This window comes from Protomyctophum parallelum (genome assembly GCF_964188405.1).
Source record: "Protomyctophum parallelum genome assembly, chromosome: 14".
NCBI classification, from domain to species: domain Eukaryota; kingdom Metazoa; phylum Chordata; class Actinopteri; order Myctophiformes; family Myctophidae; genus Protomyctophum; species Protomyctophum parallelum.
Window position 1 is genome coordinate 46,909,433 of NC_139709.1, and position 139,000 is coordinate 47,048,432.

The window sequence follows — 139,000 nt, forward strand, 5'->3', positions numbered from 1 at the left end:
TGTGTGTGACTGCGCTCTGGCAGGAAGTAATGAAATGCAAAGCAAATTCCTCATTTCCAGTGCCAGGCCTTTATGCAACGCATTATTCACTACAGGGAAATTGTCAATTGACGAAACATCAACCCTGACCCCAGCCACCATAAATCCTGAAGGTTTTATTTTTATGCACAAACACATGCCTTCAATGCAATTACGTCGTATACAGTCAAATCCTCAATGGATCCCATTTGGTTAAATCTTTACACTCTCAGAGATAAATGTCTGTCTGTCTGTCTGTCTGTCTGTCTGTCTGTCTGTCTGTCTGTCTGTCTGTCTGTCTGTCGTCTGTCTGTAAGTAGATTTATAAAGTAGCTATTTCATTCATATGTTCCCCTATGCCACATTTCTTTCCTGTGTGAATCTACCATATGGATTAATACCTGGAAGGTTTTTGCCTTATGCAGACTACCTTTCTATGCGGCCCTGCCGATGGCCTTGCTACTTCAGCGTACGTCTACTTGTGCATAATGCATATATTATGTAGATATCTTAGACTTTTCTTTTGACATGTTATCTTTTCTATTTTTCTCCTTGCTCTCCCTCTCTCTGCTAGAGAGAAGGAGATCAAAGTTGAACATGTTATATGTATAAAGTTGAATTGGGTAGATACAAGGTTTCTGCTTGACTGCGACAATATGCAATGGACCTGTTGGCATTGTGTAATTGCTTGGATACAAGACCATGCCAGGCAGGGAAAGCTTTCATAACGGCCTTAGCAACAGCACTGCTGTGCTGAGTAGGTATTCAGTGTGCTTGTCTGTAAGGAAGAGAAAATTGTATGGACAACAGAAAATGTAGCAGATTATTGTTATCCTTTGTCAGTGGTTCTCAGTCATTTACAGGTCAAGGACTCCCATATTAATTATGTATTTGGCCACTCACCACCATTTGGGAGGATTTTGTGCCAGGGACATCATAAGAGAATCTCTCAATCTCAAGTGTTAGATCAAGTACAGCATTCTACAACTTGTAGATGGGGAGAGAGAAACATGTGATTTGAATAGTCATTCTTAAACAGTACATGCTCAAATTGGATATCCTTCTAGCTGGAGGAATTATGGTGAAATTAACCCCCCTCCCCTCATCCTAGAATAGAGAACTTATAGTTCTGAGGGTGGGGGTATGGTACGTCTGTTTTCATTTATTATTGAAAAGACGGCAAACTGTCAATGTCATTTCTGTCATCGGAAGGTGGGGGTGGGGAATGGTTGCTACTAGACATTTGTGCTAACAAAATGTTACCAGTAGCACTACGCTTTATTGGGATTTAAGGTCGTCCATAAAACTATTTAATGCACACGGTTGTACTATCACATTACTACACACACAAGGGCAAGGCCAGTTGAGAAAGGAATGCGTTTTTAATCAATAAATATATTATATTTACATATATTATATATAAATACATAAGAGAGACAGACAGGCAGGCAGGGGCAGGCAGGCAGGCAGGCAGGCAGGCAGGCAGGCAGGCAGGCAGGCAGGCAGGCAGGCAGGCAGGCAGGCAGGCAGGCAGGCAGACAGACAGACAGACAGACAGACAGACAGACAGACAGACAGACAGACAGACAGACAGACAGACAGACAGACAGACAGACAGACAGACAGACAGACAGACGTTATGGCTCCACTGCCTGCTCAGCAAGATCTATTTTTAGATGTAGAAAAACAAAGAAGAAGAATGGCCTTTCATATAACAATGCTGTTCCACCTCCAAATGTGTCTGAGAGAGACGGCTTGTCATTCTTCTGGGACTATGTTTAGGACAAATATACAAATGCCATTCCATCTGCACGCAGATGCCATTGTAACTTACAGTATATATTTACTATATAATATATAGTATCATATACAGTATTATATAGTATACCAGTAATACGCCTGAGGGCGAGAAGCGACCTCGAGGTCGCGTGCACGCACCCGCCTCGTTGACGGCAGACTGCTGGGCGAGCATTGGCACTTTGGCATGGGGGATGAATTCTGTACTGGCCATATAAGGAGCATGTCTTGAGTGTACAGGGTTTGATGAGGTCAGATCAACATATGGAATGTCAGAACAGGTCAGCTCCATACAGTATATGATATGGAGATCTAAGGTTGGTAGCGGTGTACAGGTTCAGGTTCAGGTTCAGGTTCAGGTTTATTTGTCATTTGTATAGATACAGAGTATATACATACAATGAAATTTATTTTGCTCAGAGCACTCTCGGTCTTACATACACAGGACATAAACAAACATCTATAGTGCAAGAAAAGTGCAATACAGTTCAAGGTCAGCTGTTCAGCAGCCTGACTGCCTGGGGGTAAAAACTGTTACTGAGACGGGTGGTACGAGATTTGATGCTCTGGTAGCGTTTTTTGGAGGGGAGTAGTTTGAACAGGGTATTTGCGGGGTGGCTGGTGTCTTCCATGATGTTATGGGCTTTTTTCATACAGCGAGTGGTGTTATGGAGACTGGGTAATTCTGTAGTGGCGATGATTTTAGCTGCTGTTTTAATGGTCCTCTGCAACCTCTTGCAATCCTGAGCGGTCGTGTTACCGTACCACACTGTGATACAGCCAGTTAAGACACTTTCAATTATACAGCGATAAAAGTTCACTAGTCCTTTTGTACTTAAGCCAACATTTTTAAGGCGCCTCAGAAAGTACAGTCGCTGCTGCGCCTTCTTGAGGATGTACTCGTTGTTGAGTGACCATGTGAATGTGTCTGTGATATGTATGCCCAGGAATTTAAAGTTATCAACTATGTCGACAGATGACCCTTTGATGGAAATGGGGGTGTGGATGCCTTTGGACTTCCTACAGGGTTTGATGAGGGCCCAGGTAGGGCAGGGCCTGTTGAGAACTGGGAACGGCTGCACTGATAACTTTGGGGCCGGCCCGTCTAGAGTTTGAAATTTGAATGGACAGGTATAAGTCAACACACACACACACACACACACACACGCACACACACACACACACACACACACACACGTGTGTGTATTTTCGACAAGAGAACTCATATGACAAAGTAAGCTGATATGATATGATCTGAGGGAGAGCTGGGAGGGGGGATCTTTCATGATCTTAATCAAGAAATGCTGGTATTGTAGCAACTTTCAACAAGATTGATAATTGATTAAAAAATAACAAACAAATACAATTGACGTAGACACTGCTCCTCCTGTGTTATACATTATTTATATAAATGCTATTAATATTATTATGAAACTATCTATGCATGTCTGTAATCTATCCATCTCTATTATGAATGTACGATCACCATGCATGATTATAATGATGAAATATCATATAGGGCATATATGATATGTCATCATTATATTCATGCAAATATATTAGGCTATAGTTCTTCCATTTCTCTGTCTGGGCCATATCCTAACCCCTGACAACAGGTTACATATTTTTAATGTTCAGCTGTTGTGGGATAACTCAACATGACTGTAATGAGTTTACCAACTCTCACCTGGGCTGGCTACTGTCCATGCCACTATCTAAATATTAAATAACATTATGAGAGTGACCCATCACACTATATAGGCTATAGGGTTGAGAATGACCAGATTTCCACCTCTTCTTCTTTATTCTGACCTATATATTCAGAACAAAAAAATAATATGACGGCATTACCATTAAGTCCACACAGATCATTAGCCTACCCCACAACAACAACAACAACAACAACAACAACAACAACAACATTTAAACAGTTTAGTGTACCTACCTTTAATAAAGATCAACAAACAACATGTACCGTACGTACATTGTAAATTTGTACATAATATTAAAAAAAAATCTAAATGGGACTGCCTCTGACTTTGTAAGGCTACAGTGACACCTTGTGGCCGAACTAAGTAACAACCATTTGATATTAATGATATAGCGCTGACCTGCGCGGTTGTTGAACTTATCACAACAGAAGTTTGAACTAGAGGAACACAGGGGTTGTTAGAAATAAATATGTCTCTCTCAAACGTCGCTGTGGGCATGCTGTAGTGTAGGCTATCTATTCTACTAGAAGTTTAACAACCTACTCACTCACACAGGACAGGCAGGGGTCGCCTGAAAGCCAGCTGTACAGTAGCCCTGGAACATGACTGCCATGATGATTATCATGACAGTCATGCAGAAACTTTGCCCTGTTTTTTGCGCTCGCTGCATTTACAAGATTTCCGTATATATAAACATTCAGATTTCAAATATAAAGTACTCACAAAGTGTCCCACGGGTGTTAGTTAGTAGCAGCGCCAGCGATTAGAATTGCTGCGTCCCGCGTTGTTTAATAAAAAAGCATTTTTGTCCGAGCTCCCCGGCTACTTTTTTCAAACGGGGTTCGTTTGGGAAATCCACAGTTGCACACCGGGAGCGCACTCGCCTATTAGTCTGTATTGGCAGGGCGGTCAGCGTACCTATATCGAACACACCGAGTGCCACCCTCCTCCCGACCGATAGGTGCGCGTAGTTGAAAGCCAATGGCAAAATAACACCTCGGATAAAAATGCTTTTTATTAAACAACGCGGGATGCAGAAATTCTGATCGCTGGAGCTGCAACTAACTAACACCCGTGGGACAAATTGTGAGTACTTTATATTTGAAATCTGAATGTTTATATATACGGAAATCTTGTAAATGCAGCGAGCGCAAAAAACAGGGTGAAGTTTCTTCATGACTCTCGTATGAATACGAGAGTCATGAACCATGGGTAGCTGTACAGTTGAGTTGAGATTCATTGTAGCCTCCTTCAGTTCACCAACTCACGCAGGAGGGCATTGTGACGGTGCATTCCTATTACGGCATCCTGTTCACAGTCACTTGAGTTTAAATAAGAGGTAGGCCTACCGTAGCTAGCTGCTGTTCCCGAGAGTGCAGAACATGTTGGAGTGAGAGAGAGAGCCTTCATGCTGACAGTTGAATCCCCAAACTGGGATTATTTTAACAAGCTCCCAATCAGAGGTAGGACCTCACACTGTCACACATCACTCACAGTATGTCTGGCTAGTATCTACGCTACAACTAAAGGCCGTTATTTTACTCTGACTCTGATGTAAATTACTCTAGATTTGAGATTTCAGTGTCTGTACCACATGGCAAACAGCCAGGCTATATGAGAAAGAAGACAAACGATTCTTTATGGTTTATGGTTTAATAGGTTTTTTCTTCATTTTAATAGATTCAGGAAGGCCTACAGTAAGGCAGCTTTTAATTTCAAAACACATTTTACAATGCACCTTTAAAGCAAAACAACACAGTGTCACATGCCTAAACTGAATTACAAATGAATAGATTTAGCATTTGAAGATTAAATTGATTTAACCTTAGGCCTACACTGTAAAAATAACAAAATCACACTCGTCTGAAGTGAGGCGTCCAGATTTTTGGGGACATGTTGATGTTCTCATGTCCGTGAAAAATGACACAGCCTAAATGTATTACGAGATGTATTTATATCAGCGAGATGATGTACTGATTTACCCTAAACAAACATTAAAGTCCATTTGGCTGGCACAAATTACATTATAATTTACCCTTAAACAAACAGTAAAGTCCATTTGGCTGGCACAAATTACATTATAATTTACCCTTAAACAAACATTAAAGTCCATTTGGCTGGCACAAATTACATTATAATTTACCCTTAAACAAACATTAAAGTCCATAGACTTGGCTGGCCTATGTAATTTTGGAAAGCCATGCAAAAAAATGAAACATCATTGTTAATTTAAATAAGAGAGCCTACAAATGGAACTAAATGGCCCTATGTAAAACATGTAAAATATGCACAGCATATGGGTCACATGCATGCTGTGCATGCAACATGCATACAATGTTGCCTCTATGAAAATGTTGTGCAAGGGCTATGTGTAAACTCAGCAGCACCATGCAGTACACCTGGCCACACAATAATAATCACGTCACGTCAGGCCAGTAAATGCTTCCCAAGATATTCTTCATCAAAGAGTCGCCTGATGGGAGCTAAGCTGTGAAATCCACTGTGGTCCCCCCTTGCACGTAATGTCATTGTCATGTTACAGTTACAGTCACATTCACTGTTGTCTTGGCAAGCTAGCCTGTTGCCTCCCACAATTTTCAAATGCTTCCGTCATACATATACTGTATATAGGCCTAGCATTCGAAAATTGTCGAGTAGTTGTCTGGCTACGCGAGATTACTGTAGCTTGTGCCTCAGCCAATTCACTGCCTCACAGGGTGTCTGCCCACTTTACGAGGGTCACAGATCCTTGTTATGGAGGACATTGGGACCCTGAAGGCCCATAAAACCTGGGTTCTTCTTAAGTTCACCTGATTCTTGGATGTCAGGCTACCACAAAGGGAAGGAACTTAAATATTTTGACCTTTGACCTACACATTCATTTATGTATTTGTGTTTTTATTTTATTCATGTGTTTATTTAATTTTAGTTATTTTATCTAATTGTGGCAGAAATGGTCCTCCATATTAAAGCTCCACTAAGGAACTTTCCTCTTCTACACCCGATTTGACCTGGGTTTCCTTTTTTTATTACCATTGAGCTAATAGAGTCTGACTGCTTGATTAGGGGATAAATTCATGTCAAACCAGAAACAGGATTGTGTCAAAGGTCATGTCTCACCTAGACAGAGGGCAATGACTCAATAGAAGAACAGGGAGACAAAATACAATCAACCCAATTGTTATATTGTATTAACATAGTACATACCATACATATTGGACAAAATTTAAATGTATTCCTTAAAAAAGTTACATAATACCGCTTCATCCATAACTTGTGGCCTAGGACATATAGTTCATTTAAAGATATTATGGGACTATGTGAACCATAGCATCCTGTAGTGGCTAGCAGTACTGAGAGTACTAAGCATCTCGCTGCTCGCTCAACCACAGTCCCTCTGCTGTCTGCAGTGCCTTGTGAACCTTCAGCCGCCGGAGTACGAATGCATATGACGTCAATCTGTAATTAGAATAGCTCATACTGACCATGAAATAACCAAGTTTCACGTCATTTGCGCATTTTTGTCCATGCAGCCAACCCTTTCATCCACAATGTTCACAATTTTTCATTTTCATATTGTTGGAAGAACATTTCTGGTGTGTTTTCTTTAATCACATAATGAAATGTATATCAATGTCAGATTTAAAATAATAATAATAATAATATAATTATTCATTATATATACAGTATATTTTTATGTAATAGAGGATATGCGCGTGACATCATCATCATACACGGATGTTATGCAGGAACGCCTACAAGTGGCAATAAACTACTTTCTGGCCTTGACAGCCCATACATCCAAACAGAAATCTGATCTGATTGCATTAAGCTACATTAAACAACGTTAAACTCACTTTGCCACTCACGTTGCAGCCGTGCCAAAGTCATGCACTGAGCCCAAAGTCATGCACTGCGCTTGAAAGTGACTCTACCTGTTCCAGCTTTCACACGACTGCCACTGGTCGTTCCTTATGTGATTAGGGCAGAAGGTCACCTGCACCAGATAGTTCAGCCTCTGTGGAGCGTGAAGCACTCCTGTATCATTTGCTGAACTCAAATGCCTTTAATAGCAATGCCAAAGTCTGAGAGCCGGTAGACAGAGTCCAGGCAGTCAAACTGACTGTGTGTGTCCCTGTTTAGCTGAAATCAATACAGTTATGTGTGGAACTTGAGGCACTCCAGAGGTAATAATTGTTAGCATGCTTTTTGCTCATGAGAAATGTTGTACGTTTTGATGATACTACTGTCATTAAAACTGAATGTACTCTGTTGCTAGAAAGTATGCATGCACATGGCCGGCCTTTTTGTTGTGCGATATTGAAGCTGATTCTAAGTATAAGTTGTAGCTTCGGATTTCTTTTGGTAGTATTGTATTACATTGACGTTCTTTTCTCAGCAACATTTGTCGGTAAAGCAGCTGGGAGTGAAATTCAGCAAGGAAATTACTCATCCAAGGGGAACTTGTGTATTGGCGTGTTCCTCTCTCTCACTCCCTTTGCTGCTCCTGGGGGAAATGTCTCATCCCTTACTAGAGTGAATGAAGTCATGTTTATTATGTTTACATGGAGTTGGACGCCATAATGCAGACGATGTACAGTGTAAGTAACACAAGCCTTTATACTGTATAGCTGACAGATGACAACTGTAAAAAGAATGATTAGACGAGATATGATTCTTTTCACAAGGTCATATTTTGGATTTATAGGCTTTAATACTAAATTATTATACATAATCATATAATTATTTATAGACAGCACGGCTTATCATCGTTCAAATTTATTTCAGCTAATTTATGTCTTTTGTTTGTGCATTTCTTATATTGCGAAATGGACAAGTCAGACGTGCAACACGCGGTCTCCTATATTACTTATGAATAACGGCCTGGCAATCTTCAAAGTGGGTTTTCATCGACCCTCACCTTAGTGCTGACCCTGGGGTGAACCAAACCTAATAACTCACAATGCCTGGGTCATGTCTGCACACGAATCAGGGACTGAAACCTAATAATTTATGCTTCATCGTATGAACCGTGTAACTGATTTTCATCCATTCTTTTTTTGCGTTAATGCCTTTTAGCCTAACAAAGCTGCTTGGCACTGAATGCTGTGTTCGTTTCAAAACCGCAGGAGGACCCAGACAGAAACGGCAGTGTGGCACCACGAGGGGACCCAATGAGTTTGTGTTGACAGCACTAGGAGCCGTCCACACTGCTGCAGGTATGTCTCTCAGCAGCATTAACACCTTTCATCTGTTGCTATCCATCAGCTTGTCTCAACTTAACAGCAGTTCTTTGTGTTTCAAAACGACTTGTTTGCCTGGTTTGCACTGACCCCGTGAGCCTTGTGTGAGAGGGCTCTGCTGTGTTCCATGTGTTTAGGCTGCATCACATACTGAGGCTTCTTGTTGTAACGGTGTGTCGTTGTTTATATAGGGTTGTAAATTAGTAAATACATATTGTTTCCTTTGTGCAAACGTGGATTTATTTTACGAGGCCAGTGTTTGATATGCACCAGAGGTACAGTATATTTTGTACCGCTCTTTATCTAAAACAAAAAGAGCTCCTTATTACTTATTCACCTGCTTACTTTATCTAAATGAAAGTGAGCAGGTTTTCTTTTCAAAAGAAATAGAGGAGAAAAAAAGTGCAGTTTATATGTTCAGGTGTACAGTGGACTACATTTACATAGATGTTTTATGGTTTGGGACGGATGGACGTAAATCAACTCTATAACTCTTCCCACTCAGGTCTTTTCAACAACCTTTCCGCTCCCCCCAGGGGAGCAGAGTAAGTCGTGGGTCATCAGGGAAAATGTTCTTCGTGGCAGGAGCCAGAAATGCTCAGGCAGGAGGACAAAGTAACAGCAGAAGGTAATGTGACTGTCTATAATAACTTTATATCAGTTATCGGCTCTGATCCAGTGATTCCCAACCTGTGGGCCCACTGGTGAGTTGTGAGGATATTGCAGGTGGGCCCCCAAATAATAATGGAAAAACACTTATGCCCCCCTTGATCATACTACAGCGTAGATGCAAAAGCATCAAAAGTACAAGCTCGAAAGGTGGTGTGAAGCTATGAGTTTTGAGCTTGTAGAAATCTTGGACATAATGAGGCTTCCACCCGACAGGGACGATATAAAAACAAAACAATGGTATTTGTTCTTTAAAGCCTTGAAAAATGTGTTCCCATTGTGACAGATAAATAGGAACTTAAAGTATACTACGTTATTTCCATTGATCGAATCTGGAACCTAATCGACCCTGATCCGGTAAAGGTTGAGAACTGCTCTAATAACCTTACCATGTGCTCCTCTCCTCCACCACTATACACTCTTTCAGCTCATGCCATTTAATGCCTTCAAATTATGCTTTTGAATTCCCTATCAGCCGGTCATTCTACCAGAAGACTCCTAAGGGTGAGGTTTTGGACAAGAAGAAGCCTGTGACCGCCCTGAGGGCTGGTGAGGACCGGGCCATCTTCCTGGGTCTGGGAATGATCCTTTCCTCTGTTGCCATGTACTTTGTCCTAGGCATCACCATACTGCGCTCCTACTCAGACAGGTACCCACACTAAGCACTTCTCCTACTCTGACAGGTAGCTGCACTATGCACTCCTCCTACGCTGACAGGTAACCACACTATACACTCCTACACACAGACAGGTACCCATACTGTGCTCCTACCCAGACCGGTACCATTACTGTGCTCCTACACAGCAAAGATTCTTGAGCCAGTGGGCCACATTTGTTTTCACCCGGTCCTGTGATGTGACTCATATTTTGTCAGTCAGCTGAGGTGTGTTTTCTTACTCACTGCTTACAGATGTTGTTGTTGTTACAGTGTTGTTTTGAAATGATATAATGAATGGGGTGTATACAATTATATGACACATAAATAACTAGGCAATCCTTTCCACAGCTGAGCTGACCCTGCTGGGTCGAATCCAACCTCAGGCACTTTTATTGCATCTCTTTCCCACCTTTCGAGTCCCTCTGCTGTCCTAAAATAAACAAAATATACAATGTCGTTGAAAGAAAATAGTCTACAATTATATGATGTGCTCGTTTGGGGCATGGCTGCCGTTCAGAACACATGCCAATAGGGAGCTGACCAATTCTGGATAACACCTGCACTTCCTTGGGTTATCACTCCTCAATCCTCAGCAATAAACACATGCCAAGTGTTAAGTCCACCGGATGAGCGGTTCGCAAGATAGTGTGCCTGCAACTGAGTGGGCTGACTCTCAAGAACCGTTCAACCGATTGACTCCACATTCCACACTTAGCTATTTCTTGAGTCAGTCAGCCCCCAAGTGTGAAGATATGTGAAGGACATGTAGTCCTTAAATTGTTTGGCGCATTAAAATGTGATTCTCATTCCATCCCGCCGCAGTGCATGGACAGAGGAGGGCATATGTGTTGTCGTCAACTCGTCCATCACGGCGGACATGAACTGCTCCTACAGCTGCGGGTCGGACTGCTGGCGGGCCTCCAAGTATCCCTGTCTGCAGGTGTATGTCAGCGTCAACAGCACAGGCCGCGTGGGACGCTTGTCCCACAACGAGGAGACACAGGACTCTAACTCTGAGGTGAGTACAGCGAGCGTCCCAGGGAACCCTCTGAGAGTGGCTGAACCCAGGGGTAGAAGTAGGCTACCCAGGGGTAGAAGTAGGCAATACCACCATGTAGAAATACCGGTAACTAGTAAAATGTTCAACCGATGTACTATGAATCCACCCATCGAATGCACAGGAATTACTATAAATGTCCCCCATCGTATGGGCTCAGACTGCATAATTCAGATAGTCTGAGGAGATGAGATTACCCAAATTACTCACTAATGCCCATCTAATGGTGCGCTTTTTACTATTGGTTTGTTCTCCTAGCCACCCCCGCCCACCTTTTCAGAGGGGGGTAAGTGAAAATTACAAAAGTATTACTCATCTTTTTTTTGAGTGGTGCAACCACTCCAAGGAACAGCAATGTCCCTATGGGACTATGGGACTATGTGACTATGTCCCAATGTTTAGTACCAGTAGGGGCAAAAGTGGCGCTGTTGTGCCAGAAACAGAGAGAGAGAGATAGTGTTGCACTGTTGCCTGCTAATTAGAGAGAGAGAGAGAGAGAGATAGAGAGACAGGGGGAGAGGGCGAGGGGAGAGGGGATTTGCACCACTCAGTTTCACACGGGTGTGATTTTTTTATATATCTATCTTTCAAAAATAGTATAAAATAAAGCTTAACTGGTTAATATATGTCTTGTAATAATAATCCCAGCAAAGTAACTAGTGACTAAGGTTTTCAGATAATTGTAAAGAGTTTTTTGGGGGGTTTTTTTAAGTACCATATTTGCCTCTGAGATGTAATGGAATAGAATTATAAAGTTATATAAGTAAACTTAAAAGTATAGCTCAAAATTGAACTTTAGCACAGTAGTTAAGTAAACGTGTACTAGTTACTTTGCACCACTGGCTGAACCATAACGTTGGCACATGCTGTCAGATGCCGTCTTGGTTGCCTAATTTAGACCAACTCTGGGTACCTTCCAAGAAAACTTTATCGGACCTGGATTACTTCCCAGACACGTGAAAGGCCATGAATATTTTGTCAGCATGACAGATCTATTTGGGGTTATTCAACATTTCTGTTGATTTTCCGAGTAAAAATGTCTTGTAACCTTCTGATTTTCTTTAACGCCCACACACAATGCAGCAGGTCAATCATGCTTGCTCGGTGTGGTGAAAATGCCGGGTCCACTGAGTACAGCAGCGTATGTTTTGAATTGTTTCCCAAAGGGAGTGCCATGTTTTTGGAAACGGCAGCAATGTGAGGCGCCGAGCATCTATTTTGCACGCACGTGTTCACATGTGGTTGTTGAGAGCTGATATATTTTCATTTTGAACCTGTTCTGTAAAGTTGTTTTTGTAATTGAGTCCAGAACTCGAACTTGAGTCCTGGCTAGGATTTGAGTCCAACTTGAATCACAGTAACCCATGACTTGTGACCTGACTTGGACTCAACAATCTCTGACTTTGCATTGATGTCAAGTCTGTCCGAACACATTTTTTAAAGTGACGTTCAGGATTTCACTGTGTAGAGTTCACTTACGGTAAATGATATGGTATGTGTGCCAAAGGAGGGTGATTGGATGAATGACATGAATTTGATTTGTGCCAATAATGTGTGCACTTTGACACAGCCTTGAAGCAATGTGTATTGGTGGAGCAAACATGGTCATCTACACTCTTCCCAGACCAAAAGTAGAGGATAGCCATGACAAAAGACTATACACATGGGGGGGAAATTCTTATCATAACCTAGTTTATTGGTGACCTTTTTCCCCAGCTGAAACAAACAAATAACGCTTCCAAATATCTGAGTTGAAAATATATCAGCTCTCAGCACAGGCCTTAGGCATTTTCACCACAACGAGCAAGCATGATTGACCTGCTGCATTGTGTGTGTGTGTGTGTGTGTGTGTGTGTGTGTGTGTGTGTGTGTGTGTGTGTGAGGACCGTGTCCCTAGACTCCCCACAAGTATGGTCAAATTTGAGAAATAGACATCAGTGAGGACCACATTTTCCTGGTCCTCATGAGATAAATGGTTATTTTATGGTTAAAAAAAACATGATTTTTACAGATACGTTTACAATTAGGAAAATATTCAGTTTGTTGGGGTTAGGATCAGGATTAGACATTTATATTAGATATTAGGTTTAGGGGTCGGAATTAGAAGTGAAACCTGATTTATACTATAGTTGCGTGCCAGACTCATGCACCCAAAAATATCTGATCTATAGTGCGTCACCGCCCCCTTTCAGAACGACGAGTGGCCCAGGAAACTATTCCCCATTAATTTTCCACATAGGCTTTTCAAAAAGTATCTATTTAAAGACGTTTACACCACAGACAAAGTCAACTCGGATCGTGACAAATCAGGACAACAAACACAATGTTTTGGACAGATCAAATATTAGAAAGAAGAAAAAAAAGGCAGGGTACAACACCTTTTGTTATGTTTTTCTTCTTACTAATTATTAGATCGGCCCAAAACATTGTGTTCATTGTCATGATTTGTCACGAGGCGAATTGGCTTTGTCTGCGGTGTAAACGTCTTTAAATAAATACGTTTTGAAAAGCCTATGGGGAAAATGACTGGGGAATTATTTCCTGGGCCACTCGTCGTTCTGTAAGGGGGCGGGACTGTGACGCTCTATAAGCTCTGTTAGCTGTAACAAGGACTATACACATTGGGGGAAATTCTTATCATAACCAACTGAGTTGAAAATATATCAGCTCTCAGCACCCACAGGCTCTTAGGTGTGTGTGTGTGTGTGTGTGTGTGTGTGTGTGTGTGTGTGTGTGTGTGTGTGTGTGTGTGTGTGTGTGTGTGTGTGTGTGTGTGTGTGTGTGTGTGTTCGTGTGCGTGCCACAATCTCCTATCCCTGCAGTGCTTATATGTGCCGAAGTGCCTGAAGGACAGCTGGCTCATGCACGCCATGGTCATGAACATCTCGGAGCGCCTGCAGGTGCACCAGCAGGTGCCCTGCTACTACGACCCAGACGACCAGCAGCAGGGTGTCGTCCTCCTGACCCGCATCTATGGACACAGTGCCGTCTTCCACTCGCTCTTCTGGCCCTCCTGCATGCTCACGGGAGGGGCCCTGATCATCCTGATGGTCAAACTGACACAGTACCTCTCCACACTGTCCGAGGAGATTGTGAAGTTCAAGCGGTGATAGCCTTGGATCAAGACTATACCACAGATGCATTTTATCGAGTCCGACTTTTGCTTTCTTATCTTCTATGATAATGACCAAGACTAAGATAGTCTTGGGCCCTAGCCCCCCTATAGTCAATGGACATCCATGCGCAAATTCCATACTTCTCTGGCCGCCCCGTCACTACCGTCCGTCACTGAGGCATACAGGGAACTTCTGACAGAATCCGACATAGACGGGATCAAAACACATATCTATTGAAAAGAACAGAATAATGCAGTGCATACAGGTTCCTAATGTCTACATGGCTACAGTGTCTGTCGGTGGTAGAGATGAAGACTATCATAAGACACGAAAGAAAATGTCTGACTCGATAAAATACACCTACGATAGTTTCGATCCAAGGCTAATGCAGTGAAAGCGGTGGGTGGCGGAGGGCCAGCAGCTGACGGGAGCCACCCCCCATCATGTGCCGGAGATGACACTAAGACATGAAAGGGATTATTTTAACCAAATGACCCCCCCTCACCTCCTCCTCCTCTTGCAACTTCTCCGCTCTGGCGGGAGACATTTAGAACAGCCGGCTTCTTTTCCACACCGACGATGGAATGGTTTTTTTAAAGGGCACTGAATGTTCGAGACAGCTAACTGTCAAGCGTGTCACCTCGCTGGCGGTTAACGCGGAGCAGCCGTGAAGATGACTTTTAGTGTGCATGCTGTCCAAGAGCAAGCGAAAACACTTGTTAAAATGTTAACAAGGGAGCTCGGTGTACCTTGTTGTGGAATCCTGAACATGGCATTTTACAGACTGAGCATGTGTTTGTTCTTTCACCCCCAGGTGATAATACCGAGCTGAATGTGAACTGACAGAGGAAGACTATGTTATGCTTTCTTGCTTGTAGATTTGCTATTTTTGCCCGCGCGTCACGGTCGTACGATGAAGTATAAATCAGACTCATGTTGGCAGTTGATTCTGTTGACTGTGCTAAATGGTGTGACTTTTCCAAATCAGATCGTTTTGATACCCTGTGTGATTGTTATGAAACACACAATAAAGCATTGTTTTTTACCCACATTCCCAGTGAAATAATTATGTTTTCCAGGCAAATACCCAACATAATCAGTGACTTATTGAACGGATGTATAACTTAGAACACTAGAGATAAATATTAACCACTTTAACCCTAGTCTCTCGAGACAGACTGTGGGTTCTCAGATTGCTTTAACCCTGACTCCATTTTTGACATGTTTCAGCACATCTACAAGCTCATAGATCTAATCTATAAGATCTGATATGGGGGGGGGGGGGGTATGGCTGGTTACGTGGTTAACATATAGTTTACCAAATTACTCCAATTTGTGCCAAGACGTCTCCAGAATTACTTTTTTTGAGGTGTGCACACAACCAGGTAGAATGCTCACAATGTCACTGGCTTTCAAGTTTTTCAAGTAGTGCAAATAATAATTGGCCCGATTTTGCTAACTTTAACACCACAAAACACATGAACTTTATAGGCCTGCATACACATTGGGTACCTAGATCAGTGGTTCTCAAAGTGGGGTCTGGGGACCCCCAGTGGTCCATGAGGGGGTTCTAGGGGGTCCCCAGCTAATTAGGAACCAATATGACCCTGCATGCAGGTCTGTAACTGAGTGTACAAATGGAACCAAATGGACCCAGAGTTATGGGGGTCTGTGGCCCAAACTGGGGGTCCTTGAAATGTAAAAGTTTGAGAACCATGCACTGATCTCAATTAGTAGCTTTTGTGGGAATGGTGGTAAAGATACTGATAGTGTTATCAATGCGGAACTTGAGAAACATAATTTGGACACGGACCCGCATTTGATACACAGTTGTATCCCTGGTACCAGCGCTGTTTAGATGAGAGAGTTGCGACAACTCCGTTCACTTCGTGGGTCCAGTCCAATGTCTTCTATAGACTATTAGACTTCTATTGGCGAAGAGCATGGCATAGTGTCATTAAGTCCTGGGCCGGAAGTTGATAGAATGTACTGGACTCAGCCCAGCTGATCTTAAATCCCTTTATTTTAGATCGTTTTTTGTAATAGTACAACATAAACATTACAGAGACTTTAGTTGTCACTGGTTGCACACCTAAAATTGCTGATATCTGCCGCGTTCTCATTGAAAACAGTGTATTTCAAACTCCACCTTGTCACACTGCATACTGTAGCTGCATGAGCAGTGCTCTAGTGCTATTATCTGCCCCCTCAATGACGCCACTCTCTTAGTCTACACCACTCTGCCTGGTACTACATCATAAGATCCTCTGTGTAAATATTACTCTCAGTCTCAGAGTGTATTTTGTATACTATACAGTATGTTGTTGTTTTTTTGTTTTCTTTTTACTGTTGAGTGACAAAACAATGTTGCCCAATATGAAAATCATCTGGGGACCCCCTCAAAACCACATGATGAGAACCACTGAATTAAACAATGCTACTGCAATACATTTAGGCGAGCCATTTGCTATACTGAATGTAGACTACCTGGCAGCACTGTTAAACACAGCTGTTGCCACATGAGTGATGTCTCATAAGAATAAACCATTGTATGATGAAAGCTGTTGTTTAAATATTTCATTAGACGTGATCGATGATTTGAATAACAAAACTGCAAAGTGATCTTGTCTCATTTATTCCCTCTCCTTTTCAGTGGTGTAAGAAGTAGGCTATTCAGATGTGTTACTGAAGTAAAAGTAAAGTCCTGTATTATAAAGTAAAGGTAATTGGCTTAAAAATGTACTTAAAGTACTCATTATTCAGAATGTTCCTTTTCACAATTATTTTTCAAAATATAAAAGAACAATCTCAAAATGTTTAAAAAAAATAGCGTATCTACAACCTACAATACAATGTGACACGTGAGCTTGTAGATTTTATATTTTTAATAGCTGAAGTATAAAGGAAGCATTAAAGAATAGAAAGACTTAAGTAAATTACCATACCTACTTATTTATTTTTTGTAGGGTAAGTGATATTTTTTGGTTAAAACATAAAAGCTAAAGCTATATATTGTTGCGACCAGTTATTAACTATGGAATCGTGAATAAAGTAATTTATCTATGGAGAATAACATGGGGTCATCTTAAAATCTTTTCATATAAGCATTGTGGTCCAAAAATAAACAAGCTGTCTCTGCGTTATTGTCAGGGAGGTGTCTCTGTATCGTTTGCAACAGTCAGTCACTCATATCATATATGATACAGTCTGTTTCTAGCAAAAATGTAACTAATTCAGTAGCAGTAACAATAGCGTTTTCTCTCAGTCAGTCGATTCTTCATACCCATATTGAGTGAAACGGCCAGGATGACATGTTTATTGTGCAAACACAGTACTTATATGAGGCGATCTCATATATTCCTGCATATAACTTCCGGGTATGATGATGATGTCACATGCATACCCTCTATTGTGCCCAGGTCTCGTGACATCACTATGACATCAGGGATGATAGTAAATCAGGGATCATATCATAGTAAATGCGACCTGCTGTCGCAATTAAGCCCATATATGGAGATCCCTGATGTCATCAATATTATATATAATATATATGGATGGTTCTGACATACTGTACGTGTATGTCAGATCCGGTTCTGACATTCCATATGTTGATCCTTCCCCATCCATACTTCCTCTTCGATGTCAACCTTTTGACTGATACCTGTCCATTTAAACTCTAAACGGGCGTGCCCCAAAGTTGTTTGTGCAGCCGCGCCTGGCAGCCAGCCAACCTGTGCCCTCATCAAACCCTGTACACTCAAGACACTGCCACTGCTGCCACCCTTAGATCTCCATACATGGAGCTGTTCTGTTCTGTTCTGACATTCCATTGTTGATCTGACCTCATCCTGTACACTCAAGGCACGCTCCATATATGGCCAGTGCACGCGCCCTCGCCCTCGGGCGTCTTACTGGTGAGGTGATACTTTGCTATAGAGTTTGTTCAGTAACTAACAATCATTTTCGCCTTGATGAAGACCTCTCATGGTCAAAACACATTGGCAGTTGCCTTTTAATTCAACGAAGGATATCCCTCTTTTTACTCCAGTGTCTGTTTTTCTACATTTTCAGGAATAGGTTGCAAAATTATAATTATCAGCTTCATTTTTATAGTCTTCCAGTTACAGTTTTGTCTTTGTTTGTGTCACCACTTCCAATTTCTCTTGTTGAATCTGTATGCTCCTGATTGGATGAAATTCATGGTATTCTGACCTGAAAATGTAGCCTATTTTCTGTTTAATGATAAGCTAGAGAGACATGGAGAGCTGTTACTGAACAAACAAACACTATAAAGAGTACTATCAGAATATAGAGCTATTTAACACTTATTTTAACCAAATAAAAATAGCAAATGGTCTAATGCCTTCCTGGAATTTGATTCCTGCTGTAGAAATATTTGTCTTGGGGCTTTGCATTACTACTGTACCTACAAATAGAACATTGTCTTGATGACTCATGAGCACATGACTCTGGCAGATATACTGTATACTGTAGGCTAAGGCTATACGAAACGAACCATTCAACTTACAGTAGCTGTGTAGGCTATACAGGCTGACCACCGGTCCACCACTGATAAGTTATCAGTGGTGGACTGATAACGGATAACGGATAATTACGGTTAATTAATTGACATTAATTAATTGACATTAATTAACATTATTAACCGTTAATAACCGTTAATATCGTTTTCTAATCATAAATATGAAATAAAATTACAAAATGAGTCCATCACACAATAATGGTGTTGGGGGGCAATTCATTAGAATGCCTCTCAGCCAATCACAATGCCAGCCTCTGTAGACATTTTTAAAGCTCAGCTCAAGACCCACTTCTACAACATTGCTTTTAATTGATCTTTTATTTTATTTTGTTATTCATGTCCTCACTGAATTACTGCTTTTTTATTTTTTTATGTCGTTGCCTTGCTTTTCTTTTATTCTCCATTGTTCTGTAAAGCACTTTGAGCTGCATTTCATGTCATGAAAGGTGCTATATACAAATAAACTTTTATTATTATTATTATTATTATGTCATGTCAAAGCATTGACATGCTATAACAATGAAATTGAAGTGGGAAATGTAACCGAAATTAAACTGCGACGGCCGACGACAAGCTTCAGGCTATTCCTAAACCCAGCGAAACCATGAATAGGCAGAGCATAGAGAAGAGAATTAAAAACAAATAGGCTACATAATGGTATTTTTGACTGAAAACTTTCACTTTTATTGCCAAGAGTAGGCCTACTTATACTTTGAAGTACTGGAGTTGTGTAGCTACTTTTGTCCAACACCGGTGGACTTTTTATTTGATGTAATATAGTATTTTCTACACTGTGGTATGGTATTGCTACTTTTACTTAAAGTAAAAAGAGTACTTTCTCCACCAGTAGGTGGTGGGCGGTCCGTTAGGTTATGATGAGCCTGATGCTGCTGCTGCTACGCTAGCCGACGCTGTGTTGAAGCTAAGCACTTCGCTAGCATTGACACTGCTTGTGTTTATGTGGGGAATGGAATGGCACGATGATGATGGACAACAACACGATGGAGCTCCTTTACAAGCGTCTTCCTCAGCGATACACTGACAGCATCATCAACAGCTACCGTTAGAGGGATCAGGGACCGACGACAGGGGCCCTTTGTCGTGGGGTGTCCCCTGCCCTGCCCTCCCCGGTGCGGTGGTCCCCCTCAGCCGTGTGGATGGACGCGAGCCCAGCGACGCCCGGCGGTCCAGAGGTCTAGGACGGGACGGGTACCTCCTCCTCCTTCTCTAGCTAATGCTAATGCTAAACGCTCCAGCTGTCTGCATAGTATTGGCGGCTAACCCGGCTAGCTGCTCTCTGCTAGCTTGGCTAGCTGGCTGGCGTTACATTTGGGTGGTTTAGTGTTTTTTTTCTGCTTGTGAAATTATGTGTCGAGACTGAGTCAGCTTCATATATCCACAACATGGTTTGCGAGATATTATATATATATATATATAAATATAGTTGTGTGCATTTTACTGCGAGGAGTGCTAAAATGTAGCTTGTGTTTGTTGCACAGTTGAACTTGGGGGAACATATCTAGCATGTCCCATATTTTATCAAGGAGAGGGAACAGGAATGCAACATGATAGCATGTAGTGTTAGCCGCTGATGCTAACCACTGTTAGCTGGTTTGTTTACATTGTTTCGTATCCGTTTCATGCCACATCTGTATTGATAGTTTACACGAACTGACGCATATTATGCTGCGTACTTTGGACACACGCTGGAATACAGTTTAGCGCCGTACTTGCCAAATCGTAGAGTGTTTATATTTAGTTTTTATTATTTATCCTTTATGACAGTTGTTAGCGTTAGCTAACTTTAGAATGGACGTGGGGACGTCCCCAGCTCCTTTATGGGCAGTTGGATCATTAGCAAAGTTAGCAATGACATTTAAAAATGGGCATATCATGTGTTTGTTGTTGTCACCAGTGTCACACCTGCCACTTTATACGTCATACAATTTTTTTTTTGGCTAACATTATGTTAGCGGGTGGGGGTGTCTAATGTTAATGCAACCAAGCTAATGTAATTTACATTACAACACACCCACGCCCAGGGGTATCCTTCCATTTCTCTCTATAAAGTAACCAAGGTATGACCCATCCTGATGATGATATTTGGTTTCTTTGCATGTACGTTCTTTTTCTGCTGTCATCGTGAAAATCTGCCTCCACTCTAATCATGTTTTACCATAAACATCTTGCACGATTATAATCGGGTCACTGGCTCTGATGTAATAATAATCTCTCTCTCTCTCTCTCTCTCTCTCTCTCTCTCTCTCTCTCTCTCTCTCTCTCTCTCTCTCAGTGGATAGACATTACTCAAGCTAATTACCAGGCGTTGTGCTGAAGACAACAGACTAGCGGCACCACCACCATGCCTCCCAGGCCGTCCTCGGGGGAGCTATGGGGGATGCACTTGATGCCCCCCAGCATCCAGGTGGACTGTCTGCTGCCGAACGGCATGATCCTGACGCTCGAGTGCCTCCGGGAGGCCACGCTGATCACAGTCAAACACGAGCTCTTCAAGGAGGCGCGGAAGTACCCGCTGCACCACCTGCTCCAGGAGGAGACCTCCTACATCTTCGTCAGCGTCACCCAGGAGGCGGAGCGGGAGGAGTTCTACGACGAGACCCGGAGGCTGTGTGACCTCCGGCTCTTCCAGGCCTTCCTCAAAGTCATCGAGCCAGTGGGCAACAGGGAAGAGAAAATCCTCAACAGAGAGATTGGTATGATGTCGCTCACTGGCTGCTGTGGCTCGGGTTGAGGAGGTGGCCGGGCAATTTACCGAAAATATAGCAAAACTCACATTTAGAAGCTTAGACTTTTTTCTCTCGAATTCGAAGAATCGACACAAAGAAATTCAAGAGCATTTTTCTTAATCTACTATTAACCACAATATGATATACTTCATTGTACAATGGTGGCATACAAAAGTTTTAAATAATTCTATTTTATATTGATTTGAGTTCCAGACCCCCAGGAACGTGCCCACGGGGGCGGGCCGGTTCCGGTGTGCTGCCCCGTGTCCGAAACGGACACTGTACTGGCACACCCGAAATCATCATATATATATATATATATATATATATATATACACAGTTAATATGTGTTTGTGTGTGTGTGTGTGTTAGGTTGCGCACAGGTGGTGAAAAACAACCATGCTGTTTTTGAGCTCATACCCAGCCAGGCAGGCAGGCACCCACGCACCCACGCACCCACGCACCCACGCACACACACACACACACACACACACACACACACACACACACACACACACACACACACACACACACACACACACACATAGCTCCGTAAGGGAGTGGTTGCACCACTCAAAAAATAGGATGCAATCACTCACTGCCAGCCTACTGATTGTTCCCGGACTGGCCAACCTGCAGGCTTCTCTGTGGGGTGGAGGCAGCTAGCAGCATCTTCCATCCTGAGTTATCTAAACATACACATGTTCTGCCCAGTCTCTAGTCTGTACTGCACCAGATATGTTCCTTTTTTCACTGAGACCAAGTTGTAGTGGTCCTTGAGGTGGAGAGGATTTTTGTCCAACCTTACCTAGCAAAGCAACCAATGTCATATCATTGAGAGGTTAGAGGGGTCGGGACCACGGACGGGACTTGACAAAGTGGAATTGCATATCGTCGTTGTTGGGGTAGAAACCTTATGTCCAAAACATCAGGATTCAAATTCAAAAGTAGCAGATCTACAAGCTGAAAATGGATATTTTTGTGTGAAGCTGTACAAGTATGATCAAGTAGGGTGTTACTTTACGAAAATACACAAGAATTAGAATATTGAGATAGGCGGTTTCTACCCGATGGCAGCGATATTGTGTTAGGGATTTTAGTCCATTATTATGATATGACATGCTGCCTTTCAGATCCAAATGGTAATGAAAGTGCATGCTTTTTATTAATATTATTTTTATATTATTATTGGGTTGGTGCCCCAGTCTCCATCCTCCGTGAGGAGGAAGCCCAAAAGCCTTCGATGAGGCCTTTAGGAGGGCCATTCGAGCCACAAGCCTGCAGTACCACTGTTGCCCAGGTGGAGCCTGCAGAACCATTGCGGCTCAAGAAACCACCACTCCTGAATGAAGTGTCTGGTGCTGGGATTCTGGTGCAACGCACAGGTTCTGGAGGTACTCCTGGTCAGAGCAGGAGTGGACCTGGTGAGACGTAGGAGGGGCCTGGACAGGAGTCAACACACAGAGCCTAGTCCCTCCACATGCCAGAATTGTGCCTCCCAGTCCCGGCAGAGTAGTTCCGGAGTGGTTCCAACGGATTGTGTGGCCCTGGTCTTTCCCTAGTGGGTCTGATTGAAGGTAGCTACTGGGACGTAAGTTGGTACTTGATCACCCCGGTTGGGTCACCCGAGTGAGGGATATGATGTTCGCGAGACCCGAAACCCTGATGACCTTGGGATACATCACTGAGGATACGTCCCAGGTGCATCCAAGCGATGTATTTTCGTTCGAAGGCCAAGCAAAATAAACTCCGGTTGCCGACCGAAAAGTCAAAATCCGACCGAGTCACTCAGACCAAAAAGGTCTTTATATGGATATATATGCAGCCCAACAAAACGTAGCCTACACCTGCCCAAAGCCAAAGTTTTTCAAGTTGTTTAACGACATACTCAACTTAGTCAGCTTCTCTGTCCCGAATGAAGCACGCCAGGTGGATTGACAGGTAGTTGACGTTACTGTGTACTGGTTTGTCTTGCGCTGATTTGAATGAAAACACCGGCGTGTAATTATACTTTATATACGGATCCCGACAACAGTGTTATCCCATTCCCCACACGTGGATAAAGAAGAGGGAAAAGTAGGAGCTGTTTTAAGTGCATTGAGTGTCGCGCCTTAATATTCCAAGAGACGAGACTTTTTTTTCTCTCTCACCCTCTACTGCAGCCGCAGTCTGTAGGGAACCTCTCTCTCTCTCTCTTTGTCTGTCCACATGTATGTCTGCCTGGCTGGGTCGGGTCTCTCGGAATGTCACAGATTTATTTTTGATTTCGGAACCATTCTTTTTAATCCATGAAGAGCTCTACTGTGTAGTGTGTGTGAGCTAGCTAGCTAATGTTAGCTATGTTTTTTGTCTTTTAGCCTGTAGCACTAGCTAGCTATACTCGGGCAAATATTGAAGTTATTAAAAAAGAAGCCTATCCATCATTGCCGTAGAGGAAAAAAACAATATATAATATATATAATAAAATAAATTCCCTACAGACTCAGCCCAAAAATGACAGCCAACCGGAGGCCAATCATTTATTTTGCTTGGCCTAATGTTGTTATTGACTTGACATTAATGCTGCTCTCTCCTGTCATCCCACAGGGTTTGCCATCGGGATGCCCATATGCGAGTTTGATCTGGTGAAAGACTCTGAGGTGCAGGACTTCAGGAGGAACATCCTGAACGTTTGCAAAGACGCTGTGGACCTCCGAGACACTAACGGACCCCACAGCAGAGCCTTGTATGTGTACCCCCCCAACGTGGAGTCTGGAGTGGAGCTGCCCAAGCACATCTTCAACAAGCTGGACAAGGGTAAGATTCTAAAAATGTAATCTAAATCTTAATGGAGCATTCAGTGATTTGGGTGATTTTGGAAAACCCCCCTGTCTGCCCCGGTAACAAGATGTACACATGCATGCCATGCACTACAGTGGGGTGACACGCGACAGGCCAACAGCACATACACCAAGACCCGCCCCCGCTCGATCATGATTAGCGGAAGGTCCCTCTTTATCCTGATTGGATGAAGGCTGTGCCACCTAGCCAAAAACGAAACATAAGGTTTTTTTTTTACCCCCAGGGGTTAAATGGGGACAGGGAGGAACTCCTTATATGGTCGGCACACTATAGTAGGGAGGATTATCGTAACAAAACAAAAAAATATGTGATTTTTGAATTAAGTGAAATCACTGAATACGTTTTTTTCCCTTCATAAAACGATTAAAGGTATTTGACCTTTTTATGAAGAAAGAAAAACGTATGTTGCTAATCGCGGACATCACCATCTCAGTCAAAATGTAGTTTCAGGAACCCCAAGCAGCAAAGATTGAGTACAAATGTTCGCTTTAAAAAAAACCCAGATTTCCACACATTTTCACTATATAAAAGAAATTGCTACAAGCACTAGAAGAAGTGACGCACTATGAAGTTAAAAGTTAAAATATGGAGATAAGAGGTTTTCTGACTGACAGTAATGATATACAGTGTAGGGCTTACACAATGGTTAAATATAAATGATATAGGAAGGATAGTGCACACTGTCACATCCAAGTGCTGAGGTGCAGGACAAACAACAATACAAATTAAAGTTAAATGAAAACGAAACATTAGATTACTTAGACATTAGATTATTTCGTGGTTTTTCTGGTGGTGAGGCCCTTGACATTGAGTTGGGGCACTGACAGGCCTTGGCTTTCAACGGTACTGGGGATGTCCCTAAGGGGAAATTCTCATGATTCACATGATCTTTCCCCAGCTATTGCTACTTGTGTGGGGGAAGACTCTCTGACTGCATACAGGCTGTCGTCTTGTTACCCAACAGGATTTATTTGTGTACATGTGTACTTCTGCAGAAATAAGATTACAAACTAGATAAAATGCCACTCGGGGCACAGGTCTCCACCAGGGCAGGTCAGGTTGTGGCCTCCTTGTGGCGCTATAATAGGCCAATGTGAAAAGTTTGGCATTTCTTCTTACGCCTTGGATGGCAATTGGATGATTTGAGGCATTTTGTTCCAAAAAAGTGTTTTGCAATAATCCATCTGTTGGTGGCGCTATAACGGGTCAATGTGAAAAGGGTGGGATATATTCCTCAGCCTAGTAGGAAAGTCTGTGAAATCTCATAAATTGCACGCTGAATTCATGATTTGAGGCTTTTTGTTCAAAACGGGCCAATCCTGCAAACTTTGAAAGCCAATGTTGGCCAATTAGGATGGAATATGAAATATCGGACAGATCCGTCTTGAACACATGACTATAGAGATAGGGTGTAACGTTTTGCGGGATTTTTGGACAGAATCTGGAGGAGTAATATAAAAAAAAGGTGTTTTTCAAAAGTCGTCCTCTTGGTGGCGCTATAACAGGCTGTTGTGGAAAATTCGGGGCAGAGGTTCATCATTGGCATCCAGGGAGTGTGCGTGCAAAATTTGGCACCGACTGGGTTATCAGCTTGCCTGCCATTGCTGGGGTTATTGAGTTTGACAATATCGATCAAGTTTCAGTATCCAGCGCTCTGGTCTGACATTACACACAACCTCCTCCTCTCTCCCTCCCCTTCTGCCTCTTCCTCTCTTCATTCCTCTCCCTTCTTAGTCTTTTCTTACATATCGTTGCTGTCGGGCAGAAACCTCTTATCCAAATTCCAACTTTTTGTGTTTTGTTTTGTAAATTAACGCCCTACTTGATCATGCTACAGCATCACACAAGTAACAAAAGTAGCATTTCTACAAGCTCGAAACATGGCACGAAGCGGAGCATGGAGATCTGCTACTTTAGATGTTCACGAATCTTGAAAAGTAACTGTTTTGGATTTACATATGAGGTTTCCACCCGACGGAGACAATATATTTGACGTACAGTACATATATTTGTCTCTCCGCAGGACAAATCATCGTGGTGATCTGGGTGATCGTGTCGCCTAGCAACGACAAACAGAAATACACCCTGAAGATCAACCACGACTGCGTGCCGGAGCAGGTGATCGCCGAGGCCATCAGGAAGAAGACGCGCAGCATGCTGCTGTCCCATGAGCAGCTCAAGATGTGCGTGCAGGAGTACCAGGGAAAGTACATCCTCAAAGTGTGTGGCTGTGACGAGTATCTGCTGGAGAAGTACCCCCTGAGTCAGTACAAGGTAATATAATCCTATTCTCCAGAGAGATCTCAGCCTTAACGTCATCCACTCAACCTAATTGCAGAAAGCAGCCTGACATTTATGACACGAGATTGCATTTTAATTCGACATCCCGGTGAAAATGCGCTGATGCAAGCCTGTGATATACGGCTCACATATACGATATACTCACAGCATTAATACAAAATGCAGTTATAGTTCTGCTTCACCTCAGTGCCAAAGATGATGGTACTTGCAACTGTGATACTCCCAACAGCCAATTTCACAATAAACTTGGAAATGGAATCGGAGAGAGAGAGATTCACTCTCTTTATTTACTCTGGCAGTAATTTAGTTTAGTTTAAGTTTACCACAGTAGGCAATTGGTGCCCCCAAGCTAGACCTTTTATTGACCCTGCAGGGAATTTTCAGTTTCAGGTCCACCTTAGGGGACTACCTCAGGGGCACTTTGATAAAGGGACCAGGAAGATCTTCTGTTTACAAGATGGCCTCTCTGCCCACTGTTACAAAGTACTTGGGCATCTGAGGTGTGCTTGGCATTCGTTGCTTGCTTAAAAGATAGTCCTAGTGTCGTTCATCGTATTTGTCGTCCACCCCCACCCCCCTCCAACAGTACGTGCGTAGTTGCATCATGCTGGGCCGGATGCCTAACCTGATGCTCATGGCAAAAGACAGCCTGTACTCCCAGCTGCCCATGGACACCTTCACCATGCCGTCCTACGCCCGACGCATCTCCACCGCCACGCCCTACATGAACGGCGAGACGGCCACCAAGTCACTGTGGACTATCAACGGAACGCTCCGGATCCGGATACTGTGTGCCACCTACGTCAACGTCAACATCAGAGACATCGACAAGGTACGGCTTACAAATAGTTCAAAACAGTGTGTTGCGCACATCCAGTTTGTCACTGGTTCTGGACACACAATGACAGTTTAAATCCCCCCAGCAATAGTAGTTTGGGGGGGGGATGAAGAAAGAAAATAGTAGTTAATATAGCATCACAATCGTTTTAAGCGCTTTATCCATTTATATGTTGGCTATTCATTTTTATTATAACAGATGTATAAGCTCACAGCACGCCACTTCATGCCACGCTGCGAGCTTGTACATCTGCTATTTTTGAGAATTTTGGAAAAATACAGAATTTTGAATAATCTTAAAAAAAAGTATTCTCGGGGTCCCTGGGACATTTTCATATGGGGGTCCACGTTAAAATGCACATCAATTTGGGGGTCCTTGAAAGTTTGAGAACCACTGCTATATGGGACTGGGATTTGAGAAGTGAAACCTAGTAATACTGATTACTGACTTGGTTTCTGCTATCAATTGTACTGAACGTTGCACTGAACGTAATTATCAGAAAACGTCAATACGGTTGAATTTCTACAATGAATCTTTTGTTTCCTTCTGGTTCATGGAATTCCGCACAGAGGGAATCAATGTCTTGTCTTCTGGTTTAACTTAGCAAAACAGATGGTTCATACAGATGTCACTCATAAACCAATTTTCCTCTTCTTAGTATTATGAAATGTGTTCTAAAAAAACAAAACATTAGAATATAAAGTGTTTTGTGTGGAGTATCAGAATTGGATTCCATCAAACTGAAATGTCCTTGTCCTTGTGGTTGGCTTTCAGATCTACGTCAGGACAGGGATTTACCACGGTGGGGAGCAGCTGTGTGACAACGTTAACACTCAGCGCGTGCCTTGCTCCAACCCCAGGTATGTTGCCGTTGAGCCCAGCCTCATTTATGTCTTTAACTAGAGGTTCACCGATACAATTCTTTTTCTATAACCGATTATTACCGGTTATTTGTCGATATCGAGTACTTATCCGATACGACGTGTAATTAAAAAAATAATCAAGGACAGTGGTTCTCAAAGTGCGTCCCTCAGTGTTCTTTGAGTGGGTTTCAAATTGAACCCTCACAGGTGAAACAAAATGGACCCTGGTCCATTAGGTAACATTTGTACATTCTCAGCGTTATGGTTATGAAATAAAAATGTTTGAGGACCATTCTGTTCTAGGAATAAATACATATTCTGTTAATAATAGTTGGATTGCAGCTCCATGTTAGTTAAGAGGATGAAACGGTAGCATTACAACAAGTGAAGAATTACAAAAAATACTATTTTATTTTATTTTGTATTTTCTTTTAATTACTATTTTAAAAATAAATATCATGCGATTAATTGCATGGTACTGGAATGGCATAGACAGGCTGATACCGATGCCAGCATTTCGCACTATTCGGCGCTTTTTCGATAATGGTATCTGTAGAACAACTCTGTCTTTAACCCATTCTGAACGGGCACCCATTCTGAACGGGCACCCATTTTGGTGTTAGCATCATGTCGTGCTTTAGCTATTTAAAAATAGCAGATCTACAAGCTCATATCGCGCCACCGAGTGGCGCGATACGAGCTTGTAGGTCTGCTATTTTTGAAAAATCGAAGAGCGACTGACATTTCTAGAATCTGATCTCAGGTCAGAATGGGTTCATCAGACCAGTGTGTGTCCGGCGGAAACCTCGTATGAATCTGATCTCAGGTCAGAATGGGTTAAGCCTCCGCCATCGTCATGACCGTCTCTCAGGTGTGATATTGTGTCTTTGTGTTGGCAGGTGGAACGAGTGGCTGAACTACGACATGTACATTCCAGACATCCCCTGTGCAGCCCGCCTCTGCCTCTCCATCTGCTCTGTGAAGGGCAGGAAAGGAGCAAAAGAGGTGAGACCAGACAAGCGGCTCTATCAGGGGTAAACTGGACACCAAGGTTTGCCCTATTGCCGGCCTGGGGTTTGTCAAAAAATAAATAAGTGAAGTGTTTTCTTTTGTCCCATGGGCTGGGAAGCAACCTCCCTTTCTTCACCATTCACACAATCTAAAGTACTGTATAGGTCAATGAACACGATTGAATGTCCTTGCAGCTCGGTTCAGAGAACCCTCTCTCTATATATCTTCCTTGCTCTCTATCATTGTGACTATTCAATAGAAGGTACTGGTATGTTTTGTCCACCTACTTTGCCTACTGAGTGTGGTGAATGTGTTTCTATGGTAATAGAAACGCACTGTTGATTTTTGTTGTCCTAGAAAACTGCAGACAAGCATAATATAACATGAATACAGCAATTTCACTTCCCCCAAATTAAGTTCTGTAGCAGGACTCAGTTTAGCATGTTAACAGACTCCACTTTGTGCATTTATGTGCAGAGTGAGATTTTGAGATAAAGACGCTAGACAGTATTTGCACTAACATCAAACTGTATACAACCCCGATTCTACAAAAGTGCAGCATCGCTATAAAGAGTAGGCTAATGAACCAGCAGATGTGAGGAGAGCCTCCCTTGTAAAGCATTATTTATTTTGGCAATTGGTATCGGGCATTGTCAGTCATTTCTTTGCATTTCAGTCTTTTGTCATATCTGCCCCATGCAACTCTTTTGTTTACAAAGTCTAAAAGCAACACAATTAAATTGTTCATTTCAATCGTTGACAGCCCTATGTGCTTTTTTTTTCATCATTTTCATCATATGTGTCATTGGTGTGTGTCCCTTCCAGGAGCATTGTCCGCTGGCCTGGGGCAACATCAACCTGTTTGACTACACACACACGCTGGTGTCGGGGAAGATGGCTCTGAACCTGTGGCCCGTCCCCCATGGCCTGGAAGACCTGCTCAACCCCATCGGCGTCACAGGCTCCAACCCCAACAAGGTCAGAGGTGTTCTCAGACCCCCCTGGTTGTTGTTTTCCATTCATGAGTGTCAATTCAGCTGTTGAGAAATGTTCATACAATTTCAAACATTGTCAAAATGGGTGGAAATGGCAGACCTACAAGCTATGCTATTTGTTGTGAGATTGTAGAGCAGATGACCACATTAAAACAAACTTACCTGATAACCTTCTCATACGATTATTGGTTCTACCAGTCATTGGCAGTCACTTCTATTGAAGTTATATGTTTTATAATGTTTGTTTAAGAAGCCCAAAGACAAACACATTTTGTAATGCAATTTCAAGATCGTGACAGCCCTACAACCAGACAAGTTGACAATAGATTGTGGATGTAAGCACGCACGCATGCACAGAGGTTGACATTAAAATCGATTAGCAAAATGATATGAACAGTTAACATACAGTAGCTGAAACAGCAGAACAGTTATGAACAACCTCCGAGAACAAGTTTTCCAGTGGTTCTCAAAGTGAGGTCCGGGGTCTGCTATTTCTTTTTTTCTTTTTTCTTTTTACATTTTTGAAAAAGTGCTTTAAAATCTTCTCTTCTGCTTTCTCACAAAGCCTTCTCAGATAGGGCTGAGCGGCTAAATATATATCAATTTGGGGGTCCTTGGCACAAAACAGTTTGAGAACTACTGGTCTAATGGCTCTTTAGCACTACATAAATTAAGCGAACGGTGTAATAAAACATAATTCTTAGGTTCTGGGGGTTTCCATACGATGTGGCTGGGTCGCAGATGAGCTTCAGATCTAAGAGCACACGACGCGCCATGTTGTGAGCTTGTACATCTGTTATTCGTTTAGCTCAGTCTTAGAGCACTCACCTCTTGACCACAAGGTCACGGGTTTCGATCACGGGCATCGCCAACTCAGCGAATGAGTAGCACGGCTTGGGTGTGGCAAGTCGTGCGGTAAGTATACTGGGAGCTGATGATAGGTGTTGCGCTCAACCACAGCAATCCATCTCCCACGGGTCTAGCGCACTGCGAAACAGGGATGTTCTCCCGTGCTCTGGCTGATACCGACAATAAGCCTGTCTGACCTACTTACTACTACTATTACTACTTATTAGTTTTATATAAAATGGTTCATTTATACAGCACCTTTTATGCAAAGCGCTTTACAATGTGCATTACATTCACACACAAGACGGCAGAGGAAATCATGCAAGACACCAACCTGCTCTTCAGGAGCAATTAGGGGTTCAGTGTCTTCTTGCTCAAGGACACTTCGAGTAACAGAGTGGGAGCCCGGGATCTACCGTAACCAGAAACCTTCCGGCCACTCTCTTCCTCCTGATCCACTAATGTGATATACCTGGAACGTTTCTGCTTATGGAAGGTTCTTGGTTACCCTTTGTAGTGGGAAAAAAAGCCATAACATAGACCACAGTGGGAAGCCACAAAGTTTCACATTTCTGAGAGTCACCTCATTAGCCTCCAGCTAAGCTTGTTCTCACACACTTATAAATTATTCACTGATACAGTACATGGCCCTCTGTGCCATGTACTTAATGTGCCATTATTTTGGGGTTCTCAAACTTTAATTTTAAGGACCTCGGTTTGGTTACCGGTATTTCGTTTGTCCTGCATAATGCATGTTTTGTTGAGGGTGTCTACTGTTGTATACTATTTTTCATTATTGATGGTGTTCCTCCGTTAGCCTGTACCTGTCCTACAGTGCTTTTCTTGCCCTGTAACTGTAACTGCTGTGCTGCCTCTGGAGACTGAATTTCCGTCTTGGGGTCAATAAGTTATTTTCTTAAATTTCCTTTCAAACATCCAGGAAACGCCCTGTCTGGAGCTAGAGTTCGACTTCTTCAGCTGTCCTGTCAAGTTCCCTGACATGGCGACCATCGAAGATCACGCAAACTGGAACATCTCCAGGGAGCTGGGCTTCAATTACAGCCACACCGGTTTGGTAAGGCCTAGCAAACGTGTGTGTGTGTGTTTTGGGTGTTTGCGTTTTCATCATAACATAAGGTGTGTGTGGTCTGCGTACGCACACATATGCATGTGTGTGAGCATACCTTTTAAAGATAATTCATTACAATTTTGGCATTTTAGCAGACACTTTTATCCAGAGCGTCTTAGAGTATATTTCATGTCTCCTTATTCCACCGATGGTATATTTTAAGTAAACAGTGCAAAGAAACTAGGACACCAGGTAAACATCAAACCTAGCACCTAAACAACATTGTGTCTAATATTGCTTGCTCTGGGTGGAACTTTGTTGGTTGTAAAGTGTCTTGAGACAACTTGTTGTGATTTGACACTATAATAAAATTGAATTGAATTGAATAGCAACCCACATGAAACTATGATCTAATTATAATATTGGCAAAGATGATTCATTTGTTGTGGTGTTATTCTTCCAGAGTAACAGATTGGCGCGTGACAACCCTCTGACGGACAGTGACAATGAACAGCTCCGTCTGATTTGTAACAGAGACCCTCTGTCTGAAATCACAGAGCAGGAGAAAGACTTCCTATGGAGACACAGGTACAGTATGGCTGTCTGCTTGTTGAAAGTTGAGAACTACATCGATTTCTCTATGACAATTTAACCCATTCTGACCTGAGATCAGATTCATACGAGGTTTCCACTGGACACACACTGGTCTGATTAACCCATTCTGACCTGAGATCAGATTCTAAAAATGTCAGTCGTTCTTCAATTTAAAAAAAAATAGCAGACCTACAAGCTCGTATCGCGCCACCGAGTGGCGCGATACGAGCTTGTAGATCTGCTATTTTTCAATAGATAAAGCATAACATGATGCTAACACCAAAATGGGTGCCCGGTCAGAATGGGTTAAATACATGCATTAAAAGGTCATTATAAATATGGAAACTATTCTGATTTTCATCACGTCTTTGAACAATGTATTGGAAAACAATTTGTTAAAAATTATCTCTTTGCTCTCTGTTGCTACTACTACGGTTTAACTTGTGTTTACCCATTTTGGACTGAGGCCGATTCTAAAAACGCCTTCTAAAAGGTTTTCTGAAAAACTTCAAATATTTATATAGCGGCATAAAAAATAAATACATTTTTAATACAGTACAGAACCCCAAGAAGGTTTAGAACACCAAAAGGGCTTCCCGCCCAGAATGGGTTGAAGTTTGATTTCAGTAAATAAAGATAAAACATGGAGGTACATTGGTGAATTGCCATCATTCATGGGACACACAGAGTATTGAATATCAGTGTTGTAACACTTTTAAGCTCCTCTGTTATAGGCTGACCAAACTGTTTTAACTTACAATTGCTCATCCAAATAATATATACAAAGTGAAATTGTGCAGACATGCTTTCATGTGGATGTTTGTATTTTCCATCAACTATTCAATCTCTTCATGTCTTATTTCAGACACTACTGTGTCAATATACCAGAGATTCTTCCCAAGATCCTCCTGGCGGTGAAATGGAACTCCAGAGATGAGGTTGCACAGGTGGGGCGTCTCACGTTTCTGCTGCTGACACAGTTACATTGTTGTATGGCACTGCTCCTTAGAGTTCATGTCAGACCAGGGGTCTTCAACAGGGGGCCGGGGACCCCTAGGTGGTCCTCAGAGGTATTGCAGGGGGGCTGCCAACTCTTTGTGTGATATAGGGACTTTATTTTAGAATTTTTATATTAACCACTTGAACCCTCACATCCCTATTCTGAGGGGAACATTAGTCGGAAATAGCAGATGTGCTATTTTTGGTGTAGAGGGAAGCAGACCAAGTACAGAGCCAGTATTGATGGTTTACGCAGTTAAATGTCTGAAAACACACATTTATCATGAATCCAATATGTAGTGGGGGTCCTGCTTCATCTCTCTCTCAGCTAAGGGTTCCTGGGCCTGACAAACACTGAAGACACCTCCCTGTGTTAGACATGACTTTACATTACCTTGATACCACTCTGATAACACTTTATTAGTAAACACTTTCTAATAGATTCTAAAGGAGAGTCCTGACGGTTGTGCGCTTTTAGAGCTGCTATGTTTGCTGTTTGCGGTTACATACCGTATTGTATATAGGGTTAATATACAATCCTAGTCATTCTGTTCATTCTAACCAGGTGCGTTTTGTTTTATGTCCAGATGTACTGCCTTCTGAAGGACTGGCCTGCCATTAAGCCAGAGCTCGCCATGGAGCTGCTGGATTGTAACTTCCCCGACCCCATGATCAGAGAGTTTGCTGTGAAGTGCCTTGACAAATACCTAACGGACGACAGACTCTCACAGTTCCTCATTCAGCTGGTTCAGGTGTGGGACAGGTTGCACCATTTACAACATGGCCTTCATTAACCCATTTTGACCCTTGAAAGCCTATAGTGTTACTACGTTGTTATACTGTGCATTTCAATCCGGGAAAGCATCTGTGCTCTTTTAGATGTATATCCCATTCTGACCTGAGATCAGATTCATACAGGGTTTTCCACTGGACACACACTGGTCTGATGAACCCATTCTGACCTGAGATCAGATTCTAAAAATGTCAGTCGTTCTTTGATTTTTCAAAAATGGCAGACCTACAAGCTCGTATCGCGCCACTCGGTGGCGCGATATGAGCTTGTAGATCTGCTATTTTTCAATAGATAAAGCATAACATGATGCCAACACCAAAATGGGTGCCCGGTCAGAATGGGATATAGCAAAATGTATTAAAAAATTTCAGAACTTATATTAGGATTTAGAAGGCTTTAAATGGGTTAAAGCAAGTAAGCCACACAACGGAGAGCTTAAAAACAGCTGAGATTAAATATTAATGATACAAAGCTTGTCCATTTAATAAGGGATGCACAACTTGGCATATATTTTTGTATATATGAATAGTAGTTACATTATTTGTCGTTTTGACTTGGTGCTGATTAGTTGGCTATTCACTATGAATTGAGAGAACTAATTGGTGCAATAAAAGATTTTGTTTCCAAAATGCAAGTATTGTGCTAGACATTGTGTTGTGTGCAGCCCTACCGCTAATGGCATTTCAAGTATGTCGCACAGACGCATGCCGATTTGTCCCTCATTGGCTTCAGTGTGTTGCATGTGAGCACAGCATTTTACAGCACATCCTTTGTTGCCTGTAACCCAGGTCCTGAAGTACGAGCAGTATCTGGATAACCCGCTAGCACGCTTTCTGCTGAAGAAGGCTTTGACCAACCAGCGGATAGGACACTTCTTCTTCTGGCATTTAAAGTGAGTCAATGTCACATTCCGTAGCTGCGTAAGCAGCCATACGAGTTGTTTATGTTCATGTTGAAAAGGTCGGCTCGTGTGAATGTCATCCGACAATCTAGTTTCGGGTCCGGTTGAGCCCGTTGGAAGTGTCATTGCTCTGTGGAAAACGCTGACCTCAGTGTTTTTGTGAGGTGTGTTGTGAGGACGTAAACACTCTCTCCTCCGTGCCTCCCTCTAGGCCTTTTTGATTCTTTTCTTAACGATTATGCCATTGATTGACTTTTTCAATTTATCAAATCAATATTTTCTTATCTTTTATACATGAGCGAAATGACTTGAATGTGGTTAATCTATTAGTCTGATTAAACCACTTAAACCCCACGGTGTTGCACAAAATGAGCAAAGAATGGCTGATCTACCAGCTCACAACGGTGACATTGTGATTGCATTGCACAGCGCATTGTGAGCTTGTAGGTCTGCTATTTCTTCTACAAAATTATTTGAGGGTCGCTAGCCCCTCCTATATTCAGCTATAGTGTAGATTATTGTCCTAACACAATCATTAAATACCATTGACAATGAATGGAGAATTTACGTCATATGTGTCTGAGCAAATCGATATGTTACGTCATAATTATGTAGAACGATAAGAGCTTCACACGGGTGTGAATTATTTTTCTATTTAATTTTTATCAAAATCGATTCTCCAACTCCAATCAATCGATTAGAATTTGACTGAATTGTTCCATGCAGGTCTGAGATGCACAACAAGACTGTGAGCCAGCGCTTCGGCCTGCTGCTGGAGTCGTACTGCCGGGCGTGTGGCATGTACCTGAAGCACCTGAGCAGACAGGTGGAGGCCATGGAGAAGCTCATCAACCTCACCGACCTGCTCAAGCAGGAGAAGAAGGACGAGGCCCACAAGGTTGACACACCACACCACCACCACCACCACCCGTCACAAAACATTTAAATGTCACCCCCACCTGAAATAAAATGTTTATTTAAATTTTTATTGGCTTATGTACAGTACAAGCTCCAATGCAAGCTACAATGCTTCATGAGCTATTTTGAAATGGCTGCCTGGTGTATGAAATGGAGCGAAAGTGGTTCAAACATTATAATAACGCATTTTGCTGGGGAGCCCTTGGAACTCCCTCAGACGACTTGAAGCTGTTTTTGTACACATTATTGTAAGCAGTGCACAATCTCGTACTGTGCGGAAATCCCTACTCGAGCCAATGTCAAGTACGTCAGATAAAAGGTTTATTTAGAGCTGCCAATGTCAATGTTCAGCGACAACAACTGCATATCGTCTCTGTCGGGTGGAAACCGTTACTTTTCAGCATTCAAATTAAAAAAACGGCAAAAGTAGCAGATCTACAACTTCGAAAAGGTGTCGCTTTGGGCAGCGTTTTGAGCTTGTGGATCTGCTACTTTTGATGCTTTTGTGGGATGCTGCAGTATGATCAAGTAGAAAACAAAAGAAAGGAATATGGAGATAAGGGGTTTCTGCCTGACAGCAACGATATATATCCTCCCAGTGTGCCATTTGTGGACCAGTAACTGATGTAGCCTGGCTAATAATCCAGACTAATATCACACTGTCGTAATCCGCCGGCAGGCAATTTTGTTTTGCCAACGACTGATTCGCGTCTGGCCTATTAGCCAGGCTAAAACTGATGAGCTGTGCTGTGCTGTGGTCTCTCAGGTCCAGATGAAGTTCCTGGTGGAGCAGATGAAAAGACCCGACTACATGGATGCACTGCAGAGCTTCACCTCCCCCCTGAATCCTGCCCACCAGCTGGGAAACCTTCGGTACAACAAGCCACACACTTCGTAAACCCCATACGTTTAACCACTTAATTATGTCTCCCTCAACAAACCCGATCTCTTCCACAAAAATAGCAGATCTATAAGCTCGTAGATGACCGTTTTCTGGATGTTAGGGTGTATGTGGTTAACCACAACATTATGTGTTTGCCCGCTCAGATGATGCCTATAACCTTCTGCTTTGAATGGCAGTTTCTTTTTAAACCATATACAGTATGGCTATACGAGTCCCTCAGGGCTCTATACTAGTGTATTTTCTGTTATTGTGGTGACTGTGTGACAACTTGTGAGCTTGTCGATTTGCTATTTTCAGCGAAAGCTTTCCCCACATATAGATGCTGTAGACCAGGAAGAAGAACAGTAATAACCTTTGGAAATACTAACCATGCACTTCGCAACCTTCAAGCACTTCTGCGGTGATTAACACCCCGATCGCCCAGGACGAAGTTCACCGTCCTTTCAATTAGTAACACCCAGCACCCAGGACGAAGTTTTATCAAAAAGACGGAGGTTATTGATATCAAAACCGAATCGCATCGCTCCACAGCCTGGGAGCGCCTGTTGCGCAACATTCGATGTTGCGTAACAGTGGGACGTCATCGAAAATGTTCCCCTCCCGTTTAATCATGTACTTGTCTCGAATGAGATCTAATAAATAAAATAGTGTGCTATATATATGTAAGTTCTAGCACAAAAACATGAATAATTGTAAAAGGATTTATGATCCAACCTTATGAGACATGAATGTGCAAAATGTCCTTTGATATGTCTGAAGCAGTGTCGCTTTTTGACAGAAATTTTTTTATTTAGTTTCAGTCAATCTTTTGAATAAAATTCCATTTAGTTGGAGGCGCATTTTAGTCATCGATACAGATCCCATCATTGATCCTGTCAGGGCTTTTTCAGTTTTCTTTCAAAGGATTTATTTGTGCGACTCCCTTTCGTTTTGTGCGACAACCTTTTTTTTCTGCCCCAACTCCCTCACCACATTGCATGGTTTGGTTTTCCAGCCTGGAGGAATGCAGGATGATGTCGTCGGCCAAGCGGCCACTGTGGCTCAACTGGGAGAACCCGGACATGATGTCCGAGCTACTCTTTCAAAGCAACGAGATCATCTTCAAAAACGGAGATGGTGAGCAGCTCGGTCTCTCACACACACCAGTGAACGTGGAAACCTGCTATTTTCACTATTTTAGAAACATTTTGCTTTGTGACGCCAGGGTGAAAGTGGTTCATATAATAATAATAATAAAACTTTATTTGTATAGCACCTTTCATGCCATGAAATGCAGCTCAAAGTGCTTTACAGAGCAATGGCGAACAAATGAAAATAAAAGCAAGGCATAAAACATTTAAATAATAGCAGTAATGCAATACAGTGAGGACATGAATAACAAGGAATTGAAAAGATCAACTAAAAGCAAGAGTGTAGAAGTAGGTCTTGAGCTGTGCTTTAACCCATTCTGACCGGGCACCCATTTTGGTGTCAGCATCATGTCGTGCTTTAGCTATTGAAAAATAGCAGATCTACAAGCTCATATCGCGCCACCGAGTGGCGCGATACGAGCTTGTAGGTCTGCTATTTTTGAAAAAAATCGAAGAACGACTGACATTTTTAGAATCTGATCTCATGTCAGAATGGGTTCATCAGACCAGTGTGTGTCCATGTGGAAACCTCGTATGAATCTGATCTCAGGTCAGAATGGGTTAAAAATGTCTACATAGGCTGCCTGTCGAAGGTATAGTAGATATAGGTATATAACCACCAGCATATAACAATGGAACCATACGAGATGAACAATGTTTGTGTCTGTGAACAGTTCAAATTATCCTGTCTCCTGTCATTAACCCATTCTGACCTGAGATCAGATTCATACGAGGTTTCCGCCGGACACACACTGGTCTGATGAACCCATTCTGACCTGAGATCAGATTCTAAAAATGTCAGTCGTTCTTGGATTTTTTTCAAAAATAGCAGACCTACAAGCTCGTATCGCGCCACTCGGTGGCGCGATATGAGCTTGTAGATCTGATATTTTTCAATAGATAAAGCATAACATGATGCCAACACCAAAATGGGTGCCCGGTCAGAATGGGTTAAGGTGTCATGCCTGGCCTCATACCTCATATCCAATATTTAACAGACATTCGGTTGTTTGACGACATGCGTTCTAATATATCTCGTCTCTCTGTCGGTTGGAACAAAACTGCTACTTTTCAGGATTCAAAAGCATCAGAAGTTGCAGATGTGCTACTTCTGATGCTTTTGTGTGACACTGTAGTATGATCACCACGTGGGGCATTCGTTTACGGGGGAAAAAAAACCCTGTTAAAATATGGAGATGAATTTCTGCCCGACATCAACGATATCTACACTTTTGCACACGGTTCCTCAACCCGTTATCGACACTGCATTCTAACTGGAGCTACTCGGGGATTCTGCCGTTCCATAATCCATACATGATGACCCAACTGAGGACGTTTATAATGCATCACACACCTGATCAAAGAGCTGCTTATCATCTGAGACTTAACCCATTCTGAACGGGCACCCATTTTGGTGTTGGCATCATGTTATGCTTTAGCTATTGAAAAACAGCAGATCTACAAGCTCATATCGCGCCACCGAGTGGCGCGATACGAGCTTGTAGGTCTGCTATTTTTGAAAAATCGAAGAGCGACTGACATTTCTATAATCTGATCTCAGGTCAGAATGGGTTAATCAGACCAGTGTGTGTCCAGTGGAAACCTCGTATGAATCTGATCTCAGGTCAGAATGGGTTAACTGAACATGACCTCTCTCTTTTTTTCTCTCATTCTCTCCCTCTCCCCTCCCTATCTCTCTCTCTCGTCTCTCCTTTCATCTGTCTCTCCGTCCCTCCTCCAGATCTGAGGCAGGACATGCTGACGCTGCAGATCATTAGGATCATGGAGAACATCTGGCAGAACCAGGGGCTTGATCTCAGGTACCTGCTGCTGCCTCCTCTTCACACACTGACATGAATAGTGAATGGACCTCATAACCCCTGTGCGCATTAATAAGCAGTTCTGCTATTCATTAAACATCCATCGTCCTCTGCAGTCCACATAGCTCCTAGAGAGAGAGAGAGAGAGAGGCATGTGAAGAGGCTTATGTAAGTCAGTACCGGTAGTTCTCTAACTTCTTCCATGTCCAAGGACCCCCCCTTCAAATTGATAGATATTTGGCAGCGAAGTTGAGCAAACCCCCATCTGAAAATGTGTGTTTGTGCCACTGGCACAAAATGTTTGTACCAGTGACTCCCAGAAGGGCGTTTCACTTTTCAAGTGTGGGTGTCCCTGGCACAAAACATTTTCAAATGAGAGGGTCCGTGGCCAAATTTATATATCAACTTGGGGGTCCTTGACATGAAAAGGTTTGAGAACCTACGTGACGTTGTCCAGAGACGTGTGTGTTGTAGAGTGTTATGTAGGTCACGCGCTCAGAATATGTAACACCTGGAGGGACTGGAGGCAGTTGTAGCACAATGATTGCAGTTTGATTATGTTTACAACAGACCTTCTGTCACAGGAGACTTTTATTTTATTTTATGCTTAACGTCGGATCAGTGTAGAACGTCAAGAAAGCAAAGGCCCTGCCCTTGGTTTCTTGCTTACTTAGTTACTAGGTGCATATTATCACCGTCTGGTGAAAACCTTGTATGTAGTTTCTATCGGGTAGAAACCTCTCATCTCTATATTCTAACTTTTTGTATCACTTAAATTAATGCCCTACTTTAGAATATACTACAGCGTCACACAAAAGTAGCAGATCCATAAGCTCATGGCGCGAAGCGACACGTTTTACACTTGTCTACTTTTGCAATTAGTTTTATTTGAATCGTGAAAAGTTAACGGTTTTGGGCATATGAGGTTTCCACCCGACTGAGACGATTATGTTCTGTGCATTAATTGGCTGAGTTACCAGGCACCCCCCCCCCCCACAGGAGACATTTTGACATAAATGCTTAACCCATTCTGACCGGGCACCCATTTTGGTGTTGGCATCATGTTATGCTTTAGCTATTTAAAAATAGCAGATCTACAAGCTCATATCGCGCCACCGAGTGGCGCGATACGAGCTTGTAGGTCTGCTATTTTTTGAAAAATCGAAGAACGACTGACATTTTTAGAATCTGATCTCAGGTCAGAATGGGTTAATCAGACCAGTGTGTGTCCACTGTCCAGTGGAAAACTCGTATGAATCTGATCTCAGGTCAGAATGGGTTAAATGCAGCTGACAGTAGTGACATGAATGTTTTATTGTCATATAGGCGTGTGCCAGAAGCACAGACCAACTCCTGCACAGTTCACACACACATATCAAGCAATTCTAACTTGCATAGTTGTCTCCTACGGTGTTACACACTGCCAACACACCCCATATACCCCTTTTAATGACTTTTCTTTTCCTGTCCTTCTCGTTACACCCCCCCCCCCCCCCCCCCCTCTCTCTCTCTCTCTCACACACACGCCTCCAGGATGCTTCCGTACGGCTGCATGTCCATCGGGGACTGCGTGGGTCTGATCGAGGTGGTGCGGAACTCCCACACCATCATGCAGATCCAGTGCAAGGGTGGACTGAAGGGGGCGCTGCAGTTCAACAGCCACACGTTGCACCAGTGGCTGAAGGACAAGAACAGAGGAGAGATGTGAGTATTAATCAAGAAGGTTCTAGTTGTCAAACTTGTCACTGCTCATGCAAGAAGCTACCACAACCAAAGAAAAACTAAAACTAAGATGAAACTAGAATAAGAATAATTCAAAATATATACTGCCCGAGGCAGTATTCCGATCAGCATTGCAGATACTTAAAAGCTCAAAGAAATCGTAATATGTACAGTACAAAAGAAAAACTCACAGTACTATGGGGCTACACAAGAAGGCAGCCTGTGTGAGCCACACAATATATATATAGCAAAAGCTATAAGTCATCGACTCGACATTGCATTCTAAATGCAGCCAAATAAATGTGTTGGGTTGCAATTGACTGAGTGGAACTACACCGCATTGCAGTTTGAAATCCATACGGCAAAGTGTTCACTTGAGCATTATTTTCATCCAGGGAGAAATCGGTTTAAATACTACGAGGAAAGCCTCATAAATCATTCAAATGTAGCCATATGATTGTTAGCCTGTATTAGACTATTAACCCATTCTGACCTGAGATCAGATTCATACCAGGTTTCCACTGGACACACACTGGTCTGATGAACCCATTCTGACCTGAGATCAGATTCTGAAAAATGTCAGTCGTTCTTCGATTTTTCAAAAATAGCAGACCTACAAGCTCGTATCGCGCCACTCGGTGGCGCGATATGAGCTTGTAGATCTGCTATTTTTAAATAGCTAAAGCATAACATGATGCTGACACCAAAATGGGTGCCCGTTCAGAATGGGTTAAACACTAATTGAGTAAATGTGCTTGGTAACTTTCTACCAGTTGTTGTGGGTGATATATTCTTTGACGTTTATCCAGGTACGACCAAGCCATAGATCTGTTTACGAGGTCATGCGCAGGCTACTGTGTAGCCACCTTTATCTTGGGCATAGGAGACAGGCACAACAGCAACATCATGGTGAAAGATGACGGCCAGGTAATGTTTACAACTTTGATCCACATTCTTTGTTTTGACATTTCCCATTGTTGAGTATTAAGCCTGATTTAGACTAAAGTTGCAGATAACACACATTGATTCAAGTTCTCAGTCGCCACGACTGATTTCAGTCTTTTGGATTCCATAGGAGCCAGCATGTTACACAACGAAAATAGTCGCTCTACAAGTTCTCGTAGATGGGCCTTTAACCCATTCTGACCTGAGATCAGATTTAAAAAATGTCTATTACATCCTGACAGTTTCATTATTAACCCATTCTGACCTGAGATCAGATAAAACAAATGTTAGTCGTTCTTCGATTTTTCAAAAAATAGCAGACCTACAAGCTCGTATCGCGCCACTCGGTGGCGCGATATGAGCTTGTAGATCTGCTATTTTCCAATAGCTAAAGCACGACATTATGCCGACACCAAAACGGGTGCCCGGTCAGAATGGGTTAAAACAATATATTACAGCATTTGACGTGGCCAAACTAGCCATATGTTTAGAAGCATTTTCCATAAAATCGTATTGGTCTGGGATATTTCATAAAAGCAACGGTTAAAGCCTCAATCTGTGGTTTCCTCACCTAGTTGGCAGTATGTACAGCAGGAACAACATTACTAAAACGTCATAATGTTACATATTGTGTTAATTATGTAGGAAACGGTGCTAGTGTGCAGTGCTTCATTCACACCGTTTCACAAATCGCATGATAGGACTTGGCCGTATACAAATTGTTCCAGTCGTGAGATTTTATTTAGCTTTAATCCATGTGTCACATGATTGCTGCCTAAGGGGCCGTGTCCACAGGAATCATTTCATGAGCGCTTTGGATGTCATGTCCATTGTACACAGTCACAGAGCGCTCACACGGATCATTTATTGACGATTGCTGTGCTCTAACATCGTGTCATCTGCGTTATTAGCACAAATAGCCCTGTCTGAACCAACGGTAAACATGCACATATGATGACTGTGGTCACGATTCATTGTCAGGACGCAAATGAAGGGGTTTTCAGACACAGCCGGGAGGATCAAATGAGCAAAAAGCCACATGACCATTGATCACGAAGAAGAGCCTTGGGTGCTCAGCCAAGAAAAAGACGATTATCGTCTGGAAAGAGCCTGCTTCACTGAGAAACACAAACGGGAAGCGGATCAGCATGGGATTTTGTGATGGCGGCACGTTCCATATTCTGTAGGACTGTGACTTGTGTTTTACACAAGATGGTGCTGTATGCTGGTGCAGACATGTCAAATAACCTAAATATACCCAAACATGACTGGCATATATATATGCACCTGGCTCGCTGATAACAAACTATCCTTACACCTGGGAAAAACTGAATCCATTCTCTTCGGGTCAAATAGTAATCTCAGCAAGGCAGATGGCTTCTTGGTTAGAGTGGGTGACAATATTATCACACGAAAAGATCAAATTACCTACCTAGGTTCCATCCTATGGAGGCCAATCTTTCCGGTGATAAAATGGCCACCAACGTAATCAAAAAAGTCAATCAAAGAACAAGATTCCTTTACAGGATCTCCTCACTGGTCAATAAAAACACCTTGAAGACCTTAACAGGAGCCCTCGTACAAGGTTTCTTTGACTATGCATCCACCTCTTGGTACCACAGCACCTCAAAGGCCCTTAAAACAAGGCTCCAGACCTCCCAAAACAAACTGGTCAGGCTCCTACTTGGCCTCACCCCCCGAACCCACCTCACCCCTGCCCACTTTGACAGGCTGGGATGGCTTAGGGTCGACGACAGAGTACAGCATCTTGCAATGGGTCTGGTCCACAAGATTCGATACACCACCAAGATACCCATGTACCTGTCTAAATACTTCCTTAATGTAAACGAAGTCCACACCCACAACACCAGAGGGAGTGCAACTAACCATGTACAACCCAGATTCGGCACAAACAAGGGTCTAAATTATTTTCGCTCCTATGCCACCAAAATGTGGAACGCCCTACCAACAGTCATTAAGACATGTGAATCCCTTGACTCCTTCAAAACCGCTCTCAAAGGGCACCTACGGATGGCTGCAATTCGAAACCGGCCTCTGTAAAATCTGAATCCCCCCCCCCCCCCATTTCCCCTCACTGTATATGTATCTTTTCCCTTTTTGCTTCCTATATGATGAATTCCTGTTCTGTTCTTTAGCTACATAGAAGTGTCTATTTGTATGTCTCTAAATGTTTTGATGAATAGAACAATGTGGACCCTGTTGTAAACAAGTGTAATGCTTAATTGGGTCGTCCACTCACAGTTATCAGTCTTTGTATTGAGTTTGTCCTTGAAATGTACTGTAATTCTACAAACTGTTAATAAATATTTCAATCAATCAATCAAAAGGTGAAGGGGAAATTGCAAGCCTTAATGAAACAGGGCTGTTATAAAAGTGTGACATCTAGTGGATGAATGTTGTTCCTTTAAGCATCATTCATTCTTCTCTTTTTTTCCCCCACACATTTCACAGCTTTTTCACATAGACTTTGGCCATTTCCTCGATCATAAGAAGAAGAAGTTTGGGTACAAGAGGGAGCGCGTGCCCTTCGTGTTGACGCAGGACTTCCTGATTGTCATCAGCAAAGGAACACAGGAATGCACAAAAACAAGGGAGTTTGAGAGGTAACGTTGGCCGTGCGTTGTTTTGTTTTCTGTTGTGCTTTGAAATGTATCAAAATCACAACAAAAGGTCTTCTTTTTTTATTCTCCTCACGTTTTAATGCAATGCTGGCTTTAAAACTAGGAAAAGACAACCCTTGTGCCATATCACATTATTTCGTGCATATTACGATCGCATTATTATTATCCAATATGCTAGACAATATCTAGTCTAATATCACTATCTATAGAATATCAACATCGTCTCTTGTCGGGTGGGAATCTTGTATGTCCAAAACTGTTACTTTTCAGGATTTAAATGTATCAGAAACCACAAAAAAAACCACAAAGTTAAAACATGGGGATAAGGGGTTACTTCCCGACTGCAACGATATATCGCACACATCTACTTGTGGTGTATTGTTGGACCCCTTCTCTTCTTAAATCATCACCACTCCTCTCTGTCCTCATGGTCGTCCGTCCGTCCGTCTATCTGTCATCTCCGACCTCCGCGACCACCAGGTTCCAGGAGATGTGCTACAAGGCGTACCTGGCCATCCGGCAGCACGCCAACCTGTTCATCAACCTGTTCTCCATGATGCTGGGCTCCGGCATGCCCGAGCTGCAGTCGTTCGACGACATCGCCTACATCCGCAAGACGCTGGCACTGGACAAGACGGAGCAGGAGGCCCTGGACTACTTCATGAAGCAGATGAACGACGCCCACCACGGCGGCTGGACCACCAAGATGGACTGGATCTTCCACACCATCCGCCAGCATGCCATGAACTGAGGCGGCAGCTCGCCTGGGAAACGAGGCTGACTTAACGGTGCTTTTACGACTATGAGAACTAAGCATAGAGTACCCTGCCGTGAAAAGGTATGTCGCAGGTTCTCGGATTTGTTTTCCTATATACGCTATGGCTCGGGTGAGGTTCTCGGAACCTGATTTTGGGGCCCTGCTGCTCAGGAGGTGGTTACAGCCATGAGTTCTTGTAACCCAGGGCTCAGAACTTTTCAAATGCGAAAATAGCTGTTATACAAGCTTGAAACTATGAACTGTGAGCTTGTAGATCAGCTATTTTAGCTTTTTTTTTTTTCTTTTTTTTTAGTAGTATTTTTTTATGAAGTACCTCCCTGACTCTGGAAACTTAAACAAAACAAAAAAAAAACATTGCGGAACTTCTCGGTTCTGGAAAGTTACAGGTTATGTAAAAGGTTCTGGATTACCGAAAAAGAACCTTAGAGGACTGCCGGGGATGACAAACGGGGCTGTGTTGCGGTCTGATGTACCGGGCTGTGAGTGTGGAGGGGTGGAGGGGAAGAGGGCGCACGCAGCTATAGCCACACACAATAAAGATGTAGATCATGATTTCTCCACCTGGCGCGTGTGACTATGAGCGCTCAATCTTCCAGCACACCGAGAAGCGAGGATGCTGAAGGGCGCCGACCAGGGTCAAAATAATCCTAAATGCTACAAGGATTTTTAAATATCATCTGCCGCCCGATCCATGGACCTGGGAGGGTTGAGATGGTGAACTGAACGAATGGTATTTCATGTAGGAAACAAGAGGAGTCAGTCTGGTGCATTTTGAACATCGTTGGCCTTCTCGATATGTAGGCCATTATTTTTTCTTTTTTTTTTTCTCTTTTCTTCAAGTGCAACAACACTCAACACACTACACTCATTAAGCATTAAAGATGAGAACTTCGCCAGGGACCCGGTCCCCTATATAAACGCAACCAGCTCTGGTCATAAACCACATTGTACCCACTACATTACAATACCATGTACAATACATGATATGAACTGATAAAATGGCAGATCAATATCTCAGCCCGTGCCGGGCATTTTGTCAACTGAGCAGAAATCCTCTTTACAACCCTAAGAAACAATCACCAACCCTCTTATTATAATCATGCCATTTGACCATGTGTGTCAATAGTACTACCAGAAGGTCTGTCGTTGTGTCAGTACTATACACTACAGTACATGGTAAAATCCTCTCAGAGAGTATCGACAATAAAATATATAATGACCAAGCTGCACCTGGTACAGGAGCAAAACGTAAGGTCGTCAGCTCGTCACTGAGCAAAACGCTCCTGGCTGTTCCAAGCAGGTGTGGCAGTGTGTGTGCGGGTATATCTTTCATTGTTGACGTTAACTGTATTTTGCCTACGCACCTGCTTCAAGCCTTTTTAATCTAGGTATGCGAACGTGATTCTTTTTTTTAAAGAACGGAGTACGAATCTGGTTACATTGGCATTCTCTCAAGTCGAGTCAAAGTCGAGTCAAAGTCTAGCAAAGTTAAACGCTCATGGAAGTCTGCCAAGTTAAAGTTTTTCTGAACACGACATCGGAATACTTCTGGCTCCCCGTCTGTAGTAGCAGGGAGAACGAACCCTTCATCTGTGTCATAAAGGATGCCAAGAATTTTGTGCAGCGTGGTGCTTCCTTCACAGATGATGAGCTCCATGCTCCTCAGCTTCTCAAAGTAGAAGTCTCTTGTGTCGCACTGGGCGATATGACTCCATCGTCAATATCATTATTCTTTTAAGCTTTTGCTTCGATTACGTGTAAATGAACTTATTTTATTTATTGTGAAAATGTCCGATCCACAAGCTCGCAAAGTGTCGCGATGGTGACTCATGAACTTGTAGATTATAATACAGGTTTAGGTGGTTAATGAGACTAATCGATAGTAAAACAAGTATTTTTCTTCCCCCGATTTGTTGATATCATGAATCATCGATCATTCGATTAATTTACATCAGAAAGTTGAAGTTGGTTATTGGTTCCAAATATGGCTTTTGATTAGGGATGTCACGATCATGCCATTTTACTTGCCGATTAATTGTCAAGCTGATAATTGCGATTAACAAATAGCACAGGACAGAAGAAAAAAAAGACTTAAATATTTAAAGAAAAAATTACATTTAATATTTTAATTTTTATACTTGAAATGGCCACCTAGAAGCTCACAATGTGTTGTGAGCTTGAAGATATGCCATTTTGGAAACGATTTGAATGTGATTATGCAAATGTCAAACTGTTACTTTCAGCATTCAAAAGTAGCCAAAGGTAGCAGATCTACAAGCTTGTGCATCTGCTACTGTTGATGCTTTTGTGTGAGGCTGCACTATGATCAAGTAGGGCATTAGTTTACAAAAAACCCACAAAGTTAAAATATAGAGATAAGAGCTTTCTGTCCGGCAGTTAATTGCCCAGCCCCGTGTTGTCATCTTTGCCCGCCGCTGCTCCCAAGCGTCCATAAAAAGAGTTGACTGCGTTCTCTGACGAGGAAGACTTTATGTACGAAACAGTAGCAGCGATAATAAATGGTTGATAAATTAGCAGAGGATTTTACTGTGCACCAGCAAGTCTGCGGGTTATGAACGCTAAAATAACATTTAACACTTTGAAAGCGTTTTTAATGCTCTCCCTTCCGGCTGAAAAACAATGAATTATTTCCATCTGGAAGACACGTCGGATTCTCTCTCAACCCCCTCTGAGATGTATTCATAGTCTCATTATGCGTAACTGTGCACATATTCCTTTTTTGTCCTTATTTTATACTGAGCCAAAGCACTAGATTATAGCTCCACTACGCAGCAGTCTTATTTAAAAAAAAAAGTAAAGAAGAAAAAAGTCACGACTATTCCAAGTCCCGCGTGTCTTGTAGCACTGATTGCTCTTGCAGTATTTTATTTTATTATTATTTTTGGGGGGGGGGGGGTTTGTGTATTTGTGTGTGCGCGCGCGTGCGCGTTTCCTTTGTCTCTGCATCAGTATTATTCTGTGTGTCGAATATTCGGACACAACATGTCTGCCGTCCGTTCCAGCCCAACCCAACCCCCCCCCCCCCCAGTCGGATGCAAAACACAGGCAGAAGGACTTGAGAAAAATCATTATTCTTCAGCCTACCAGGACGGCTCAGGTCAGGTTTTGAATTCACCCTCTTCTTGTGTTATTCAAGGCATATTTCTTTGTCTCTTTTTGCTTAGTTTATTTTTTATTGTTTGTCACTGGGAGGAAATGACGTGCAATGCTCTTATTCAGTGGTTCTCAAAGTAGGGTCCAGAGACCCCCAGGGTTCAGGAGAGGGTTCCACATGTATCCTTAACAGGTCTGTAACTGAGTGTACAATTTGAACCAAATGGACCTTTACAGGTCCATTTGGTTCCAATTGTACAGTCTCAGAGTTGTGGGGCGGTCGTTGAAATAAAAACAAAGTTTGAGAACCACTGCTGTTATTCTACGCTGTGCAGTTAATACTATGCAAAAAGTGTGGACTCTTAACATGTACTGTACGTAGCTCGAAAAAACGAAACACGTTGAAGCTGACACCGGAAAGACAGAAGGACATGCGTACGCAACACAGCCATTAAAGGTGTCTAAGAACTTTGTACAGGCAACAGTACAAACAGACATGCACAGTCATGCACTGCAACGGTATCTGCCATTTCTTCCCGAACAGGCTATATAACTCTGAAAAGAACTGTGAAGAGAGCCCCTCCCCCCACCCTCAGAGCGTTACTCGGTGCACGAAATCGATTTATGGGACATGCAGGAAGAATAAGCAGAAGAGAATGTTTTGTTGTAGATTTTGCGTTTTTGGCCCTCCTAAGTCTTTCCTAGTCCAGACTGGGCTGAGCCTGACATAGGACTGGCAACACACTACTTTTACTTTCTTTTTTTTCGTCATCACTACGTTTGATATACAATCCTACGTTGGGGACAAGTTGATCCAAGACAAAAAAGAAACAAAACAAAAAAAGGTTACCGAAGTGGATTCGTGGTTTTAATCCTGAAGTGTCTTTATTCCCACCTTCTATCCTATGATGATTGTCCTTATTATGTACTGGAAAGTGATTTGTGATGTTGGCTCGCTGCATAGACACAGAAGCGGTCAAACAGACGCCACCCCCCACCCAAGCTTAACCAAATGACACAAGAACAACGTGGTTACGCTTTTCCTGGACACTTGTCTGAGGAAAGTTCAAACTTAACCTTGAATGGATGCTACCTTTGTTTTTTAGTTACGGACAACTGCCCAGGAAAGTGGTCCTTACAGTTTCTGTACGGGATACAGACAGACGAGTGGGCGGGACCCATTTGAAATGAGAGCACTAATAGACCCCATTGACGTACAAGTATAATGCTACAGTATGTGGAAGAGCTACCTTCGCCACCTTCAACTTTTTGTTTTGTTTTGTTTCTTTGTTAACTCTGTCTTTCCATTACTCTCAAGTCTGGTTTCTGCGTGGTTGTGTGCCGGTGTCACAACACCGGCAGCAGTGGTCGACAAAAAGTACTCGCAGCCAGTTCAAGTTGACCTTGAGTCAAAGTAAAGATACTCATGGTCAAATATTACTTGAGTTAAAGTGCCGAATTACTTGCTTTAAAAAAAATGCTTAAGTATTCAACAGGACATGCTGAAGTATTCAAAAGTCAGAATTACAAAGTACATTTTCTTTTAATATATTGAACTTTTGACATTTTCCATAAAAGCATTCAAAGGTTTTCCAGAAATCTTTGCGAGGCTTTATGAGCTTGTAGGTCTGCTATTTTCACTATTTGAAATGGGGGCTTAAGTTATTAAATCATAATTTTTCCCCCTTCCTAGAAATTCAATGGAGTCAAAAGTACAATATTTGTCTTGGTATCATTCATAAGTATCCAAATAATACAAATACTCCAGTGAAGAGACACACAGAATTTCATCTGTCGGGTGGACACCTGATTTGACCAAAACTGTTCCTTTTCAGGATTCAAATTCAGAAATGCCTAAAGCAGCAGATCTACAAGCTCAAAGCGCGCGCGTTGCTTCACGCTGCATTTCGAACTTGTGGATCTACTACTTTTCATGCTTTTTGTGCGTTGGTTTACGAAAAGACACAAAGTTAAAATATGGAGGTTTATGCCCCGTAGCCAGCGATATACTTAACATAATACAGTTCTTAATTAAATGCAATTGGTGTGGTTACTGTGCACCACTGGCCGGCGTGCAACCAGACACGAATCAGTCCTCACATTGTACGAGGTCCTCAACGTGCTCCTTTGTTTTCGTTTGACCCGGTGTTGTTTGTTTACTTGAAACTCGTGTATGAAAAACCTTTTTACGTTGTCTGAGGTACAACACATGTCACAATGAAGGTAACAGATTTACTGCTACTGCAAAAAAAAAAAGAAAAGTGAAAAAAAAAAAAAAGTGTGCAAATGCTTTCCTTGAATAACTCTACAGAGGTAATATATTTTTGTATTCTAAAAAATGTAGGCAAACCCATTATATAACTATGAAAATGCTAACCAAAAAAAAGAAAAGAGTGCCAGAGAAACAGTGGGAATTATGCATTTTGTACAACATCCTCTTATGTCGGTGGTTCTCAAAGTCCTAGTACCTCCACATGTACCCTTACAGATCTGTAACCCTGAGAACGTACAAATGGAACCAAATGGACCCGTCACACAGTCGGAGTCATGGGGGTCCTTGAAATAAAATACAAGTTTGAGAACCACTGTTCTTATGAATCCCAGTAGACGGCTTCTTGTTGAATTAGTCGCAAGCAACTTGGATGCTGTCAGATCTGCACCCAAGTTGCCCCAAGCTCGATTTAGACCATTCATGCATGAAATAGAAAAGTCCTATCTGATTGTACAACGATATACCTGTACATCCTGTTTTTCATATATGCAGGATGTGAAGTGATTTTAAAATGAGCATGTCCAGACTCGGAACACGTAGAAAAAATGTGGCTGTACAGACCGAGAAAAAGGATCACCCAAGCTGTACGTACAGGTGCAATATTGGTGACTTTATCATCATTTAATACAATAGGATCAGCACTTTTCTGTTTCATGAATTGGAGCTTGTTTCAGCTTATAGTAGATGCAGATGGGGCATCTAAGCTGTTTGTGGCTTGATATGAATGATAAACAGGAGGTGATGAGGAATGGATAGGAAAGTGTAGTGGCGTGGTTGCAGATTGGAAGGAAGCCACATTTATACTTCATGCGGCCGCGTTGCTCCTGATTTCTTATTTAGGGGTGCATAAAGCTTAGGGTTGCATCTATTGATTATTTTCTATCCATTACTTGAACGAATAATCGCTTAAGTCCTATTTAATGTTTCAACATACAACAGTAACGCACAAAAATAGAAGATTTACAACCTTACTGTGATCTTGAAGATCTGCTATTTTTGCTAAATCCAAAAGTGTTAATAAATAAATGTTGTTTAAATACATTTCATGCAGTTAATCAGTCGAATCAATTTAGTCAATAAAATGCATCGACTATAATTGTGTAGTGTTCATTAGTTGATATAAGAATTAAAACACTAATAATTGATGTTTGCACCCCTGAAATCAGTTATATTTGGGGAGTGGCGCAGTCGCATGATAAAATACAAATTAAGCCTGATTTTATATTTCATCGCTCGGAAGGTGTGATGCCGAAAATATTCCGACCTACAAGCTCGCCACGCGCTGTGTCCGTCGCTTGTAGATGGGCTATTTTAGGCAGGCAACACAAACACACGTAGGCTATGTCAGGGCACACATTGGGCTTTAGGATCTCAACACGGATAATGTCTGTAAGCACAATAAGGATGGAGGGAGAAGCAAAACTCTGCATGTTAAGGAACCTGTCGCATTATGTGTATCTTACTCATCTGTAAATATTCATCTGAAATCTCTAAAAAACAAATACTCTTTTACTCATACCAATATGACCACGGTGTCTGATGAGAACATGTATTCATTCATCCATTCATTCATCCATTCATTGTACTGCTAAATAAAACATGTCTGTATATGAACTCTGAATATACCTGAAAAAGCTTTTATTTTGCTTTGTACATTTTCCTAATGTGCTTTACGTTGTATTAAAGGGTGTGAATTACAAACAAAAACAAAGGTTTCCTGTGAAAAAAGGCTAACGGGGGTAATCTCTTGATGCCTAGGTGCTTGAATTAGAGGTTCCATTCGCTAGACTTTTCACCAGAGATGTACACTGTATGTTTTACTATACTTGGAAGTAGAATTATAGATAACATAACTATAGCAATACTCTGTTACAAGTAAAAAGCCTGTATTGCAAGTTTTACATGAGTAGCTGTATTGGCATCAAAATATAATAATTAACATTCCAATTTTGGAGCTCTGGCTCATGGACTAAGAACCAAACGGAACTGAACCGGTTCAATCCCGGTGGAAAAGGGGCCTCTGTGTCTCATTGGTGGGCTGTGGACAGTTCAGACACCAAGGACTTTGATGGGGATTCCAAGCTACAGACTTTGTCTTTCTGAAAAGTTATAGAATGCTGAAATAGAAGCCATTGTTATTGCCTTCATTGAAAACCTACCTACCATTGATGTCACTGGTAGTCATGTTTCTGAACTGTCCACACAGTCCTCCCCTGAAACACAGAGCCAATAGTAGACAGAAATGGTGCCATCTTTTCGTGAGCATGAGTGAGGACCAATTACGGTTGAAAATGAGTGGTCTGTCTCCCATTTAAAATGTTCAATCAATTTCTTCCACAGAGGATTGTCACAACTTGTGCTTAATTTATATTCTGATGGTGTCCCATGCTGGAAATAGCATATTGGCTATGTGTTGGCATGGGACCGCATGAATTAGGCATCATCGTGTGTATTGTCTTTCCCCCTGTATTGTGGGCCCGGGGAAATCTTTCGCAGTAAATGGCATATTGATAAGCTCACAACGCTTGCTATTTTCTGCAAAAGCTTTCCCCAACAATATTTTTGATTGATTTTTTGATTTATTTATTTATTTTACAATAATAGAAAACGGAGACCTCACCAGTATAGAGCCCTGAGGGACTCCGGTCAACCATATGGGGGTCTAAATGGCTAATTGGACACATTCCTGTGGGAGGAGGGGCTCCCGCCCGCCCTCCTGAGCAGCCTGTAGATTAGAGTTTACCCCGGTTGTTCCTGGAGGTCTCGCCCCTGCCCTCCACAGTGCCACTGTCGCTAGCCCAGCTCGGAGCACAGCTGTGCCAGCCACTGCGTCAGCTTGACCAGGGCCACCAGCAGAACACCACCGCCCAGCATCAGCCCCGGCCACAGCAGCGCCCACAGAGCCCTCCGCAGCGTGTACTTCCTTTTCAGGATGGCGTCGGACGGGCGCTTGATGGGATCCATCAGGCACGGCAGGGAGCCCGCCCCGCCGCCACCACCACCACCCGGCTGTTTGTCCAAGCGGCTCTTCACTTTGAGCACCTCCTGCTGGAGCGCCGCCACGTCCATCTGACACTGGGGTATGTAGAAACACTGGAAGGAAGCCATCGTTTTACATTTAGAGTTGGGTTTAAATAATAGTGTTTACGTTCAGTATTGTTATTCTGACCTGAGATCAGATTCATACGAGGTTTCCACTGGACACACACTGGTCTGATTAATAATAGTGAGATGACGATCCTGACCCGTTTGTAATTTTTTTCCTTTTTCTCTCATTTCCATTTCATTTAATATCTGACGGGCAGCGACGACCTATTGCCATATTTTAACTTTTTGTGTTTTTTCGTAAATGTATGCCTTACTTGATCATACTACAGGGTCACACTGATGCCTTTCAAGCTTATAGATCTGCTACTTTTGCTACTTTTGAATTTGAATCCTGAAAAGTAAAAATTTTGGACATACTATATGAGGTTTCCACCCGACAGAAAATATGCAAATATCATTCAGCATCATGCTTCTGACTTCATATATTTAAACTACATATGTAAACTTCCTTGAATAAGCGCTTATGTGCTCATTTAAGGAAGTTTACACCACGTGTTTAATATCATGGAAAAGTGGTGACATCTTTGTAATACTAAAGTTCCGTGCCTAAACTTTAAATGGGATTTATAGGCTATATGACAAGAGCTGACCTCGAGTCACAGAAATTAATGATTGGGTGAGCAGGCTTAAACAGAAATTGGCGAGAAATTGGTATGCAGCAGAGTTTAGTTCCTCCTCAACTTACTGTAATGTCATAGTGATATACACTGTGATGACCTTCACACAAGACAACATCAAACTGCCTTGAGATAAAAGGTATTTTCAGGGGCAAAACATGAAGTATGGTAGCATTATAAAATACAGCATAATATACTGTATATTAGTGGGATAGTATAAAGCAGTGGTTCGCAAACGTTTTCATCCCAAAATTAATATGAATTTGGCTGCGTGCCCAGTGCCCACATCTGAAAATATGTTGTGCCATGGACAAGGTTGCCCATACAAGATGTTTGGAGAAAAAAAGGTGAAAATAGTTTCACCACACAATTCTTTCTCTTAAATCTTCTCCCTGAAAGTATTTTGGGGGTCCTTGGCATGTAAATGTGGGCTAGTGCATTGGTTCTCAAAGTGGGGTCCGGGGAAACCCAGGGGTCCCTGGTGGGGAGGGTACCAGCCGGGGCAGGGATCCCCAGCAAAGTTAGTTAATATAGCATCACAATCATTTTAACCAATGTAATCATATTTTACACGTTGGCTATTCAAAAATAGAATATATAGAATGTCATAGCGTGTCACTTTGATCCATGCTATCAGCTTGTAGATCTGTTATTTTTGAAAAATCATGGAAATGTGTGCAAATCTCATTATATGCACGCACGAGCCCAACACACAGTTTGCGCACACACAGTTTGCGCACACACAGCTTGTGCACACACAGTTTGTTTTAAAGAGAACATTTTTTGCTCAAATCTTTGCTTCTTAAGGCCTGGGTTCGAGCCTGAATCGCTGCGTTCCGTGAATCTGTTTTGTCACTATTGACAAATCAGATTTTCGGAACGCAGCGATTGACAAAACGGATTCATGGAACGCAGCGATTCAGGCTGGAACCCTGGCCCAAAATATGGAGTCCCGCAGCCAAATGCATATCCTTTTGGGGGTCCTTGGCATGAAAGCCTCTGGTTTTAGAACCTCTAGTGTTGTGAATAGTGAATACAGGCCGGATCCAGGCCTTCGTACCTCCAGGCCGAGGTCGACGGGCTCCTCGTCGTAGTGGAGCAGAAGGTTGCGTTCAGAGCCGCTGGCGTTCACCAGCACCCTGAGACACGGCACACTGCTCACCCCCCTGCACTCCACCCAGTCCACCAGGAGCTCTGTGTGGGACACCACGCAACGGGACTCCACCTCCCACTGACTGCACACAACACACACACACACACACACACACACGCAAGCAGATTAGCATAGATTCGCTTCTCTAGTTTCAGACATTTAACCACTTGAAGCCTGAATGCTAAACTTGACCATTGGCTCTGTACTTGGTTTTCTCTTTAAGTGGTGCAACCACTTTGTGTGTGTGTGGGTGGGTGGGTAGGTGGGTGTACGTCTCACGCACAAAAAGCACACAATGCCTCACGCTAATATTCCCCTCAGTCCCCTCAGAATCCGATCACACAAAGATTTGGAGGACCCCCTGTAGTAACTCTGAGGACCCCCTATTGAAGTCCCCTACTGTGGAGGAATGTCTCACAGGGTTCCCACGGTCTTGACATTCCTGGAAATATGTGCATATGAGGGGAAAAAACAGTTTTCCAGGACTGGAAAAGGTTTGGAATGAATAAATGTTTTGGAAAATGTTTGGATACATATCTGCGGTCAGGCAGAAACAAGCCAACATATTAACTTTTCAGGAAACGAAAAAAAGATAAACCCTCAACTTGTGGTGGTGGTCGTGAATTGATAGTTCATTTAGTTAGGCGATATTAATAAAATCTGGGAATACATTTCACCAATGTGTTTGTAAGGGTGTCTACTAACATATCCCACATTGGTTTATATTCAACCACCCTAGCCTAGGGGAATTTTTGACAGCTGCTGAAAGTTGGGGTACCATCTTGTTTTGTTTTTTGTTCAGCTAAATTGTAATGGTGTCCTCCTGACCTGTGCATGTAGGGTTTGACGGTAGTGAGCGCCACCACGAAGAACATGAGCACGGAGAAGGCCATCATGGCGAAGGCCAGCAGGATGGCCCTGTCCTCCCCCACGCTGGGCAGGGACTTAGCCCGCTCTTGTGCCGTTCCTCCACGAGCGTCCATGCCTCCGTGTCTCCGCCACGCCTGCTCCTGATTCTTCACCTGATGCTTCACCTCTCTACATGACACACACACACGCACACACACAGTCACACATGCACACACACACACACACACACGATTGCCAATGTGGACTGACACACTTATACTATACCTCAGGTTTTACGCAGTATTCATTCATGGCAAAATACAGAAATATTTGTCAGAGGACGCAGCAGGTTGGCGATCACCATTTGAAGTATATAATGAGCCCCCAGAAAGCATTCTTAAAAAGACTACTTCACCCACCCATTTTCAACCATATCTTCTTATAATTGCTCCTCCTCACTAATGCTCATTCAGTCTCTGTCTCAGAGGAGGGCTGTAGACGGTAAACGGTTTGGTAACTTAAAAAAAAATATTTTAAGATCAATGGCTTCTATTTGAGCATACAATTTTCCCAGTAAGAGAAATGCTGTAGCTTCCAATAACTTGGAATCCGCATAGACGATATCATTGGTAAGGCAGGTTTCTGAAGAACTGCCTATATTCCACCAATTTGACACAGAGAAAGTAGACAGAAATGCGGTGCCATGTTTCAATAAGCATTAGTGAGGCGGCCCCAATTATATGAAGATAATGTAAAAAATTGTTGTTAAGCAGGTTTCCCCTCTACGTCTTACCGCGTCTTTCGCCTGCGAGCCTGCAGGTTGATGTTGATGGGGACACTGAAGGACCTCTGAGGGGATGCCGGTTTCAGGAACATCCCCACTTCCTCTGACTCATCCGCACACACACACTTGGACGTATCACAGTCGCCTCAACAACTGTTCTCTGTGTGTAAAGTCAGTCAAACATGCCTGGCCTCTTCCAGTAACACAAGTCTTATCAGCAGCACACTCCAGCGTAGCATGGCGACCGTGGAGCAGAGTGGAGAGCAGGGAATTACCTCGCTGTTTACCTAGACTCAAAGGTGCAAGCACGACACACCTCACGCCCTCGTCTCTTGGGTTTCCGTGGCGGTGGGGGAAATTAACCAAGCTTAATTACTGTTACTTCATTACTTAATTACTTAATTACACTCAGGTACTGTACGATTTGAGGTATGAGTCCATTTGTCAATAGTAAATACTTCTATTCCACTATACAGTCCAGAGGAAAATACTGTATTTTTACTACTCTACTACAATTATTTGTAGATTTTGATTATTATTACAAAACATAGATTAGCTACTTAAGCCCTCTTTTATAGTTTGGCTATTAGAAAAGAACCAATGTCCAATGTAGCTTGTAACAGTGCATAAATCAGCGATGTTCAAAAGATTTAACAAATGAAAACGTGTGAAATCACCATGAAAATATATTGTACTATTGAACTAAAATATGGGTACTTTTAGTTAGGTACGTAGCCTACTTTATATTTTGATGCCAATACATTAGGCCTGACCCCGAATAGTCGACTAATCGATCATTTCTTTTGGCCAATCAGGAAGTTATGAAGCCTTGACAGCCCATACATACAAACAGAAAAGTCATATCTAATTGCATTAAACAATGTTAACCCATTCTGACCGGGCACCCATTTTGGTGTCAGCATCATGTTATGCTTTAGCTATTTAAAAATAGCAGATCTACAAGCTCATATCGCGCCACCGAGTGGCGCGATACGAGCTTGTAGGTCTGCTATTTTTTTTTTTAAACCTAAGACACTTTTAGAATCTGATCTCAGGTCAGAATGGGTTAAACTCACTTTGCCTGTCACTTTGCCACTCGATTTTCCATTCACTTCATGCATGCGCATACCCTCTATACATTTATTCTTTATATCAAATAACACTGTTTAGCTAGGCTCAAAGGTGAGAACCACACATCTGCCACTCTCATCTCTCTGGGGTTTCTATAGAAACTGACCCAGGAACACCAGGTAGGAGGACACTAATGGTCTCCCATGGTGCACCTCATCGGAAAGCTCCCCACGCGCGCGCACACACACGCACGCGCGCACGCACAATAGGGAATTTGTACATACTCAGATGAGGTATCTAAGTAGTAAGTAAGTAGTCCATCATACTGTTTGCCAGTTCCTCTCCAAAAAGCACATTTATCACATTGTCCTGGTGAAAAACGTTGGTACTACCACGGTCTACTGTATAGACGTTTATTCACGACATTTCTATATCAAAACAACTTATATTATTCATTGCGTGTTGCTTATGGGTGTTTCAATAACATAATGGAGGAATTATGTTAATACAACAAGCCCAATAGGCTCTAGGGGTAGCACAGCAGCTTGTAAATGGAACTGTCCTGTCAATAAAAACAGAGTGCATTATCTCGCATAATGCACTCTGTACTGAATGTGAATATGAATAATATTAATAATGTGAATATTGTTTCAATAGGTCTTCTTAGCACACACATGAACCCCAGGGTCCAGTGGTGGAGTACATTTACTGTGTGTGTGTGTGTGTGTGTGTGTGTGTGTGTGTGTGTAAAAAGTTGCTGTTGGGCAGAAACGATATTCTAATCTGTATTTTGGTAAATGTATGCCCTACTGATCATACTACAGCGTCACACAAAAGTAGCAGAACCACAATTCTGTGACGCATTTGGAGCTTGTAGATCTGCTATGTTTGAAGTTGAATCCTGAAAACTAACCCATTTTCTTCTTTTTTTAACAGTTTTGGACAAATGAAGTCTCCATGCCCGACAGAGACGATATGACAAACAATACTATAGTATGAACGCCGAGTTCTATTTCTGGCTCCTCAAACTAAGAATAACTGTAGCCTTATGTAAATCATAACCCAGCAAGACATAGGGGGGAGTGGACGACGGGGCCTATAACTCTAAAGCGAGTGTCTTGTGTGAACGAACATCGCTACCTTTGTGTTGTGGTGAGGGAAGCAGCTGTCACTTGATGGCCCTGGAGAAAATCACATTAAAAATGCATCATTCGCCCTGGTGTGCGTCTAGTTTGCCTCACACTGTAACCCAAGACACGGCCTTGGCAGTAAGGCCTGCACAGAGGTACTGCGGTGTTGTCGACTAGACCTGGGACAAGGTTTGTGCACTTACTATTCTAAAGAAATATTACCGGTACATGGAAATGCACTGTTGTTGTTTGGGAATTGATGAGATGGTGTGTAACTAACGGTTATTTCCCCAGAGATTGTTCTGTTCGATTACTTTTTTGATTCATTGAACAATTGAGAAGCCTTTATTTTCTCCCAGTGTCAATGCTGTCGAGCAGAAACTTTTTTTTTTTTCATGAACAAAAGTATCAAAAGTAGCTCGAACGCGGCAAGAAGCAACGCATTTTGAGCTCGTAGATCTGCAACTTTTGATGTTTTGGAATTTGAATCCTGAAACCTGAATCACTTACTACATTTTCCAACGGTGTCGTGAATATAATATTCACGACATAGTCGTAGTATACTACTAGTATAGCGAAAACATCAGCTCTAGAGTCTAGTTGTGAGATTCACTGGCCCACAAGCTTGCATATCTACTATTTTCACATTGTTTTTAAGTTTGGGGGATTTCTTTTTCCCCCCCCAGCCTAAAATGACATGCCCATGAATTGATTATTTTATTAAATGATCCATTATTGATTCTTGATTTTAATAATCCATTCAATGATGTCTTTTCTTACAGGTAGAAGAAACTCTACTTCTCTGGAGAACAACTGTACTTTTATCTTTCACCATAACAGAAGACTGCTCAAGTCTCCATCTTTCCTCCCCCATAAAAAATACTGTAGCAACAAATTCCTGTGATTATCCGGAACAGCACTTCTCTATAATTGGATGCACAGTGTTCTCTATTTTCTTGAGTTTCCTCCTCTTGAACGAGGTCGTCTTGGAAGTGACTTGGAACATGTGGAGGCAGACGTTGACGCCTAATAGCCGGGAAGTCTTTGAACGTATTAATGGATAACCACAAAAAACGGACGTTCACCTTCCTCACCATTGGATTTATATTCCTGTTGAGTGGCATCGAGTACGGTACGTTCATTTTGATCTGCTTTTACGTAGTATTGAATTTGTTATAGATGTGATACTGGCGATGTGTGGAGTTATATTCTGGCATCGTGACTCGTTGACTCATTGCAGAGAACATGGGTTTTTTGTTGATCACATACGCATTGTTGTGCACGTGCACACACACACGTCACACATCAGTGGTGGCAAGTAATGAAGTACATGTGTTTTCTTGAGTATTCTACTGTGCTTAAGTACAATTTGAGGTTGTATACAATTTGAGGTATGTTTTCTTTTTTTTACCTGAGTCTTTCCAATTTTCTATACTTTGGTACTCAAATATTATACTTATTACGCCACTACAATTATTTGAACACTAGTAACTGAGTTACTTTGAAGATCTTTTTTTAGGATTACAAAACATGCATTAACCATGCCATGACAGATGTTGAAAAAAGTACTTTTACTTTGGTACTTTAATTATATTTTGAGGCCAATATCTTTGTTACTCCAGCGAGATTTTGAATACAGGACGTTTACTTTGAACAGATATAGTATATTGTGGCATTGCTACTTTTACTTAAAGACGTGGTGAAATGAAACAAGTTTTTCACACTTTTAGACTCAAAAATAATTATTCTTATGTGAAAAGTCATAATATAATTGTGAAGTCTGTAGAATTGTAATTACTTACTGTAAATGCAAACGTACTGCTTGATGACATGGATAGACAGACCCTTATAAATAACTTAATGTCATTCACCTGTTTAATTCCCACAGCTCACGTTCCTCCACTTGCACCTGATTTTAATTAAGGAGACATTCTTGGGCTGCTACGTTTTTTTTTTAAATCTAACTCAAGAGGATGGCCAGACGGTGCATTAGTAATACTTTCTTTCCCCCCTCTGTCTGTCTGTCTGTTCTCAGCCGTCATTCTGCCTACAATATGGCGGTACCTCCAGATCTTGGAAGCCCCTCCCTACTTTCTGGGCCTGGGTCTGTCGGCCTTCAGTCTAAGTGGTCTGCTGATCGGCCCGCTGTTTGGCTTCTGGTCGGACCGCACCAGAAAAACAAAGACCATCATCCTTTTGTCCAACCTCTTTGAAATTGCCGGTGAGCACGCTGCTGATTTGAGTAAAAATGTATTCCAAAATGTTCACATTTCTTGGTCATGTCTCACATATACTGTATAGACACAGGATCTGACACGAATTTTGACCTGTTGGTCTACCGGGGTAGAGTGGCAGGTAGAGAGGCCGGTTCCCAGTTTGATCCTGTGCTCCCCCAGAGTTTAAAGTGTCAAAGTGTCTTTGAGCAATATATGAAGTCTGAACCCCTAATTGCTCCCGATGTGCAGGTTGGTGCCTTACATGGTTTCCTCCGCCATCGGTGTATGAGTTGTGTGAATGTAATGCAAAATCTATGTAAAGTCAAGTGCTTTGGATGAAAGTGCTATATAAATGCACCATTTACCATTTACCAATTTATCCCCTGGCCAAGCAGGCAGGCTCTATTTGCTCAATGATAAAAGTTTTACACTTACTGTAAGCAGGAAACCAGTTTCAAATCCAGGGTAGAAGAGAAAAGTTATGCTGATTTAAAGTTAGGGTAAGTGATATTCTTTGGTTAGACAAAACATTTACATAAAATGTTAAAGCACTAGGAGTCTCTTCAATATAATCACTTCCAATTTACTTGTTTGTTCTGTATCCTGACTGAGTTCTCCATCCTGATTGGATACAATTGGTATGCCGACCTGAAAATGCATGTTCTGTTTAATTGTCTGTTATTGAACAAACACTCTTCTAAAACAATGAGTACTATCAGAATATAGAGCTTTAAATTGCAGTACATTGAGAATGGTAATGCTAGGATTTCAGTTAGCAATAAGGTTCATATATGTCTGCCTATATAATGCACATGGAGTGCACTGCTTTGACAATCAGGACACTCTTGTGGACTCAGAACAACGAGCACTTTAAGTGCCAAGCGTTCAAGTGTGGATCAAGTGTGGATAATGCGATGGGCCGAATAAGCCAAAGCATATAGGGTGCTTGCTCTGCACTTTATCCACACTTAAGCTATATAGCTTAAGTGTGGATAAAAAGCAGTTTTATAAGACTGCTGGGGAGCAGCATTTGCCTACTCTAAATGGTAAGTGGTGCATTTATATAGCGCCTTTATCCAAGGTGCTTTACATAGATTGTGCATTACATTCACCCATTCACACACACATTCATACACCGATGATGGCGGAAACCATGCAAGGCACCAACCAGCACATCAGGAGCAATTAGGGGTTCAGTGTCTTGCTCAAGGACACTTCGACACTAACTCTATGGGAGCCCGGGTTCGAACTGGCAACCTTGTGGTTTCCAGCCACTCTACCCCTGAGCCACCTCTTTTCCACTATGGAGGGTACCTGCAACCTTAGAGAACGTGATGTTCTCGGGATGGTATCCTGAAATCAGGATATGACCACTACCAGATCAAATAGGATTGATTCATTGATTGACTACTTTATCAATGTGTTTGTTAACAGTACAGGAGTCAAAGGTTATGCCGAAAGGACAACACCAAACACTTACCTGTATAGCGGGCTTGTTAAGTTGTTTCCATCGTGGTCTATTGTAATAAGTGTATTGGTCATACATACATACATACTGTACAAGACAATATATATTTGTAAAAACCTCAGTAGCATCGAAAGGTATTCTATTTACAGAGAAAGGAGGGGGGGGGGGGGGAGAGGATGCTACTACCAAGGTTAAACTAAGAATTGTATTTTAAGGTCAGCCATTCTTTACAAAGATAACAGTATTTTGTTACACACTAGTGGACACTGAATATTCTTAAATGAAAACAGCATTAAGGCATAAAGGTTATAATTTACATTGATTTCACCCAGTGTCAATTATCTAATGTAATCCTGGGCGCTACACTTCCTCTGCCAACCTGGGGGGGGGCAGCGGAATGACCTCATGCTTCGAAAATGCCATCTGATATGTCTTTTCTTTAAATCCTCAGGTAACTTCATGTATTTCTTGGGATATTCAAAATGGCTGCTGTTGAGCAGTCGACTTGTAGCAGGTGACCACGAACGCACGCACACACGCATTTTAACCCTTAGGCCTACACTAAAAGCCAGCAATATATAGCAGGCCTACAAGCTCGCAACAAACACAAACACACACGCACGCACATTCATACATTTTGTAAATAAATTCATAATCAATGAAGGTGATTTTCTGTGGTTTTGATGGTTGTTCTTGTGATGCATGTCAGGTATTGGTGCAGGAGCCGGCTCCTCCATCTTTGGTTTCCTGACGCGGTGCACGCGCTCAGACGAGCGTGCCGGCGTCTTCGCTGCTATAATGGCCTGTCGTCAGGCCGGCCTTCTCATTGGTCAGTATACAGTATCTAAAATAGATTAATGTTGTTCAATCTGTCATCATCATTTGGATTCCATAGAAGCCAGCATGTCATTCTGTGGAAGCGAAGACAGCTCTCTACAGCATCTACAGCTCTCCATGCATCTGTGTCGCATTGAGAGCTGTTGATAGGCTGTTTTGTGTTACTTTTTTTTAAATTAGAGCATTTGAAGTGCTCAAACTGGCATAAAATCCTAATGGTCTGGGATATTTATACTTTAGCAGTGGTTCTCAAACATTTAGTACCCCCAGTTTGGCATGCATTGATTATTAGGGCATTGACTCCTATAACTCCAGAGTTAAATTAACGCCATACTTGATCATACTGGTACTTATTAATACATTTTATTAAATAGACGATAATACATGATGAAGCATTGTCTATTTTATCGTTTATTTAATGAAATGTATTATAGCCACAATTTATAAAAATGAACCTCATGTATTGAAAGAGATTGTGCAGTTTGAATTATTTCCTGCACTGACATCGGTTTTCAGACCTGCATAATGTATGATGGGACTCTGCTTAGGTGCATCCATCCTTATGGGTTTTCATTGAATCTCTCCTTTCCTCTGTTGTGTTTGCCATGCAGGCCCAGCATTCAACCTGTTTCTGCGACTGTGTGATTTCAACCTGGGGCCATTCGTTGTGAACAAGTACACAGCTCCTGGGGTAAAAGATCATCCTTAAACCTGTGGTTTCTCGCACGTCAGGCCCGGTCGTTATATGCTTATTGAATATTGACCCGATCCACTGAAATATCTGACGTGCAGCTTTGTTTCTGCGCTTGGGGCCCTGTATTCCATTCCAGACATATCCATTTCCACATATCCATTTTCCATCCTCTCTCTCTTCATAAGCCTGTGGTTTCTGATGAGACATATTTAATATTTTTCTAAAGCACTGTCAGATTAAAGATCAACCACCTATAGGACTGATAATCCTGTGTCTTTTAAAGTTTGATCTTGTTGAAAGTTTATCTCCCAAGTAAGGAACAATTGCTCAAATATGATGCGTTGTGGAACTTGTAGATCGTCTCTTTGCAATTTTTGCATTCATATTGAATGAACCAGCAAATTATACATTTTTACATTCATGTCTACTTACATTGTGCGTTATAAACAAACCTAGACTTCATTATTATGCACAGTATTGCATATATACTTACGTACATATACACACACGTATCATACATATATACATACCAATATGTATTAATTTGTCCTGTATTATAGACCTGAAGTGTCACCCAAGCGTTTTTGAAACTTTTTGAAGATATTCGCCTATAATGACATGACCAGAATATGGACACAAGCTAGACAGTGCGTAACAAATCCTTTTCACAGTCTCCACACGTAACTGTAGTGTACATCACAGCTTTTCCAAATGTGTATGACCCATATCTCTGAGCTACAAGTTACATTTTCAGAACCCTCAACAATATGTCAATAACAAATGTACTATGATTCGGCTTCTGCGGATTGTGAGCTCAATTAGATTTCAGTCCTCCGTCGATGGAGTGGAATGGGGGTTATTCTTTGACCCGCGACTTTTTGACTGTATGGTGTGACAACCCGCAAAGTTATGATCGGATTTTCATGAAACTTTGTGAACTGTTTGGGCATGGGACAGGAAAGAACTGATTAACCCTCTAACACCCGCATTAATTTCTACTTGCAAAAAATAGATTTCAACCTTACTACTACTTTGTACTACTAGGACTAAGACTAAAAAATATGTTTTTTAGTCTGTTTAGTATGTTTGTATGTAAAAAATAAAAAAATAAAGTTTGATGAAAAATTTATAATAATTATATAATAATATAATAAATTAATAATTTACATTTTGGGGATATCTTTCACAATAATGAATAAAACATGTTATAGACATTCTAATGATCACAAAAATATTACAATTAGTGTACCTATACTTTCATTAGGGTAAAAGTCAAAAGTCTTAGGTTAAAAATTGTTAAAAATCGTCCAGACATTTTTTATTTGTGTGAATTTCAGCCTCTGTGGGGGGTATTTATATGCAAATATCATGACCAATGGCATTGAAATGGCATTGCAATGATGCAATGATTGCAATTAAATTAAATAAAATTGTTGCTAAAAAGCAACGCTGGGTCTTAGAGGGTTAACCACCTTACGTACTTAAGGCCTATTCATAGTCTGGATTTTCGGTGGTGAGGTGACCACCGCTCCGGTGGTGAGCTGACCACCGGAGCTGAAATAACGTTGAGCGGTGGTGAGTAAAAACAGAGAGAAGGGCTGGAGCGGTGGCGGCTCGTGACGTCATGTTGTAGTTCGGTGGTCACCTAACCACCGAGAATCCAGATATATAATAATTATAGTCTAACTCATGTTTATAATGGCATGTTTTGTATTGCGATTGTGTTCCCCAATGATGATGATAATAATAATAATAATAATAATAATAATAATAATGCTTTTGTGGTCTTTATGCCTATTGTGCTACTCATTTCCTACAGCTGTGCTGTCCTTTTTGGAGATAACATATACACTTGCAGTTAAACTCAGAGTTAAAGCTGCCACCTGGAACTTATTTCAATGAATAAAACGAAACAAAAATATTATGTTCCCACTCGCTTGAAATGCGTATAATGTACTGGTACTGCATGTTTACTTTTCACAATTTACGATACATACGACTGCCGGTATATTTCGTACATTGAGTGTGGCAGGTCTCATCAACAAAATGCTTAAAAAAACAATGTTGGTGTTAGAGATTTGCTGGAAAAGGTCCTTTTCTGTCGCAACAGGATCTACACTGAACTAGGGAAATCTACTGGCTAATCTTGTTGTTTTTATTGATAATTGTTTTTTTGTCTTATTGTTTTGTTTTTTTAATTATTATTATTTTATTGTTTTCTATACTCCTTGTTCCTTGCTTGCTTTTCCGGTACCTGTTTTTATCCTGTTCTTATTTCAATATTATGATTCTATTGTGTTATGCTTCTTGTAATCGTCGGCATCATTGAAAATAAGGGTCCTGCCCTCAGTGTATTTCCCTGAAAATACATTCTGGTTGAATGAATCTATACCTTATACGTACATGCAGAGTTAGTTCAGGCAGACAACTCAAATCATATTTCACGCTTTACAGGGAATGAATGAAACGAGACAGAGCCTTGACGCTAAATATGCTTATAAATATTTATGCTCAATATGTTTACATTCATGCTCAATAAAAAATTATATTCATTCAATCCGAGACTTGTCCGACTGAAGTTCTGAACTACATATCTCTCTCGCCCCTCCCCTCGTTGTAGATCTTCATGTGCCTAATGTGGACCCTGCTCCAGTTTGTCATCCTGGGTCTCTACTGGGACCTCCCCCCCATCGGTGCTGCGGAGGGCGGCGGCGGCGTCATGCTGGCGCATCTGAAGGTGGAGGAGGAGGAGGTGCCGCTGGTGGGCTCCGACGAGGAGGCGGTGCACACCTACAGCGCCGTCAACTCGGACGACGTGGAGACCACGTCCACGTCGTCTGAAGCAGAGCCTCCGTCTGCCGCCAAGGTCTTCAAACACCTCGGCTCTAGTGGTGAGCAGAGAGACGGTCAGACACTCAGGTGGTTTAGACTAGAGTACCACATGGTTCCCAAACACTGGGTCCCAGTGACCCATTCTGACCTGAGATCAGATTCATACGAGTTTTTCCACTGGACACACACTGATCTGATGAACCCATTCTGACCCGAGATCAGATTCTAAAAATGTCAGTCGTTCTTCGATTTTTCAAAAATGGCAGACCTACAAGCTCGTATCGCGCCACTCGGTGGCGCGATATGAGCTTGTAGATCTGCTATTTTTCAATAGATAAAGCATAACATGATGCTAACACCAAAATGGGTGCCCGGTCAGAATGGGTTAAAGTAATTTCATGAAGAAATAAAATAAAATAAAAATAAATTCTATAAATTAGAAAACAAATGTTTAAGAAGTAGTGAAAATAGTCGACCTACACGCTCACATCGCGGCACGATAATGAAGCGATAATGTGAGCTTGTAGATCTGCTATTTTCACTAATTTGGGTCCCCATGATTTAGACTAGAGCAGTGGTTCTCAAAGTGGGGTCCTTCAGGGTCTGTAACGCCGAGGCCCATTTCCCACCGAGGTCGAACCGGTTCAGTTATTTTTTCCTGCCTAATAATTGAACTAGTTCAGAGTTTTTCCACTGAAAGTGAATTGGTTCAGAACCCTAAAAGTTGGTTCGGAACTGGAACCCAAAAAAATGGCCGCCAGTTCCATGAAAGCACCAAGGTTCCAAGACTCCAGAACGGAACCTGTTCTGGAACCAAAGTGTATTTAGGTGGAAAAGGGTCCTGAGAGTGGGCCTTGCATTGGGGTCACACAGATCGGAGTGATTAGCCTCAAGCATATCAAACTGGGCGTCCTTGAAATTAAAAGGTTTGAGAACGCATGGTACAGGTGTACAAGATGGAAGAGGTTTTACTAATGCTCATGAGCTGTGATGCACTGTAGTAGAATATTCACTGTTAGTCATTTAACCCACACACACATGCATACACGCACGCACACACAATCTCCAGCTTCGGCATGAATACAAAAATCTATGTAAATGTATTCTTAGGTAACTCCAGTGTTTGTTAGTGTGTGTCCGTTGTATGTCAGATGTGTGTTAGTGAGTGTCAGAGTGTGTCTGTTGTGTGTCAGGGTGTGTATACATATGTAGGCAAGCGTCCTATTGGATTAGTGTCGAGGGAAGTTTGTATCAGATACCAGTAGTGTGTGTGTGTTCCAATATTGATGAACAAGCACTGGATTGTGTGTGCATGCGTGCGTGTGTGTCAGACCTGTCCTATTGATTCCCACTCTCTTTGAAGGGGAAGAATGGATGACTGCCGTAGTCGACATTGGCGGACGTAATAGATACAGAATTCATAATGTAGCAAAACATTCTGCCCATTGATTCCGTCGGCTCTTTGAAGGAGAGCTGGCAACACTCCAGTAGCTCCGATTCAAAGTGGAGAAGAACCTTCCAGCATGCTGGAATGCACATAATAGAGCATTCTAGTGAGTGGTTGGAGATAGCCATGAATTATTGATCATGCCTGACGTTTTGAGTGAGGATTAAAAGCCCCTGGCGGATCTGCAGCGACCAGGTCCGTTTCATGCCTTCTTTTGTCACTCCTACTAGCTGGAGTTTTGCTGTACTTACTGCCTTACTGTATGAACTACAGGGTTTTGCTGTACTTACTGCCTTACTGTATGAACTACAGGGTTTTGCTGTACTTACTGCCTTACTGTATGAACTACAGGGTTTTGCTGTACTTACTGCCTTACTGTATGAACTACAGGGTTTTGCTGTACTTACTGCCTTACTGTATGAACTACAGGGTTTTGCTGTACTTACTGCCCTACTGTATGAACTACAGGGTTTTGCTGTACTTACTGCCTTACTGTATGAACTACAGGGTTTTGCTGTACTTACTGCCTTACTGTATGAACTACACTAGGGTTTCAAAGTGCGGCACATGACCCCTATGAGGGCCGCTAGGGGGAAATTGCAAAGGAGAGAAAAATGAATATATCATAGATGGGTAGATAGATACTGTAGGTAAGTACAGTAGGTAGGTACTGTATCTAGGTAGGTAGATTAGGTAGGAAAGTTTGATTGATTGATTTATTTTACAGATTGGAGAATTGTAGTACATTTCAAGCACAACCCAATACAAAACTGTTAACTGTGGAAGCATGGAAGCCATCTCAATCTCAGCCACTCACTGGCAGTGCTTCTCCACCTGTTCTGGATCACTGGGCCCACTTGAGAATCACTGTACTAAACTCTCTCTCTCTCTCTCCATCTTCCCTCTGGTGTGTTAGAGTTGCTTCGAGAAGAGGTGGTGGTTCTGCTCACGGCCCAGTTCATTACTCTCTTCAACCAGACTGCTCTGGAGGTGAGTGCAGAGTGTGAGTGTGAGTGTGAGTGTGAGTGTGAGTGTGAGTGTGTGTGTGTGTGTGTGTGTGTGTGTGTGTGTGTGTGTGTGTGTGTGTGTGTGTGGGGGGGTCCAAAAACAGTGGTAGAAATACTACTGTTACAAGTCGTTGTTGTTGCCAGGCAGAAACTTCTTATCTCCTATTCTAAATCTTGGTAAATTAATGCCTTTGATCAGACTACAGTGTCAAAAGTACCACATCCACTACAGATCTGCTACTTTCTTTTTATTTGAATGAATGAAGTTTTTGGACAAAGGTTTTCTAAATTGGTCAATCATTCAGAGCTTAATTGAATAATGTATATTTTGTAACAATAATATAAATATGCAAATTAACTAGCAACTGAAATTAAAATAATCATTATTGGAGTAAATGTACAGAATTTGCCTCTGAGATGTACTGGAGGAGAACGATTGAAACAATTGGAAACATTTGAAATACTCAAGGTATACACTAAGTACCTCAAAATTGAGTCTACTTACCCCCAAGGCCACTTTAAAGTTGCCACTTTAAAAGAACAACACTGATTAAACAGCTGGCAGAGACTCAGAGGAATACAGTCGAGTCGATATTGTGTTCCTGTTATTGCACGTTACTAATTACTGTAATGGGAACATGATATCCACTCACTGCCTGCATCACATCTACGGTAAATAATGACAACCCTTTCTCCCCTTTAAGCCAATGATTAAGTGTGAGTCTTAGCTTGGGCCAGGGCCAGTGTGGGCCAGGCAAGTTGTTTTCTTTCTGCAGATTCTGCTGTTTACATGGATTAAAGTTTTCTGTTGCCACGGCAGACTTCAATCATTTGGATTCCATAGACGTCAGCATGTCTTCTATGCAAGCATTACTGGACCGACAATAGCCTATCTACAAGCTCACAACACATCGACACGTTGTGAGCTTGTAGATTGGCTATTTTTGGTTATTCATTATTTTATGTTTAATGAGTATTTTAATTGGTTAAACGAGTTCAGAAGCATCTTCCAATATCTGGGATATTTAAAACTAAAACAAAGGTTAAAGCCTCTATTTCTTATTCCATGTTTGGCTTTATGTAGAAGAGCAAGATTGACAACAATATGACATCGTTTTACACATTGTGCTAATAGTTTAGTAAAACACAGTGCTAGTATGTGGGGGCTCCTTTCATGCTGTTTCACACATCACAGATTAGGACTTTTCACTCGTGTGTATTGTGTCGATGGACCATGCCATGAGACTCTCAATCAGTGGCAGGTAGCAGGAATTTACACCGGTCCTGAGGAAAGCTAAGAGAGCGCATATACTGTCACGATTACTGACCTCGACTATGCAGATGATGACATCGCCCTAGCCTCAGACACAGCAGAGAGATAATGGGAACCGCTAGTAGCAGTAGAAAAGGATTGCAGCACAAGGCACTCGGGTGGAGCAGTTGTAAAGTCCCTGGCTTTAACCACTGCAGAGTTTGTGGGTTCAAATCCAACGTGGTGCATTCGGCTTTTGTCGGGCGTCTATGCAAACTCAATTGGCCCGTGTTCAGGGGAGGGAAGCCAGGCGGGGAGGCTGAAATTGGTCATTGCACATACTCTGTAGTCTTGGCAGGCTCCACAGGGAGTGTCGTGCGGGGGGAGTATTCCTCCTGGTGGGGGCTCCTCACTGGCAGGTAAATCTGTTGGATCTGTTGTGGGGAGGAATTAATTGGCACAACAACAACAAGAGGGGGGTAAAATAATTGGCTACTCTAAATTTAAGGGGGAAAAAATAAGGAATAAAAAGAAAAGGAGTGCAGGAAGATTCTCAAGCTTTAATGACATGAAAACCAAAATAATGGCATTTTAACATGGAGGACAGAAACACCTTGAGATAGATAACGACTTCAAATGTCTGAGTGCCTGGACTGCCTCAATGGAGCAGGTTCTGAAAGTCTCTGCGGCACGTGCTTGGAATACCTTTGTATTGAATGAGGAGAGTGTGGAAATCTGGCATATTGGGAGATGACCGCAAGAGGCGGCTGCATGTGGCTGCAGTAGAATCAGTACTGCTGAACGAGGATGAGACATGGACACTCACAGTAGAGCAGGAAAGGGTCCTAGACAGGGGGGCAGTCAGACAGATATTTTGTGAAGCCTGAAACTCCTGAAAGTTCATATAATGGCCTGTTGTGGCGCTGTCATTGGACCCAGAAAAACCCATAGCCCCATAGAAGTCCATGTATTTGGGCCCAACTTCACCTAGACTGTATTACCTTAATAAACATGCTCATGAATACTTTCTGCTTCCAGTCACTAGTTTAAAGTCTCATTTCTAATGTCATAATATTCCTTTTGGAAAATTATGGTCCCATTTATTAAAAAAATGACCATAAAGTCGCGCATGTTCTGAGGGGCGTGGCTACCGTTACAGTCTACGATCGGGATTCCCCTCCCACTCGAGTCAAAATAAAAACCAACGGAGAAGAAGGGGGGAAGTCCCGCCTCGTGTCTGGGCCAGCCAATGACCAGCTGGGCCAAAACGGAGCCAGCCAATGGCCAGCTGGGCCCAAACGGATCTAGAAAGATGGCGACTTACAGTGCAGGAATAACAGGCTTCATTTTACGTCCATGTTAGACCCGGGGAACGCTTTGTCCATATTTTTTTACAGTCTATGGTCCTAGATGGTGTCTAGTCTGTCTACACAAGAGGCAGCTTGATGTACAAGTACGCCAGTATGTCTCAGGGACTAAACGCTCAGTCCAACCCTTGATGCTGAGTGGCAAGCACTTTTATAGTCCTTTGGTATGACTCTGACCTTTCAACCCTCAGAGCAGACACACTAACCACAATGGCCTCTGAGCTGGTCGATATTCAATCAATAAAGGTCTATCAGTTCATCTTGGCTTGTGAGGATATTTTAATGTTGAAATAGTATATAAGTTTCAGTCATAGATTAAAAGATACTTTTACTGCAGAGGTGGGGAAACGTGTGTTTATGATTATATCAGACAAAGACATTCATTTATTTATTCGATGGCACTTTCCTCTGCAGATATTCAGACTTTATTATTAACATCCTGATTCATTATTCTGCGCATTATCCTCATTAGCAGTCTATAATAACTAATAAGACTTGGCTGGTGACGGTGGTCCATTAGAACTGCCAAGCGTTGTAGATCACATACCCCAAAAGATTCCCCACCCCTGTTTTTACCACCCCTATGTCCCTCCCTCCCCATCTCTCTCTCGCTCCTTAATTTTTGGGATTTAGTATAGTGTGAGAGGTGTGGCCCCCGTAAAATGTGTTATCTTGTGCCAGAGCCCAAGTCCCTAAAACACCTCCATTACCCCTTACATTATGCATAGGTGGGCGTTACAATGATTACACCAATCACCGTGCCACCTGCCATTGCCTTTAACCCATTCTGAACGGGCACCCATTTTGGTGTTAGCATCATGTTATGCTTTATCTATTGAAAAATAGCAGATCTACAAGCTCATATCGCGCCACCGAGTGGCGCGATACGAGCTTGTAGGTCTGCTATTTTTGAAAAATCGAAGAGCGACTGACATTTCTAGAATCTGATCTCAGGTCAGAATGGGTTCATCAGACCAGTGTGTGTCCGGCGGAAACCTCGTATGAATCTGATCTCGGGTCAGAATGGGTTAAGAGATCCATTCTCCATTTAACATTATGCCCAGTGATTTACACTGGAAGAGCGACACACGCTGCTGCCTTGAAATATAGCATATTTATATTTGATACAGAGGCCGGGTTGTTTTGTGTCCAGTACAGTAGCTCCAACACAGCCTCGTGCAAATCTAATAACTTCTTTGACTAGACAATTAAACACAATAAAGCACAAGGAATTGACACTGCAGATTATAGTAAAATTCCAATCACAGAGATTTGTGGAGAATTATAAGACAGAACGAGACCTCTGAGCTGTTGTGCAACATTACATGACTCAAGCCGAGGCATCTCCAACTCAGGTCTCACCGTCTCAGAGGAGCGCATTAACCCATTCTGACCTGGGATCAGATTCATACGAGGTTTCCACTGGACACACACTGGTCTGATGAACCCATTCTGACCTGAGATCAGATTCTAAAAAAAATTGTTTTTTTTTTTTTTTTCAAAAATAGCAGACCTACAAGCTCGTATCGCGCCACTCGGTGGCGCGATATGAGCTTGTAGATCTGCTATTTTTCAATAGCTAAAGCACGACATGATGCTAACACCAAAATGGGTGCCCGTTCAGAATGGGTTAAGGAGTGCATTCTTTTATCAAACAGAATTTGCATTACGGGTGGTTTGAAGAGGCAACTTTCCATTGTCCTAAACCTGTGGCATAAGATAGCAAATATAGGGCATCAACACGCCTACAGACACACCTCCACCCGCAAATATATAGGAGTTGGCAAAATGAATAGTGGGTTGTGTTGGCCGCAAGATAACGTTTACGCATATAGTGGAAGCTATCCTAAATGCGTAATTCTCGGAAAATGTTTATTACTGGCATGGCATATGGCATAAGATGGAGAGCCCCAAAAGTTAAAATTTGAAGAGAAGAGGTTTCTGCCTGACGGCAACGATATGGAAAGGTATTACGGTGTATATAGTATAAATTGCTGAGTTTAGTTAAAAGATGCCTGCAAATAATATTCCTTGCTCTCTCTCTCTCTCAGACCATGGTGACTCCTATGACTCAGCGTTACTTCAGCTGGGGGGAGCTGGGGAACAGTGTGATGTACGGCCTGTGTGGCGTGGAGGTGATCCTGGGCTTCTTCTTCGTGCGCTGGCTGAGCAGCCGCGTGGCGGACCGCGCCGTGCTCGCCGCCGGCCTGCTCATCTGCTGCGTGGCATGTGTCTGGTGCCTCATCTTCCTCACGGACCCCCGAGGTGACTTGTTTTCATTATCTCCCAACTACTTGTTAACTCCCAACTACTTAATGTCGGTCCGTGTGGTTACAAATTATACATTAATTGGTCCTCACTTAATGGTCATTATGATATGCCACCATTTCTGTCTCACTCTGTATCTCATTGGTGAGCTGGGGGACAGCTCAGGAACCAATGACATCATTGCATGATGTCATGTCTTAGAAGTTAGTTTAGCATGCTGAAATAGAAGCCATTGTTCTAACATAAAACTACAAATCTTTGTTCTTGTTTCTGCACTGTCCGCACAGCCCTCCTCTGCGACACAGAAATGAGCATTAGTGACAGCCAATTATATGAAGATACTCGAGATAGGTTGAAAATGGGTCAAGAAATAAAACAAATCTGTACACCATTTTCTGAGAAATAATTATTTGGGAGCAGAAAATGGTGTGCGAATTTTTTTTCATTTCTTGATTTGTGACATACTTGTGCGTGTTCTTTTTGGCTGTTCGTTCAGCCTCCTCTACCACTTGAGGTTGAAAATGGGTGACTGCAGATTGTGTGCGTGCTTGCGTGCATGCCTGCGTGCATGCTTGCCTGCGCGAGTGTGCGTGCTTGTGTGGTACTACTGGGGAGTCATATAAGGTTACGCTCTTGTTGAATTGAGTGTCTCCTGCAAATTATGTCATTGAACAGCAGGAGGCAATAAAGCTGCCCAACATGATCTCATGTTTATGTTCGCGTGTGTGTTATATTACCATCACGATTATGAGTGACAGGCACTGGACAGGAGGCGTTCGTCAAGTGGTCTGTTTCTGGGGAGAAACTTGATACAATGTGAAAGAATTACTGGAAGTAATCTAATTACAGTGAAATGGTAACTGATTACAGGTGCCTTTGAAACATGTACTGTTATAATATGCTTGCTTCACTACTCGGAACATTGTTAAAATTGCATTTTTGTGGTGGGAATGTTGGAAATTGGAATGCTTGCTGCTTATAGTTTAACCAAATGGACCTGGGTCCATTTTACTGTGCAGGCAAACATTTACACAAACATTGTGGTTGTAGAAACGGTTACTTTTCAGGATTCAAATAAAAATATGGCAAAAATGCTCAATTTACAATTTTACAATTTAGGCATTTAGCAGACGCTCTTAATCCAGAGCGACTTACATCTGTAGTTAATCGCGATAAATTTTTCTGTAGTTAATTAATCTAAATGAATCGCAATTAGTCCCGGCCCTAATTTTTTTTAGACCTGAGTCCGATTCTGAGGCCGATTCTAAAAAAAACTATAATAATCTAAATCCTGTCCTAAGTTTTCTGAAAATCAAACTTATGTTGCTATAAACTGTAGCCTGCATAGCAACAACTATACCCCAAAAGGGGTTCCCATCTGAAAGGTAAAAAATAACCCAAAATGGCTTCCCGAAGTTCCCGTCCTATGTATGGGTTAATCCATTCTGACCTGAGATCAGATTCATACGAGGTTTTCCACTGGACACACACTGGTCTGATGAACCCATTCTGACCTGAGATCAGAGTCTAAAAATGTCAGTCGTTCTTCGATAAAAAAAAAAATAGCAGACCTACAAGCTCGTATCGCGCCACTCGGTGGCGCGATATGAGCTTGTAGATCTGCTATTTTTCAATAGCTAAAGCATAACATGATGCTGACACCAAAATGGGTGCCCGTTCAGAATGGGTTAATAAAGATGTCAAATCAAAAAGACAAAGAGATGGAGTCATTGCTGTTTTAACTGACAGTTAAAGTGGGCACTGCGTAGATGGTGTGAATGTATGCATGTTGTGCTTGGGTGATGGCTGATGGGTGACCAAACATGGATTGGAAAATGGATAGCAGATGCATTTTTTAGGGCTGTCAATCGATTAAAAGATTTAATCCGATTAATCGCATGATTGTCCATAGTTAACTGTGATTAATCGCAAATTAATCGCATATTTTGTATACGTTCTAAATATACCTTAAATCAGTGGTTTTCAAGATTTTTCATATCAAGGCCCATTATTTATTCTGCATTTGAGCCACGGACCACCATTTGATGACATTTAGCCTTCCAGACCCAAACTAAAGAACTGTATTGATGATGGCCAATGGTACCATTACGAGAGATAACAGGCCATGTTGATCAAAATAACATGTTTTCAAAGTTTTCTAATTGTGTAGACTCACTGGGAGAGAGAGAGAGAGAGGGGGAGAGAGGCGGGGCTCACTGACTGCCTGCATTCACATGCATGCGTCTCTCAACCATTCTGTCAAACTTCACAGTGTGTTAATCGCGCATTAAAAAAAAAAGAGTGCCGTTAAAAGGATTGTGAGTGAACTAGTTAATAGTGCGTTAACTTTGACAGCCCTAGCATTTGTATATCAGTCTTCCTGGTTCCTCCTTCAGGTGGCTATACGTGGGAGCTGACGGCCTTCATCGTGGGTGTGTTTCTGCAGCTGCTGGGCCTCCCGTTCGTGGCCGTGTCGCAGGTGTCCCTCTTCTCCAAGGTCACGGCAGAGAAAACGCAAGGTGGGGTACACTTAACTTTTGTGTGTGTGTGTGTGTGTGTGTGTGTGTGTGTGTGTGTGTGTGTGTGTGTGTGTGTGCGCGCACGTGTGTGTGCGCGCGCGACGTTAAACTGCTCCGTTGTAACTACCACCGTTAATGTAGTGGGTGCAGATTTAAGATGCATTTGCAACCTCTGGACTGTGTGCTTCAACACGATTGAAAGCTTGCATACAAAAGGTGCTGCTCACCGATGGAGTATACTGACTCTGCCTGGCGGCCCCTCCCGTGAGTATACCTACAGGCTGGGAAGAGAGGCGTCGGACCTGGCCTTCTACAGATGTGTCTGTCCGCTGTCAGAACAACAGTGGGTGGATTTTGGGCCCCATGGGATCAGCTACGATATATACGGAGAGCTAATTTGACAGTGGGCGGCAATGCTGGAGTGGACTGGGAACTTTGTTTCCTTTGGTGGAAATGCCCGTGGACTGGTTGTTGGAGGGGGTTTCGAACTTAGGATGCCTACGCTACTCATTGCTTGTTGTATCGTGACGTATGTCTGTCCTTGTATGCAATTTTTGTGTGGACATAAATACATTGTGTGTGTGTGTGTGTGTGTGTGTGTGTGTGTGTGTGTGTGTGTGTGTGTGTGTGTGTGTCCAGGCTTCAGTCAAGGTGTGCGTCGGTCAGTGGGAGGCTTGGCCACCATCCTGGGTCCTCTATGGGCCGGAGGTCTGACCAACAACATGTATATTATGCTGGGCATGATGTTGGCCCTGCTCACCATGATCACAGTGAGTAGAAGAAACAAACACAGCTTTCTAATAGCCAACATGTTAACATAATGCGTTTAAAAGGACGGTTAAGTATTCTTTTTATTCAATAACGGGTCTAAAGGATTTAGGACAGCAGGTGTAATAGACATTAGTTAGTAGCAGTTCTTGCACACTCTGCCTGCGCACAAGTAGGCCATGTATGCAAGGCGCAAGTTGGCACCTCGACAGAGTGCATTTCTAGTTATGATTGCTTTTGTTGTTTTCAAGGAACGGGCCTTTCTGCCACCAGCAATACATATCTACATCCATATTACATTGTGAATAGTGAACTGGAAACACTGTCGCGTGGAAACATCACGTGTCCAAAACTGTTACTTCAGGATTCAGGATGTTGTCAGGATTCAAATTCAAAAACGGCAAAGGTAGTACAAGCTCAAAGCGTGTCACCTCAATATTCTGCTACTTTTGATGCTTTTAGTTTTGTGTGACGCTGTAGTATGACGAGGCGTTCATTTAACGAACAAAAACACAAAAAGTTAGAATATATACGGAGTTAAGCGCTTTCTGCCCGACAGTGACGATATGAAGGTGTCATGTGTGTTTCCGGGTTCAAACCATGGCGCCTAGCCAATCAAACAAAGCTTTATATCCACCCACACATCTAAAAATTTAACTTTTTAAAGATCTCCTGCGTTTCTGAACTTTTCTCCGCACTGAAAGGAAAGACCTGATAGTGAAACATACGATGACGTGAGCCGACCGACCCGGAGCATTTAGGGATCCAGTTTCTCCAGAGCCCGCAGGGTGGCATAATGTGCAAATGACTCCCACACACGTGATGCTATTTTGGTTCGCAGGTGATGACAGCGCTGTCGTACAATCGCCTGATCGAACCCAGACCGGTGCAGAGCGCCCAGAACTCAGACAGCGGAGGGTAGAGCCACCGGCTGGCTGGCTGTGGTCCCACACACCTGATGGCACTCGCCATGTCCCTTCAAGAGACGAGCACATTATGTTTTTGTTCAAAACTTTTTTTTTGTTTTGTTTTGTTGCAATGGTTAAAGTTGTATATTCCAATAGTATTCATGGCCGTAGAACAGTGGTGGTAGAACACTCTAAAGAGTGTACAAATGGAACCAAATGGACCTGTAACGGTCCATTTGGCACCACCTCAAAGAATCTTGAGGGTCCCTGGACCCCACTTTGAGAACCACTGCCATAGAGTGTTTGTTCAGTGACAGTGGTCTCCCCATCTTTCCAGCTCTTTAACCCATTCTGACCCGAGATCAGATTCATACCAGGTTTCCACTGGACAACACACTGGTCTGATGAACCCATTCTGACCTGAGATCAGATTCTAAAAATGTCAGTCGTTCTTCGATTTTTCAAAAATAGCAGACCTACAAGCTCGTATCGCGCCACTCGGTGGCGCGATATGAGCTTGTAGATCTGCTATTTTTCAATAGCTAAAGCATAACATGATGCCGACACCAAAATGGGTGCCCGTTCAGAATGGGTTAAGTAACCTTGAAGCCTATCTCCTGTTTCTGTAGTGTGATGTAGCTTGATGTCCCCCAGCCATGATGAACAAGTACACCCAGACAGTGGACATGACCACCATGGGGAGGGATTTCATACCCTTGATGCTGAGTGCCAAACAGGGAGGCACTCAGTCCCTTTTGTATAGTCTGTATGACCCGGCCCGGTGGATTGAACCCTGATCTCCCAGTTTCAGGGCACTCTAGTCTAACCACAAGGCCCACTGAGCTCTTTAGTAAACAGAAAATACCTTTCAGGTCGGGATACAAATTTCATCCAATCAGGAGAGAGAACCCCACAGAGAAAATGTGTCTGCTTCAAGTTCAAATATATAGTGTTCCAGTTCCAATTTCTGGTCAGACCCCTGTTACTGAACAGACAAGGAATATAGAGCTATTATAACAACACTTTACAATGCTTACAGGTCCATTTGGTTACATTTGTATGGATATATAATTATTAACACAGGATTTTACTGTGTTAAAATACACATACTTGTCATACAACACACTTCAGTGCTTGCCGTGGAATCAGTATTTAACCCATTCTGACCGGGCACCCATTTTGATGTCAGCATCATGTTATGCTTTATCTATTGAAAAATAGCAGATCTACAAGCTCATATCGCGCCACCGAGTGGCGCGATACGAGCTTGTAGGTCTGCTATTTTTGAAAAATCGAAGAGCGACTGACATTTCTAGAATCTGATCTCAGGTCAGAATGGGTTAATCAGAACCAGTGTGTGTCCAGTGGAAACCGCGTGTGAATCTGATCTCAGGTCAGAATGGGTTAACAGACACAAAGATCCCTTCCCATGTTTTAAACCTTTGTGCATGAGTTCTGTTGGAATGCGTGTGCCTTTCTGTATTTTTAAGGCTATGCTGTTTGAACGTGTCAAACAGTTCATTACCATTGTACACAAGGGGGCGCCATTGCTCTCAGATGGACAACACAGCAGCGTAAAGTGAATCTGCAGCAGTTTTCGATTGTAGCCTACTATTTATAATCCCAAGTGTTCAGATAACCATATAGTTGTTTTGTTTTTTTGTTGTGTTTTTCTAAGCAATTTTCTTATTTTGTTGGTTTAAGTGTCTAAACAGTTCAGTGTCAGTGGATGAATTAAGCCATTAGAGAAGGAAACATAACCAGTATATATTAATATTGTACTTTTTTCTTTTTTGCACAATGATGGTTGATTTTTTTGCTGTTAGAATGAAAAGGATAGATAAAAAAAAGATTCTTTATGTAGCAATAAAAAGGAGTGTTTAACCAAATCTGCACTTGTTGGTAAAAAGAAAATAAACATTTGGAGAAAAACATATTGCATGAAGTTAAGTATTTGCCTACAGTATATATCATTTGAAAATGTTAAGGATGGACAGCCACACACTTGTAGGCAGTGGTTATCAAACTGCATGGGGTCTGGTGACTCCCAGGGGCCAAAATGATCGTATACGCGGTCACTGGCACAAAGCGTTTTCAGATGGGGGTCCACGGCCAATAACATATAAATGTGAGGGTCCTTATCCTGAAAATGTTTGAGAACCACTCTTGTAGTGTAGAGTAGAACATTCTATGTAATATGACTAGATGTTGTAGCGTGGATTGTCCTCTAGGAGGTGCTGTGTGCTGTGCATTCCAGCAGAATGCCCACAGCAAAAGCTGCAGTGCAACATCAAGAGGTTTTGTAGCTTGCCTTTGTACTAGTGGCCATGGTTTGAGCAAAATCTCGTTGTCTTTATGCATATTCACAGATAAGGCTGAGTAACCTTTACAACGCTCTACACTCAGCATGCCTTGTTTCGTTTCAGGCGACTTCAGCCTGAAATGGAAATTCTAATCGCCAGGAGTCGGGGACATAATGTATGAGTACTTTCATGCCCTAATCAGCATATGCAACGTACTTGACATTTTAAGAGAGATAAAGGTGTTCTAGAATTAGGTTAAACTCAAAGTTGTGCACATTGGGATTCCTGTTATCAGTGGACAAAGTACTCAACCCCAGTAGGATACGTAAGCATTATAGATACTCCTGTGTGAAACCAACTGGGTTAAAACCCTGCATGGTCTCTCATGTTCTATGGGCTTCACACAGGTTACAATCACATGATGATGAGAATGTAAATCATGACTGACATGATACTGACCATGATACTGACCATGATACTGACCATGATACTGACCATGATACTGACCACGATACTGACCATATACTGACCATATAGGCCTGACCATGATACTGACCATGATACTGACCATGATACTGACCACGATACGGACCATGATACTGACCATATACATGACCATGATACTGACCATATACTGGCCATATACTGACCATATAGGCCTGACCATGATACTGGCCATATACTGACCACAATATTGACCATATACTGACCACAATACTGTCCATATACTAAACATGATACTGACCATGATACTGGCCATATACTGACCACAATATTGACAATATACTGACCACAATACTGTCCATATACTAAACATGATACTGACCATGATACTGACCATATACTTGACCATTATACTGACCATGTACTGACCATGATACTGACCATGATATTGATCACGACAGTGACCATGACAGTGACCATGATACTGACCATGACACTGACCACGACACTGACCATGATACTGACCATATACTGACCATGATACTGAGTCTGACCATGATACTGACCATATACTGACCATGATACTGACCATATACTGACCATGATACTGAGTCTGACCATGATACTGACCATATACTGACCATGATACTGAGTCTGACCATGATACTGACCACGACACTGAATCCAACCGAGACCATGATACTGACCATATACTGACTATGATTCTGACCATATTGAACATATACTGACATACTGACCACGATAGTGACATATATACTATCGAATACTGGACAACTCACCCCGGTGCTTGCCCGTTTTATCCTCCCGGGATTTTCCCCAGTGAGGGGGATAACTTATAATATGCTATTGGCTGTTTGTATTCTTTTTGGAAAAATATAAAAAGATACTCTTATGGAAAGGCTATATAATTCTACTTATATTGACCCTATAAACAATTTAGTATAATTTAGTATATGTAAGGTTTTGCCCACTCAAATGGTACCTGGTCAGATAATCCCCACATAGCATACAACAACTTCTATAAACCAACTTCACTGTAGTAGCCTTTTCATAAATTATATTTGTACTTAGGCTGTCTGCTGTCGTGAAAGTTTATAGTTAGAGAAATTCAAAGTCCAGCTGTCTGCCGTCCAGCCTCTCCCACCCCTCACTGGGGGAAATTCCGGGAGGAAAATGGAAAAGGGTTGAGTTGTCCTGACCATACTATCACTATTATACTAAACATGGTACTGCCCCTCCCCCAATTGCGAAACCTGATCTGGACGAGCCCCCAGTGTACTTTAACCTTGAGCCTGGTCTGGCTCAAGCATCCACTGCTATGCCAACGAGGACCAAGCATCCACTGCTATGCCAACGAGGACCAAGCATCCACTGCTATGCCAACGAGGACCAAGCATCCACTGCTATGCCAACGAGGACCAAGCATCCACTGCTATGCCAACGAGGACCAAGCATCCACTGCTATGCCAAAGGGGAAGCCCTTTGGCATCTATATCAGGCTTTGGAGATAATATTAGGCTTCTGGTCTATAGGCTGGGATTCTACAATGCTAACCGGTAAAAAGGAAAATCGCTACAAATACAAAATACACAAACTTCAAGCAAGTAATTAACCAAGGGCATTACCATCTATACAGAGAAAATGTTTTGAAAATGTGTAGTGGTTATGATTGGGATATTTGATTTCAGTTTTTACAAAATGTATCACGGTATCATACACACACACACACACACACACACACACACACACACACACACACACACACACACACACACACACACACACACACACACACACACACACACACAAAAGCACAACAAACAAAGGCATGACGAAAATTTAGGAGAATAAAAGAAGCAAAACGGAACAGCAAAACCTCAAAACAAATACATTAAGTATAACAATAATAAAATATAATAACATTGCCCAAAGAAGCCTCAGGGTATTCAACCAAAATATTATTGCATCATTAAAAAAAAATCTCTGTACCTCCCTGGGAGAGCTCCACTAATTACAAACATCCCTTCACTAGCATGCATTCTTCTCCCTAGCTGCAGTGTAAACACTGAAATGGTGACTTATCTCATTTTGGAATTAAACTCCTAAATGAGGAGTTATTGGAATGAATAAAACATTACCTATGTTAATTCACCCACTAGACCGAGGTTGGAGGTGGTCTCTACATTGAGACTATTTAGTATTTAGATCTGGAGGTGGTCTCCTCATTGAGGCATTTAGACCCTGGTGTCAGGTAGCAGGAAACACAGCAGGCTGGAACCCAGGCTAGCAGGAAACCTACTGGTCAGTAAAGGACCAGCACAAGTGAGACTTCAAGGCAAGCAACGCATCACTCTTCCATGGGAGACCGTAAAGCTATGAAGCAATAGCACATGGGCATACGGATAAGGGATCTCTAAAGCCATGTGGCACAATGATTGGTTTAATTATTGTAACGCCCAAACACCTATGCATAATGTAACGGTGTTTTAGGGATTTTTTTAGTATAAATGAATGCCCTACTTTATCATTCTACAGCGTCCCACAAAAGCATCGGTCATTTGTCTGGAAAATAATGTTGTGTTTAAAAAATCGTGAAAAATCGTATCGTGAACCTCGTATCACGAGTTGAGTGCCTAGATATGTTATTATGAAGTAGACATTACACGGTATTGAACGCTGGATATCTTTACTGTAGTTTGGACATTGTGTACAATTAGGTTACGCAAATTGACAATGTTTTCATTTGAAGCTATAACTTAAACGAATGGCTTCAAATGATCTTTTTTTGTCAATTTGCATAATAGAAACTACAGTACAGCCTTTCTATTCCTGGAATGTTATTGAATTGAAATGGTGCCATATTATAATGAGCATTAGTGAGGACTGAGGAGTTGACCACTTATATGAAGATATGTTTGAAAATGTGTGAAGTGGTCCTTTAACTTAACTATAATTCGCGGCCGCAACTGAACGGCACCAGTCAGAAGTTATTCTCCTTTGTTTTCACCCTCTTTAATTGGCCACGGAATATAAAGCCGAAATTATTCAAGCCTATCCTATTTGTATTCTGATTACAGTATTTGCTCCACTCTCAAGGTGCCCAGATTGATCTAGTCCAGTGGTTCCAAAGCTTTTCAGGTTGTGACCCAAAAGATACATTTATAGCTAGATGTTTGCCCGGGACCCAAACTAGTGAAAATCTACAAGTGCATAACACTGCTGCAAACTTATATTATCGACTATTTTCACTACTTCATTATTATTATTTTTATTTATGGAAATTCTTAGATTTGTTTGTTTCTTTTAAATAAAACATTTATAAATAAATAAACAAAAAATAATATATATTTATATTTATTTATCTTGAATCGTGACCCATAAAAACTGGTCCCCACTGTTTGGGAACCAGTGTTAGGGCCGATTCATACTCCTATTTACCGCTGTTTCGGCGCTGTAGTGCCGAAATGATTTCGGCTCGTCAGAATTTTTCAGTAGCACCGAAGAGCCGACTTTAGGACGGTACCCGCCCCCCCGAACCTCAAATGACGTCAAATTGTAGGCTTTACAGCACCGAACCGACTTTTATTCGGCTCTAAAATAGGAGTATGAATCGGCCCTTATAGTCTACCAAACACTAACTGTGGACTTTCTTTCCACTCCGCTTCTATATCAGTCTGTATGCGACATACAACCCCTGAGCAGGACACAAATAGAAAAAGCTTGTATGTTACATACTGTAGCCAATAGCCATACCAGAGGCTGCCACGAGCAGCACACAAGTTATGAAGGTACAACGGAAGAGCCATACGCCATTTGATGGTTAAGATTAAGAAGTGTTGTTTGAACGTTGGCTGAGAGTTCTTAAGCCTCTGGGATGAAATTCATCAAGGTAATCTCAAAGCTCATACTGTATGTCTGTAGCCTGGTTAATAAACCAGACTAATATCGCACGGACCGCGGGATATTAGTCTGGGGAGGCTCAGCTTGGATTTCATTTCCAGGGGGGGGGCGGGTTGAAACATTTTCTCTTTGACGCAATTGGTCAGAGCTACTGTCAGTCAAAGGTCTCAAGCATTGAAAGTCACTGTACCAAAGCCCGACCATATTGCATACCGTGTCCCGATTGGCCGCCCCATTTCTCTGGTGTAGGAAATGGGCATACAATTGAGCCTCTCCAGACCGTAATCCGCCGGCAGGCAATTTATTTTTGCCAACGGCTGATTCGGTCTGGTTTATTAACCAGGCTAGTATGTCTGCCGTCTGCCCGAAGAAGGAATGCCCTCAGAGATACCAATTTAACCAAAACCTCATAAAGTAGACACTTGACGGCATGCAATTTGTGTCCTCGCCAGTGGTGGACAGTAAATTAGTACATTTAGCTTGAGTGTTTTTTGACAAGTGGCAACCAACTTGTCACAAGCATACTCGTCTAACTATAGAGGGTATATGCGGCATGCATAAAGTGAGTGGAAAATCGATTGGCAAAGGGAGTTTAATGTCGTTTAATGCAGTCAGACAGGACTTTTCTGTTTGGATGTATGGGCTGTCAAGACCAGAAAGTATAGTTTTTTGCCACTCAGTAGGCGTTCACGCATAACTTCCTGGTATGATGATGATGTCACGCGCATACCCTCTATTAGGCCGTTGTGGATCCATCTTGTAGATTGGTTATTTTCAGTTTTTCACTAATTTGAAAATGTATTAGTTGACTATGGAAGCAACAGTGTCAAGTGGTGTAACTGGGTTGTGTCAATACGTAACCAGTATTTCTCATATAAGAATATGTTAATATACATAATATGCCTTCCTCACTTTAAGGTCCTTTTCTGTGGAGTCGACCCATGCGCCCAGGTATTTAAAGTCACTGACCTCCTTTAGGACAGTATACCCTCTATTGTCGTTAGGGGCAGATGTTCTTGACCTTATGTTATGACCTCAGTCTTCTTTGCATTTAGCCTGAGGCCAACATTAGCGCACTCCAACTCCACTCTGGTCAGGAGAGCCTGTGCCTGCCTTACGTGGTCAGATAGCAGGCAGATGTCATCAGCGTATAGTCCAGGTCTGTGAGGTCTTGTTGTCACTGGAGATTGTGGAATATTAGGACATTTGATTGCGTTATTTTAAGGCATACACGTTTGTGAAGAGGGTTGAGTAATTGATTAATAAATGTAATTCATTTTAAATTGTATTATTATTATAAAAATTATAATTCTTATGGGGGTCCCTGACTCCCTGGCACAAAACCTTTTCAGATGGGGTTCCGTGGCCAAATATATACATTTGCGGGTCCTTGACTTGAAAAGGTTTGAGAACCACTGCAGTATTCTTATTATCCAATAGTATAGTTTGCCAATTATTCGAGGGCCTGCTTGCAATATCCCCACGGCTCACCAGTGGTCCCTGGGCCACAGGTTGGGTCTATTGGTCTATTGGCGGTGCAATTGATGGGTTCAGATGTTGTACCCAGTAGAGGAGTTGGTACAGCTGGTGCTAAGGGACTATGAAGGTAGATCTAATGAAATAGGAAACCCATCTCAACAACACTGGCTTTTTATTGAATTGTATTTCTCATTTTTAGCATCGTATGCTGCATTCACACTCCATTCCATTGACAGCACTCTCCAAATAAAGGGGAAGGGGACATGATATCCGTTTGCCAATTAGACATGGCTGTCGTTAGTCAAAGTTGCACATTATGTCAGTGGAATATAGTTCATACGCCCGCATCAAGAATGTCACATCCACAGTGACGGTTTAGGCTAGAATAATTGGAAATTTCAGCACTGACGGGGTAACTCATTATAGGCGGTGTAATTCTATTTTCCTCTATATCAGAGGGGTGGGTGGGGCGTATGTTGTGAAGGGTTTGAGTGATTGTGGGTTCCAATTAATTGGAGTTTGGGAATAAGCAAAAAAATCCAATGGTTGGTTATAGGCACTCAGTGATGTGGTTAGTTCAGTTGTATATACTGTACTGTGTACGTATAGAATGGCTTGCAGTATTGAATTATTGGCTGTTTAATTAGTAACTGGAGTCAATAGAGAAACATATGGTTCTGTGTATGGCATCATACATTTGCATGAAGATCCCATGTTCAAATCCACCTCTCTATTGTTCAAGGTTTTGTTTTAGGTAAAAGACTGCTATATGTATATAAGGTATTGAATTAATTAATTTGAGTCTAGTTTAAAGCACTATAGTAGTCATATTCGTATCAAATCTGAATATTATTTAGCTATTGATATCTGTGCTCCGGCATTGAGGAAGCAGTGATTCTATTCACTCACTGTAATTGTTTGTTGAAATGTGTGTGTGTGTGTGTGTGTGTGTGTGTGTGTGTGTGTGTGTGTGTGTGTGTGTGTGTGTGCGTGCGTGCGTGCGTGCGTGCGTGCGTGCGTGCGTGCGTGCGTGCGTGCGTGCGCACACATACTGGCCCACTGCACTAGAGGTTCAGTGTTGGAGTTACAGTCCTCCAGCAGCTAAATGTTGGAGTACTTTTACATTTGGAAGGCTAATACAGTACAACAACACTTTTAAAGCACTAGGAGACCACTGTTCAGTGTGTTGGTGTGAATGCAGTCCCACACAAACATTGTTTCCATATTTTAGTGCCAGGCCTACAACAGTTACAATTTGAGGCCAATATACAAAAGAACACTTGAAAAACATTCGGGGAGAGCTGTTAAGCTTGAAGGTATAGTGCAGTGAGTGCTCTATCTCAGAGACATTCCTTGTTTGAGTCCCATACTTTCTGTAATTAATATACCAAACATGGCGCTTACCTGATATCTATGCTGCTTGGTTACTTATTTTCTATGGTGCTAACTGAGTACCTGCTTTCTATGCTTCCCTGTTTTCTATGGTGCTTCCGGTATACACATACCAGTTTATAATCAATAAATCATGACAAAACTGTAAATATATGGCTGTACAATTTATTGATTGTTAAAAAGTTACGTGTGCATAATGTCTGAACAAGGTAGGCCTACGGTAAACAAGACAGGGTCTAACAATGGCGTGGCTTCCCTGTGGAGTGCTGTTGATGATGTCATATCGATGACGTCAACCCCGCACCTGTCCCTCCTGTCCTTCCATCTCAGTGGCTCCCATGGGGGTCCTTGAGGGGGTCCCAGGGGGTGAAATGAGTCATAGCATAATAATGAGTTTAACCACTATAACCCTATATGGCTACTTGAAAATAGTAACCCACAATATTCTTTCAGATGGGGCTCTGCGGTCAAATACATTTTGGGGGCCCTGAACTGAAAAAGGTTTGAGAACCACTGCTCTAGCTTATTGGAATTTCTACAACTACGAGAGTATAGTTGCACACCACTGCTAACAAGTGCTGTGCAAAGACATCTTTAATAACCAGCCTTGATCATTAATTCTTCAAGACATGTGCAATGCAGTGTCGCACCCAAGAGAGTGTCGACTCGTCGCCTCGTGTGATTAGCAGTCATGTCAAAATCATATGACACGCTGCGATTAAAGTATTATTTTAAAATGAATGTTTCATTTCAATGTAAGAAAAGAAATGACTGGGCCTAGGCTACTTGTCACGGCTGTTTCGTGACACAGCTTGAGGCTATGTCTATGAAAAATACATGTTTCATTTATTTATTTGGCTTCCTTTCAGCATATTGTGTTTTTGTGTTATTTCATAAATGAAACGCCCTAGTTGATCATACTACGGCGTCACACAAAAGCATGAAAAATGTGCGGATCCAAAGATCATTTTGAGCTTGTAGATCTGCTAAATTTGTTATTTCGGACAAGCCTCTCAACTCCCTATGTGTCCGTGTCGACGTCAAAGTAACTGGACTCAACACATCTAGAGTAGTGGTCGTCAAACCTTTTCATTTCAAGGACCCCCCCATTACTCTGAGAATGTAAAATGGAACCAAATGCGACCATAGGACTCCATTTGGTTCAATTTGTACACTCTCAGAGTTGTAAAGGTCCATTTGGAACTCTAGCCCACGTTTAGAACCAACCACCGGTCTATTGTGTTTAACATTGGGAATGATGGAGCAGCTTTTGAAGATTAAAAGCCACATTATGTTTTGTCAGTTAGAGGTAATTGGTCGCAAAAAGAATAACAGCATATGATTTGACTGAAGCCAATTGATGCATAGTAACAATTATCTTACCGGCAACCGAGGGGGGGCAGAGGGGGTTCCTGCCTGCATTAGCTGGCCCGAGGACAGTTGTTAATGGGCCGTAGATGATGGACGACGAGTTATAGTCAGATGAAAAATACGAAGGGGAATGAAATCAGGCCAGCTACATTCGTTCCATAAGTCGTTTTTTTCCCCCCTCTCCTGCTATCTATATTTCCTGCTGAAGGATTGTGTCCGGACAGTTACATTTATAAAACCATTTTCATTTTTGCAAGAACAGGGGCCTATATTTGTCCGGGAAGTAATTTGGTTTCCAGGGTTGAGACCATCCATTAAAAACACAGTTTTGAAATAGACGTCAGTTGGGTTTGGGAGCTATAGACGTTGTTTTCCCATCATCATACTTCTCTCCTGTGTTGCTGTTGTTGGCTTCAGAAGGATATAACTGTTGGGATTTCATTGAGTGGTTCCTGCCAAAGCGACGGAAGTCAAGTATATTATGAAATGTTAAGCGCGCGTGTGGGGAGAGACGCTGGTCACAGAACAAGGAATCCTGGCGATCAATTAAATGAAAATGATTCCCTGTCGATTGCACCGGATTATGTGTGTGAACAGGCATAATTGGATGAATAAGAGTTTTGAATCTCTACCTCGTAGCAATATCTGGACGGGATGCTAATGAGGTAGCTGGGGACTGAGGAGAGAACAGCAGCCTCATACAGTAGCTCGCTATTAACCCATTCTGACCTGAGATCAGATTCATACGAGGTTTCCGCCGGACACACACTGGTCTGATGAACCCATTCTGACCTGAGATCAGATTCTAAAAATGTCAAGTCGTTCTTCGATTTTTCAAAGAATAGCAGACCTACAAGCTCGTATCGCGCCACTCGGTGGCGCGATATGAGCTTGTAGATCTGCTATTTTTCAATAGCTAAAGCATAACATGATGCTAACATTTTTTTTTTACATATCCCATATATGCATATTCAGTTTAATATGCGTCTGCCTAAACACAAACAGCTCTTATGCCGTCAGGAAAACGTATATTTGATTTATTCTTTGTAGCATTGGTGCACTAGACTATAGGCCTGTGTGTGCGTGCGTGCATACTGTACATATTACGTATGTACAGTATTTGTATGTATAAGTATAGTATTTGTATGTATGTACATGGGCATGAATCTATATGTGTATGAGTGTCAATTGTATTCATATTGTATATTTACTTATTGTTTCTCACTGCTGACTTAATTTTGGTTTCTGTTTTCTGTGCTGTTGTAGCCCTTTGGGACATCCTTTGCGATATTCCTCTATAATACATTTTTGATTCGACTTGACTCGACTGAATCACGGATATCCACTCTCTCTCTCTCTCTCTCTCTCTCCCTCTCTGCATACCCACAGGCTGAGCTCCCCATGGCCGTGTTTCTCTGTGTCCTGCGGATGCTCGCCGGTGGAGAGCCTCAGATTCATTGGATCAATTACCTTCCACCCACAGCCGCCGTCCACCCACACATCTGTGGCTTTGGCGGAATGAATCCCTCTGGGAGATGCCCTTCAGTGCAGGGCTTCTGCGGAAGACGGGCCTGACGGCGCAGCTCTTTGATTGGAGTTCACGCTATTAGAAATGGAAATATTTCAGATTATTACTTGGCTCATTTGCGTTAAAGCCGGGCCCTGGCTGTGTGTCTTGGGGGGCTTGCTTTGTGTGAAGACTGGACGATGGTTATTGCAGAGAAAAAGCAGAGGAATGCCAGAAGAAAATAGAGGGCGGTAAAGAAAAATAACCTCTTAAGCCCTATAAATCACACCCGTGTGAACTGAGCAGTGCAGGCTGCTCAACAACACCGCGCCAACTGACTGCAGTTACAGTATACAGTATATAGTTATAGTGCTCAGTGTGAATGACCCTTTAGATCACCCAGCGGTATTGCAGCTGTTCGTATTACAGACAGACAGACGGACGGACGGACATACAGACATACACACACAGCCAGTCATTGGAGCGTTTAGGCACCACTCAAAAATATCAAAAATATCTAGGCTACATATTTTTGTGTTCGCCTATTACCATATAAACCATATAGCCTATTAGGCTATAGGTTTAATGGTTAACAAGAATATATAGCCTACATGTGAATTGTGTCTTGTCACTCATAGAGGGCCAGGAGCGGATTGAGATGCAATAGACGATATGTTGATTTAAATTAATTTGCACGCACGCACGCACACACATGCACGCACACACACACACACAGTGGAAATATGCATAAAAGTACTGAACTTGAGGTTAAAAGTGGAATACCACCCACGCACACATGCACACACACGCACACACACACACACACACACACATTAGTGGAAATATCCTTAAAGGACTGAACTTGAGGTTAAAAGCATTCTATGGCGTGACAGTTGCCGTCCTCCTGCAGCCCTAAAATGACGCCCCCGAAGGAAGGCCATTTCAATGCCACTCTATCAACCAGTGAATATGCTCATCATCAAAGCCGCTCGGCTATAGTGTCAGTGTGCAGTGAAATTAGCTGCTATTTCATGGCATTCCAATGGCGCGCGTTACTCAGCATATCTCTAAGGTGAGATAGTGAGCACTACGAGAGAGTGCGACTTATTGATATTCATACTGCCGCCTCATTTTGCAAATGTTAGTCACGGGTAGATAGATAGGAGCCCCGTCTAACCTCCCACAGTTAACACATTCTGACCTGAGATCAGATTCATACGAGGTTTCCGCCGGACACACACTGGTCCTGATGAACCCATTCTGACCTGAGATCAGATTCTAAAAAATGTCAGTCGTTCTTCGATTTTTCAAAAAATAGCAGACCTACAAGCTCGTATCGCGCCACTCGGTGGCGCGATATGAGCTTGTAGATCTGCTATTTTTCAATAGCTAAAGCATAACATGATGCTGACACCAAAATGGGTGCCCGTTCAGAATGGGTTAAGAAATGATGGTAAATTAGAACTCAGGCAGCCTCTTGACATGCCTGCCTCCCCCCTCTCTGGCAGGCAGCACACAGTCACAGCATCCTCATGCATGGAAATAACACTATACAAATCAACAGCCGTGCAGGTGGAAGAGGTTAGTCCAGATTTTACATTTTTGAAATACCACATTGTAGAAATACTGTACTGCAAGTATAAAAGGCCTAATGTTACTTAACCCATTCTGACCTGAGATCGGATTCATACGAGGTTTCCGCCGGACACACACTGGTCTGATGAACCCATTCTGACCTGAGATCAGATTCTAAAAATGTCAGTCGTTCTTCGATTTTTCAAAAAATAGCAGACCTACAAGCTCGTATCGCGCCACTCGGTGGCGCGATATGAGCTTGTAGATCTGCTATTTTTCAATAGCTAAAGCATAACATGATGCTGACACCAAAATGGGTGCCCGGTCAGAATGGGTTAAGCCAAAATACAAAAGTATTGACTATGTATTGACTATAAGTGTTGACTATAACTATAGCAAAAGTAAAAAAAAAATAACTCCTTATGAAGAATGTCAATTTAGAATCTACCAGCAGGTAGACTGCATGACATATCCCTAAAAACATTAAAACAATAACAACCAGTAAGATGCCTAAGGGCACGCATCCGCCTCGTTGACGGCAGACTGCTGAGCAAGCGCTGGCGCTTTGGCATGGGGGTCAGATAAACATGCAATGAATTATGTACTGGCCATATAAGGAGCATGTCTTGAGTGTACAGGGTTTGATGAGGACAGATCAACATATGGAATGTCAGAACAGGTCAACTCCATAATCTAAGGGTGGTAGCGGGGACATTCTCTTCAGTTTACAGCCGAAAGAAAGTGGTGCAAGACAAAGCTATACCTGATGACCTTTCGCACTTTTACTCACTCCTCTCTGCCTTCTCCCTCTCACTAACCGCTGCTAAAACCTCTTTCTACAACACCAAAATCCAATCCTGTACTTCTAACCCAAGGAAGCTCTTCTCCACTTTCTCCTACCTCCTTAAGCCCCCTCCTCCCACTCAACCTTCATCCCTCACTGCTGATGTTTTTGTCAACTACTTCGAGAAGAAGGTTGACGATATCAGCAGCTCCTTTCCCCCCCTCCCCCATAAAGTGGCATCTGACTCAACCAACACTAACCCCAACATACCATGCATGTCCTCCTTCTCTCCTCTTTCCCCAGACGAGGTCCTACAACTAGTGACATCCACTGACTAGACCTACCACCTGTCCTCTCGGCTCTCGACCCTGTCCCGTCTCCCATCTTCCAGACCATCGCACCTGATCTGCTCCCCTTCATCACCTCCATCATCAACACCTCAGTAACCTCAGGCTGTGTCCCATCTGCCCTCAAGTCAGCCAGAGTAACACCACTCCTCAAGAAACCAACGCTTGACCCCTCAGATGTCAAGAACTACAGACCGGTATCACTCCTTTCATTTCTGTCTAAAAGCATTGAACGTGTTGTCTCCAACCAGCTCTCTCTCCATCTCTCACAGAACAACCTGCTGGATCCCAACTGTAGCTGTCCCAGGGTATGCTGTAATATTTTATTTAGCTTATTTTTCTGAAAATCTATATGGTAAATTGTATTTTTGTTTTGGGCAACAAACTGTATATTTCGGTATTTGTATGGTAAATGCATGGTGAGATAGTGCCATCTACTGTGCTCTGTATTTGTGGTCTGTTTGTCTGTTTCATGGGCAGGTTGAATTAGGCTCACCTAAGCAGCTAATCACCTCATTTCAATCACCTGTTGGGTTTGGGCATGTTTGAGCAGAACAAACAGCAGAGGTGAAGAGAGGAGCTCTTTCATGTCAGAGAGTCTCCACAAAAGATAAGAAAGAAAATAATATAAACAAGAACAAGAACTTAACTGAACTCCTAAAAGTCTGTGCAGAAGGCGCATACGGTATGTTCCCAGTTGTTTTGTTTCGTGTCTGTAAAAGTTATATTGCCATTGTATCGTGTATTTGTTTGTAACATGATGATGTGGACATTTCATTGTGAGAATATGGACAATTCATGGTCATTTAAAAAGACAGCATGACTGACTGACAAGGGCATTCATAATTTCATGTGGTAATAATTCATTGTGGTTAAAAAGTATTATGTGATTTCTTTGCAGTTTTTCACGTTGTCGCTTGGGATAAATAAAAAGCCCTCTCGATATCAGTTGGGACGTTGTCTTATTTCTGCACCAGATGAAGATGGTTTAGGAGCAGTTACACCAACCAGTCCGGATTAAAAAAGGCCCACTCCACAGAAACTGCCCTGCTGGCAGTCACAGAAGCACTACGTACATGCTGCCCAGGCTGCTTCCCTTTCTGCTCTCCTGATTCTCCTAGACCTATCAGCAGCATTTGACACAGTGAACCACCAGCTGCTCCTAGACACGCCTAGCGGATCTAGGCATCGGCGGGACGGCACTAAAGTGGTTTTCTTCCTATCTCACCGACTGGACCTACCAGGTTTCCTGGAAAGGTATGCTATCGTCCCCCCGAACCCTCCAAACTGGGGTCCCACAGGGATCTGTACTTGGTCCCCTCATTTTCTCACTGTACACCAAATCCCTTGGCACTATCATCTCTGCTCACAATATATCCTATCACTGCTATATCGATGACACACAACTGTTTCTATCCTTCCCCCCCTCTGCCACTCAGGTGGAAGAGCGCATCACTGCATGCCTGGCTGACATCTCACAGTGGATGTCCTCCAACCACCTCAAGGTGAACCCAGACAAGACTGAGCTTCTCTTCTTCCCAGCTAAGTCCTGCCCTATGCGGGAGCTAACTATTTCCGTAGACAACGCCCTGGTAACGTCTGTCCTAACAGCCAGTAACCTTGGTGTTGTCCTGGATAGTCAGCTCTCATTTAAAACCCACATCACAGCTGTCACTCAATCCTGTAGGTTCACACTCTAGTCTATAACATACGCCGAATTAGACCGTTCCTCACCCAGGAATCAGCCCAGCTCCTAATCCAGACAACAGTCTTTTGACAAGACTATTGTCTGGATTAGGAGCTGACGGAACTTGACTATTGTAACTCCCTCCACTGGCCTACCTTCATGTGCACTTAAACCTCTCCAACTGATCCAAAATTTCGCAGCTTGCTTGGTCTTCAACCAGCCAAAATTCTCACATGTCTCCCCCCTGCTCCGCTCCCGGTACTGGCTCTCATTCGCTGCCCGCACAGAAAACAAAACTCTGATGCTGGCATTCAAAGCAACCAAAGGTATGGCTCCCCAATATCTTGCAAGTATGATTGAACCCTACAAACCCTCCCGCGCACTCAGATCAGCCAACGCAGGAAAGCTGGAAGTACTCTCACTAAAAACGCTGGGACAACGCTCCACACGTCCCAAACGCTTCTCCCTTCTGGCCCCAAAACTGTGGAATGCACTTCCCGTTGCAATCAGAACTGCAGCATCACTCCCAATCTTCCGCCGTAGTCTGAAAATCCACCTTTTCAGACTCCATCATGGCCCATAGCACTTACCCTACCCCCTTAGATAGCACTTTTTAGACTTAAATAGCATTTGAAACAGACTTATAGCATGTCAGGTAGACAGCACAATAATTGCATTGTATATAGTCACAGTACATATGTATAGCATAGTATAGTAAATATGTATAGTTTATATGTATAGTGTCATTATGTTTATGTAGATATGTTCTAGTTACGTTTCATGATAAATGCATTTTATATATGTGATGTATTCCCATGCTTTTTTGTTCTTGGCTAATGTAAATCGCTCTGGATTAAGAGCGTCTGCCTCGAGACCTGGGCACTATGGGGCAGTAATAGTATGGAGATATTGAGTCACTGGGGGCATTCCCATGCATGGAGATATTGAGTGATTGACGGGAAATGTACGATTTCATAGTAAATGCGTCCTGCAGTCACAATAACGTGGCATCCGCCACTTGAATCTTGATTGATTGACGTCCTGTCAGCTCCCTTCACTGATTCTATAGTAGGCAATCCCTCAATGCAATACTTTGTTTTCAAGGGTGTTTCGAGCTAACGCTACAAAGTTATGTAAAAATGTGCGAGGAAAAGATCCCAAAAACCGACTACTTCCCTACAGAATGGGAGGAAGACTTTCTTCCCCCCCACAATGGCCCAGTTGGATGTGTGTATGTAAAGTTTTGTTTTTCTTTCTAACTTTCTCTTAGTTATAATGTAACAAGGATAGGCATTAATAAGCTACCAGCTTCTGCCTATACCTTTTCGATCATGTCAAATTAGTTTAATACCTGATTCTTCTTGTAATGTTCCAATGGCATGAGATCGAAATAAACCATTAATTCATTCATTCATTCATTCATTCATTCATTCATTCATTCATTCATTCATTCATTCATTCATTCATTCATTCATTCATTCATTCATTCATTCATTCATCAAACCATTCATTCATCAAACCATTCATTCATTCAAAGTCAGCATCGCTATTCCAAAGAAAGGAAACATGGAGAGACATCTTCACAATTCTTTATGTATTTTCTACAATGGAAATATAAAGTTGGTTGCTAGATGTTGTTGAGCTGGTCATCTTAAAAGTCATTCTCAAGTCAAAATAGTGTGGGCACCCCTGCACTAGACCAGAGTTTACCTTACCGTCCCTCGACACCCAATTAAAAATGTAAGTTTTATTTGTATTATGTTACGTACGAGGCCAGCCTTTATGATTGTGTGGGCAGGGCAGGCCTGTCACAGCCCTGTCACAGGGATGCCATGCCCTGTCACAGACATGTGACACGATACTGACCATGATACTTGATCATGATACTGACATCATCATATCAGTATCATGGTCAGTAATAGTATCATGATATGATACTGACCATGATATGGAGACAAGATGACAGTACCATATAGACACAATGACCAGTACCATATATATACCATATGGTATATACGGTACTGTATATTTTTTTAATAGTTCAACCAGCCGATCTACATCGACACGTTGTGAGCTTGTAGATTGGCTATTTTAAAACCCATTCTGACCTGAGATCAGATTCATACGAGGTTTCCGCCGGGGACACACTGGTCTGATGAACCCATTCTGACCTGAGATCAGATTCTAAAAATGTCAGTCGCTCTTCGATTTTTCAAAAATAGCAGACCTACAAGCTCGTATCGCGCCACTCGGTGGCGCGATATGAGCTTGTAGATCTGCTATTTTTCAATAGCTAAAGCATAACATGATGCCGACACCAAAAATGGGTGCCCGGTCAGAATGGGTTAACAAAAATGTGTTTACTTTCAAAAGTGAATGCGGCCCTCACACCTATACTGTATGTGTCACACCACCGATCCGACCGTTGTGCTCATTATACAGTATGGGCTGTATATACAAGGCGACTGCGACACATTGTGAGCTTGTCGATCTCCTATTTTCTGTACGGATACTGGGGTTTTAGTGGTTAGGTACTGTACTTGAGTAAATGCACTTTGTCACTTAATTCCCACCACTCGATTAATAGCCTCTTATAGATGAAGCAGAATCTTCATTCGTAACAGCATCTTCATAATATTTCACGTGATTGAGCACTTGTTTCCAAAGCATAACCCACACAACGCACTTGGCAATGGACGGATGCTCGGTCATGCCTATAGCTCCCTGGCAGTGTTAACCCATTCTGAACGGGCACCCATTTTGGTGTCAGCATCATGTTATGCTTTAGCTATTTAAAAATAGCAGATCTACAAGCTCATATCGCGCCACCGAGTGGCGCGATACGAGCTTGTAGGTCTGCTATTTTTGAAAAATTCGAAGAGCGACTGACATTTTTAGAATCTGATCTCAGGTCAGAATGGGTTCATCAGGACCAGTGTGTGTCCGGCGGAAACCTCGTATGAATCTGATCTCAGGTCAGAATCGGTTAAGGTCATGGTCTATCTGTGGACGGAAAGCAACGGGGGAGGCCATTGATCTCATTAACAGTTTGCGTGAAGGATATTATAAAATGATGAGTGCTTCGTGGGAGGTCAGCCAAGGATCAATATGAAATCCAATCCCATTTATAATCCTGCTGCGCTTATGGAGCAGGCAGCAGGCAGCCCCGTGCTTGGCTGTTTAAACAAGGCCATGTTTGTCACTGTAACACAATGCTCACAAGGATGAATGGAAATGATGAAATGGTATGGAAGCGCCTCGGAATCGAAGGCCATCAAAACGGCTTTGCAAGGCACTTATAAAAGTCTGGCCAATTTGTCAACAAACACACAATGTACGTTGACGGATGATAAGCGAGGCGCACAACAATTAACCACACATGCAAACGCACAAACACGTTCGTTACACGCTGGAACATAGTGTTCCGTTTTAACTTGATGGCTGGGTAAAGAACCGACGTGGAGGTGAGGTAACAAACCATCGCTTTTGGGGCAGAAACCTCTTATGTCCAATTTTTTTTTAATGTTTTTTCATAAATGAACGCCCTTACTTCGTCATGTGTCACACAAAAGCAGCAAAGAAAATTAAAAGCCGATATACTCAAAATGCTAAAAATGCACACTTTGAGCTCACAGATCTACACATTTCCGCAGCTTTTGAATTCTTCTTGAATTTCTGAAAAGTAAAATTATTTTTGGGGCTACGAGGTTTCAACCCGATAGCGACGATAATAAAGGACACTTTGTTAATAATTGAGATAATGCAGGTATAAAGCGTTCAGTGTGTCGTCATGCAGGCCTATGTGTCCTTTAAGGAGATTTGACCGCTCCTATCTGTGGCTGTGTCCTCTCCCTCTCAGACACACTGTCTTCACTTCAAGGATTAGACTACTTAATATACATATCACACAGGGGATTAACCCTTTCACACACACACACACACACACACACACACACACACACTGTCGATTCGGAATGTGCGCTCTTGGAGTTACAAATAGATAAACTGACAAGTTAGAGTTGGTCTATATATACATCTCATAACCCCAAACACGGTGTGGGGTCAGATGATATTAAGGCTGGAAATTTCAATTCCATATAAAGCTCAATTGGCTCATCGTCAGCCCTATTGCTTTATGGGAAAGAAGTTGATGGAAGAAAACCGTCGCCGCTCTCCCCCGCGCACGCCCCCGAAAACTTAAGAATTTAACCTTAAAGATCTCCCATGTTTGGGTAGCCAATTAAGCCGTGAGGTTTTTTGTTTGAAGTTCTGCTACTGAAGGGAATGGGTCTTGCCAGTCAGGGCCCTGGAACACGGCAGGGGGGGGCGGTTATAGCCCATTCTGACCGGGCACCCATTTTGGTGTCAGCATCATGTTATGCTTTAGCTATTGAAAAATAGCAGATCTACAAGCTCATATCGCGCCACCGAGTGGCGCGATACGAGCTTGTAGGTCTGCTATTTTTTGAAAAATCGAAGAACGACTGACATTTTTAGAATCTGATCTCAGGTCAGAATGGGTTCATCAGACCAGTGTGTGTCCGGCGGAAACCTCGTATGAATCTGATCTCAGGTCAGAATGCGTTATAGGCTTTTGGGTTCCAGGTTCCCAGAGCACCGCATCGCATGTGTAATCCATGCTAACATGCATGCAAATCTCATCTATGGCTGCACACAATGGTCTGTCTGTGTGTGTGTGTGTGTGTGTGTGGAAGAAAGAACAGAGGAAGAAAGAGAGGGGGAGAGAGAGAGAGAGAGAGAAATAGAGAGATGTAATGCCATTTGCTCTCCTCTCTCTCTTCCTTTCTCTCACTCTCTCTTGTTCTCTCTGTCTCTTTCTTTTTCTCATTATGTCTTTTATGTCTCTCTCATTCGTAGCTCTCTCTCTCTCTCTCTTTCACTTTCTCTCTCTGTCTCTCTCTCTTATAAGTATGTCTCTCCATGCCAGCGTGTGTGTGTGTGTGTGTGTGTGTGTGTGTTCTGTACCATGAATCATGATAGGCCTGCAGAGAGATATATAGCGAATAAAATCCATCCATCTCTCTCTCTCTCTCTCTCTCTTGTTCTATCTAACTCTAGTTTTCACTTTCTTCAGTCTCTATAAGTGTAAGTCAAGGCAGCATATCCTATCTGCCAGGTAGAAGCCTCATATATCCAGAATGGTTACTTCACAATTCAAATTCGGAAAACGACATCCCAAAGCATGTCGTTCTTTGTCAGTGTTTGGATCTAGTCGATCTGTTACTATACTATCCCATTCTGAACGGGCACCCATTTTGGTGTTGGCATCATGTTATGCTTTAGCTATTGAAAAATAGCAGATCTACAAGCTCATATCGCGCCACCGAGTGGCGCGATACGAGCTTGTAGGTCTGCTATTTTTGAAAATATTCGAAGAACGACTGACATTTTTTTTAATCTGATCTCAGGTCAGAATGGGTTCGTCAGACCAGCGTGTGTCCAGTGGAAACCTCGTATGAATCAGATCTCAGGTCAGAATGGGCCATAGAAGCTTTTGTGTCATCTGTATAGTGGTCAAGTCGTGCGTTAATTTACAAAATTAAATTAAAATTAAAATAGAGATGAGAGGTTTCTGCCCGACAGCAACAATACAGTATGTACCATAATAGGTCTGCAGTGAGAGAGAGAGAGAGAGAGAGAGAGAGAGAGAGAGGTTCAGTAGAGGTACAGACTGGACAGATCTGTCCGAGGGTCTCCATATTCAAACGTCTACATAATTAACCCATTCTGACCTGAGATCAGATTCTAAAAATGTCAGTCGTTCTTCGATTTTTCAAAAATAGCAGACCTACAAGCTCGTATCGCGCCACTCGGTGGCGCGATATGAGCTTGTAGATCTGCTATTTTTCAATAGCTAAAGCATAACATGATGCTGACACCAAAATGGGTGCCCGTTCAGAATGGATTAAGCAGCACACTGTTATCTGCAGACGTGTCTGAAGGCAAGAAGACGCAGAAACGACGCAGCGAGAAGGAGAGAAGAAAAACAAAAGAAGAGAACGTTGTAAATTCTTGGCACACACATGCTCTCGGTTGCAGTCGTTTCGCTTTTTTTTCCTTTATCGTTCTCTCCGAGTCGCATATAATAACAAAAGTTGGCAACCTAGGATCTCAGGGGAAATTAAAACCTTTGTCTTATCCCGGCCAATTGAGCAGGGCCCTTGAATCTATTTATGTGTTGTCGCTGCCACTTTACTTGCCGCATGCAGCCCACTGAGCTCCAACGCAGAGCACTGTGGGAGGCGGCTGGATGTGGTAGCGATAGGCCAAGAGGTGTATTATCCTCCCATCCACAGAGCAGAGAAACAGAGAGCACCCTTATCGTTTGCTGTTGTCGGGGCAGAAACCTAGTATCTCCATATTTCAGTTCACAATAGGCTCTGTGCACACCGAATAACTCTTCCTTCCTAACTTTTTTGATACTTGATTTTGATACTTTGATTTGATACTATACTAATTAAGGCTCTGTCCCATTTAATGTTACAGTGGTTCCCAAACTTTTTAATTTCAAGGACACTCGGAGTTACACGCCTGTTCGGGGGCCATTTGGAACGCACTCGAGGGCATTTTGAGACCCAGATTGTGTACCGTGTAGCAGAGTGTTTCCAGTGAGCCAACATGCACAATAGCAACACCCTGACTCTGGTCAAACAGAGTCAGGCTGACTCTGTTTAACCAGAACGATACATAGCCTTCATTGCGAATGCACTGAGCACTAACTATGAGACCCTGCAGATCATGTCTGTGTGTCTGTGTGTGTGTGTGTGTCTGTCCCACTGTTACACCACCCGCCCGCCACCAGAGGGCGCAGCTGTATCACACAAAACACACGCACGCACGCAAAAAACTTAACTTAAAAAAAAACTTAACTTAATTTTTTTTAAACACTTAACTTCAAAAAACTTCAAAATAAGATCTTAAAAAAAACAAAAAGAAACTTAACTTAAAAAAAAACTTTAAAAACACTTAACTTAAAAAAACTTAACTTAAAAATAAAATCTTAAACTTAAAAAAAACACAAAAAAAACTTAACTTAAAAAAACCTTTAAAAACACTTAACTTAAAAAAAACTTAACTTAAAAATAAAATCTTAAAAATACACAAAAAAGAGAACTTTAAAAAGAAAACCTTAAAAAAGTATGTAATTTATTCTAATTGTTATTGCCATTTACGAGCTGCGTTCGCTTCCCGCGTTTGCGCGTCTTACTTGTTAGTATCATCGGTAACACCTGTGAAGGAAGTATATGGAAGGGGCCCCCAAGTTCTTTCCAAAATGGCATGTGTGCTATGTAGGCATTTAGCAGACTATACAGAGCGACTTACAATAAAGCATTTCCTGAAATGTAACGGTTCATATGTCCAAAACTGTATAGCAAAAGTATAGCGGATCAATAATCTCGAAATGCATCGCTTCGAGCCACGTTTCGAGCTTGTGGATCTGTTACTTTTGATGCTTTTCTGTGAGACTATATAATATGTTCAAATGGGACGTAAAATTTACGGAAAAACTAAAAGTTAGAATACGGAGACATGAGGTTTCTCTGCCTGACAGCAATGGTATGGTAGTGTGCGCTATAGGCCAAGAAGGTGTGGAGGGTATAATCCTCACACCCCCTGCAGCTCAGGACCGAGAAACTGAGCCGCGGTTTGAACTTATTTTACATCTGTCACTATCATGTATAGATTTATAGGATTAGGCCACACTCTGTTTTAGTGCTTGGAAGAGGCTCAAGGCTTTCATGTGAAACATTGGATTAGGTGGTGTGTATGTGAGCCTTTGTGCATGTGTGCATGTGTGTGCGTGTGTGTGCGCATGTGTGTGTGTGTGTGTGCGTGCGTGTGTCTCTTCAAATGGATATGGCTCTGGCATCCATCCACTTATTCTAGTGTGTGTGAGAGTGTGTCTGTATGCAGGCCATGCCTTGAACTTTATTCCATTCTGATAGCATTGTGACGTGTGTGTGTGTGTGTGTGTGTGTGGGGGGGGGGGATGGTGCGTGCATGCATGCGTCCATCCATGCGTGCGTGCGTCCATGCCCCCAAATAGCCCCCAAATGTATAGTAGAATTTGAGAAATAGACATTTAATGGAACCATTTAATGGAAACCATTTTCCTGGTCCTCAAACAAGAGAAATGGTTGTTTTATGGTTTTAAAATATTTGGAGAGTTAGGCTTATTAGGAAAAGATTCAGATGTGTGCGTGCGTGCGTGCGTGCGTGTGTTCTCCCAAGCTTGCACCTCTGTTGCATTGTGGTCCCAGTTGGCAGACCATATAGCTCAGCGGGGGGCCTTCAGTCCAATTTGCCATCGTTTGTCACCATTTGTTCACCCTGCAAACAAAACACTGTCCCCTCTGTCCCTCTGTCCCTCTGTCCCTCTGTCAGTCGCTGTCACACATGGGATCAGCTGCGCTCCCACCAAAACCATTTTTTCTTTCTTCTTTTTGAGTGGTGCAACCACTCCTACAACCAGCTTGCAATGTCCTCGTACTTGTTTGTGTGTGTGTCTGTCTGTGTGAGCATGAGTATGTGACTTAATAATAGCAGTAGGGGGCGCCAGAAACAGTGAGAGGGGTAGTGACTAATGAGAGAGAGTGAGAGAGTGAGAGAGAGAGAGAGAGAGAGAGGGAGGGGGGGGGGGAATTGCACCACTCAGTTCACACGTGTGTGATTTTTTTTACAACAATCGCTGTGTTTTTTTGGTCCGCAGGCGTTTCACAGTTTCTGTGCACCACCATTTTACAACGAAGTATATATTAAGATTTAGTCGCTTTTTGAAGTCGCTGCAGTTGGGCAGAAACCTCACATCTCCATATTTAAACTTTTTGTGGTTTTTTTTCGTAATTTAACGCCCTATACTTGATCATACTGCAGCGTCACACAAAAGTATCAAAAGTACTTTGATACTTTTTTTTTATTTGAATCCTGAAAGGTAACAGTTTTGGACATATTTTCGATATATTTTCAGTTAATTGCCCAGCCAGGAGTGTGGCGTGTACTTATAGTTCACGTACATATCATTGCATTGTGGTGCTTCTGGCAACTGACAGGGTATTCTTTTAAATACATTAGTGTATGTGATGTTAATTAAAAGATATAGCGGTGGTTGTAGCATGACAGGCTCTTTGTGCGGGGGAGTCAGCGGGCTCCTGAAGAGGCAGCGCTGCTCTCCATTCTCTGTCGGCTCTCTGTCTCTGACTCCCTCCATTGTGCGGTGGCCATTGTCCATTCAGTTCCCCGGGTTTCGTGTGTATACCTCGGCCCCGACCAGATATTGTATTTTGGTGGATATCTCTATTGGCATTTCCGAGGTAATTGAATTACCCCGCGTGCAAGGTCACGCGACACAGGCCACATGGCAAGTCACTGGGTGTATAGGCTACTGTATGAGCAAAGGGCCTGGTCCTCACATGCTGGGAGCTGTGTTGGTTGGTTGGGAACTTGGGTGGCTGGCTGTGCTGTTCGCCTCATTCCTCTAGTGGTGTCCAGTCCCCCAGCAAAATGATTGATAGTTAGGAACCAAATGGACCCTTATGTGTCTGTAACTCCGAGAATGTACAAATTGAACCAAATGGACCCTGTCTCAGAGTCTGATAATTCACAGGTGTAGTGTAGAACTGTAGATTGGGGGTCCCAGATATTTAAGTTATCAAAATGGGCATGCATGGCCTAATGCATACATGGCCAACTGGCGGCCCGGGGGCCACATGCGGCCCCCATCTTCACTTAATTTGGCCCACAGGTTGGAATACTGATTATATTATTGATTTCAGCTGCATTTGAAATTAAATTAAATTAAATGTTTACTTTGCTGTCTTTGCTACTTTTTGTTTTGTAGAGGTTTCTGTCTGACAGTATATGCATGTGGCCCTCTGGAGTGAGTGTGGAAATAGTGGCCCTTTCCATTATCAAAGTTGCCCACTCATGGCCTAATGCATATATGAAACTGGGATTAAAATGGTTGAGAACCACTGCTATAGCTGTACGAATTCTCTTCTCTTATGGGGTCCCTGATATGTTTTCAAATGGGGGTCCATGGATTAATATACGGTCCTTAACATGAAAACGTTTGAGAACTGCTCTAAAGTGGTGGTTCTCAAACCTTTTCATTTCAAGGACCGCCAGTTTACTATGCTTTAAGGCCATGTTCCTCCATGGTTCTTTAAGTTCGTTCCAAGGACCTGGCCTCAGCTGAGAGAGAAACAAAGCAGGGACGCCCAGAAATATTCAAAGGTTTTTCAATGGGTTGTCTTCAAGTGCTGCTGCAGCTTTGATAGATGGCTTCACATATTCAGTTTGTTTTTCGTTTACTTCAGTTTATTTCAGGCATTTATGTAACAACATAATATTTATAATTTCATGGGCAATTGGGGTGGCAGGGGCGGTCTAGGCCTATAGGGAAGTTCCTATCACACAAATATTTGGCTGCCTCCCTGTAGTAAATCTGAGGAACCCCTAGGGGTCCCGGACCCGGCCATTATGCGCCATAAAGAGGAGTGAGTTGATTAAAGACGGTGGAGTTCACTGTTAGTCGTAGAGGCACGTGACCCTTCGACGTGGTCAGAATACGCACAGTGATTTCTGACGGTCGGGTCGGGTCATATCAGTAACCTCCATCTTTTGCTGGCAGAGCAGAACATCCAAAAAGCATGTTAAATGCCTCCACACGCCTCCATAAAAACCCAGAGGAAGGTCAGGGCAGTTAAAGAGTCCAGCTCCAGCCTTCCTGGGGAGGCTCGGGGCTCTTTGGGACTGCCTGCAAATGGACAGGCAATAAACTTTAGGTGGCGTTTTACGACCCAAAACAGCTAGGAGTGAATCCAGTGAGGGATTCGGTTTCGAAACCTTTGCTCTCTTCTTTCCTCGTCCTCCTCCACTCCCTTTCCTCCTCCATGTGCGTCCATACCTCCCGATAAAGCCCCCTGTCGTGACGTCCAGTGGCGGTAGAAGTACGACCAGTTTTTCTTAACCACTTAAACCCTCTAGTCTTAGTGGAACCGACTTGAGTTACAGCTGCACTGTACGTTATTCCATACACCAAATCTCTTTGCCAATGCCAAAGATGGCAGATCTACAACAAGCTCACAATACGTTGCGTTGTGATTATAGAAATACTTCAGCACCAACGTATTGGTCTATAAGTTGATCTACAGGCAGGCACACAATGCGTGACTTGTTGTGTGCAAATTTAGATCAGCTATTTCTGAATAGACAAAGTATGAAATAGGGCGTAATTAGTTAATGTATGTTTTGTGTTAGTAATCTAAATCTGCAAAGTAACTAGTAACTAAAGTAACTGTCCAGAACTGGAGTAAAATGCACAATATTTGCAGAGGCAATTACGCAAATATTGGAGTAGCCTATTGAAAAGGTTGAGTATCAAAATAATGGACACGCTCAAGGTAGGTGTCAGTATACCGGTACCTCAAAATTGCACTTAAGTACAGTACTCGAGTAAGGGTACTTAGTTACTTTCCAACCAGCGGTGTTGTCCCAGCTGTAGGTCATTAGAAGAAGCGGCAGACAGACGACGGTTCCATTAGGCTGAGTGGCTGGCTGTGTCCCTGGTCAGCAACGATGGCCTTGGTGACAAATATAAGCTGGCACAGAGCGAGGACGTAGGCTGAATGCCCGGCCCCGCCGAGAGCTTGGGGCGGTGGTAGCAGATCGTCGCTGTCGGGCAAGAAACATCTTATCTCCATATTCTTTTTTTTTGTAAATTACGCCCTACTTCATCATACTACAACGTCACACAAAAGCATCAAAGGTAGCAGATCCGCAAGCTCGAAATGTGACACGAAGCGAGGCTATTCGAGCTTGTCGATTGCACACTTTAGCAGGTTTAGGGATTTTAATCCTGAGAAGTAACAGTTTTGGACATGTGAGGTTTCCACCCAATAGTAGAAGGAGATGTCTGATGCAGAGCCACACACATTCCCAAACCGCAGTAAATTAGTGTCTTGTTTGAAGTCAGCCGCGAGGCATAAATCTCATATTCAGATCTTTGTTTGTGGAAGAATCACGCACGTACCTTTGTTATCTCCTAGACTCATGATGGGAAATGATGAGCAGTGGTGGACAAAGTACTCGACCCAGTACTTGAGTCGAAGTACAGACACCCATTCTGACCTGAGATCAGATTCATACGAGGTTTCCACCGGACACACACTGGTCTGATTAACCCATTCTGACCTGAGATCATATTCTAGAAATGTCAGTCGCTCTTCGATTTTTAAAAAATAGCAGACCTACAAGCTCGTATCGCGCCACTCGGTGGCGCGATATGAGCTTGTAGATCTGCTATTTTTAAATAGCTAAAGCATAACATGATGGCGACACCAAAATGGGTGCCCGGTCAGAATGGGTTAAAGGTTATTCAACTACAAGTGAAGGTTGCTCCGTCAAAGTTGGACTGGGGTAGTTGCTTTAATAAATACTTAAGTGTACAAAAGTACATGCTTTTTAAAAATACTTGAGTATTGAAAAATGCAAAGATTTAAAAGAAAGATTCGAATACAAATAGTAGTGAAAATAGCAGATCTTACAATGCTCACAACGTGTTGCATCACAGCATTCCCAGAAATGTAGTGGAATGGAAAGTGCCATATAATGTTTGCCAAATATCCCAACATTTAAATACCCAAGTAACATTTTACTTAAGTAACAGTAATCAAGTAAATGTACTTAGTTTCTGTCCTCCACTGGCTGTAAATTTGTGTCTTGTTTGAAGGCATATAGCTCATATTCAGACGATGTTGTGGAGAATCACGCACATAGCTTTGTATCTGTGAGTCTCATTATGTGAAATGAGCAGTGTCAGATGTGAAGGAAGCTATTAGGAGGAGCAGCCAGCCCACTGGTCTATGGCAATTGGAGACAATGTTGCCGAGACAGGTTTTATATCACTGAATACAGAGTAAATACTGACTTGGCTCTTTTTTTATGTTATTTACCCTCAGGCAGTGTTTATAATTCATAGAGCAGTTATTGTAAAACATCAATTCATGTTTTGAATCAAGAACTGTGCTTGGAATCAGAGGTGTATAGTTGTCAGCACACACGCTCAGACTGGGTGTTGAAATTGTGAAATAAAGCTATGCTATCAACCCAACAGTTTCTGTTGTGCTGGGATAACACCCAGACTCTCTTGTTTAAAGACCCACAAATCGTGTATTTTTGTTTTGGTTAATAGCTTTTGGGGAAGCTTAGCCGTGAAAGTACTGCTAGTCTCTTTGCGCTCTGCATTATATTTCCAAAGCATTAATATAGAATTGTACGGTTAAAAGAAACTAGGCCTATGTGTCTGGTTTTAAGACCAGTATTCAATGAAAACAGAGTTGATGCACGGCACGCAGCTAAGACGAGGAGTGACGCTTGTAGGAGAAATGTGCGCGTTTTGTAGCACGGTATCTAACCTCGCCAGAAAACGAGCGCTCCTTCCTCGATCTGACTTATCTTCCACATGTACTGCAACAATACAGCATATGTTGAGTCTATTTATTTGGGTATTTAGTATGTATGTATATTAATGTATATATATTGTATTTTATACCATACTGTATGTATGTATTGTTATTTTTGCAGAGCGTTTAAGGTTCGCTGTGGGCCTATACCCAAATTCTGGTAGGTAGATCAAACTTATGCATAATTCATATGATATGGAATACTAAACGAGGGCAAAAGCAAGGAATGTTTATTGAACGACTAAAATACTTTTTTTTTTGGAATAGAGATGATTTGTTTTTTTCTTTTTCTGATGACTTGAAGTAGCCTACACCAAGGACATTCAGGGAGGGACTTTAAAACCAAGGTGCCCTAACATTACAAACTATAGTCAACACTAAGTGGTTTATAAAAGCTGTTCAATTCATTACAGTATGGTTTCTCCGTTTTTGTCAAGGTGGTAAAATGTCAATGTGCAGACCTTGCGCTGACCGTAGGTCTATACCACATCTACTTGTCATGCAACTTTATAGCTTACCAGGCGTACCGACATTATGAGCAAATAAACACCTCCATTCAACACGAATGTATATATATCTTAAGTGTTTGCTACACTCAAAATATATAGTGCAAGCCAGGTTAATTAATTTAGTATGTAATGGTCAAATCCAGGAAAGTCTGACTCAAAAGGAATATTCTGTACATCACTCACATTGACCTTAACCACTTAAAACCGACAAGCTCACATCTGTAACGCATTGTGAGCTTGTCGATTGGCTATTTCCAGCTAAAGCGTTCCCCACAATTAACTGAAAATTGAAAAGACACTAGCCTGAGGGACTGTGGTCATCCATATGGGCTTTAAGTGGTTAGGCCCTCTAAACTTGGTTGACCCCCACTTTTCTACACCTGTTTATCTCTTCCCTCTACACACCACATCAACGAATGTTTGTCATAGCACGCCCAGAATATTAGGGATGGCCTGGGACGCTAGTGTGATTAAAAAGAAACTAATTGAATCTTAAATGAAACTAGAGAGGTGAGCCCAGTGGAGTGTAAATCTCGGCCAGGAGGCACGCCTTGCTTCCCTCCATCATTGTTTGTGTGTGTGTGCGTGTGCGTGTGCGTGTGCGTGCGCGTGTGCGTGTGCGCGCGCGCGCCAAGGCTTATGCAAAGGAAAATAAATAAATGTAGATGCTTTTGTACACAGATGCCAGGTCTTTTGTAGACCTGGCATTTTGTAGTGTATATAGCCTATGTACAGTTTACAGTATATTTTCAATATCATTTATATATTTATAGTCTGATGATAGGTTTTTGGTTTAACCGTCTATGATCCTAGATTACTATCTATGCATTACCTCGTGTTGCCCTTGCTGACTGCAAATCACTCCGTCTGCTAAATTCTTAAATTGTAAACAGCTTTTTGCTACATCCAAGCATTCCTATTCAAAGCTAATTAGACTGGATGATGATCTCAAATCAAATTCACACTCCAGTCTGTGCTCCTCCTGACTCACCTGGCACCGACCACAAACACCCCACCAGGACACTGAGCCGTCCACACAGTGTCTAATTCAGCAGGTTACGCTGTACATTATGTTGGTGTGTGCTGGTGTTTTAGACTCATTTGAACCCTAGCCCATTCTGACCTGAGATCAGATTCACACGAGGTTTCTGCCGGACACACACTGGTCTGATGAACCCATTCTGACCTGAGATCAGATTCTAAAAATGTCAGTCGCTCTTCGATTTTTCAAAAATAGCAGACCTACAAGCTCGTATCGCGCCACTCGGTGGCGCGATATGAGCTTGTAGATCTGCTATTTTTAAATAGCTAAAGCATAACATGATGCTGACACCAAAACCACGGTCAGAATGGGCTAGTGTCCCTATTCTGGGTGGAACATTAATTCACCCAAAAATAGCAGACCTATATGAGCTCAGCTATTTATGTGTTTTAGTCAGTTACTGTTAAAGGACCTACTCCATGAATTTAAACCTTTCCCCATTTTTGAGTGGTGCAACCACTCCCTTACGGAGCTGTGTGTGTGGGTGGCTGGCTGGCTGGGTGTCTGGGTGGGTATGAGCACGAAAACAGCATGGTTGTTTTTCACCACCTGCACAACCTAACCTAACGGTACAGTACCTACAGTACAGTGACAATACAGTACAGTAGAGGGACCCCCACATGGTAACGCTGTCATTTCTCTACCGTTTCGGAACCCCCCCCCCCCCCGGGAACCGCCACACGGAGTTGCACCACTCACTTCACACAGGTGTGATTTAATGTTTTTTTTTGGGCTCCCCTATGTCTCTTCTATCCCCATCATATTGTGGTGGCTCTTGCAGTTTTGGACTCTAATGGCAGGAAACTAGAGGGGAAAAGGTCATGTGTAATTGATCGTAACAGAATGTTTACTATCTATTTCCGTTGAATATGTGTTATGTAAAAAGTGTCACAACATGCAACCTGCAACATGCAACCTTTACAGCGATCATATAGGCTTCTACATCGTCACACAAAAGCATCAAAAGTAGCAGAACAGTAAGCTCGAACCAGGGCGTTTCGAGCTTGTAGATCTGCTACATTTGATGCTTTTGAATACTAATCCTGAAAAGTAACAGTTTGGGACGAGATTTCCACCCGACATAGACGATATATATATATATATACACACATTATACGTTATTATATTTATTTTTTAATCAAAAACGTCTATCTGTCTGTGGGCTAATGCATGCATGCCAAACTGGGGGTCCATGGAATTAAAAAGGTTGAGACAGACTGGATTGTTGTGGGGCTGTTAAGCCTAATTTATGCTCCGCCGTGCGACGCCGTTGGGCGACGGAGCGTGAACCAGGCTTTTTGCTCAACACAAAACCCAGAGTATATGGTGCGGAGCCTCGACAAAAACATGTCAATCTCAAACCAGTGCTGTCCAAGATGCCATTCCCCCTAATCCAATCAGGTGTGTGCCCTAATCTTTAACCCACAATTTACAATTTAGGCATTTCATTTAGCAGACGCTCTTAACTTAGACTTCTTACGGCCGTCCAGTGAATGTCTAGCCTGTGCTCGGCGTGCCACACATACTGCATCCTAACATGATCTGCACAGTTTGAAAAATAACCCATTCTGACCTGAGATCAGATTCATACGAGTTTTCCACCGGACACACACTGGTCTGATTAACCCATTCTGACCTGAGATCAGATTCTAAAAATGTCAGTCGTTCTTCGATTTTTCAAAAAATTGCAGACCTACAAGCTCGTATCGCGCCACTCGGTGGCGCGATATGAGCTTGTAGATCTGCTGTTTTTCAATAGCTAAAGCATAACATGATGCCGACACCAAAATGGGTGCCCGGTCAGAATAGGATAAAGTCCTGAATTCAGACTTCCGGAATTAGATTAAGTCCCCCTCCTCTCAACCGCCCTAATCCTTGTTTTCATCAGGTACTTAGCATCCTTAATGGTAAACCACACCGTTCCTATTTTGAAAACATGTTGATATCGTGCAGATGGTCAGAAGTTCACAACCCCAGGAGCCTGGGGTAGAAAATAACTGTACATCAATACTCCCAAGTACTGTACTTGAGTCAAATTATTTCTTCTTCCTTTCTTTTCTTTTAACTTTACTTCAGTATTTCCATTTAATATACATCGTACTTCACTAGATCTCAGAGGCAAATGTTGTGCTTTTTACTTCACTACAATCATTTGAAAACTTTGAATACAAGACTTTGTAGATTTATATTATTATTATTACAAAACATACATTAACCATAATGTCTATTCAAACATATATGCATTGGGATGCATATTTTTTTAATAAACTGAAAAATGTTCTTAAGTGTATTTTGATACCAATACTTTTGTACTTGAATGCAGTAGCCTATTTGTTACTTGTAACAGAGTACATGGTGGTATTGATACTTTGTCTTCAGTAAAAGGTCTGGGTACTACAGTACTTCCACCATACCAGGAGGTGATGAGCACTTATCCGTCTGCAGCAGAAGCTTTGCTGTCACAAATCAAAAGAAGTCTTAAAACGAGTTCATTAATAATTTGCATCCGGTGTCCTATAATTCATCCTTTTGACTCACTTTCCCACATACACATTTACACACACAGGCAGGCAGACAGACAGACAGACAGACAGACAGACAGACAGACAGACAGACAGACACACTTTTATATTGTGGGGACGGCAGAAGCAATTCTTCTGAAATTGCAATTTTTACTTAAACCGATGGCCCATGCAATTAAGCCTTATCCCTAACCTTAAAGGACGACTTCATCCATTTTCAACCTTTCTTCATATAATTGGTCCTCACTAATGCCCATGATAATATGGTGCCATATTTTCTTCTCTGTCTGTGTCTCAGAGGAGGGCGGTGGACAGCAAATCCTCCTACCAGTTTCATAATCTTTTGGCAGGTTTTTTTCAAACAATATTTAAAAATGTGTATAAGATTTCTTATTAATGCGAGAACAATGGCTTCCATTCTAGCATGCTAACTTTCCATTTATATAAAACCTGCAGTTTCTAATAGCTTAGTTGGCAGTCTAGGCAGGTTTTTGAACTGTCCACAGCCCTACTCTGAGACACAGACCGAGTAGAAATAAATGGTACAATGAGGACCAGTTACAAATTTGGAATGACAATTTTACTTTTACAATACATAAACCACACGTGCTTGTGGGGATGGCTAAAGCAATTCTTCTTATAAATGCAATTTCTACTGAAATAGAAATGCTGGCCCAAATGAACCCCTATCCCTAATCTTTTTATTAAAATAAAGATGTATATTTATTGACAATGCACACATTATCATCATATCACTCTCTGTAAAAGAAAAAAAGAAACGAGGCATACTGAAAAAACCAAAACACCATGAAAAATAAAATACAGAAAAAGAATACAGTCTCTAACCTCCCCCAACCCCTGTCAAACCATAATCGGAACAGAAATGATGGAGCTTATATGCTTAAAGGTATATTCAGTAATTTCACTCAAAAAACCTTAGGTTTCGTTTTTGGCTGTGGGACCCAGCCTTTCGTCCAATCAGGATAGAGAGTCAAAAACGAAACCTAAGGTTTTTTGACCCCCAGGGGTTAACTGGGGACAGGGAGGAACTCCTTATATGGCCAGCACACTCTATAGTAGGGAGGATTATCACAACAAAACAAAAAAATAAGTGATATTTGAATTAAGTGAAATCACTGAATATACCTTTAAACTAATTTCACCCACTGCAAACCAGTGGTGTGACAATAAAGTTGGTTCTGATTCTGGATGTTTTACTAATTGAAAACGCAATATAATTGTAATACAATTACACGTTCTCTCAGACCAGAAATAATTGTCAATTTTGGACAATTCTGGGAATTAAGATTTGTAGTCCACACAAGGACACCAACACATTACCCCCCCCACACACCTCCACGCACGCACTCTCTCTCTCTCTCTCTCTCTCTCTAGCTGTGTTGTTGTTTCTTCATGCTAATCTAAAAGGTCTCTGTCACGGCGAAACCTTCCCACCAGAATCAGATTAGGGGCTGATGAACTTTTGCACACAAAAACTGTAAAGTAAATGTTGTCCTCGTACAAATGAATGCAAACCCGTTTAACTAACTGAATTTGGTGTTGTGTGAGTGCCTGTGTGGATGCTTGTTTTGTGTTTTACTGGCAGAGAAGCAGCCTGCTGGCAGCACTCCGCCTGTGCCCAGGGTCCCCACTGAGTCAAAGAGTCTCTCTTTTTACTTTATTCAAAGAAACTAGCTTTCCTGCCAAAAGAGTGGGAAAGTAGCCTACATTACTTTAGTTCTGGCCCTTAAAATAACACTGCAAAGTAGAGACTGTACCAGTCAAACCCTCCCCATCTAATGCAGGACAGGCCATATAGCTACTTGAAGCAATTGAGCCCTTGTTGTACGATGAACCCAAAAGGAAAGCCAGTAACTGTAGTGGAATTCGTTTTTTGAATATTTTGGAAAATATTTGTCTACAATGCAGCTGTTAAGCTTTTCCGGGGGTCGACTTGAAAATTTCGAAAGCATTCGCCGACCACCCATCTGGCCACTGTCCGGCTGCCGTGTTCAGTGGTCAGATGGGTGGGCTGTGTGTATCTTCAGAGCATGTTTGTTGTTTATAATTACCGGTAATCGATTGTGTTCCGGCTTGGCTCAATGAGACCAACATAGTATACTTTAGAGCTGCAATATGTAACTATCGTCTTCTACCCTGGATTTGAACCCGGTTTCTGTGCTGAAAACCGGTGCTGAAATGTTATCCATTGAGCCTGCTTGCAGGGGATAAATCTTGACCATCGGGTCACAATTTGTGTCAGATCCTGTGTCTACTGTCTAGGTTAGACATGACCTTCAACACGATCTAATGTCTCAATAGAAGAGCAGGGAGACAAAATACAACCACCCCAATTAGTTATATTGTATTAATATACTCTACCATACAGTTTGGACGAAACATACATACACATAGCGCTGCTTACTTAGCGGTATATCCTCATGGCCCACAGGTTGGAATAATGACATGCCCATCAGGGTGAAAGCGGTTAAACATAATTTGCATTTGAACAAAACAATATCCCATAGTTGAGCACTTTACTGCAGGACAGAAAGCTTTTAGTTAGATTCCACTGAAGATGAGTGTAATTGTGTCCTTTGATCAGCGCTGACAAACTATATTACATTATTCTTTTCGGGCAGTTTCCCATGTATTATCGAACGAAACAATGTCGCTGAGAAAAAAGCAACGTAGCAACGTTATGCATGGCCGGCATACAATACCTCAGATGGATCTACAAGTAAACATACAGAGGCCTGAGAATACATGGAATCATATGGCAAAACGGACACGTATTTATCCTTGCCTCTCTCATGATAGAAATGTAAGATTAAGCCATTTGGACACAACCCTCAAACGTTTTGATGTAGCTGGCAGTGCTGGCACACATATCTTTGAGGGGCTCTAGGTTTAATGTTGGTCTTTTAATAGTTCAATACAATAGTTTGTTTTGTAAACGCCATTGACAATGAAGTGAAAATGTACATCATAATGTGCCATTTACGCCATATTGTTAATGGCGTTTAATGTTTGTGTTTGCACCGTTAGTTTGCTGAGTGGCCTAAGGCTCCAAAAATGAACAAGTTCAGGATTACCGGTTTTGGGTTCTTTATTTCTCTCAAAAATGAAGGCCTTAATAAATAAGACTGGGAAAAATTGATTTACAAAAACAATGGAAACTTAAAGCACAACTAAAGGCAACAAACCATACAGTGACTGCACTAAAGGCTATCCTTTAAGCCTTAACTAAGGGCCCTGGCAGCTCTGTCTGTCTCCCGCCTGCCCAAGTACTACTCATTAGGGACTTTAAGCTATGGCAGTCTGCTCCGGCAACCGGAAATAGATCAGTGCTCGATACATAAACCTGCTTGCTGTCGCAGCCCTTTCTACTACGGCAGAACCTACACTTACACGTAGTGTCTACAACGCCATGTCATAACCATGAAACCTTGAAATCAGCTGTCATACATTTACACCGATTGCTCCATCATCACGTCTCTTATGCTGGGTAATCTGTTGGCATGAGCTGAATGAAGAAATAACACTAATAGAGGGTATGCACATATATAAAGTGAATGGCAGATCGAGTGGGAAATCGTGTGGCAGAGTGAGTGACAAAGTTAATTTAATGTTGTTTAAAGTCATTTAATGCAATCAAGGCCAGAAAGTAGGTTTTTGCCACTCAGTAGGTGTTCCCGCATAACTTCCAGGTATGATGATGATGTCACGCGCATACCCTCTATACCATGTGTCATAATAACCAATAACCATGTTTATTAAAACGGTTTTAGAATAATAACACAGATTGCTCCAGCACCTTCTCTTTCCACTGCTGATCATGTCCAGCGCATGTAAAAATTAAGCAATATCGGCAAGTTAGATGACACGCAAATTTTTTTATGTGTTTATGTTTGACATAATTATGCTGCATAGACGCATCACCATGGGAACCAAAAATGGATGGGAACCCATCGCTGACGCCTGTTTGCTTAACGATTTTGACGGCTACGGCGACTGCGTCATAGCCGCCGTACTTCCGCCTAGCGGAGCCGTCCTGAAAACAGTCGTTGCTTAAAGTCCCTATTGTCTTCCTTTATAGGGCGTGGATCCTACCACAAGTACAGATTCCAATTAGCCATCAATTAGCTTTTACAGACATTCCCCATACCACAGGAATAATCTAAATAAATGTTGTACAACACAATTGAATCACATTTTTAGGCTCCCATATAATCAAAAATACTTTAACAACCAGACACTGTTAAACCCATCGCACACAAATTCTCCTCTACAGTACTTGGCACGTTCCAACCCTTCTTCACCAGTACTGCAGAAGACAGACAGGTTGACAAACAAATTAACATTTCAGAGGGGTTCCAATAAACAGTGTTTAAATAAACAGAATGCTTGAACCCTGGCCTGAAGTCTGTCATTTTTTAAATTGCATGTAACAGGTAAAAATCAAACCAAACCTCTGTGTGTAATGTATATTTATAGGGCACGGGTTGCCCCGTGACAAGGGTATTTTTTATTTATTTATTGTTAAAACAAAACTTTTTTTGTTAAAAGGTTAACGCACTATATATTCTGATAACAATCATTGCTGTAGACTAGAGTGTTTGTTCAGGAGCTGGTCTCCCTGTGTAGGGATGGATCTCCAGCTCTTCAATAAACAGAAAATACATTTTCAGGTGAGTTGCCAAATTTCAGTCAATCAGGAGAGAGTACACATTTATCAGCCAATCAGGAGAGTGTACACATTTATCAGCTTCAATTTGATACTGTTCCAGTTCCAATTCTGTCTGCAGTGTCTCCATCACTGTTTATTCTGTATCCTCTGAGTTCTCTCTCCTGATTGGATAAAATTGGTATCCCGGCCTGAAAATGCATTTTCTGTTTACTAAAGCGCTGGAGAGACAATTAAGACAGACAGTTACTGAACAAACACTCTATAACACAGCATATAGAGCTATTTAACACAGATTTTAACAAAGGAAAATCACTTACCCTACCTTTCACGTTTATCCAGCCCACATACGTGCGACCTGAAGGATTAAATGACATGTTCTTCCTCAGTTTCAGTTTAATTTATCTCTCAGTGTAGAGGTGACTCTTGATGACCTGCCTGGGATGGGGTTGCCATGGCGATTAATTAGATTGTAAGGGGGTGTGCTGCCAGAGCCTTTTCTGCAATGCATAGGGGAACTTCATTCACAAAACCAGCAAGAACATCCTTAACAAGAGCTAAAAATAGCAATGCTAACGCATTTTGAAAAGTTGCAGTATATGTGTATAGGCGTACACAGCTCTGTTTAGGCCTACATCAGTGGTTCCCAAACCTTTTCTGAATCAGGGCCCACTTGAAAAGTGTTCCAGGCCCACCCATCTGTCCACTATACGTGCATTTTCAGAGCATGTTTATTTATTGTAAGGATCAATCAATTGATTGTGTTCAGGCTTGGTTGGATCAATGTAACTATAAAGTAGTATCGTCTGTGTCAGGTGGAAATGTCCAAAACTTGCTTTTCAGGTTCAAATTCGCAAACAGCAGAAGTAGATCTACAAGCTCAAAATGCATCGATTTGTGCCACATTTCGAGCTTGTAGATCTGCTACTTTTGATACTTTTGTGTGTGACGCTGTTGTATGATCAAGTAGTAGAACTTCGGTATCAGTATCGGTATCACCATGAAAACACATTATTATTATTATCATCATTATCATTATTATTATTTAACCATTTAAAAATATATATTTGGGGACTAGGCCACTATACTGTAGCAATATCCTCATGGGCCTCCATTGGGCTCCAACCCACAGGTTGGGAATCACTGGCCTACATGCAAATACGGATTATGAACCTTAAGTGAAGTCATTTAGCCCAGCTAAATGGATTAGACTGCATTTATTTTAATTTGCACTCTGTGTGTCATGCTGAAGTATTTGGGTGAAATGAGCATTTTCAATAAACGCCTACAGAGTTCATGTTCTGAGCACAAACACATCAACATGTCAAGCTAGCTATCGAGTCATTCACATGAATTGCTCATGAGTTTATTGACCGGAATATTAAGTAGTGTAGTGCTTGAGAATGGCGTTGCAGTTGGGCAGAAAGCTCCTATCTCCGTATTTTAACTTGTTTTTGTTTGTAAATTAATGCCCTACTTCATCATACTACAGCGTCACACGAAAGCATCAAAAGTATCAGATCTACAAGCTCAAAACGCAGTGCGAAGCGACACACTTTGAGATTGTAGATCTGCTACTTTTGCTATCATTGTCTCCACCTGCTGAAGGAATGGGGAGAGTATGTTTTGCACTCCGTCCGTCTGTCCATGTTGTGTCCGTCCTTCATTCCGTCCGCCCATCCGTCCGTTAGCTAATCTCCGGCACCGTTAACACGGTCGATGCCAAACTTTGCACACACACTCCCTGGATGCCAACGATAATAATAAACTTTAATTATATAGCACCTTTCATACATAAAATACAACCCAAAGTGCTTCACATAAAAAAATAACAAGCAGCGGAATGCCAAAAAACTAAAAAAAAAGTAGGTCAATACAAGACAAAATTGTATCAGAACATTGAATATGAACACAAGATAAATCTAAACAAATGCCAAGTTGAAAATGTTTTCAACTCACTCTTAAAAACATCAAGGGAGGTCGCCCTTTTAACGTGCAGTGGTAGTGTGTTCCACAACTTGGGGCCATATATAGACCCAGAAAGCGGCCTCACCGGTGTTCTTATGTTGAGCTTTTGGTCATTTTAATAGAAGAGTCGATGAAGACCTGAGTGTTCTAGTGGGAACATACAAATTTATGGAATCCTTAATATACGAAGGTGCCAGGTTATTAAGTGCTTTATAAACAAATAAAAGTGTTGACAGGACTGGACTAATGTGATCTCTTCTCCTGGTATTTGTTAATATTCTTGAACGATGAACCTCTGCCCCAAATTGTCCAGAACGGCAACGCCAACATGAGGCAGCTTTTCATCTTTCTTACCTATAATTGCTCCAATCTGCGCGAAACGTTGCACGCACACTTTGCCTGGTGGAGATACAATAAAACAGACAACAAAAACAAAACAAAACAAACAAACAAAAGAAATTGGCGAGCAGCACAACCTTTTCTAGTTGGATTTGAATCCCAAAAGTAACTGTTTTGGACATATGAGGTTTCCACCCAGAAATGACATAATGAAACATTGGCGATCCACATCTCATTTAGCAAAACTGCTGGGGGTTTTGCCTGTTAATGTAAAAAAATCCCATTCCATCCAGACTGTTTGACTTGAAATGTACATACCAATGACACTAGAATGACTTAAGGGTGCTAGTTAGAGTGAATATAATCCCCATCCCTGCACATTTCGTCGAGGTAACAATGGCATGAAATTGGTCTTTTCAGTGCATCTTGCAAAGTATGCTATTAACACTCCATAGGCCTATGTCACTCATTGTTTCTGTCGAGTGGAAACCTTGTACTGTATATAAACTGTTGGTATTTTTGCTCATTTGCCTGACACTCTTGTATGATGAGCTAGGGCATTAATTTACGGAATAAAAACATATCGGCAGAAACCGCTTTTACTTTTTTTTTTAAATACTTTTTTATCCCACGATTTTGCCAATCGTCAATTACCTAATGTAATCCTGGTCGCTACACTTCCTCTGCCAACCTGGGGGGGGGGGGGGGGGGGCAGCGGACTGACCTCATGCTTTCATCTATGCATGAGCTGCTTCTTTTCACCTGACAGGGGGGAATTTCGCCGGCCGGACGAAGCGCGTGGAAGGAACACGTTATTCCGACCAGTTCCTTTCCCCTCCATCAGGCGCCCCGGCTGGCCAGGGGGAGGTAGTTTAGAGACCAGGATTACTGCATGTTTTTTGTGAGGGTACCTACCCTAGGGGACACGGGGAGAACATGCAAACTCCACACAGAAAGGCCCTTTTGACAACCCCGCCTCGGGTATGGCCACTGATGACGCGGAGGAGAGAACACGCCCACAGCGGCAATCGAACCCAGGACCTTGTAGCTGTGAGGCGACAGAACTACCGACTGTTTTTTTTTTTTACTTTTCGCAAACTACGTAACTACAGTGTCACACAAAAGCATTATAAGCAGCAGATCCACAGGCTCGGAACACGTTTTGAGTTTGTATAGATCTGCTACTTTTGCTATATCCGGCTTGTCTGTCCACAAACTTTGTCCCTAATTATTACAGCCCAAATCACCAACATGGTCGATTCGCACAGGATTAAAAACGCAGACGTCCTCCATGATCATTCCATATTACCCTGAGGTCCTGGGGTAATTCTAATCCCGTGCGAATAGGGCTATAGTGTCTGAGCAAATATACAGTCTATTTTACGGCATGATGATTGTATACGATGATAAGAGTGCGATTGTTTTATCGGAATCCTGAAAAGTAACAATTTGGCATGGACATATGAGGTTTCCACACGACAGAGATGATATGTTGAAATATGCATGGAGATACGAGGTTTCTGCCCAACAACAGCAACATCATCTTATCCAGAAATCGCTCCTTTATACAGCCTCTCTGTCTCTCACAAAGCACTGTGCAAACTGTCAGAGCTTGTAGATCAGCTGTTTTCACCAAGCAACGCTGTGGTACGACTGAGTGTACATCAGGAGTCAGTCTCCATCGCACACCTCCATTTTTCATTAGGCCTCTATCAGTACAAATCTACCCGTGTGCTAACAAGCCACTAAGCTCCCTGACTGAACAGAGAGAGAGAGAGAGAGAGAGGAGTGGAGGAGAGAAGTAAAGAACAAGGGTACACAGAGGGAGAGAGAGGAGGAAAGACAGGGGGGGAGAGAAAGGGGGAGACAGAGAGGGAAGAGTGAGGGAAGGGGGGAGAGAGGATCAGAGAGACATGCAGCACTAGGGTGGGTGTGTGTGTTGGTAGAGATTCACATGTTTTTACGTACAGCTGGGGCTCAATTAGTGTCCATTTCTCCTAATTAAGTACACTCTGCCTGGATCGCTGGTGCAAAAACAAATGTTTGTCAAATCATCTGCTGTACTGTAGCTGGATGCCCCACCCCCTGTGGCAGGCTGGAGGAGTAATAGTTTGCCCCTCTCTCTCTCAGGCTAGAGCATTTTCAGTGGTTAATGTGAAGGTGCAAACTATTACTTTCACCGTTGTTTACAGCCAATACCCGGAAGAACCAGTCCAACCTTAGAACCAGGCTGTGTGTGTGTAGAGCTTTGCTTCTAACGATATGTCGATGACCTTTAATGTGATGTCAGCAGGATGATGTCACTGACTGATGTCACCATGACACCATGCTATACGTGAAGGAAGTGATGTCACCATCACAGATGTGTCAAGGCTATTCCACCAGGAAAGATTGTATACCTTCCTTCAATGGTAAATGGTGCATTTATATAGCGCCTTTATCCGAGGCGCTTTACATATAGATTGTGCATTAAATTCACCCATTCACACACCGATTGCGGCGGAAGCCATGCAAGGCACCAACCAGCACATCGAGACTAGCAATTTGGGGTTCAGTGTCTTGCCAGCAAGGACACTTCAACATGTAGACGGGAGGAGCCGGGATTCGAACCGCCGACCCACGGATCATTGGACGACCTGCTCTACCTCGTGAGCCACAGTTGGCCTTAACCCATTTTGACCGGGCACCCATTTTGGTGTCAGCATCATGTTATGCTTTAGCTATTTAAAAATAGCAGATCTACAAGCTCATATCGCGCCACCGAGTGGCGCGATACGAGCTTGTAGGTCTGCTATTTTTGAAAAATCGAAGAGCGACTGACATTTTTAGAATCTGATCTCAGGTCAGAATGGGTTCATCAGACCAGTGTGTGTCCGGCGGAAACCTTGTATGAATCTGATCTCAGGTCAGAATGGGTTGACATATAGGCGTATATATTCGGCCCCCCAGATTGGCCCCAGATATGTATTTTACCACGTGGAAGTGTGATGTGCCAGGGACATGATTTTTCTACATAAAAAAGCAGATCTACATACATGCTCACAATTCTTGTAGATCTCTTTTTGAAGAGCCAATTCATAAAATAGAGTTAAAGTGGTTTCGATGCTGACCTCCTGGAAGCCTGTGATGTGACAATATAGATGATTATGTCACAGCGTTTCGTTGGCAGATGTTTTCCATCTGGTTCTGTGTTCTGTGTCTTTCTCAGTGACTCCAGCCACCTTATCTCACTGCATCCATAAATACTCTTTAAACACTATATATATATATATATATATATATATATATATATAGTAAGAAGAGGATACGCCAACGAGTGTTTATGGATGCAGTGAGAGAAGGTGGCTGGAGTCACTGAGAAAGACACAGAACCAGATGGAAAACATCTGCCAACGAATCGCTGTGACATAATCATCTTTATTGTCACATTACAGGTTTACAGGTGATGTAAAACAGTGGGTGAAATTAGTTTTGACGACCCCCGAGCTTCGAGCTATAGAATTTGAATGCTGAAAAGTAACAGTTTTGGACAAATGCGGTTTCCACCCGACAGAGACGATATGCTGTGTGTGTGTGTATGTACAGTAGCATATATATATACACACACACACACACACACACACACACACACACACACACACACACACACACACACACACACACACACACACATATATATTGTGGCAATACCTTGGCACTTGAGTCTTAAGTTAACAGGGACTTGTATTAGATTGCCCCCGCATAAGTCAGAAGAGAGAGAGAGAGAGAGAGAGGTTACGCGACCGTCAATCTAGCCGCGCCATCTGCGTACGGTATTAATATAGCAGACATGGCGGCGGGAGGGTCAGTCTCCTCCAAAATGATCTGTCAACCCCTTTCATCCCTGCATCCCGCTCTTATCTTCACCCCTCCTGCTTCTCCCTTCTCTCCTCTGTTGCTATGGTTACCGTGCGGCAGGGCTGAGTAGCATCGCACCAAAAAAAAGAAGAAGAAAATAATAGGAAAAAAAAGCACGCCCGAGTTTTAGCTAACGAACAACTATAGTTTTGGTACTCTCTGTTATGCTATGTGCACTGCTGTAGTAGCCTATAGCTCTGATCTGTGTTTCATTATGGAGACGTTAAACCACTTAAACCCCGGCATCTGTTTCGTGCAAGAAGCTTTAGAAGGAAATAGCCGATCGGCAAGCGCTGTGAGCTTGTCGATCGGCTATTTTCTTTTAAAGTTTCCGTAACAGAAAACGAGACACTTGTATAGAGGGACTCTGGTCTACCATGGTTAAAACCACAGGCATATAGGACTGGGCCGATTTGATTTCAAATCCAGATATCACGATTATCATGCTAAGTAGTTAATCAGACTAATCAATTTAGTCAATTAACCCATTCTGACCGGGCACCCATTTTGGTGTTGGCATCATGTTATGCTTTAGCTATTGAAAAATAGCAGACCTACAAGTTCGTATCGCGCCACTCGGTGGCGCGATATGAGCTTGTAGATCTGCTATTTTTTGAAAAATCGAAGAACGACTGACATTTTTAGAATCTGATCTCAGGTCAGAATGGGTTAATCAGACCAGTGTGTGTCCAGTGGAAAACCTCGTATGAATCTGATCTCAGGTCAGAATGGGTTAATAAATTGTCATATATATACAGTATATATGACAACAAGAGGTTTCCGCCCGACAGCATTGGATATATTTTTGGTTTATAGCCCAGCCTTTAGTGTATAGCGTTTCAGTAGGACTGCATGAGACGGAGCTACGTTGTGCTTCGAGCTGCATTTTGGAACAGACTGGACTGGACTGGGGCTGGGCACCCCCCCCCCCCCTCTCTCTGGGCACCCCCCCCCCCCCCCCCCCCTCTCTCTGCTGCCTCATTATCTACACCCGACAGTATATATTTCTGCTGTTTTTTCCCATCAAGGTGAAGTAAATTGCTGGAAGGTAGCTCTGGTAACTCACCTCTTCAAACTCCATCTTAGCCCGTAGCACTTGCACTATAGCCTCAACGACCTTACAAGCGTATGCAAAGGCTAAACTTATGTCATTTAGATACCATATAATGTATACATAGCAGCACCATATACAGATATTCTAAATTGTAAGGTAAACCCTTCTGGGCTGGACTGACCGTATAATGTCATGATACTTGTAGGCCATATGACTATGAATCGTAGGCTGAGGAAATCACCCATGGCATCGAAACAAAGAATGCTTTTGGAGTGTCCACTGAGTAGCCTATGTCTGACTCTGAAGTAGGCCTATATGGCTTCAACACCAAGAAGTGATGAGAATAGTGAAGAAATGTTTCCTAACTCACTCTGCTTTAGGCACAAATTATTATTTTGGTTTTTGCCTTTTATTATATTTTTGGAAAATAGCTTAACCACAAAATGGTTTTTAATAATGTCAAAATGATTTAGAACAGAACAGAACAACATCAGCTCACAACATATCATTCACACTGAAACACGTGAGAATGCAGACGGGCAATTTGACAGTTTTATGGTTAAGTGGTTAATCCTCTGCCTTATGGCTGTAGTGTCATATGTTGCAGTTTATGAGACACGGCACGACAGATCCACTTGGAAAGAGAGGATGCGCACACGCGCAGCCATAAACACACACACGCATGCACAGTTGCACACACACGTGACACACACACGCACGCACGCACGCACGCACGCAGAGATGCTTAACAGTCAGTTGCTCAGTCATCTGAAGCTATTTGTTGTGGTTGAACAACACTTCCCAAATGGGCCCTTATCTCCCGTTGCCTTTGTCATGGACTCCTTTCATGTTTGAGGAATCAACCATTAGCATGACAGAGCACTCTCAGCGCTCGTTGAGGCACATCCCCTCTATTCCTGCAAGCCCAAAAGAAGCTAGGCCGCATTAGCACGCTACACACACACACACACACTTCGATATTTGAAAACAGCCAATCTAAAAGCTCACAATGTGATGCAAATATCTGCTATTTAAAAATCACACCCGTGTGAAGTGAGGGGCGCTAATATCTAAATCTTTGTATGTGATGTAAAACAAATGGTGCAAAGACATACATTAAACGCCATTAACAATAAAGAAACAATATGACTTTAACTGACACATTGTGACGTACATTTTCCTTTCATTGTCAATTAATTTACAAAACAAACATTGAACTAAAGACACACATTAAATCTGTGTATATAGGACGGGCTGTTTGTGAAACATTTGAAAGAAATCTTTGTATTGGGAGTCCCTGAACCCAAATATTTTCAGATCCACGGTCAGCATCATGTTATGCTTTAGCTATTGAAAAATAGCAGATCTACAAGCTCATATCGCGCCACCGAGTGGCGCGATACGAGCTTGTAGGTCTGCTATTTTTGAAAAAAATCGAAGAACGACTGACATTTTTAGAATCTGATCTCAGGTCAGAATGGGTTCATCAGACACAGTGTGTGTCCGGCGGAAACCTCGTGTGAATCTGATCTCAGGTCAGAATGGGTTAAACAACATTAGAAAGAAAGCCCAAATTAGCGCAACCCGCGGCTATACCAATACAGTATGTACGGTAGCTCAGCCTCTCCAACAGACAACAGATTATACGACAGACTGGCAGTCCAATGAAGTAGAGCGGGAGATCAGTCGGTTGAAAGGTGTGAAAACATACTTAACCCCTGTTTGTCTAAACAAAATGTCTAGGGAGAACTCTCCCCTATGTAACAGATGTAAACTGCATTTGGGTACCTACCCGCATATGTTCTGGTTTTGTCCAAAAATCAACCTTTTTGAATCATATTGAAGAGCGCATAAATCCTGTGTAGAATGGAACCCACCTTAACGTGCACACATGCATTATACAACCCATGTACCACTTGGAAATTATTATTTATTATTTATTTATTATTTATTATTTATTATTTATTATTTATTATTTATTATTTATTATTTATTATTTATTATTTATTATTTATTATTTATTATTTATTATTTATTATTTATTATTTATTATTTATTTTCTATTTTACTTCTATTCTTTCTCTGTTTCTTCATTGTTGTCTTTATGTAAGTAACTGTCTTGTATGTAAGTCTGCTGTGCTGTCCTTGTGTCCATGTAAAGAAAACCCTCAAAATAAATAATATATAAAATAAAATAAAGAAAGGTGTGAAAACAAGTTGCTGAGATCCGACACTAACAAGATGCCTACTAGGCTTTCGAAGTTTGTATACCCACCGTCCATTCAACAGCAGATTTTCAACAATAGACCCTTTGCAACACTTACCGCCGCCGCCGACGTCGGTGTGGAGAGCTTACCTTTACAAGCGACTTTACAGAAAAAAAACAAGCCCAAAGTCGCTTATGATACGCAGACCTGGCAACACTGACGGGGATGGATCATGTTGCTGTTCTCCACTAAACGGTCTCCAGCAGGGTGATTAACGGGTGTTAGTGCCCCGCGGCACTGCCCGCCTTATCCCATTCTGACCTGAGATCAGATTCATACGAGGTTTCCGCCGGACACACACTGGTCTGATGAACCCATTCTGACCTGAGATCAGATTCTAAAAAATGTCAGTCGTTCTTCGATTTTTTTTAAAAATAGCAGACCTACAAGCTCGTATCGCGCCACTCGGTGGCGCGATATGAGCTTGTAGATCTGCTATTTTTAAATAGCTAAAGCTAAAGCTAAAATAGCTAAAGCATAACATGATGCCGACACCAAAATGGGTGCCCGTTCAGAATGGGTTATAGGACAGGGTGCCACCACCACCGCGCGTCAGAACGTGGCATCCACTCCGATGTGTCACCAACTGCAGACCCTCCGGCCCAGATCTCCCCCCCTCACCCCCCCCCCCCCCCCCCCACACACACACACACACACACCGTTTGAACGGAATAACCTGGGAGAGGGACGAGAGAGGGATGAGGTCACTTGCAGGGGGTGTGTGCGTGTGCCTGCCTGTGTGTGTGTGAAAGACAGGGGCAGGCGGATAAATCACTCTCCTGCCTGTAATTTTTGAAGCCGTGTTGTGTTAATTAGAGGTTGTTCATCATGCGGCGGAGGGTTTGAGGCGGTGACAGTCTCTCTGCAGTGCCGTGTGTGTGTATGTGTTTAATGAGAAGACCACGGCGGCACGGACAGGTTATTATACGCCAGCCGAAAAAGCCTGGGATCTCGGACCATATGTCCTATTTGTTGATTCCGCCAAAGCGTGGTGTCACTTTTAAGCTCTAGGAATGGAGGAGGGTGTGTGAACGACGGCATGTAGCATATAAAGAAATGTGTGCCACAGTATCCTATTTCTGGCCTACAAAGTGCACTTTCATGTGAGATGTCTGGTGGCTGTTGACTGTCTGGCGTTTCAAAGAAGCCAAAAGTGAGGAGCACTCTGTCCAAAAAGAGGAGGCCCATACGTATATAGACAATTAGCATGCATGTGAATGGGAGCTCGGAAAAAGAAAGGGGGCAGATTATGCATTTGTTGCGTGTGTTTGCGGATGAGACGGGTATAATAGACGGGGGGGTTTGGGGGGGGGGGTCCCATGCAGACTTTGCGTTGAATCACAAATCCCCAACAGGGAGGGGAAGGAGAAAAGGGGGAGGACGGAGGAAGAGATAGGGGCTTTAGGCCTTTGAGTAAACTGTATAGGAAGACCCCCCTCTACTCCCCCCCCCCCCCCCCCCCCCCCGAATCCCCATCCCCACCCACGGCTGAAGCTGGGGTCTCAGAGCAGATGTCTGGAATTGTGGAAGAAAAGAAAGGGGAGAGCAAAGAGGCTATAGTGGATCCCTGAGCTTAACTCTCGGAATCTGAAAGGCCTCCATGGTGGAGCGAGGTGGGGCTGGGCCGTGCTGTTGTTGGGTCTACCATGCAGCAGTCCCATGGTTTTCTTTTTTTGTTGATGCTTTCAGAGTCCCCTTTGTTTTGGCTCGCGGGACAACGTTATAGGACACGACCGAACCAGGAGGCGTGCAGGCCCGGGCCAAGGCATGGCATGGCATGGCATGGCATGGCATCAAGCAATTTACATGTGGGGTTGTTGATGTTATTTTTACTATATCTTGCCCGTTTCTGTTGGGCAGAAACCTCTTATCTCCATATTATCCCCCCCCCCCCCCCCCCCCGTAAATTAATGCCATACTTGATCATACTACAGCGTCAGACGAAAGTATAGACGAATCCACAGTATAAATGGATCCTGTAGTTGTGGCGTCACGGTGCCAAGCAGTGCCAAGCAGCGCAGATATGATTGCCGCTCTGTGGATTTGTTGCGACTGCAGGTCGCAGTTAAATATGGAATCTAGCATTTCCCGTCGTCAGTGTGTGTGTTGGTTGGTTGGTCACCCCATGAAAGCCCCCCCATGGTCATCGTGACATCACATGACATCAGCCCCCATATATGGTGCCCTGCAGGTCATCGTGACATCACGTGACATGTCATAATAAATGCGACCTGCTGTCGCAGTTAAGCCCCATATGTCGAGTCGGTCGGGCCCACGGTTGTCCAGAACCACCACAAAAGGCCTCTGCCCGGGCCAGAATCCATATTTGGGCATGCCTGACAAATAACTCCATATATGGGCATACAAGGGGACACAGCTGACATCACAAGGCATCTGCCCGGGCCAGACTCCATATTTGGGCATGCCTAAATATAAATACGGGTTCGTCCCACCGACGTCTGACATCATTCTGACATCTGCATAGACTCCATATTCACTCATCACACCCTGTACAATCAAGACACGCTCCATATATTATATGGCCAGTGAATGCGAGCGACCTCGCCCTCAGGTCTTTATAAGCTTGTGTTGCGCTTGTAGATCTGCGACTTTTTCTGTTTTTGAATTAGAATCCTGAATGGAAAACATTTGGATTTCCCCACTACACAGACGTTATGCTGAAAAGTTGCTGGAGAAAGTGAAAGAAAAATCTGAATTTTTAGAAGCAGTCACTGTGTCACGGTATTGTGCCATGCTATAGTCTCTCGAAGGTCAACCCCTCTCTGACGTTAAGGGAGAGAAAGAGAGAGAGAGAGCGCTCTATACGTGTCACCCAAGATTTGCATTGTTCGAGGCGCGTTATCTGCTTATTTGTAGAGGCGGCGGAGGCGATAACGAGTAAAATGGAACCAAATATGCTGCAGTGTTATTAAATGGAATGAGACCTTTTTTCCTCATCCACAGAATGCAACGTGATCTCGCTTCCATCCTCCCTTGTCTTCTTTCACACAAATCACACACACACACACCCACGCACACACGCGCCACAAACAATGTCGGAACAAACAACCATACATCCATAGTCAACACACATGCACGCATGCACGCACGCACGCACGCACACACGCACACACAAACACACAAGCTTGTGGCAGATTCTTATCGCCTGGAACTACCTGTGTATTTGAAAATAAATGGCCTGCCAACCATTTGATGGGCCTGGCTAGAAATCCCACATGCTTATACTGCCTCGGCTGCTTTCAAGTAATCATCCCCATGGTAACATCTGACACCGGCTATTCATCATGCCGACCATATAAACTCCAGCATATTCTCAAGTCACTCACTTTACTTCTTTACTATGGTCCACTGACAAATATCCGCACATAACAAACACCATGCAATTAAATCCTTACCACCTTGTTAACGTGTCAGCTGAGATCAGCAGCGGGAGAAGTAGGCGATTTGTTTTGACGTAGTAAAAGTAATAGTATAGCAACACCATTAATGTGGAAATAATACTCCTGCTAAAAGTGCATATTATTAAATGATACTTGAGTTAAAGTCCAAACGAACAAAAAAAAAATATATTCTAATAGCCAAATCATAAAATCATTATTTATTAAAAAAGTATAATAATAATGTATGTTTTGTAATAATAAGCAAAATCTGCAACTAAAGGTATAGTACAACAATTGTATTTCAGATGTAGTGGAGTATGAGTATGAAGCATTAAAAAATGGAAATACTTTAGTAAAGTAAAAGTACCTCCAGCTCAAATGCCTTGTGGTAGAGTGTCCACCCTGAGACTGGGAGGTCGGGTTCAATCTTGCGGCTGAGTCACATACCAAAGGCTATAAAATGGGACCCAATGCGCCTCCCTGCTTGACACTCAGCATCAAGGGTTCAACTGGGGGGTAGATCCCTGTACTAGCGTCATGTTCCATGGGGTGTACTTGTACATCGAGCGGTCTCACACTACAGAAACTAGAGTTAGCCAGTCCTGCCCATTGGTTCCCAAGGCTACCTCAAAATTGTACTTAAGTACGGTACTTAAGTAAATGTTGGCCTATACTGCAGTCAGTGGTTCTCAAACTGTGGGTCGGGATCGACCCCCAGGATCAAAAGTAATCAACAAACTATATTACTATATAAACTGGTCAAACATTCGTCAAATTGTCAAAATATACAAGCAACAATTTAAAAATATATATCTGTGGGAACTGAGTCAACTCCTACATTCCAAGTGCTTGTCAGGGTGGGGGTCCCCAGTTCAAATATGATTATTTTGGGGCCTACTTTAGTTACCACTGCTTATATGGCCAGGGCAGGGCCACCGTCAGACAATATATATAATATAATAATAATAATAGGCCAGGGCAGGGCCACCGTCAGACTAATAACAATAGGCCAGGGCAGGGCCACCGTCAGACAATATATATCCTTATATGGCCAGGGCAGGCCCACAGGGTAGGGCCACAGGGCAGGGCCACCGTCAGACAATATATATCCTTATATGGCATGGGGCAGGGCCACCGTCAGACAATATATATCCTTATATGGCATGGGGCAGGGCCACCGTCAGACAATATATATCCTTATATGGCATGGGGCAGGGCCACCGTCAGACAATATATATCCTTATATGGCATGGGGCAGGGCCACCGTCAGACAATATATATCCTTATATGGCATGGGGCAGGGCCACCGTCAGACAATATATATCCTTATGTCCAGGGCAGGGCCACCGTCAGACAATATTTATCCTTATATGGCCAGGGCAGGCCCACCGTCAGACAATATATATCCTTATATGGCCAGGGCAGGGCCACCGTCAGACAATTTATATATCCACACAAAACAAAACCAACGCACTTAAATTCTAATCCGCTTGCTTAAAGGTGTCAGCTAAGATACATGTCACTAATCTGCATGTATGAGCGTTTGTGTGTCACCGTGTGTTTGTGTGAATACACAAGTGTCATGTCGCATTAAATGTTGTCTGTGATTGACGTAGATTGATTTTCATTGATTTGATGATGTTGACAGGTGGTTGGTGGGGAACGCAGACGCGCGCAGACAGTCTGCCGTATGCTGACGGGCGCCTGACATTTACCTAGGTGGATGAATATTCATCAATGCCAGACTTATTGACCGTGTTATGACGGGCATGAATGGAAATTTCTTTGGTTTTTAACCCATTCTGACCTGAGATCAGATTCATACGAGGTTTCCACTGGACACACACTGGTCTGATGAACCCATTCTGACCTGAGATCAGATTCTAAAAATGTCAGTCGTTCTTCGATTTTTCAAAAAATAGCAGACCTACAAGCTCGTATCGCGCCACTCGGTGGCGCGATATGAGCTTGTAGATCTGCTATTTTTCAATAGATAAAGCATAACATGATGCTGACACCAAAATGGGTGCCCGTTCAGAATGGGATAATGAACCTGGGCCAGGGGTGTGTGTGTGTGTGTGTGTGTGTGTGTGTGTGTGTGTGTGTGTGTGTGTGTGTGTGTGTGTCTAATTAAATATGGACAAATCATTTGAGGGGAAAATTGGGTATTTCTGTAAGGAATTGTTTTGCAACTAACCATTTGTCTCTGACTGGAAGTGATAAACAAAGTTTACGTTCTAGAGGCATTTAATATCATTGATTCATGGTCCGTATAGATAAATGTAAAAACAGAAAGGTGAAGAAATATATTACAAAAGACGCAATAATAATCTGATTAAAGAAAAACAAGAAGACAAGCAAATATCAGTTTACGCTGCATTAGTCTCAAACTTGCCAGAATTATATGATATATGATTATATGATTATATTTGATCGTTTGATAATTACACAGCTTTTAATGCTAACAACCAAGAGTACATCCAAGTGATATAACGATTGGTGGTTATAATTTAATCAGTAATCTGTGAAACATTTGTTGAATAACCAATGTAAAAATAAAAATAAAGCAAACAAGAAAAGCCCTCCAGGGACCACTGGAATGTCACATTTGGTACAGCGCTACAGCCAATTCATGTTTTATGCTTTTTGAACCATCAACTGAGATCTTATAAAAGATGCATTTGTGTGGCTTTTTAGCATACAGTCCCCCTCAGATGTGGGGGCTAAACTTTCACTGTGCACTGCAGCATGTGACCGTGTGGCCTTCATGCATAGCAAATACATCTGTTTCACTGCTGGGCCAATGTATCGCAGCACAACAAAGTATACCCAACCCCCACAGCGCTTTGAGTCAAAGTATATAGCACTGCTGTCGGACAGAAACCTCTTATCTCCGTATTTTAACCTTTTGTGTGTTTTCCTTTTCGTAAATCATACTACAGCGTCACACAAAAGCATCAAAAGTAGCAGATCCACAAGCTTGAGATGCAGCACGAAGTGACACGCTTTGAGCTTACAGTGGTGAGCAGTTGAGAATGGCAGTGATACCACTTGAGGACCTCCGTGGTGCCTCTGTGGCACCACACCCCTTTTAGTGGTTCCACCATTCACACTTAATTTAAAGGTGTCAATGGGTGTAGTGTGGAAAATCAGCCACAGTGTGGCACATGTGAGTAAAGTGAGTAAGGACCCAATGCCAGGATTGGGAGGATTAAAGGTAATGCTCCTATGTATGTATGTAATCTGGCACCACTGCCGTATCAGGCACAATTTGCTGGGACGGTGCATACGCATCAAAAGTGGCGGGACGGCTGGGACGGTGCGCACGGCGCAAAGTAACCACAGTATACCGCTAATCAACTTACAAATTACATATACATATACATAGTATATGTATAACTAGCTCTCAATGATGACGTAAAAAAGATGTGGATTAAAGGACCCAATGCCAGAGTGTAATTGGTTTTCGATGGTGACGTAATGACGATATGTTTTAGTGTTGGGAGGATTAAAGGTAATGCTCCTATGTATACATGTATGTAATCTGGCACCACTGCCGTATCAGGCACAAGTAGTCATTACTGAGATTTGACAGTTTGTAGCGGTCGAAAGTACTTGCGCGCTCTGATTGCGCACTTGTAGGGCATTTATGGCCTACTAGTGTGCAACAAGCAAGTATGCACTCGACAGAGTGCAGTTCTAGTTCTAGTGTGTGTGTGTGTGTGTGTGTGTGTGTGTGTGTGTGTGATATCCCACACAAAATAAAAAAGAGAGCACTTAAATTCTACAACTGAGATTGAGAAAGGCTGTCATAGGTAGAGAAGACATGCATCCACTGCACACAAAATGAAGTGGAAACTGAGTTACATTTCCTAACACAACTCCTAGGCTATATATATTCTGATTCATTCTATACACAGGACCTCAATGGAAACAAGCCATCGTGGTTTCTTGGGTTTAATCCTTTTGGTAAATGTTGCATTTCTCCCATTCTGACCGGGCACCCATTTTGGTGTTGGCATCATGTTATGCTTTAGCTATTGAAAAATAGCAGATCTACAAGCTCATATCGCGCCACCGAGTGGCGCGATACGAGCTTGTAGGTCTGCTATTTTTGAAAAATCAAAGACACTTTTAGAATCTGATCTCAGGTCAGAATGGGTTAATAATGAAACTGTCAGGATGTAATAGACATTTTTAGAATCTGATCTCAGGTCAGAATGGGTTAAATAGCTGCACTTACACTTTTCTCCAAAGCGCTCTACTACTCTACTACTACTCTTCTATTCAACTGTACTTTCTGTGCTTTTTTTGTACTCGTCCCAAGAAGGGGTCATCTCTATGTTCCACAGGTTCTATGTCCCCCAGGTTAGGTTTCTGATTCAACCCATTCTGACCTGAGATCAGATTCACACGAGGTTTCCGCCGGACACACACTGGTCTGATTAAACCCATTCTGACCTGAGATCAGATTCTAAAAATGTCAGTCGTTCTTCGATTTTTCAAAAAATAGCAGACCTACAAGCTCGTATCGCGCCACTCGGTGGCGCGATATGAGCTTGTAGATCTGCTATTTTTCAATAGATAAAGCATAACATGATGCTGACACCAAAATGGGTGCCCGTTCAGAATGGGTTAAGGACGAAAATCAATCCAAGCCCATGGTCTTGGATTGATTTTCGTCTTTTTGTCTGCCAGGATTAGAATTTCACTACAGTATTGAAGGATTATACCGGTATGAATGTCATTGATTGCCAGGAATTAGACCCTAAGTTATATTATTTGAAATATATTTTATTTTACAAATTTTCAGTGACAGGTCCTGTCAGGTCCCGAGACCATGGACTATATATAGCCCATGGTCTTGGAGTGATTTTCCTCTTTTTTTCAAAACCTCGTTTTTCATCATTTATAGCCCGTGACCTCGGACGGCAGATTTGAAAAAAAGACAAAAATCGCTCAGAGACCATGGACTGTAGCCCATGGTCTCGGAGCGATTTTCGTTTTTTATTAAAATCCTCGTTGTCATTTATAGCCCATGACCTCGGACGGCATACTATAGCATGCCGTTTTTCATCATTTTTGAGGATTTGAAAAAAAAGACGAAAATCACTCCGAGACCATGGAGTATATAGCCCATGGTCTCGGAGTGACTTTCGTCCCAGCTCCCCAGTGCCCCCCCAGTGTCCCGCCACTGCCCCCCCCCCCAGTGCCCCCCCAGTGTCCCGCCACTGCCCCCCCCCCCAGTGCCTCCCCAGTGTCCCCCAGGGGGACAATGTAAATTGTGAAATGACTTTACTGTTGAAAGAAATGTAATGAATGTGATTGCTGTTGGACCTGTCAATTACAACAAAACAAACTCAAGGCACTCGTGTGGTACTTCATGGTTTACCAGAACAGGGTTCAACTCCCTGCAGTGCTCTGCTCAATTTGTTGTATTTACATGGTTTATTTTTTATATTCTGCTCATTGTGTTGCCTTTTCAAGTTTTCATAGATGATAACCCCCAGGTTATTTATTTATTAGATCCCCATTAGCTTAGTGTGAGTTACAGCAGCTGCTCTTCCTGAGGTCTTTACTGTGTTTGTACTCCCTATAGTTAGGTTACCAAGTCTATTTATTAAAGGTTTTATGACATTCATTTTCATTTATTTTTATTTTTATTTTTTATTTTAGGTTTTATGACCTAAATTACACCCAAAAAACCTGAACTTTGAACATTCAGTGGATTTTCTGTGGTCTGAAGTTTTCTTTGGGGTTTGGAAGCCTTTTGAGCTACAATGAAAACAGGCAACATAGTGAAAACAGTGACATCTGCTGGCAAATCCCATTGACATATATGGGATTTGCATGGTCTTACATCACTTACTGCCTGCCGGCAAATCAGAGCACCTGTTTGAGCCAGAAAACCCCAGATTACAGAAAATCTACTGAATGTTAAAAATTCATGTTTTTTGGGTGCAATTGAGATTAGAAAACAAAAAAATAATAATAACAATTCCAAAACCTTTTTTTTAATGTCACAATCCCTTTAAGGGACCAAGCCTGAAGGGACTCTTGGTGTGGCATTTTTTCACTATTTCGGAGGATTTAAAAAAAAGGTGAAAATCACTCAAGTATGGAGTGATTTTTGTCCTAGTGCCCCCCCCAGTGCCCCCCCAGTGTTTTGAAATCCTCCAATCATGAAAAACGTCTTCCGAAACCATGTACTATAGCATGTAGTTTTTATATGATTTTCATTTTTTTTATCCTCCAAAATCATGAAAAATGACACACTATAGTCTGTCTTGATGATTTTCATTTTTTTTTTTTTTTTTTAATGCTATAGGGTGCCATTTTTCACGATTTCGGAGGATTTGAAAAAAAAGGTGAAAATAACTGAAAGGTGACAGACCATGTCCAGTGGTATTAAATTGGCGACCCGTGGAACGCCCCCTTGTGGCCCTTTTCTTTGGCTAATGAAAGTTAAAGGTATGGTGTGTGCGATATGATGGCATTTTTACTGTTAAAAGAAATGTAAATTAATGTGATTGCTGTTGGACCTCTAAATTACAACAAAACAAACTAAGGCGCTGGTTGTGGTACTTCCTGGTTTACCAGAACGGGGTTCAACTCCCTGCGGTGCCCTGCTCAATTTGTTGTATTTAAATTGTTTATTTTTATATTGTGTTGCCGTTTCATAGATGATAACCCCCAGGTTCTCTACTGTGTTTGTACTCCATACAGTTATGTTACCAGGTCTATTTATTAAGTGACAAGCCCCCAAACGGTGAGGATGCGAAGCCCACCACCATTGGCCAAAGGGAGGCGCTATAGCACTAAAACTGAAAATGCAAACTTTAAACGGGAAAAGCTCAGCAATACAACTT

At 42.4% G+C, this 139,000-nt stretch overlaps 4 protein-coding genes and 1 pseudogene across 10 annotated transcripts in view; 3 read left to right on the forward strand and 2 right to left on the reverse strand.

Annotated features, from left to right (window-relative positions):
- The first annotated feature begins 4,884 nt into the window (after window positions 1-4,884).
- Window positions 4,885-16,892, forward strand: LOC310870035 (calcium-activated potassium channel subunit beta-2-like). 6 transcript variants are annotated; one of them, XM_083781052.1, is made up of 7 exons: window positions 4,896-4,990; window positions 7,927-8,128; window positions 8,657-8,746; window positions 9,276-9,398; window positions 9,915-10,088; window positions 10,920-11,115; window positions 13,977-16,892. In XM_083781052.1, the coding sequence occupies exons 4-7, from the start codon at window positions 9,340-9,342 to the stop codon at window positions 14,262-14,264; spliced, it is 717 nt and encodes a 238-aa protein (XP_083637178.1). In that variant the 5' UTR covers window positions 4,896-4,990; window positions 7,927-8,128; window positions 8,657-8,746; window positions 9,276-9,339; the 3' UTR covers window positions 14,265-16,892. The 6 variants fall into 6 exon arrangements, with proteins under 6 accessions (XP_083637180.1, XP_083637178.1, XP_083637183.1 ...); XM_083781057.1 differs by having other exon boundaries at window positions 10,058-10,088; XM_083781054.1 differs by lacking the exon at window positions 7,927-8,128 and having other exon boundaries at window positions 4,885-4,990.
- Window positions 16,893-19,755: 2,863 nt separating this feature from the next.
- LOC310870131 (phosphatidylinositol 4,5-bisphosphate 3-kinase catalytic subunit alpha isoform) lies at window positions 19,756-53,470 on the forward strand. The gene is made up of 21 exons (XM_083781201.1): window positions 19,756-20,019; window positions 21,104-21,524; window positions 24,144-24,353; window positions 26,422-26,672; window positions 27,286-27,531; window positions 28,312-28,397; window positions 29,300-29,405; window positions 30,237-30,389; window positions 32,196-32,330; window positions 32,788-32,912; window positions 33,784-33,865; window positions 34,505-34,669; window positions 35,499-35,602; window positions 36,338-36,509; window positions 37,296-37,402; window positions 38,428-38,549; window positions 40,305-40,383; window positions 41,917-42,087; window positions 42,915-43,032; window positions 45,523-45,674; window positions 46,173-53,470. The coding sequence occupies exons 2-21, from the start codon at window positions 21,173-21,175 to the stop codon at window positions 46,441-46,443; spliced, it is 3,207 nt and encodes a 1,068-aa protein (XP_083637327.1). The 5' UTR covers window positions 19,756-20,019; window positions 21,104-21,172; the 3' UTR covers window positions 46,444-53,470.
- A 1,179-nt stretch (window positions 53,471-54,649) lies between these two features.
- kcnmb3 (potassium calcium-activated channel subfamily M regulatory beta subunit 3) lies at window positions 54,650-58,459 on the reverse strand (the record flags this gene model as incomplete). The annotated part of the gene is made up of 4 exons (XM_083782837.1): window positions 54,650-54,949; window positions 56,642-56,816; window positions 57,563-57,772; window positions 58,377-58,459. The coding sequence occupies 4 exons, from the start codon at window positions 58,457-58,459 to the stop codon at window positions 54,650-54,652; spliced, it is 768 nt and encodes a 255-aa protein (XP_083638963.1).
- Window positions 58,460-61,624: 3,165 nt separating this feature from the next.
- On the forward strand, window positions 61,625-80,324 carry mfsd8l2 (major facilitator superfamily domain containing 8-like 2; the record flags this gene model as incomplete). The annotated part of the gene is made up of 11 exons (XM_083782132.1): window positions 61,625-61,700; window positions 62,604-62,789; window positions 64,704-64,766; window positions 64,962-65,081; window positions 65,701-65,780; window positions 68,404-68,674; window positions 70,979-71,052; window positions 75,740-75,953; window positions 78,353-78,475; window positions 79,115-79,245; window positions 80,085-80,324. The coding sequence occupies 11 exons, from the start codon at window positions 61,625-61,627 to the stop codon at window positions 80,163-80,165; spliced, it is 1,419 nt and encodes a 472-aa protein (XP_083638258.1). The 3' UTR covers window positions 80,166-80,324.
- Window positions 80,325-107,634: 27,310 nt separating this feature from the next.
- The window catches only part of LOC310871353 (ephrin type-B receptor 3-like), a 66,631-nt pseudogene continuing 35,265 nt past the window's right edge, over window positions 107,635-139,000 (reverse strand). The window contains exon 6 of the transcript XR_014571086.1: window positions 107,635-107,738. The product of XR_014571086.1 is annotated as an ephrin type-B receptor 3-like (transcript). The remainder of the gene's footprint in view (window positions 107,739-139,000) is intronic.

Excerpts from the sequence above, each read along its gene's own strand:
- LOC310870035 (XM_083781054.1), top strand. The coding sequence starts at position 9,340 with ATGTTCTTCGTGGCAGGAGCCAGAAATGCTCAGGCAGGAGGACAAAGT. Across the intron at positions 10,089-10,919 it reads CTGCGCTCCTACTCAGACAG|TGCATGGACAGAGGAGGGCA; the intron begins GTACCCACACTA and ends ATCCCGCCGCAG. Across the intron at positions 11,116-13,976 it reads CACAGGACTCTAACTCTGAG|TGCTTATATGTGCCGAAGTG; the intron begins GTGAGTACAGCG and ends CTATCCCTGCAG.
- LOC310870131 (XM_083781201.1), top strand. The coding sequence starts at position 21,173 with ATGCCTCCCAGGCCGTCCTCGGGGGAGCTATGGGGGATGCACTTGATG. Across the intron at positions 34,670-35,498 it reads TCCTCATTCAGCTGGTTCAG|GTCCTGAAGTACGAGCAGTA; the intron begins GTGTGGGACAGG and ends CCTGTAACCCAG. Across the intron at positions 37,403-38,427 it reads CACCAGCTGGGAAACCTTCG|CCTGGAGGAATGCAGGATGA; the intron begins GTACAACAAGCC and ends TTGGTTTTCCAG.